Here is a 144,179-nt window from a genome sequence, read left to right on the forward strand (position 1 = left end):
GTAGGAACACACATTACAGCTGAGAGGGAGGAGTGAGCTCCCAGATTTACACAGGTGATGGCTGTTAAATTTTCTTTGAACCAGAGCAAGTAGGAAATAGCTGGTGGGAGGGGTAGGGGTTTAGAACATCAGGCAGGCATTGGAGGTGGCTGATATGAATCTTCAAATCATGGATAATTCACCTGCAGTCCTGATGAAGAGTCTTGATCTGAAACTTCAACTGTTTATTCCCTTCCTGGGAGGCTGCCTAAAGTGCAGAGTTCCTCCAGCATTTTGTGTGTTCCTCATTTGTGCAATCTCTTGTTATTATGGATAACTCACCCAACTGTTGACTTTCTAAACTTTTAGCAAACACTTCTCAATTCTAAAGTAATAAAAATTGAATATTTACGTGCCTTCCTTTATCTGTTTCTCTTTGGGTAGCAGACAGGAGGAAAAGTGGAAAAGCTACTATTTCAGGAGAGGGTTCTCATGAGTACAGCACCATTCTCCAGTGGAGACCATCATGAGACTGATGGGCTAGGGGCCACCAGCTTCAAACCAATGTTCAACCACAAACATTTGGAGAACTACAGTTCCCGATGAGATGTTGCGTTGTGCATTATTAAGCATTTGGCAACGGTCAATAAGAAGAAGTTAGGTTTAAGGAGATTGGTCATTGTGTGAGTGGACTAATGTTAGAGTGGGGAGTTTTGGCTTTGGTTCATAGATGCTTCAGTAAGGAGAGGCAAAGACTGTATGAATTTTTTCCACTTAATTTCTCTTTCTTCCTTATTGCAATTACAGCAGTGGGGATACTAGGCAGGAAGTTGGAATGCTCCTCATGCAGGATGTGGGAAGGCATCCATTGTCCCTGATGACTACACTGGTAAGAAGTGCATCCAGCTGCAGCTTCTGTCTGACCATGTTAAGGAATTGCAGCTGGAGCTGGATGAACTCCGGATCATTCAAGAGGTTCAGGCCAATATAACCATGGATTGGTTGGTCCCCAAAAGTGCTCCAAGAGTGGGGATAGACATGTGTATTTCTCAAACCCTGTCAGCATTCTCCTCTGCCAGCTGCTGGTGTGGAGCTGTCTGGTGTTACAGCTCAATATGCTGACCTCCTTGAAGTCTTCAGTAAGAAGAAGGCTATCTCCATGCCTCCCCACTAGCCATACAACTAATATTGACTTATTACCCAGTACTAGTCTTCCCCAGGGCCAGCTCTTTTCCCTCACTCATCCTGAAATGATGGTCATGGCGGAAAGCAACAAGTGGGCAATGGCCTTAGGATTTATACATCTCTCAATCTAACCAGCAGAGGCACATTTCTTTCTTGTGAAAAGGCTGGCAAGCTTCATCCTTGCATTGACTATTGGTCCCTCAATAACATCATGGTGAAGAACTGCTACCCTCTTCCGACGCTTGCTTCTGCACTTGAACATTTCTAGGGAGCAACCATATTCTCCAAGATAGATCTGCACAGTGTTTACAAACTGGTTCACATCTGAGATGGGGAGGAGTGGAAGACAGCATTCAGCACTTCCACTGGCCACTGTGAGTACCTTGTGATGACATTTGGTCAAGCCAATGCTCCTGCTGTTTTACGGACCCTGGTCCGGGACATGTTGAATCAGTTTCTTTTTGTATATTTGGACAACAGTCTTATCTATTGACATCCAGCATGTCCAGAGTGTCTACGACAGCTCCTTGAGAACAACCTTTATGCCAAACAAAAGAAGTTGTAGAAAGTTGTAAACTCAGTCATCTCCATCATGGGCACTAGAGCTCTCCAGCATTAAGGAGACTTTCAAAATGCAATGCATCAAAACGGCATCGTTCAGGACCCCCACAACCCAGGACATGCCCTCTTTTCATTGCTACATCAGGAGGAGTTATAACAGACTGAAGACACACACTCAGTGTTTCAGAAACAGTTTCTTCCTTTACTTCATCAGATTTCTGAATGGACAATGAACCCATGTACACTACCTCACTATTTTTGGCTCTCTTTTTCCACTGCTTATTTAAGTAGAAACATAGAAAACCTACAGCACAATACAGGCCCTTTGGCCCACATGCTGAACATGTCCTTACCTTAGAAATTACCAAGGGAGCAACCATATTCTCCAAGACAGATCTGCGCAGTTTTCACAATCTGGTTCACATCCGAGATGGGGATGAGTGGAAGACAGCATTCAGCAGTTCCACTGGCCAGTGTGAGTACCTTGTGATGCCATTTGGTCAGGTCAATGCCCCTGCTGTTTTTCAGACCCTGTTCAACGATGTCTCAGAGACATGTTGAATCGGTTTCTTTTTATGCATTTGGACAACAGTCTTATCTATTCCTGTCCACAGAGTCTCGGACGGTTCCTTGAGAACAACCTTTATGCCAAACACGAGAAGTTGTAGAAAGTTGTAAACTCAGCCGCCTCTGTCATGGGCACTAGACCTCTGCAGCATCAAGGACTCCTTCCAAATGTGATGCCTCAGAAAGGCATCATTCAGGACTCGCAACACCCAAGACATGCCCTCTATTTATTTCTGTATCAAGAGGAGGTTTTGTAGACTGAAGACACACACTCAACGTTTCAAATAGCTTCTTCTCTTCCACTATCAGATTTCTGAATGGGCAATGAACCCACGTACATGACCTCAATATTTTTGGCTCCCTCTTTCTATTACCTATATAATATATATATATATATATATATATATATATAATTGCAATTTATAGTTTATTTATTATTATGTATTGCAATGTACTGTATCAATTTCATGACACAGTATGCCAGTGGTATTAAACCTGTCTGTCTCTGTCCCTTCTTAGTGAGAGAGAGAGTGAGCCTGTGTCAGGTCACACTGTTGGATTAAGAATAGTTTTTGCTGACTGCAGATTGTGGTCTCTCTTTGGGTGCTTTGCTGTTGTTTGGTGGGTGATGGGCACTGACACATTTTGCTGAAATGGGTGGGGGAGGGGGTGGTTGATGCTTTACTGCTGTTTGTGTGGGGGAGGGAGGAGAGGGGGCTTGAGGTTCCAATGATTTTCTGTCCTTCATTCTTTTGGGGTTCTTCTGTTTCTCATGGATGTCTGTGAAGACAAGTACTTCCGCTTGTATACCGTATATATTCTCTGATAATAAACAGAACCATTTGATATTAAACCTGATACCGATTCTAATTAGTTAAAGATCTGATCTATGAAGTAAAAGTGGTAATATACAAATATGGGTTTGATTGGACTGTGATGCCTGATGATTTTCCCTCAGTGTAACTTATTAATTTTGAGTCATTTCATACAGAAATGGACACCCCACCATGCCGTGCACAATTGGGCTTCATCATTTGCACCTTCGTGGTTGTCTCCATCTTCTTCAACCTCCTCCTACTTCCTTTGGAGCTATGTCTTCAGGTTAGGGCTTTGCTGTTACAATGGATCAACATATTGATGGAGCTGCTGGAGTCACAGACCACAATGTCAACAGTCTTGAAGAAAATACACGTCAAAGTCAAGAGGTGAGAATGGGCTACCGCCACATTTGGTGGGTGAGATCTTCCATGTTGAGCCCTTCATTGCCTTTACTTGCATGTCTGTGAGCCATTTACAAGTCTTCCAGCAAAAGAATGCTAGCACAGGTTGAAAGACTCAATAATAGTAACAAATCCATTTTTGACCAACTCAACACTTCAGTCCCACAGTACTGAAAACAATGCCAGAATATGACTGAATGTTTGCATATTAGTTTTAAATATGCATCTTTTAAATTTCATTTTTGGGTCTGGTCACTGATGGCAAGGCTAGCATTTCCTGCTCATCCCTAACTTCCCATGTGAAGGTGGGGTGAGCTGCCTTCTTGAAACACTATGGTCCTTCTGGTGAAGGAGATCCCACAGTGCTGCTGGGGAGGAGTTCCTAGATTTAGTCCCACCAACATTGAGTATGGGGATGGGGTTGGGGATGGGGAAGAGTCTCTTCTTCTCAGAATCAGTTTAATTTTCACCATTGTCCATTACTAGATCTGGAAGGACAGAAAAACATTAAGCAGATTAATTATGGGTATTATTAACTCTGACAGTTGAATATTGTTTCAGTCCAGCAGGCCCGTTGCCCTCTATTGCTGTTGATTCATTCAGCTGTTGATTCTCCATCTATGGGTGTGACAATTGTTACTCTTGACAGACACTCTGAACTCCTTATTGAATCAGCATTGATCCCTGGCTTGACAGCAATGGTAAGGGTATACCGGGTCATTTGGTTATACATTGTGGTGTGTACAGCGGCTGCTGAGGGTCAAGGCCCTTCATGTATGGTGACACTCATCGTGTCTGTCGGGAATATGGGATATTCCCCCCATAGGATCTCCGTCATGGTCACTTTTACCAATGAGGTTGAGAACAGATGCTTCTGCTGCAGGTAATTTGGAGAGGACAAGGTCAAGGAGATTTACCTCTTGTATCAGTTTGGATGCTGTACCGACCACAGACCCAGTCTGCCAGCTCTGTTCTTCAGCGCTCAAATAGTCTGGTCAGTGCTGGGCTACTAATCTGGTCTTAGTGACAGACATTGAAATCACCTAAACAAGTATAGGGCCTGTGTCCTTGCTTTATTGAGTGCTGTTTCTAGTGTTTTTCACTGAAATGTCAGCTGAGGAAGTATGGTGGGTGTTAATCAGGAGGAGGTATCCTGCTGCCTGACCTGTTGAGTCCCTCTGAAGGTTTAAGTTTTGCAGGGGTTTTCTTTCTCCACCCTTCACCCTGGAGCATTGAAAACACCAGGGACTAAATTTGAATTTTAGGACTCCAAATGCTACTCTATTGCCTGTACTGCCATCTTCTGGTGGGTTACCATGTCTGCACCTAGTCTGCGAGACACGATTCAGTCAGGCTGCTCCTTGACCAGTCTGTGGAACAGCTCTTCCAATTCAAATACCAATCCCCAGATGTTAGTGAGGAGGACCTTAAGGTTGATTAGACTGAGAGCTACTTTACCACATCTGAAATAATTACCTCTACCAATATAGAGTTTGCAGATCCATCAAAGCCCAGCTCTATAACTTTCTTCAGGCATGGACTTTCCACTTCTGGTCTCCTACAGAAACCACTCTTTCAATTCATCCAGCATCTGTAGCCATGACTTGTTCTGGCTAAGGCCAAAATTTTGAACTTCCTTCAAAACTTGTCAATTTCTTCCACAAGAAACTTTCTGAAGCCCATTTTAAGTAACTTTTCAGTGATCAGTCCTTATATCTCCTTATGTTACAAGGAGCTAGATTTTGTTTAATTACCTTCCTTTGAAATGCTTTGTGACATTCCACTATGTTGGAGGTTCTATATAAATACAGAAACTTGTAAGGAGTTCAATATTTCAGCAGAGTATTGCTCCAATTGATCTCAGAACTCATCAGCAGACTGCCCTGCTGTGTTGTATATGGAGGTAAAGTCATCATGCATCACAAGAAATTTGAGAAGTAAGATGTACATTCCTCAAGGGAGTTCAGAATATGCTGAGATCATGAAAAAATTAGAAATGATTATTAAATATTGATTACTAGATATTATGATTAGAGCTTAAATATGCAAGTCATTAGATTCAGAAATGCACAAGGTTGCATCAACATCTCTATCAAAATTGGTAATTTTGAGCTGAAACTTCAGAACAGTTTAATGACCCTGACTGAGCCCTTCTCCTTGTGCACAAGTAAATAAAGTGTGATTGACAAACGAGTGCAAGTTGTAGAATAACTGTCCAATAGCCCGTGAGCGGATATCTGAATGAATTTGACATGTGTAATCATACAATTGTTCATTATTGTCTACTCCTCACTGTGAATATTACATGCTATTTGTAAATCAATAAGATATTTCATCATTGTGTTTATTTCCTGTTGCACTGTTTATCTTTTTGCTAAAATAAATGCAATGTGTCATGCCGATTCAAACAAAGCATTGCACATTTGTTGCAAGATCACCCTAATTTTGTATTCCATCCTTCTTTATTATGAAAAAGTTAGCAATAGTTTTGCTTTTCTAATTTTTATACTTAAAAAATCACCTTGTGTTTTGTTTGAGTGTGCCTGGTCTCCCTAATTCTGAATATTCTTTAGCCTCACTCCATTTTTAATTCCACTCTAACTATTCAATGGTTGAAAGGTTCCATTTAAGACCAGAGACTGTAACAATATATGTACAACCTGAAATTCTTACTCTCCACAGACATCCTTGAAACAAAAGAAAAATCCCAAAGAATGAATGACAGAATAAACCCAAAGCCCCCACTCCCATGCACAAACAGCAGCTTCAGCCCTCCCCTGCCTCACTTATTCTAGAAAAGCATCAGCATCACCCATCATGCAAGCAACAGGAAAGCCCCAGGGAGAGACCATGGTCTGCAGTCCATCAAAAATTACTATTCATCCCAAAAGTCTGACATCCCTGAGGCTTGCTCTCTCTTTCGCTAACAAGTAGAGAGAGATATCACTCCTGCCACAGTGACATGGGAGACAAAGAATCACTATTTCGATGTTACACTCTGTCTGCAGTGCTCGTCTTATTTTGACTTGAGAATTGGCACCAAATTCTCACACACCATCAAGAGAGCATGATCACCTGAGTAAGGTGGTCTCCGACAGCTGTACTCGCTGCCTTGTTCGGGTTCCCTGCAACATTTCAGTTCGCAACACCAGCGAGAAAAAGTATCCACAGGGCCACGCTAGGCTGCACCCTGAACTCGCACATCTCCAAGCACATGGCAGGAACAAGGACGTTTGATCTGTCTGCTGCATCTGTCCTTGACACGTTTGAGTTTGATGTATTCTTCCATATTTCAAATCCACCATGGCCAACATCTCCCCTTTTTGTTTCACAGAAAACGCTGGCGATCACACTAGTGTTTATATGTCTGAGTGAATACAGGACAAAAGTAACACCAGCATTCATGACATCAAATAATACAGATAAAGATTTAAAAACCTGAAGTTTAAAAAAATGTTTAAAAACATGACATTAGTTCTGTTTCTGACAAGTGTAAAGTGGCGAGGCTTCTCTTATCCATATGTACTGGGCCTGTCCTAGTCCAGAGAAATTTTGCAGAGAAATTTTTTAACTTTATCCCATATTCTTAATTGCCATTTGGAACCTAATCCTCTGATTGCTCTTTTTGATACCTTAGGCGAGGCAGATATACATCTGAGTCTGACTAAACGTCAAACATTATCTTTTGCCTCCCTTTTGGCTGGATGTTTAATTCTTCTTAGGTGGAGAGATGTTGCCCCACCCACGCATGCTCAATGGCTTAAAGATATTATGTCCGGTTTAGACCTTGAAAAAATTCACCACTCACTTCTCAACTTGGTCATAAAGTTTCAAAAGGTGTGGGGACCTTTTCTTGAATATTTTCATAACTCCTCTTTAGATTAAATTTATTTTCTTTAATCCCTTACTTTCAGCTTTTTTTTCTTTCTGTAGGTTCTATGCTTTTCTTTTTGTTTGAAATTTCATTTTAGTTTTGGTACTAGGCATTATGATAGTTTTTATTTATATTTACAGTTTTGGGGGTTTGAATGCTCCAATTAATTTTGTTTCTACATCTTGTAATGGATGGCCTGGAGTTTTCTTTTCCCATGGGAGGGATGGGAGGATACTTACTTTATGATTTTATTCTGGGTGCTATTTCCTTACTGTTTTGAACTATATAATTGATATGTTTATTTTGCACAGCATTAATCTTCATTTTGCTGTTAGGATTTTTCCTTATAGTGGTTTGTAGAAATGCATAAAAAAATCAATAAAAACATGAGGAAACACGATAAAAATTTACCTATTTTTATACCATATATCAAGGTATTTAATGGCAATTGATGATAATTAAACACAGTATCATGGTATGAAGACAAACAAAATCACCAAAAAGAGATTAGATTGGCATGTGGCATGCAAGCACTTAGGTTATTAAATTTGCCATTAAAAAAACTCCGGGTAAAAATAAATTGGATAACCATTAGTACCCGAGCACAGCAATAACAACTTGTGAAGAAATACACATCCAAGCATGTACATTAACGTTTAAACTCCAGTTCCAAACCTCACTCACAAAAGGGATAGATTTTGCTGAATGTCATTAGCTAAACCCACATTATCTTTAATAGTCTTGGATAACTCATTGCATTGATTAATAATAGCCTCATTATGAGAAATGACTCAATCCCACTCTGCGGTGTAATGAAATATTTGGTTATTGACAGGTTAAATAGAGAATAATCTTAAGAAACTAACCCACAATCCCATATATTCTTTATTAAATCCTCCAAATAAACCCAATATTCTCCTTTTTGATAACAAGCACCATATTTATTCCCTTTATAGATCTTATCCTTATCATAGACAGCAACAGTTGGCATTGTGTTGTTGTGCTATCAGTTGTTGTCATTCACAGAATGAAGTGAGTTCTGTCTAACCCACTGACTCCCATAAATACCTTGATTATGCCTCTTTCCACCCTGTCAAATGCAAAAATTCTATTCCCTATTCCTAGATCCTCTGTCTCTGCCGCATCTGCTCCAAGGATGAGGCTTTCCGTTCCAGGACATCCCAAATGTCCTCTTTCTTTAAGAATCGTGGTTTTCCTTCTGCTGTCAACAATGATGCCCTCACACACATCTCCTCCATTTCCCGCACATCGGCCCTCACCCCATCCTCCTGTCACCACAACAGGGACCATGTTCCCCTTGTCCTCACCTATCACCCCAACAGCCTCCGGATCCAGCATATTATCCTCCACTACTTCCACCACCTTCAACAGGACTCCACCACTAAGGACTTCTTTCCCTCTCTATCCCTCTCTGCTTTTCGCGGGGATCATCCCCTCCGCGACTGCCTGGTCCGCACGTCCCTCCCCACAGATCTCCAACCTGGCACTTATCCCTGCAAGCATAAGTGCTATACCTGTCCCTCCACCTCCTCTCTTATCACCATTCAGGGCCCCAAACAGTCCTTCCAGGTGAGGCAACTCTTCACTTGAGTCTGTTGGGGTCATCTATTGCATCTGGTGCTCCCGGTGCGGCCTCCCCTACATCGGCGAGACCCAACTCAGATTGGGGGACCACTTCAATCCGCAACAAGACAGGATCTCCCGGTTGCCACTCACTTCCACTCTCCTTCACATTCCCATTTGGATATGTCCATACATGGCCTCCTCTACTGCCATGATGAGGCCAAACTCCGGTTGGAGGAGCAACACCTCATATACCGTCTGGGTAGTCTCCAGGCCGTTGGTATGAACATCGAATTCTCCAACTTCCAGTAATTCCTTCCCTCTCCCTTCCCCCATCCCACTTTCACTCTGTGTCCTCTTCTAGCTGCCTATCACCTCTCTCATGATTCTGCCTTCTTCTACTACCCATAGTGCTTTCTCCATAGATTCCTTCTTCACCTCTCCTCCCTATAACCCCATTGCTTCCCCTCCCCCACCCCTTGATCTTTCCTCTTTTTTCACCTGGCACATTCCACCCTCCCCCCACCTTCTTTATAGGGCCCCTGCCCCCTCCTTCTTTGGTCTTGATGAAGGGTCTCAGCCCGAAATGTTGTCTGCTCCTTTCAACGGATGCTGCGCAACCTGCTGAGTTCATCCAGCTTTTTTGTACGTCATGAAGTGATGTCTATTTGGAAAATCTCAGAGCTCCAGATCCACTGGGATTACCTGTGCACATGATAATCCATAATCTTATTGCAGATTTGTGTCCACATCAGCAATACCATTACATTCACAATAAAACATGGTGTCCCACTGTTATCCTCGTACTCTTGTCTTTTCCCCATATTACCATTATTCAACCACAAATATCAACAGTCAGTCTCATTTACTTCACAAAATCTCATCCCAGTCCTTCACAAATTTGTTCCTAGTACATGCAATCTTCAATACAGCCTTTGATCATTGAGGCCGCTCATTAGTAGTATTCCAACACCAGTCACTCCTCAACACTTGTAAATAAAAACACCAAGAGAGTTTCTGTAGTTATCTAATTATCAGATATCTCCTTTAAATTCAAGGTTTCTATCCCCGTTGTATTTCCAGTACATCTGAGGATGAACACAGTCCTCCATCTGCTTCTCTCCTCCATTGTCTTTGCTTTGGTTAAGGGGATTGTAAAGGTTTCTTTCTTCTCCCTCCCTTCTCGATATGAGTATGAAGTGGACTACCTTAACCTCCAGGTACAAACAGAAGTGGTTGCCAAACACACCGAGGCTGCAACTCCTCCATTCTCATCATCGTTGATTGCCTGAAAAATAAATCTAAGAGTATCATCATCTCTGCCCAGAGTATCCCATTGACAATGTGCCTTATGGCCTCAGTTACTCAAGAACATTGACCATCTTCAAGCAATTTACACTGGTTAATATGACACCAACCCAACTTATTTGGAGCAGTCTGGATTCAATAAACTGATGGACTGGCTCTGTCAATGACATTGTATGGTCCCATAAACCTCAAAGTTATAAAAGGGCCTGGTTGATGTACTGAGATCATAACCTTCTGTCCTAACTCCAACTCCCTCAGTTTAGTTCACACATCAAAATAAGCTTTAATGGGCTTCCTTTATAGTTTTGATGAATTGCTGCATCCATTTGTCCCTTACAATACTATTACACTCAGGCTCTGATAAATCTAGCCCAACCAGGAATTCTAACCCTCTCATTTCTCTCCCGGTCTTCAACTTCAAAGATGTAAAACCAGTAGAAGAAGCTTTGGGAGTACAGATTACCAAGGACTTAGGGTAGACAGTGACACATGTTGTCCTGTGTTGCTTTGCCATTTTAGCTAACATTATCTTTAAAGTTCTGTTCATCCGTTCAACAAAATTCAGGTCAATAAGGGATAAGAAACCTTTGCATTACCCCAAAGAGTCTCATCAGATTTTGCATCAGTTTTACAAGGAAGTGAGGCTGTTGATCTGATTCTAAACTCCTTGGCAATCCCCAATAAGTAAAGACTCTGTCGAACAAAATCCTAGCTGTAATCTTCATTGAGCAAACATGAGGAAATCTGCAGATGCTGGAAATTCAAACAAAACACACAAAATGCTGGTGGAACACAGCAGGCCAGGCAGCATCTATAGGGAGAAGCGCTGTCGACGTTTCGGGCCAAGACCCTTTGTCAGGACTAACTGAAAGGAAAGATAGTAAGAGATTTGAAAGAAGTGGGGGGAGGGGGAAATGCTAAATGATAGGAGAAGACCGGAGGGGGTGGGATGAAGCTAAGAGCTGGAAAGGCAAAAGTGATAAAGAGCTGGAGAAGGGAAAGGATCATGGGACGGGAGGCCTCAGGAGAAAGAAAGGAAGGGGGAGGGAAACACCTGAGGGAGATGGAGAACAGGCAAACAACTAAATATGTCAGGGATGAGGTAAGACGTGGAGGAGGGGCATTAACAGAAGTTAGAGAAGTCAGTGTTCATGCCATCAGGTTGGAGGCTACCCAGCCGGTATATAAGGTGTTGTTCCTCCAACCTGAGTTTGGATTCATTTTGACAATAGAGGAGGCCATGGATAGACATATCAGAATGGGAACGGGACGTGGAATTAAAATGTGTGACCACTGGGAGATCCTGCCTTCTCCCAGTCTGCGTCGGGTCTCACCAATATATAACAGGCCACACCGGGAGCACCAGACACAGTATACCACACCAGTCAACTCACAAGTGAAGTGTCGCCTCACCTGGATGGAGTGTCTGGGGCTCCGAATGGTGGTGAGGGAGGAAGTGTAAGGGCAGGTGTAGCATTTGTTCCATTTACAAGGATAAGTGCCAGGAGGGAGATCGGTGGGAAGACGACTGGACAAGGGAGTCGCGCAGGGAGTGATCCCTGCGAAAAGCAGAAAGAGGAGGGGGAGGGAAAAATGTGTTTGGTAGTGGGATCCCGTTGGAGGTGGCGGAAGTTACAGAGAATTATACATTGGACCTGAAGGCTGGTGGGGTGGTAGGTAAGGACAAGGGGAACCCTATCCCGAGTGGGGTGGCGGGTGGATGGGGTGAGGGCAGATGTGCAGGAAATGGGAAAGATGTGTTTGAGAGCAGAGTTGATGGTGGACGAAGGGAAGCCCCTTTGTTTAAAAAAGGAAGACATCTCCTTCGTCCTGGAATGAAAAGCCTCATCCTGAGAGCAGATGCAGTGGAGACAGAGGAATTGTGAGAAGGGGATAGCATTTTTGCAAGAGACAGGGTTGGAAGAGGAATAGTGCAGGTATCTGTGAGAGTCTGTAGGCTTATAGTAGATATCAGTAGATAGGCCGTCTCCAGAGATGGAGACAGAAAGATCAAGAAAGGGGAGGGAGGTGTCAGAAATAGACCAGGTAAATTTGAGGGCAAGGTGAAAGTTGGAGGCAAAGTTAATGAAGTCGTCGAGCTCAGCATGCGTGCAGGAGGCAGCGCCAATGCAGTCATCGATGTAGCGAAGGAAAAGAGGGGGATGGATACCTGTATAGACTTGGAACATGGACTGTTCCACAAAGCCAACAAAAAGGCAGGCATAACTGAACCCATATGGGTGCCCATGGCTACACCCTTGGTTTGGAGGAAGTGGGAGGAGCCAAAGAAGAAATTATTGAGAGTAAGAATTAATTCCACTAGACCAGGGGTCAGCAACCTTTACCACTGAAAGAGCCACTTGGACCCGTTTCCCACAGAAAAGAAAACACTGGGAGCCGCAAAACCCGTTTGACATTTTAAATGAAATAACACTGCATACAACGTTTTTTTTGCCTTTATGCTATGTATAAACAAACTATAATGTGTTGCATTTATGAAATTGATGAACTCCTGCAGAGAAAACGAAATTACATTTCTGCATGCAACAAAAACATTTTGAACTCCGAAAAAAAGACGTTGGGTTGAAGGTTACTTTTAAGTAAAATACTCAATGTCTATTTGAGTCCTTCTTGTATTTATGAAAAACGCTGAACTTAAATTTTCCGCCAGCAGCAAACCAAAAATAACGTCAGCCTGCTGTCAACCTGAAAAATAAAAGGACTATTTTAATGAACAATGAAAAAATATGAATATAAGTAAAACAATAGGCAATTAAAATATTTATCATACTTGGTTAATTGGATTTCTGCTCCTGGACCTCAGCGCACAGCGTCTACACATCAGGGCTGTATGACGTCACCTTCATCTTTACACAGGATCGCAAGCTGTCATCTGTGAGGCGTGCGCGATGTTTGTTTTTAATAAAGTTCATGTTGGAGAACACCTGCTCACATACATATGTGGATCCAAAGATCGACAGGACTCCAAGCGCATACTTTTTAATGTTTACATAAATGTCGGGGATAGCATTCCATGTTTCGAACACAAGTTTGTCTGGTTTTGGGAGGTCTTCAGTATCACTCCATTTGTGATTCTGAGCAAGAACGGCCTTCTGACGGGCAACATCTTCAAGGTCTGCTGTCAAGCATCTAAACTTGGACACCCATATGTCTTTGTCGGGTATGTCGGCCAGTTCCATCTCAAGATCAGGTTTACTCACACCTGCCAATGCAGTCGTATTCAGTAGAGATGAATTGATGCTTATGGGAGTGACCGGGAAGGATAATGTGTTTTTTTTCCTCTCTGAACTGACAGAAGCATTTCCCAAACGATGTTTGCATTGCGATGATTGCAGAATGTAAATACTCCGAATTTATCATGTCGTGACCTTGTTTGAACTCTCTCAAATTGGGGAAGTGAGACAAAGTGCCTTTCTGTCAATCTCTGGCAAGCACTGTCAACTTGCGCTCGAATGCCAAAACATCCTCCAACATGTGTAGGGCTGTACGTCCTTTCCCCTGAAGAGCTGTGTTCAGCGTGTTCAGGTGCGCTGTCTTGTCTACCATGAAGTGTAGCTTTTCCAGCCCTTTGCTGCCCAGGAAAGTTTTCACTTCTTCCAGACACGCGACAAAGCGTTTCAGCACCTCCCCTCTGGACAGCCACCGGACTTTGTTGTGCAGCAGGAGATCAGAATATGCGCTTTCCAGCTCGTCCAGTAACTAACGGAATTGACGGTGATTTAAACTTTTTGCCATTATTTTATTGACAATCTGAATGACAACATCCATTACTTCTGTGCATTCCGGAGGAAATGTTTGAGCGCACAGTGCCTCTTGGTGCAAGATGCAGTGAAAAATCAGCAGCTTTCTGTCCAGCGACTTCTGCAGTAAAACCACAATTCCCTTGTGCGTTCCCATCATATTCGGTGCCCCATCAGTAGCTACTGACACCAGGTGGGTAGTCTTTATTCCTTTGGCTCTTAAACAATTCAAGACAGCCTCACAGATGTCCTCCCCCCGTGTTTGGTCTTTTAGAGGTATCAACTCAATCAGTTCTTCCTGTGGCCCGGCAGAGTTTACATACCGGCAGAACAACGCTATTTGTTCAATATCACCTTTGTCTTTAGACTCGTCACAGGCAATCGAGTAGGCCACAGCTGAATTGATGTCTTTAATTTGCTGTCTTGTGATGTCTTCTGCCATTTTTATGGTTCTGTCTTTGACAGTCTTTGCAGAGAGGGGCATATCCCTGATTTTCTGCACAATTTCACTCTTGTTTTTAAAGTCCGTGAATAGATGTTCTGAAATCTTAATGAAAGATTCTTTTATATATTCACCATCTGTAAACTGCGTCCCGTGCCTGACTATTTCCTGAGCGGCAATATAACTAGCGTATGTCGTTGGTTTTCCGGACTTCGTCCATTGCTTGAAATAAAATGATTTTTGCTCAGATCAACCTTCCGCATCAGTTCCGAAACGGCTTTTTTTCTCTCATCTCCATCCGGATATTTTTGAGCAAAGGCTGCGTGTTTATTCTGGAAATGCCTTGCAACATTTGACTTTTTGTTGTTTGCTAGTTTCTCATTGCATATTAAGCATACTGGTAAACCAGTCTCGTCAACAGTGAAAGCAAATGAATCTGTCCACGTATCATTAAACGTTCTGTTTTCTTCAGTCACTTTTCTTTTTTTAGAATTCTCCATAGTTGGCCTACCTTGGATCGAAAAATTAAAGAAATCGCGCACTGGCGGGTGTCAGGTATTGGCAGTGGTGACGTATATTAATAGCGATAAAAACACGTTGTAGCGGTGTGCTCACGCAGTCAGTAAACTGCAGTCGAATAACTTTGTTCGAACTAAACAACCTTGCTTTTAAGCCTCCCTCAACCTGGCCCCCATGAACGCGGATGCTGCAAAAGACACGTACTCACAAACCCCCGTAGGCTATCTCCCTTAGCCTGAACGCTGGCTAATTGTGAGCCGGTTCCAATGTGCCAGGAAATGGGTCGCCACAACGTCTTATTTAGATTGTACAAGATCACCATAATCTTCAAATTTAGAATTACATTTCAAAAACTAACAAACTAACATAAAATACATTTTAATTAAATACTGACCAATTATTTCCCAAAGCAACAGGGAGCCGCAGCACTGAGGTAAAAGAGCCACATGTGTCTCCGGAGCCGCGGGTTGCCGACTCCCGCACTAGACGGAGGTGAGTGGTGGTAGAGGGGAATTGGTTAGGTCTGGAATCCAAAGAAAAACAAAGGGGCTTCCTTTCGTCCACCATCAACTCTGCTCTCAAACTCATCTCTCCCATTTCCCGCACATCTGCCCTCACCCCATTCACAGAGAATGCCATTCGGTCATGCCATTCCCTGACCCTCTTCCTATCCACGTCTCGCAGTCGAGCAATAATCTTGATAAACATATGAGAAAATTACCTCTCCAATCATCCGAACCCCCTGAGTTTTTCTTGTTCTCCCCTTTTCCCGTTTTAATATCCTAACATCGTGGGTGTTTCAGGTCGGAACTAGGGTGCCAGACCTCTATTATTTTCCGAGCTCATCCCGAGATGCCAAAATATGTTTACCGTTCGTCAAAGGAACTAGGTGAGGAAACTCAGATCACGACTCGTCAGTGATGGGAGCTCGCAGTTTATTGTCTTTGTACAAACAACGTAATTATGTTGACCCCAGGCCAACAGCTTAGAACGCGAATTCTACTGATCCCTCTGTACCCAAGCGCACTGAGAACACTTTTCCAATTTATAGCCCCGAAAACAGGGCATCACCGTTGGCCAGATGATTGCACCTTTCTTCTCCCTGCCATTGGCGTTCGCCGGAGCTACTGCTGACAGTGCAATCGAAAGTCCGCTTTTATACTGATTCCTTATCAATCCAAATGCCACATTCTCTTCCAACGTGCTGGTCCTCTTCTGCCACGATGAAGCCACTTCAGACCGGAGGAGCAACACCGCATATCCTCTCGGGTAGCCTCCCACCTGATGGCATGAATATCAATTTCTCTTTCCGGTAAAGCAAATTCTATCTCACTCCCCTCTTCTTTTATTCCCCAATCTGGCGTTTTACCTCTTATCTCTGCGCTCTTGGCCGAGCGCTGAGAGAGAACAGCTCCTATGACAATGTCAGACGCATCCACCTCCACAATGAATTGCCGGTCGGTGTTGGGTTGCGTCAGGATGGGGGCAGAGGTGAAACTTTCCTTCAGTTCAGAGAATGCTTTTTCAGCAGCAAGGAACCAGGAGAATCTGACAGCAGATGAGGTGAGGGCAGCAAGTGGTGCAGCCAGTGTACTGTGATTTCTGATGAAGCAGCGACAGAAGTTACCAGAGCCCAAGAAGCGTTGCCAGAATGTTCGGGCGATTCGACCACTGCCTTGACCTTCTGTTGGACGTGCCCAGTGCGTTCAGCAAGGGTTAAAAAAACAAGATACATCATCAAGATACATAAAAACAAATAGGTTCAGCATGTCCCTGAGAACATCATTTACCAGGGCTTGGAAGCCGGAAGGGGCATGGTCAGATACTCGCAATGGCCTGAGGTGGTGTTGAAGCCCGTCTTCCTCTCTTCCTCCGTGCGGATGCAGACAAGGTGGTTGGCGTTATGGAGACCAAGCTTGGTGAAAGCTGAGGCTACTTGTAGATCAAATGCCGAGGTCATGAGCGGAAGAGGGTAACGGTTCTTAACAGTGACGTCATTCAGTCTCCGATAATCAATGCATGGCCATAAGGAGCCGTCCTCTTCAACAGAGAAAAAACCGGCCCCAGCAGGGAAGGAAGACGGCAGGATGATGATGCCTGCAGCCAGAGACTCTTGAATGTACTTATTCATGGCTTCTGTTTCAGGTACAGACTGGGAATACAGTCGGCCCTTCAGGGGAGATGTGTTATTTCACGGGCAGCCTCTCTCACATGTTTGGAGCGATCAAATGCTTTTCTCATCTCCTCAGAAAGTAACTGAGAACTATTGCTAAAGGGGAGCCTGCCTCCCAGATGGCTGCTTCCCATTCTCTCGCCCGACCGGACTGCTGGGTGATGACGTAGGCTACCTTGGCTGAATCAGATGGAAATGTTGTTGGTTGCAATTCAAAAATAAAGGTGCACTGGGAAAGAAAGATGCGGCAGTTACCTGGCTCACCCGAGTACTTTTCTGGAGGAGGCAGACGGAGCTCTTGGACAGGAGGAGCTTACGAGGACGTGGATGGTGGGGTGGAAGATGCAGTCGCAGAATGCTGATGGGCACTCTGGGACAGCTGAAGTGACCGAGTCTGGGCCACAAGATCGGTTACATCGGCAGAAAGCGATCTGCTGACCTGAACGAAGACTCCAGCTGGTTCTGGAATCTCACCAGCATCACTCCCTGTTGTTCCAGGACAGCTCTCAGACGACCAGGGTCTGCTGGATCTATTCTGGCCAGATTGTACTGTCAGGGCACTGGAGGAGGGATCCAATCTCAGACCCAGTACTGTGCACACAGTGATATTAATTGAGTAACAAATCCCGAGGAGCAAACAAAGTCGGCGCCAAAGTTCAGGTAGAGATCAAAACATGCAGAGAAATCCAAAATGCAGAATCGGGAAACAGGCAGAGTTGATATTCAGACAGACAGCCAGAGTACAGATACAAATGCTGGAAATACTGGTAGCAAATGCTGATAGCAAACAAGTGAAAACACAGGACTGAAATACACTGAGCAATAAACAGAGAGGCAGATGATAGGTGGAGCACGATGACACACAGTTGGCAGCAACACAGGTAATAATGAGAAGCAGATGAGAGACGGAGTACTCAGTGAGACGGGGGCCAGGTTTGAGCAGGAGCGAGGACAGGAGCAAATGGCAATACAAAACCACAGACTGGCAGCTAGGGGGAAACACACAAAAAGACAAGGTTCAACTGGATGTAATGACACATGTAAAAATTGCCATCTACTTCTCTCAATTCTTCCATCTCCACAGCATCTGCTCTCAAGATGAGGCTTTTCATTTCAGAACAAATGAGCTGTCCTTCTTGTTATTAACAAAAGGGGGCTTTTCTTCCTCCACCATCAATGTTGCCTTCACCCACATGACTTTCATTTTGTGCATGTCTGCCCTCACCCCATCCTCTCACTGCAATACCAGGGATAGGGCCTGTTATCCTCACCTATTCCCCATTAGCCTCTGCATCCAGCACATAATTGTCCATAACTTCCACCATCTCCAATGGGATCCCACCACCAAGCACATCTTCTTTTCCCCCCTTCCCCACTTTCCACTTTCTGCAAGGATTGCACCCTGCGTGACTTCCTTGTCCACACGTTCCTACCCACCAATCTCCCTCCTGGTGATAATCCTTGCAAGCAGAACAAGTGCTGCACCTGCCCCTACACCTCTTCCTTCCCTCTATTTAATGCTCTTCTGCCCTCTCCTACTAATTTACCCCTCTCCCAGCCCTTTATCTGGTTTTGTCAAGGGCAGGTCGTGCCTTACGAGCCCGAGTGAATTTTTTGAGGATGTGACTAAACACATTGATGAAGGTAGAGAAGTACATGTAGTGTATATGGATTGCAGCAAGGCATTTGATAAGGTACCTCATGCAAGGCTTATTGAGAAAGTAAGGAGGCATGGGATCCAAGGGGACATTGATTTGTGGATGCAGAACTGGCTTGCGCACAGAAGGCAAAGAGTGGTTGTAGACATGTTATATTCTGCATGGAGGTTGATCACCAATGGAATGCCTCAGGGATCTGTTCTGGGACCCTTACTCTTCCTAATTTTTATAAATGTCCTGGATGAGGAGGTGGAGGGATGGGTTAGTAAGTTTGCTGATTACACAAAGGTTGGAGGTGTTGTGGATAGTGTGGAGGGCTTTCAGAGGTTACAGTGGGACATTGACAGGATAAAAAACTGGGCTGAGAAGTGGCAGATGGAGTTCAACCAGGAAAAGTGTGAAGTGGTTCATTTTGATAGGTCAGCTATGATGGCAGAATATAGTATTAATGGTAAGACTCTTGGCAGTGTGGAGGATCAGAGTGATCTTTGGGTCTGAGTCCACAGGATTCTCAAAGCAGCTGCACAGGTTGACTCCATGCTTAAGAAGGTGTATGGTGTGTTGGCCTTCATCTATCATGGAATTGAATTTAGGAGCCGAGAGGTAATGTTGCAGCTATATAGGACCCTGGTCAGACCCCACTTGGAGTACTGTGCTCAGTTCTGGTCACCTCAGTACAGCAAGGATGTGGAAGCAATAGAAAGGGTGCAGAGGAGGTTTACAAGGATTTTGCCTAGATTGGGGAGCATGCCTTATGAGAATAGGTTGAGTGAACTCGGCTTTTTCTCCTTGGAGCGAAGGAGGATGAGAGGTGACCTGACAGAGGTGTATAAGATGATGAGAGGCATTGACTGTGTGGATCGTCAGAGGCTTTTTCCTAGAGCTGAAATGCTTGCCACAAGAGGACACATGTTTAAAGTGCTGGGGAGTAGGTACAGAGGAGATGTCAGGGGTAAGTTTTTTACTCAGAGAGTGGTAAGTGCATGGAATGGGCTGCCGGCAACAGTGGTGGAGGCAGATACGGTAGGGTCTTTTAAGAAGGTTTTAGATAGGTACATGGAGCTTAGTAATTTCGAGGGCTATGTGTAAGCCTAATAATCTCTGAGGTAGGGGCATGTTAGGCACAACTTTGTGGGCCAAAGTGCTTGTATTGTGCCGTAGATTTTCTATGTTTCTATCTCTTTTACCAGTCAAAATCCCAGATCTTTACTTCCCCCTGTGCCCTTCTCACCTGGTCCTTCTTCCCCCCCCTCCCCCGTCCTCCCACCTCTTCCAATTGTATTGCCCTCTTTCACATCTTTACTTTTAATGCTGTACTTCATTTATGTGGGCATTTCATTTAGCAGCTCTGTAAGAGCAGCTGTTCTGCTTTCATCCTGTTTGGGTTTTTGTTGAAGATAAAGAATGATGTGGAATGTGTGCCATCCAATTAGCAGGAGGTTTTCTTGGTGATGGACAATAAGGTTGGAATTGGGGCTTTTTTTCTGTTCAAGAGCAGATGAAGAGAGAAGATGCTGGGGAGAACCAGTCATAGCATACGTTCCAGGGGAGAACCATTTATTCAAGATGAATTGGGAGCAACGTTCAAATGGTGGTGTGTGCTTTCCCGTTGACCGAGGGCCCAACGTGAGTAACAGAGAAGTTCAAGATGAGCTCCAACTTGTGCACATTTGACTGTGCACCCTTTTGTTTTTGTTAATCTTCGGTCAAGATTGATAAATATAATTCCTTAAATTGCATGCAGTGTACTGTCTGTTATTTTGTGGCATTAATTTATAACAGGGTAGCAACTGACACAGCCTCCACAAAAACCGAGGTTTGAGGTGGGATCAAGCGTGCCTCAATCTCACATGTTTGGTGGGGCAGAAGCTTGTCTTCACTTGCCTTATGCAACCAAGGAAACCAGGGTGTTTCACATTGTTTTCTCATCTCTTTTTCCAGTCTCAGCCAGAAATGTTAACTGTTTATTCCTTTCCTAGAGAGATGTCTCTTTGATCTGGTAGTGATTGATTTTTTGGATTTCGTTCACCAGTTACCAATGGACATCCTGTGAACCCTCTCTGTGTACTTTTAAATGCCAAACCATTTTAGCCTGCTCCTCGTATATATAAGTTTCACTTCGAATCACAAAGCTGGCTCATGCTGGTGAGCATCCCAATGTAGTGATATTCAGCTTCTGAATAGTATACACAGCCAAACAATGTAGTTTCACTCCCAAGGCCGGGATTGGTTTTTGTCAAGACAATAACAATTGATCATTGACAATGGGTTCTTACTTCATTTGCTGGATGTGCCCATGAAGAAACATCAGTGTAGTGGCATGCACATCAGACTGGACTGCAGATTGGGAAAACCCCAGGTTATCAAATGTTTCTGGAAGCAACAACAAGCTAGTTTTAGTCTCTCCCAGTGTCTCCATGCCTGCCTGTGTCATTGAGCTCTCCTTAGCTTCTTCATTCCTGCACTCTTACGTCTGACCCATTTGTGAGATGGTTGGGTTGCATCATATTGAGAAGGCTTGATACCAACCTGACCAAATCAGGTCCATTTCCATAACCTGCAACACTTTGTGTGTTAATTCTGTGTTGAATCATTTGTGTCGATCGTTATTTCAGTTTCCATACAGCTTTAATGTTGTTCATTTTCCCACATGGAATCTAGGAGACAAACGGTGGGGGTGGTGCCTGAATATCTGTAACATTGTGTCCCTTGTCTGCATTCTCATTACCTTCATTTGCTGGATTGTATTTAAAGGTACGTGCAAAGATATTATTTATTTACATGAAAATGCTAAACTTGGTATCTCAGTCAGTACATTGTAGGCTGTTTTTTTTTTCTGGGACAACTACGTGCTTTAGTCCAATATAATAGTTCATGAAAGATCAGATTGTGCATCTGGACTAATAGAAGGCATTTGATAAACCTCACAAAATGGAAGACATTGATAATTGAATTAATTAATGAATAAATACAAACGTTTGTAGGTCAACCATATTTTTGTAGACCCTTCCATCTCATTCGTTGATTATGACTTAATTTCAGATCCATATGGTAGATTTCTATTAATTACTGGTTTACTTTATAACCAAAAAGTAGTTTTGGCTAATGTTTATGCACCTAATACAGACTATCCTGAATTATTCAGGCATCTATTAACAAATGTATATCACTTCCCAATTTAAATGAATATAGGTTAGTAATGGACAGAGATTTTAATTGTTGTTTGAGTCCTATGTTGGATAGGTCTGTGCCCAATCAGGTACCTCCAAATAATTCTCCTGCTTTTATTAATTTCTTCTTGACATGGGAATTTTAGAAATTTGGACGTTTCTACATCCCAATGATAAAGAATTCTCTTTTTTTCCCTATGTTTATCACAATTACTCTAGAAACCATTACTTTTTTATTGTATGAACATTATATGTAACAAGTTCTTCACTTTATTTGTGACAATAATAAACTAATTTACCAGTTTCATGTGACAATGATCAGAACATCAGCTATGACCTTGTGGGCTGACACAGCAGATACAAATGGCATAACCTACCCTTGTTTCTCAATGCATTGTTCACTTCCATGATCAGACCGAGTCTCCTGTATATCGACGAGACCTGACATAGATTGGGAGATAGCTTCACCGAGCAGCTATGCTCCGTCTGCCAGCAGACGTGGGATCTTCCAGTGGCCACCCATTTTAATTCCCCATTCACATTCAGGTATGTCAATCCATGGCCTCCTCTACTGTCACAATGAGGCCACACTCAGGTTGGAGGAACAACTCCTTATGTTCTGTATGGATAGCCTGCAACTTCATGGCATGAACATCGACTTCTCAATCTTCTGATAATGGCCCTCCTTGCCCTTCACCATTCCCCATCCCCTTTTCCCTCTCTCACCTTATCTCCATGTCTGCCCATCGCCTCCCTCTGATGCCCCTCTCCCCTTTATTTCTTCCATGGTCTCCTGTACACTCCTATTAGATTTCCCCCTTCTCCAGCCCTCTATCTCTTTCACCAATCAACTTCCCAGCTCTTCACCCCTCCCACTTCTGGTTTCACCTATTATCTTGTGTTTCTCCCTCTCCTCCCCCCACCTTTTTAATCTACTCAGCTTTGTTTTTCCAGTCCTGGTGAAGGGTCTCAACCAGAAATCTTGTCTTTATTCTTTTCCATAGATGCTGCCAGCCCTGCTGAGTTCCCCCAGCATTTTGTGTCTTTGGTTTAAACTGCAAATTTTCTCTTGTTTGAGAGTCTACCTTCCTTCCATTTTCACAGGTAGCTGAACCACTCCCTGGTTCAATGTTCAAGGTTCATGGATGGTGACTGCTGTTAGTTTTACTCTCCACACATCCCTCAGTCTCAGTGCTCAGAGTCCAAAGTCAAGGAATGTGAGACTCTGGAAACTTCTCTGAATTGACTGGAAATTTGACTCCTGCTCGGTGCTCGGACATGTTGCTGCTCGCTCTTCTCTTCACTCTGGGAGTGTTTAACACGAAAGGTAAGGAGATATCTTACACAGATACTCAGTCAGGAAACAGGAATGGTTTACACAGACATCCAGGTGGGACATCCCTACTCCAGCACTTAAAACCACAGCCCCACCCTGGGACAAAATGGCACCCGCCCATCATCTCCTCAACAGACTATCCAGGCAGCCTCCTCCGGTACTGTCATGTGGAGGCTAGACACAGATCAGAGGTACAGCACCTCTTATTATTACAGCATTGGAAAGTTTTTCACAAGAACAGGCCATTCGGCCCACATGACAAATTCCTATTCACACTGTGTGCTTAACCATCAGGTTTAGGTTTGAAAGTCTCTAAGGCACTACTGTCAACTACACAACTCCATGTGTCTACAACTCGCTCTATAAAAAAATGCTTCCTGATGTTTGTCTGAAATCTTCCTGTAACCAGTCTCCACCTGGTCCTCACTGATGTATTAATTTTAAAGTAGCAGCTGGCATCCACCTTACTTACATCCTGAATGATTTTGAACACTTCTATGATGTCTTCTCTCATTCTATGTCATCTTGGGCTAAAATGATTTAGTTCCCTCAATCTTTCTTCATAGCTCATACCCTGCAGATCTGAAACGAGTCTTGTTGCCCATCTATAAACTCTCTCCTGTGTCTTCACATTCCTCACAGTATATGGAGACGAAAATTGTACACTGTTCCCAAGGCGTGGCCTCATAAGCACATTATACAGCTAAAGGAGAATGTCTGTAGACTTGAACTCCACTAAGCGCATTATATAGGCCAACGTTCTGTAAGCCTTCCTAATCACTTCTGTGTACTGTCTAGATGTGGATAGTGATGAGTCTACCAGGATGCCCAAATCCTCTCATACAGCGCACTTTCTAACTCAACACCCCCCATTGCATATTTATATCTAACGTTTCCCTTCCCCATGTGTAATATTTTACATCTATTTACACTAATTTTCATCTGCCATTTATCTGCCCACATCTGGATTTTGTTTAGATCCAACTGTATTGAATGTTATTATGACTTGGTAGTCTCCAGCCTGATTGCATGAACATTGATTTTTCTAGCATGTGGCAACTACTCACTGTCCCTCCACCTCACCCACCAGTCCCATCATACTCTCTCATTTTCCTTCCCACCCTCTCCATCTGTCTATCACCCACACATTCCTCCATCTCACTTCCCTCCTCACCTCCTTCCATTGATTCTGCCCTGTCCAATCAGATTCTTCATCCTTTGCTTGATTCGTCCTATCACCTCCCTGCCTCTTACTTCATTCCCACTTTTCATCCTCCTTCACCTGCTGATCACTCCCCCCATACCTGGATCTACTCTCACCTACCAGATTTTGTTCCACCCCTCCCATTCCACATTTTAAAGCTGCACTCTGCCCACTTTCGTTCCACTCCTAATGAAGGGTCTCAACCTGAAATGTCCACTGTCTATTTCCCTCCAGAGATGTAGCCTGACTCCAGGTTATGGGTACATCACATCAAACCATGGGGACTTATCAAACTTAATGTTCTTCAAGAGACCCAATACCACTTTTTACTTTATCTGAAAATGCACTGGCATATTAGCCCACTCCACACTGATCTTGCTGTCCTTCTCATCTTCTCCTTGGTACATGCTCCATCCTTTATCCTTATGGTGAAGTTTTGCTGGCAACTCACAAAACTATATTTCTACTTCTGAACTGCTATTGCTGAAATGTGCCGCCTATGATCTCTCTTTAAAAAAATGTACTTTTGAACCTTTTAAACATGCTAGCAATTTTGTTATCTCCTGAAAGAGTCTTAGCTGCTTGGCTTAAGCCCATCACCCCTACTGGGGGGTAGATCACCAACAGCAGCTTACCAAAGTCCTCCGTCCTAGGCCAGTCTTTCAAGCAATCCCCAGATGCAGCCTATCATTTGTCCTCATGGCAAAGATTTTTTCTCTCACAGGGGTGAGGTCTTTGAAGCTTTTGTTGCAGTTTCTATAGCTCTGAGTTTTTTTATGGGATGGGGCTGCTGGCCCCATGCCAAGTCCCTCCATTCCCAGGCCAAGCTTGGGACCATCCATAGCAGTTTCCTGAAGGATTCAGCTCAGATTAATTGATTACTTGAATCGTTTATTTATCTGTTGATCAATTCACCAATTAATTGATTGACTGAATTTGCACCACTTGTCTCCTTTTGCATGTTGGTTGCTTGCCAGTGTTGGTTTGTGTGTAGATTTTCATTAATTCTGTTGTATTTCTTTATTCTACTGTGAATGCCTGCATGGAAATGAACCGTAAGGCACAAATGTTTAAAATAATTTTACTTTGAAATTTAAACTTTAACCTGTAATTACCCTCCTTACTCTATCAGTTAATGAATGTACAGCATACTTTGTGACCTTGCAAACCCAACACCCCACCCCCCGAGCAAAACAACAAACCCTCAGTATTAATGAACAGGTTTTGGGGCTGACTTTAATTTTTTAAATAATTTTCATGTTTGTTTGTTCTAATTGTGTTCTTTCTTGTAAAAATGATGTATATGTTTAATATATTTTCTCCTTGTGAATACTGCTTATATTATGTACTTGTGGTGCTATTGCAAGTAAATTTTTTATTGCAGCCATGCACAGAGATACATGTACAGTCAACGATCGAGTGGGTGGGAGCTCAGAGTGTGGGTAAAGGTATGAAACAGCAAATGGCAGAAAGCATTGATAAGGACATGAGAAAACAGGAGCTGTCAAGGACAGGGAAAAAAAAACAGGAACTGTAGTTGGCCATCCAGCCCGTGAAACTTTCTGTCATTTACCTGACCATGGCTGATAGGCCTCTGGCTTGATCTGACATTTTCGTAGATTCTTCAATTCCCTGATCATTCAGAAAATGATCTGTTTCCTCTTTAAAAGGCAGAGTCTCCATTACCCTCTGGGGTCGAGTATTCCAGAGAGTGTCTACCTTCTCTGAGAAGAAATTTCTGTGTACCTCAGTTTTAAGTCAGTGTCACTCCATTTGATATTCTGTCACTAGAGGAAACATCTTAACATTTTTCTTGAAATGCCTAATTCTTCTACCTGCAAGGAATATATAAGTTCTGTCCACAACTTGTAGGAATTCTGGGTGGTCAAGCATTTAATTTCACTCGCCATTATCATTCTGAAATGTCAGTTCAAGGCCTCCTCTACTGCCATTATGAAGCCACTCTTAGGTCATCGTATTTCATCTAGGCAGCATCCAACATGGGGGCATAAGTATCGATTCCTATAATATCTGTTAATTTTTCCTCCTGCCACCTTCTTTCTCTTCCATTCATCATTCCGGCCCCTTCTCTTCACCAACAGCCTCCCTCTGGCACCCCTCCTCCTTCCCTTTCTCCCCTGATCCACTCTCCTCTCCTGTCAAATTCCTTCTTCTTCAGCCCTTTACCATTTCCACCTGTCACCTCCCATCTTCTCATTTCATCCTGCCTCCTCCACCCACCTCGCTTCCCCATCACTTGCCTTCACATATCACCTGTTAGCTTGTATGCTTTCCCTTCCCCCGTCTTCTTCTTCTGGATTTTTCCTCCTTCCTTTTCATCCCCGATTGGAGTTCTCAGCCTAAAATGTCGATAGTTCATTCCTCTCCAGAGATGCTGCCTGAATTGCTGAGTTCCTCTATCATTTTATGTGTATTGATCAGGACTTCCAGCATCTGCAGAATCTCACATGTTTAGAATCTCGATGCAATATACAGTATTTAGCCAACGGTGATAGGATAAGCACTTCCTATCAGGAGTTAACCTAATGCCTGTTATTCTGAAACTAGAGGCACAGTACCTGTTCAAGTGTTGTTACAGTGAAATTGAGTCTTTCGATATAGAATGGGAAAATAAAATTAGTGATAATAATATGCATCAATTCTACCAAAGGCTGAAGATGAAATGACATATAGCTTGGGGCGGCATGGTAGTGTAGTGGTTAGCACAACGTTTTACAGTACAGGCAACCCAGGTTCAATTCCTGCCACTGCCTGTAGGGAGTTTGTATGTTCTACCCATGACTGTGGGTTTCTTCTGGGGCCACCAGTTTCTTCCCACAGTCCAAAGATGTGCTGGTTGTTAGCTTAATTGGTCGTTGTAAATTGTTCCATGTTTAGACTAAGATTAAATTAGAGGATTGCTGGGTGGCGTGTCTCGAAGGGCCAATTCCACGCTGTATCTTAATAAATAAGTAAGTAAATAAACAAATAAACAAACCCTTTGGGTATTGGTAACATGTATCAATTATAAAGAATGCTGTAGGCCAGAAGCCTTGGGAGTTTTGTACTCCATCTGTGAGGAAGCCTGGATCAGCTTTTTGGTTCACAATGTTAGAAGTTTAAGGTTAATGGGCCAAACACAGGCAAATAGTATTAGCTTTAGATCGGCAAAGTCTGGAGATGGGCCAGTTTGGAGGATGAATTTTTGGAATATAAACAAGATTGCTTATGAGCTTAAAGCATTTCTGTCAAACCTCACAGAGATTACAAGAGCTAAGGGAGTGAATAACTGAATGGAATTTGTATTAATAAATAAAAACAGACTGGAAATGTAGAAATAGCAGTCACAGTAAAGAACTGGTACTTACAAAACTAATGGGATTGAAAGGTAATAAATCCTAAGACTTGATGACCTAAATTCAATAGTTTGAAAAAGGTAACTATAAAAAAGGTGGATTGTGTTTCTGGTTTTCCAGACTTCCATGAATTCTGGATGGCTCCTGTGGATTGGAGGGTGGCAAATGTGAACACACTAAGAAAGGAGGGAGATAGAAAGCAGGAAATGATAGAGGTGTTGACAACAGTAGAATGAAAATGTTGGAATTTGTGACAAAGGATGTGAACCACTTGGAAAAGTATAAAAACAGAGAACGTTGGTAATATATGAGACCAAGTAGGGTAATGTGACAGTTAAGGCAGATTATGCCTCTCTGTCTGTATCATGTGTCACTAATCACAGGTCTAAGGCATATCATGACCACCCAACCAGGCTGTTCCAATGGAGAGAAAAACAGAGCCAAATCATAGATGGATGACTGGTAGAAGTGGCCAGTTCTGATACAGCCAGGAACAAGTTACCAAAAGTTGGGGAATTCAATATTGAATCTGGAAGGTTGCACTGTGTAACACTGCACTCATTGTAACAGGGCAGAGGCTATAAACATTGAGGTCAAAGTGGATGAAGTACTGAAGTGGCAGGCAATGGAGAATGGCTGCTCTCTGTGGATTCAACACTGGGGATCCTAAAGGGATCACACAATGTGCTTTTGATTTGCCCAGTGTCGAGCACTGAATGCAGTAACTCGACTGGGGGAGGTGCAAGTGAATCACTGATCACCTGAAAGACTGCTTGTGCCTCTGAATGATGGGGATGGAAGTGGAGAAAATATACCCTGAGGGTGCAGAAGAAAATGCCACAAGATGGCAAGTGGTTGGTGAGATAAAAAAGCAGAAAATGCTTGAAATATTCAGCAAGTCAGGCAACATCCCCAAGATGAGAAAGTTTCAGTTTGAAGATTGACTATTTCAAGCAATTTTTAAAGATTTCCAGACTCTGCAGTATTTTATTCTTGAAATGGTTAGTGTGGACAGAGATAAACCAAGGAGTCAGAAAGGGACTGATATTTCTGAACTGCTGAAAGGAGGAAAGGAGGATGTGCCTGATGGGATTTTGCTGGAGCTTGTGGGAATTGTGAAGGATGTGGAGACCAGTGGGGCGGAAGAAGAGGAGCAGAATAGTTTCAGTAGCTGCTGTCTTCATGGGTCGAGCAATATTACATGAAGACCCAATTGTTTTCAGGCCAGAGGTGATTATAGGCAGTTAGTTACTCCATTAGTTAATTGCTGGCGGAGGCACTGTGAATAGGGAAATGCTTGCAGAATTTTCAGCGTAGTGTGAAGTCATCCTTTATTGCTGCCAATCCTGATAAAGGGTAGTAGTAGTGCTCCTATAACCAAGCAAGGAAGAAAGTGATTATTAGGGATTGAAAACAAAAGCCAATTCTCAGTCCTTCAAGTGTTTATCACTCTTTTTGCCTGTACAATATATGATGCTGGCTGTTAAAATTGCCAATGCAAGTGGGTTGGTGGTTCCTATTTGTTTGAACAAATGGTAGAATATGTGAGATTTGGGAGGAAAAAGTTGATTAACAAACTGAGAGAATAGAGAATGGAGATACATAAATATTTGAAAGTGTGAGGAATTGAGGGGAATAAGGGCCAGCATAGACCAGCTATGACAATATTGAATATTGTTGCAGGCTTGTGTGGCCTGGTGCTTGAATCTTACTCCTATCTTCTTGTCTCAGTACTTCATCAGCAGGGTTTGTGAATGTTCACGATGATGAAATTTCCCACTGTGATTAATAAAGAGATGAGTGGGGACTGGATCACTGGGGCATTCAAAAATGCAGTAAATAATTTTTGAAAAATGAGAGAATTTAGCACTCTGCAAAACTGTCAAAGAAGAGATCCGAGACACATCATCTGTAATCATATTTGACACCAGGGTCAGGTTTCAGGGCCGAGTGGCCTACTCCTCCCATTTTCTTGTTAATCAGCCACTTGAAAGGTTGGACAGAGCCACTCACACTGGGCTTCCTGCTCAAATATCTGGAGTGGGACTCGAACCCCCAACACTCTGACCAAGAGCTGAATGTGTTGCCTACTTAGCCACAGGTTCCAGAATCCCAACTGGTCTGGATCTTTGGTATAAAACTGGTGCCTGTGAGGGGGTTGCAGATTGTGAGTGAGTGAACACCAACCCCGTCACCCAGGAATCCTATAAAGGTTTAAGCTCCCTCTTCTGCCGAACATTTCAACTATGAAGGGGGCCATTTAGTCCATCAGGTTCATGATAAAGCAATTCCATCATTTCCATACTATGACACATTTTCCCCATAACTTAAATCCTCTCACATACTCCATCAACTCCCATTTGAACCTGTTGCTAATTACCTGCACTAGGGTCTATTTACAGAGTCAATTATCTACAATATGGGAGGAAATCAAAACACCCAGGGAAACCTACACGATCACAGAAAGAATGTACAGACTCCACATGGACAGCATCAATGATTCGTATCAATCTCAGGTCCCTCAAATGAGGTACAGCGCTAACTGCTGCCCCACTGTCTTCATTATCCTTTGTTTAAACTCATGGATCATTGGCTGATTCATAGGACTTTATCAGTTTAATTGGGTGATAGTTCAGAGTGATAGAGTACTATAGCACAGAAACAGGTCCTTCAACCCATCTAGTCTGTGCTGTATTGTTATTCTGCCTAGTTTTACTCACTCTTGCATGAACCTTAGCCTTTCATACTCCATTGACCATGTGCTTATCCAAACTTCCAGTAAATATTGCATCAAACCCACATCTACCACTTCCACTGACAGTTCATTCACTCACCCTAACCTCTCAGTAGAAAAGCTCCCCTTAAATAGTTCACCTTTCAGTCTTAACATATCAACCCGATAAGACAAAAAGACCATAAGATATAGGAGCAGAATTAGACCATTCAGCCCATCAATTTTCATCTGCTATTCATCATGGCTGATCCCAGATCCCACTCAACTCCATACACCTGCCTTCTCGCCATATCCTTTGATGCCCTGACCAATCAGGAAACTATCAACTGCCACCTTAAATATACCCATGGACAGCCTGCATTGCAGACTGTGGCAGAGTATCCACAGATTTACTACTCGTGGCTAAAAAAATTCCTCCTTACCTCTGTTCTAAAAGGTTGCACCTCAATTTTGAGGCTGTGGGCTCTAATTCTAGATACCCCCACCATAGGAAACATCCTCTCCACGTCCACCCTATCTAGTCCTTTCAACATTTGATAGGTTTCAATGAGATCCCATCATTCTTCTAAATTCCAGTGAGTTCAGGCCCAAAGCTGCCAAATGCTCTTCACTTGTTAACACCTTCATTCCCAGAGTTATCTTTGTGTACTTTCTCTGGACTATCTCCAATGACAACACATCCTTTTTTGAGACGTGTGGCCCAAAACTGATGAGAATACTCCAATTTTGGCCAGACTAGTGTTTTATCTCCTTGCTTTCTTTTCTATTCCCCTTAAAATAAATGCAAACATTGCATTTGCCTTCTTTACCACAGTCTTAACCTGTAATTTAACCTTCTAGGAGACTTGCACAAGGTCTCCCTCTGCACGTCTGATATTTGAACATTCTCCCCATTTAGATAATAGTCCACACAATTATTCCTTTTACCAAAATATATTATCATACATTTCCCAACACTATACTTCATCTGCCACTTTTCTTCCAGTTTGTCTAAGCCTGCTGCAATTGCATTGTTTCCTCAGCACTACCTACCCCTCCACCTATCTTTGTATCATCCGCAAGCTTTGCCACAAAGCCATCAATTTCATTATTTAAATCATTAACAATGTGAAACTTTATCCCTAATAACAACACTTTCCAAACCACTGAGGTTAGGCTAATGGACCTATAATATCCTTTCTTTTGCCTTCCTCCCTTGTAAAAGAGTGCAGCGACATTTGCAATCTCCTAGCCCTCCAGGACCATGTCAGATAATCGGATTCTTGAAAGATCATGACTGATGCATCTGTTATCTCTTCAGCAACCACTCTCAGGGCTCTGGGATGTAGTCCATCTGGTCAAGGTGACTTATCCATATTAAGTCCTCTTAGCACATCAGCTGTGTGGTGAAAATGGCGCCTTTTTCACCTCAGATGGTTGAGGAAGTTTGGTATGGCCCCCAAATACTAAAAACTTTCTATAGGGGCACAACTGAGAGCATCCTGACTGGCTGCATCACTGCCTGCTATGGGAACTGTATCTCCCTTAATCGTAGGACTCTGCAGAGAATAGTGCGGACAGCCCAGAGCATCTGTAGTTGTGAACTTCCCATGATTCAGGACATTTACAAGGACAAGTGTGTAAAATGGGCCTGTAGGATTACTGGGACCCAAGCCATCCCAACCACAATCCATTCCAGCTGCTACCATCTGGGAAGCAGCACAACAACATATAAACTAGGATCAACAGGATCCAGGACAACTTCTTCCACCAGGCATCAGACTGATGAACTCACACTGATCTGAGTGTATTCTATGTTACACTGACTGTTCTATTTATTATAAATTACTATGATTGCACATTGCACATTTAGATGAAGACGTAACGTAAACATTTTTACTCCTCATGTATGTGAAGGATGTAAGAAATAAAGTAAATTCAATTCAATTATTTTTTTCCTTTGTAATAGCAGTGACACTCACGGACCTCTAGGACACTGCTAGTGTCTTTCACAGTGAAGTCAGATGCAAATTATGCATTAAGTTCATCTGCCATTTCTTTGTCAACCATACTACCTCTCCAGCATGATTTTCCAGTGGTCCAATATAAACTCTCATCTCCTTTTTATTCTTTATATAACCGAAAAAAAATTGGTATCCTGCTTTATATTATTGGCTAGTCTGCCTTTGTATTCCATCTTTTCCCTTATAGCTTTTTAGTTGCCTCATTGGATTTTCAAAGTTTCCCAATCATCCAACTTTTTGCTTATTTTTGCTACCTTATATGCCCTTTATTTGGTTCTTATGCAGTCCTGAACGTCCCTTGTCAGCCATGGTTGCTCTACCACTGCTATTTGAGAAATCTTCCCTCTGTGGGATATTCCCAGAGACTTAAGCCATCTCTGCTCTGCCATCATCCCCGCCTGTATCGTCGCCCAATCAAACTGGGCAAGCTCCTCTCTCATGTCTCTGTAATTCCTTTTATTCCATTGCAATACTGATACATGTGAGCTATTGCTGTCTCCTAAGGTTCTATTACATTAAGCTCCCTAATAAAACCTGGGTAATTACACAACACCCAATCTAAGATCTCGTCTCACCCAAACTTTCTGGAAAAAGCTAGCTTACATTAACCTCATCTATACCTGTCATAATTTTGGATTATCATCATCATTATGTTGTGTGAAGTTGTAAATCATAATCTACCTGACCATGATGATTACACTTGGCAAATTCTTCTACAGAATGCTGGGCAGTGTCTTTACAAGATGGGTGACCCCAGCCATTATCAATACACTTCAGAGTTGATCTGTCTGGTGTTTGTGGTCGCATAAGCAGGACCTGTGATATGTACCATCTGCTCACAGGACCATCCGCCACCTGCTACCGTGAGCAGTGAGCCTGGTTGGGTTGGGGGGTGGGGGACGCTAAGTACGTGCTACTCCTTGCCCAAGGGGTGACCTGCGTCCTGCAGGATAGTGGAGGTAAGTAACACATTACACCTCCTTTGGAAGAGAGGTACCTCCACCACGCCAGGACACCTCAGACTCTGGAGGGATCCCTCAATAGACTGGGATTTTCGGCTCCCACTCGGTCATATTGTCACTCCTTCTCCGTTTTGCACTTGTTGTGTTTAACATGAAAGGCGAGGGTCTGGGGTGTGGGTATGATTCACGCGGATACGGTTCAGGGTACACACGGACTTGGGAACAGAGACGCGGACACGGTTCATACAGACTCGGGAAAGGAGACGCGGACACGGTTCACACGGACTCGGGAAAGGAGACGCGGACACGGTTCACACGGACTCGGGAACGGAGACGCGGACACGGTTCACACGGACTCGGGAACAGAGACGCGGACACGGTTCACGGTTCACACGGACTCGGGAACGGAGACGTGCACACAGTTCACACGGACTCTGGCAACGGAGACGTGGACACGGTTCACACGGACTCGGGAACGGAGATGTGGACACGGTTCACACCGACTCGGGAACGGAGACGCGGACACAGTTCACACGGACTCGGGAACGGAGACGTGGACACGGTTCACACGGACTCTGGGAACGGAGATGTGGACACGGTTCACACGGACTCGGGGAACGGAGACGCGGACACGGTTCACACGGACTTGGGAACGGAGACGCGGACACGGTTCACACGGACTTGGGAACGTTGACGCGGACACGGTTCACACGGACTCGGGGAACGGAGACATGGACACGGTTCACACGGACTCGGGAAAGGAGATGTGGACACGGTTCACACGGAATCGGGAGCAGAGTCGCAGACGCGGTTCACACGGACTCGGGAACGGAGACGAGGACACGGTTCACACGGACTCGGGAAAGGGGACGCGGTTCACACGGACTCGGGAAAGGGGACGCGGTTCACACGGACTCGGGAAAGGGGACGCGGTTCACACGGACTCAGGAACAGAGACGCGGACACGGTTCACACGGACTCGGGAGCAGAGACGTGGACACGGTTCACACGGACTCGGGAGCAGAGTCGCGGACGCGGTTCACACGGACTCGGGAACGGAGACACGGACAGGGTTCACACGCACTCGGGAACGGAGACGCGGACACGGTTCACAAGGACTCGGGAAAGGGGACACGTTCACACGGACTCGGGAACAGAGACGGGGACACGGTTCACACGGACTCGGGAACGGAGACGCGGACACGGTTCACACGGACTCGGGAACAGAGACGGGGACACGGTTCACACGGACTCGGGAACAGAGACGGGGACACGGTTCACACGGACTCGGGAACGGAGACGCGGACACGGTTCACACGGACTCGGGAACGGAGACGCGGACACGGTTCACACGGACTCTGGAACGGAGACGCGGACACGGTTCACACGGACTCGGGGAGCAGAGTCGCGGACGCGGTTCACGGACTCACAGCAGAGGCATTCCCGGCTCAACGCCACCTGGGGCCAAAATGGCTCCTGAACGAAAACCGGCCCCGCCGGGAAATTGCCAGTGCGCATGCTCCAGGGCGCTGTCGGTCAGTCGGCGCCTCGCGGCTGGTTTGGTGGGTCGGGGCGTGTTGCTGCAGGTCCGGGGCTTCATAGAAATTGCTGCTTTACAAATTGTGTGGCATGGCCTTAGTACGAGTCTGGAGTCCTGTCTGTGTTGTGTCACGTTCGGGCACCATCGGGACCTTTCGAGGTCGCTGACCGATGGTTTGACCAAGTCAATGTGGAACTGGTTGGTCCTCTCCCCACCTCCGCGGTTTCACACATCTCCTTACCATGGTGGACCGACCCACCAGGCGGCCAGAGGTTGTCCCTCCAGTGTCGACGACAGCCGCAGACATGGCTCTGGAGTTCATTAACACCTGGGTCGCTGGGTTCCTTCCAACCGCGGTCCCCAAATCATGTCAGAGCTGTGGGCCACAATGGGAATGTCCTCGACAGTCCGATGTCTCTGACGACGTGGGGAGGTGCAGAAACATCTGGTGGAGAACCTCGTCCTTCTGAAATCTGGGCTGTGTCAGAGTCAGAGGTTGGTGTCCCTGATACTGTCCCCAGTTGTCCGGGCTTAATGTCAGAGCCACGGGATTATGGAGCAGTGAAGTCTGCCTGTCTCTTGTGTTTTGGGGTTTGACGTCCCAGGGTATGCATCACTAGTAGAAGGACAGCTAGAGACAGGGAAGGACCACTCAATTATAATAATATAACTTTATAGATCACCTTTCAAAGTGATTATGTAGTACAAAATGCTTTACAGTGGGATAAAAGTACAAATAACCATATAACAACCATATAACAATCACAGCACGGAAACAGGCCATCTCGGCCCTCCTACTCCGTGCGGAACTCTTAATCTCACCTAGTTCCACCTACCCGCACTCAGCCCATAACCCTCCACTCCTTTCCTGTCCATATACCTATCCAATTTTACCTTAAATGACACAACTGAACTGGCCTCTACTACTTCTACAGGAAGCTCATTCCACACAGCTATCACTCTCTGAGTAAAGTTTCCCTTAAACTTCTGCCCCCTAACTCTCAAATCATGTCCTCTCATTTGAATCTCCCCTACTCTCAATGGAAACAGCCTATTCATGTCAACTCTATCTATCCCTCTCAAAATTTTAAATACCTCGATCAAATCCCCCCTCAACCCTCTATGCTCCAATGAATAGAGACCTAACTTGTTCAACCTTTCTCTGTAACTTAAGTGCTCAAACCCAGGTAACATCCTAGTAAATCGTCTCTGCACTCTCTCTAATTTATTGATATCTTTCCAATAATTCAGTGACCAGAACTGCACACAATATTCTAAATTTGGCCTTACCAATGCCTTGTACAATTTTAACATTACATTCCAACTTCTGTACTCAATGCTTTGATTTATAAAGGCCAGCGTTCCAAAAGCCTTCTTCACCACCCTATCTACATGAGACTCCACCTTCATGGAACTATGCACTGTTATTCCTAGATCTCTCTGTTCCTCTGCATTCCTCAATGCCCTACCATTTACCCTGTATGTTCTATTTGGATTATTCCTGCCAAAATGTAGAACCTCACACTTCTCAGCATTAAACTCCATCTGCCAACGTTCAGCCCATTCTTCTAACCAGCATAAATCTCCCTGCAAGCTTTGAAAACCCACCTCATTATCCACAACACCTCCTACCTTAGTATCATTGGCAATTTACTAATCCAATTTACCACCCCATCATCCAGATCATTTATGTATATTACAAACAACATTGGGCCCAAAACAGATCCCTGAGGCACCTCGCTAGTCACCGGCCTCCATCCCGATAAGCAATTATCCACCACTACTCTCTGACATCTCCCATCTAGCCACTGTTGAATCCATTTTATTACTCCAGCAATAATACCTAACGACTGAACCTTCTTAACTAACCTTCCATGTGGAACTTTGTCAAAGGCTTTGCTGAAGTCCATATAGACTACATCCACTGCCTTACCCTCATCAACATTCCTCGTAACTTCTTCAAAAAATTCAATAAGTTTTGTCAAACATGACCTTCCACGCACAAATCCATGCAGGCTACTCCTAATCAGATCCCATCTATCCAGATAATTATTAATACTATCTCTAAGAATACTTTCCATTAATTTACCCACCACTGATGTCAAACTGACAGGTTTATAATTGCTAGGCTTACTTCTAGAACCCTTTTTAAACAATGGAACCTCATGAGCAATACGTCAATCCTCCGGCACAATCCTCATTTCTAATGATGTCTTAAAGATCTCCGTCAGAGCTCCTGCTATTTCTACACAAACTTCCCTCAAGGTCCTGGGGAATATCCCGTCAGGACTCGGAGATTTATCCACTTTTAAATTTCTTAAAAGCGCCAGTACTTCCACCTATTTAATTGTCATAGGTTCCATAACTACCTTACTTGTTTCCCACACCTTACACAATTCAATATCCTTCTCCTTAGTGAATACCGAAGAGAAGAAATCGTTCAAAATCTCTCCCATCTCCCTCGGCTCCACACATAGCTGACCACTCTGATTCTCTAAGGGGCCAATTTTATCCCTCACTATCCTCTTGCTTTTAATATAACTGTAGAAACCTTTCGGATTTACTTTCACCTTATTTGCCAAACCAACCTCGAATCTTCTTTTAGCTTTTCTAATCTCTTTCTTAAGATTCCTTTTACATTCTTTATATTTCTCGAGCCATTCCTTTACTCCATGCTGCCTATATCTATTGCAGACATCCCTCTTTTTCCGAACCAAATTTCTAATATCCCTTGAAAACCATGGTGCTTTCAAACCTTTAACCTTTCCTTTCAACCTAACAGGAACATAAAGATTCTGTACCCTCATAATTTCACCCTTAAATGACCTCCATTTTTCTATTACATCCTTCCCATAAAACAACTTGACCCAATTCACTCTCTCTAAATCCCTTCGCATCTCCTCAAAGTTAGCCTTTCTCCAATCAAAAATCTCAACACTAGGTCCTGTCCTGTCCTTCACCATAATTATATTGAAGCTAATGCTATTGTGATCACTGGACCCGAAGTGCTCCCCAACACATACATCTGTCAGCTGACCTATCGCATTCCCTAACAGGAGATCCAACACTGCCCCATCTCTAGTCTGTACTTCTATGTATTGTTGCAATAAACTATCCTGCACACATTTCACAAACTCTAAACCATCCAGCCCTTTTACAGAATGAGCTTCCCAGTCTACGCGTGGAAAATTAAAATCTCCCGCAATCACCACCTTGTGTTTACTACAAATATCTGCTATCTCCTTACACATTTGCTCTTCCAACTCACGCTCCTCATTAGATGGCCTATGTTACACTCCTATCAGTGTTACTACACCCTTCCCATTCCTCAATTCCATCCAAATAGCCTCCCTAGAGGAGCTCTCTAATCTATCCTTCCAAAGCACTGCCATAAGATTTTCTCGGACAAGCAATGCAACACCTCCTCCTCCGGCCCCTCCTACTCTATCACACCTGAAGCAACTAAATCCAGGAATATTTAGTTGCCAATCACACCCTTCCTGCAACCATGTTTCACTAATAGCTACAACATCATAATTTATAAATATCATAAATATGAAAATAAAATTTTAGAAAAACATGAAAATGAAAGACATCAGTTAAAAAGAAGGTAAAATAAACAGGTTTTGAGTTAGTGTTTAAGAGTGTCAGCTAAGTCTGCATCCCTTTCAATTTTAGATATTGAATTTCACAGTTTAGGAGCATAGTTCAAAAAAGCTGATCTGCCTTCTATCTTTTAGAGAGATTATTATTTAAATCTAGGAGACTGGTGGAAGAACCCCTGAAAGTTTGAGCAGGTTTATAAAACAAAAACGATTCTGTGATGTACTCCAGTCACTGACCATTCTGTCTGTCTTTCTACCGTATCTGATGTGGACGTTGCTGACCAAGGTTTTCCATATAGATCTATCCTTCGTTCTTTGGATGACTTCCATTTCCTCAATGTGTAGCCACCTGGCTAGGCTTTTGATGTACATAAGCCAAGGTCTTCCTCTAGGTTTGTCTCCCTCGACCTTTCCAGAGAGTATGAGTTTTTCTAGTTCATCTTTTCACATGATTTGTCCTTGGAATCTGAGTTGTCTTTCTCTTGTTATTAGTACGAGTGATCTAACTGCTTGGGCTCTGCTTAGAACTTCATTTGATGTGTGTGTGATCCATGATATTTTTAACATTCTCCTGTAGATACATAATTCAGCTGCTTCTAGTCTCCTTTCCATTGCTGGGGAAATGGTCCAGCATTCACTTCCATAAGTCAGGATAGAATAAATAGCACTGCAGTATTCTATTTTTAGTGTACATGATTATCTTTCTGTCTGTTAATATGGTCTTCATCTTTTGGAAAGCTTATTTTGCCATTGCTGTTCTGTATTTGACATATGTTGCACCTGCCATCCCTTGTTATTTGGCTGCCAAGATATCTGAATTTGTTGATGCTTGTGTTTCTGATCTTGATCACACATTGTAGGATGTTTGCCTTTCTGGAGATGACAGTGATTTCTGTCTTCTTGGTGTTGGTTGAGAGGCCTCTACGATTACTTTCTGTTGCCACTATAGTGAGTAGTTCTTGAAGTTTTATTTCTGAGTCAGTTATTAGTACGATGTCATCAGCATATCTGATGTTATTTATATTATGGCCTCCAGTTATGAGTCCTTTGATGTCTTTGATACTTCTCAAGATATTTTCACTATTTAGGTTAAATAAGTCAGGTGAAAAGACACAACCTTGCCTGACTCCTCTCATGATATTCACATACTCACTCACTTCTCCTTCTATTCTGATGGATGCTGTCTGGTCCCAGTATAAGTTTCTTAAGAAACATATATCTTTCCCATCTGTGTCAAGATCTTGAAGCATTTCCAGTAGATCTTGGTTTCTGACAGTTTCAAAAGATTTTGTATAGTCGATGAAACATAGGTAGATGTCTTTTTGTACCTGGATGGCTCATTCACAGATCATTCATAGCATGAAAATTGCATTTCTGGTTCCAGTGTTTTCCACAAAGCCTCATTGTTCTTTACTGATTTCTGGTTTGTACAGCGTCTTGCTCTCATCATGATTACTCTGAGAATAATTTTTGCTACGTGGCTCATCAGGCTTATTGTACGATGTAACTCATATTCCGTTGCTCCCTCTTTCTTTGGAAATGTGATTAACACTGATTTACTTAAATCATCAGGTATCTCCCCATGACCATTTGCTATTTCTGTTATTTTCTCTATTCCAAAATATTCTAAGGCCAGTATCATTTCAACAGTGATGTTGTCTGGACCAGTTGTACTATTATGTTTTGATTTATGTATGGCTGCTCGAATTTCTGATTTTAGAATGCTAGGTCCTTCAAAATTCTTCTTTATGTTCAGTTTTTCTCCTCTTTGGTCAAAAAGTTCTTTTTTAATATTCTGTCCATCTGTTTGGGATTTCCTGTTTGCTCATAACTAGGTTGCTGTCTTTTGTCTTGATGCATCCACTTGCCGAGCAGGTTAATTTCCCCATTTGTTCTTTAATCTTACTGTGCATCAACTTTGTTCCAGCGTTATGGGTTTGTAGCATTTCTATCTCTGAGCATTTCTCATTTAGCCATCTGTCTTTAGCTTCTCTGCATTTTCTCTTTATTGTCTTAACAAGTTGTTTGTATTCTTTGCTGCATCTTGGTTTGATGGTTTTTTTTTCTTGCATCAATTGTATTATATATTCGATTATCCATTTCTTCTTACTTTTCCGTTCTTTTTGTGGGATTAGGAAGGAAAAGAGGAATCGTGAAAGGAAGCTGGCGACTAATATCAATGGAGATACTAAAAGCTTTTTTAAGTATATAAAGGGTAAGAAAACAAAGTTGAAGGTAGATATAGGACCAATAGAAAACAGCACTGGAGATATTGTAATGAGAGACGAAGAGATGGCAGAGGAACTGCATGCGTATTTTGCATCAATCTTCACAGTTGAAGACATCTGATCATTCAAGACTGTCGGGGAAGTGAAGGTAGTGCAGTGAAAATTACTGAAAAGGTGCTCAGGAAGGTTAATGGTCTGAGGGTGGATAAATCTCCTGGACCCGATGGAATGTACCTTGGGGTTCTGAAGGAAGTACCTGGAGAGATTATGGAGGCATTAACAATGATCTGTCAAGAATCAATAGATTCTGGCATTGTACCGGATGACTGGAAAATTGCAAATGTTACTCTGCTATTTAAGAAGGGTGGGAGGCAGCAGAAGGGAAACTGTAGACCTGTTAGCCTGATATCAGTGGTTGGGACGTTGTTGAAATCAATTGTTAGGAATGAGATTATGGAGGCACATGAAAAGATAGGCCAAAACCAGCATAGTTTCTTGAAAAAAAATCCTGCTTGACAAACCTCCTGCAATTCTTTGAGGAAATTACAAGCAGGGTAGCAAAGGAGATGCAGTAGATGTGGCGTACCTGGATTTTCAGAAGGCTTTTTTGATTAGGTGCCGCACCTGAGGCTGCTTAGCAAGATGAGAGCCCATTGAATTACAGGGAAGTTACTAGCATGGGTGGAACATTGGCTGATCAGCAGAAACAGAGAGAGGGGATACTATTCTGGCTGGCTGCCAGTTACCAGTGGAGTTCCACAGCAGTCAGTGTTAGGACCGTTGCTTTTTATGATGTACATCAATGATTTGGACAATGGGATAATGGATTTTTGGCTAATTTTGCCAGTGATACAAAGATAGGTAAAGGAGCGGGTAGGTTGAGGAAACAGAGAGCCTTCAGAGAGACTTAGATAGTTTATGGGAATGGGCAAAGAAGTGGTAAATGAAATACCATGTTAGAAAGTGTATGGTCATGCACTAAGGTGGAAGAAATAGAAGGGCAGACTATTATTTAGATGGGGAGAGAATTCAAACTGCAGAGATGCAAAGGGACTTGGGAGTTCTTGTGCAAGATATGCTAAAAGATAACCTCCAGGTTGAGCTGGTTGTGAAGGCGAATGAAATTTTGCCATTCATTTCTAGAGGTATAGAATATAAGAGCAGGGATGTGATGTTGAGGCTCTATAAGGCACTTGTGAGACCACATGGAGTATTGTGTGCAGTTTTGGACTCCTTATTTTTGAAAGGATATACTGACATTGGAGAGGGTTCAAAGAAGATTCACAAGCATGATTCCAGGAATGAGAGGGTTACATATGAGGAATGTCTGGCAGCTCTTGTGTGGTATTCCCTGGATTTCAGGAAAATGAGGGGGTATCTCATAGAAACATTCCAAATGTTAGAAGGTCTGAACAGATTAGATATGACGAAGTTATTTCCCATGGTAGGGGATTCCAGGACAGGAGGGCACAAACTCAGAATTGAAGGACGTCCTTTTAGAATTGAGATGCAGAGAAATTGCTTTAGTCAGAGGGTGGTAACCCTGTGGAATTTGTTGCCATGAGCGGCTGTGAAGGTAGTCATTGGGTGTATTTAAGTTAGAGATGGATAGGTTCTTGATTAGCCATGGGATCAAAGGGGATGGGGTGAAAACAGGGGAGTGGGGATGACTGGAAGAATTGGATCAGCCCATGATTGAATAGCGGAGCAGACTCGATGGGCTGAATGTTCCTCTATCTTATGGTCTTATGGTCTTAAAAGTTGATAGGATACAAACGAAGTGTAGAGGAACTCGGCAGGTCAGACCGCATCTCTACAGAGGAATAAATAGTCAATGTTTCAAGCTGAAATGCATCATCAGTAATAGAGAGGAAGGGGAAAGAAGCAAAAATAAGGAGGGGGGAAGGGAAGGAGTACAGGCTGGTAGGTGTTAGTAAAAACAAGTAAGGGGGATGGTAGGTTGCTGGGTGAGGTAGGAATTAGTGAGAACTGGGAGGTAGAAGAGGTAAAGGGCTGTAGAAGAAATAATCTGATTGGAGAGAATGGTGGCCGATGGGAGAAAGGGAAGGAGGAGGGAAGAGGAACCAGAATAGGGAATGGAAAAAGAGAGAAGAAGGTATGTGGCATGCTTGCCTTTCCTTGTTGAGGCATTGAGTTCAAAGTCAGGAAGTTATATTACAGCCTCAGGCTGCCCCTGGTATACTGCATTCAGTTCTGGTCACACTATTATAGGAAAGACATGGAAGCATTGGAGAGAATGCAGAAGTGGTTTACCAGGATGTTGCCTTTTAAGAGGGCTGATGCTGCAAGGAGACTTTGGACAAAGTGGAATTGTTTTCTTTGGAGTGGAGGAATCTGAGGGGAGACCTAACTGAAGTTTATAAAATTATAAGGCACAAAGAAAGAAAGGACAGCTGGTAACTTTTTAATCAGGTTTGAAATGTCTGTTATCACAAGAATTTGAGATCACATTTGATCACACTGATTTGAGATCAGTGTGTGTCTGGAGTTCTCTGTCAGGGTGGTAGTGAAGATGAGTAATGTTGAGGCATTTAAGATACTTTTATATGGGCATATGAATATGCAGAGAATGGAGTGATATGGACCATGTTGAGGTAGAAAGGATAAGTGTAATTAGACATCACAAACTTAAGGGCCTGTTCCAATGCAGTACTGTTCTAGAATCTAGGTTCTATGTCTAGATATCAACAACAGTGCCTGGATTTATTGGGAAGCTGTGGGACTGAAATCAGTAGCTGATTTTCAGAAGGCATTTGATAAGGTGCCACATAGGAGATTGCTGAGTAAAATCAGAGCTCATGGCATTGGGGGCAGGGTTTCAACATGGATAGAAAACTGGTTGGCAGATAGAAAGCAAAGGGTAGCAGTGAATGGGTGTTTCTTGGACTGGCTGGAGGTGACTAGTGGGGTACCACAGGGCTCTGTGTTGGGACCACAGCTCTTTACGATTTATGTCAAAAATTTAGATGAGGGCATTGAAAACTATATCAGCAAGTTTGCTGACGATACTAAACTGGGTGGCAGTCTGACATGCGAAGAGGACGTTAGAAGAATACAGGGAGACTTGGATAGGCTGGGTGAGTGGGCAGATACTTGGCAGATGTCACTCAATGTGAATAAATGTGAAATTATCCACTTTGGAAGCAGGAAAAAGAGGGCAGAGTATTGTCTGAATGGTGTAGAGTTAGGTAAGGGAGAAATGCAAAGAGACCTAGGAGTCCTAGTTCATCAGTCAATGAAGGTGAATGAGCAAGTGCAACAAGCAGTGAAGAGGGCAAATGGAAAGTTGGCCTTTATTACAAGGGGAATTGAGTACAAGAGCAAGGATGTTCTTTTGCATTTGTACAGGGCCCTGGTGAGACCACACCTGGAATATTGTGTACAGTTTTGGTCTCCAGGTTTAAGGAAGGACATTCTGGCAATTGAGGAAGTGCAGCGTAGATTCACTAGGTTGATTCCTGGGATGGCAGGGCTGTCTTACGCAGAGAGATTGGAGAGATTGGGCTTGTACACACTGGAATTGAGGAGATTGAGAGGGGATCTGATTGAAACGTTTAAGATAATTAAAGGATTTGATAGGATTGAGGCAGGAAATATGTTCCAGATGTTGGGAGAGTCCAGTACCAGAGGGCATGGTTTGAGAATAAGAGGTCAGTTATTTAAAACAGAGTTGAGGAAAAACTTCTTCTCCCGGAGAGTTGTGGAGGTGTGGAATGCACTGCCTCGGAAGATGGTGGAGGCCAATTCTCTGGATGCTTTCAAGAAGGAGCTAGATAATTTTCTGATGGATAGGGGAATCAAGGGATAACGGGACAAGGCAGGGACTGGGTATTGATAGTGAATGATCAGCCATGATCTCAGAATGGCGGTGCAGACTCGAGGGGCCGAATGGTCTACTTCTGCACCTATTGTCTATTGTCTATTGTCTACTGATGTCTGTTTTATAAATGATCATGTTTGAAGGGAAGGAATAACTGTGGGGTGTGTATCTTGTACCAGACTGAAGACTGTAGAGACTTCCAGACTCCAAGAGCAAATCTGTGGGACATATCTCCAGCTGAAGCAGCTCAAACTCTGGGTCCCAGAGGTGGAGCATAGCTATAATTACTAGCACATCAGTAGTATCTTTGTCAGGCCTGCATGGACAGGCAGCTCCCAGTCTCCACCCAGTAAACAGAAGTCACCTTCCACTCATTTCCAGCTCATCACCTGCAGCCTATTTAAACCCAGTCATCATCCACAATCCTTGTGCACTTATATGAACTGCTTGGCCTCAACCAGTTGCTCCTGGTATGAGTGATGAACAGACCTGATGGTCAATGGGGTGCAGAGTTAACCATTCCCAAACCCCCTCCTGAGAACTACAAACTGTTGCTGTTGCTATGCTGCTCATGAGAGAGAGAGATAAAGCCCAGGCAAGATCATTTGCTACAGATAAGAGGTGGAGAGAGGCTGTTGATTTACTGTATTATGACTCTTCCTGGATTATTTACCTTCCACTACAAGGACTTTACTTAGCTCGTTAACATTTCTCAGGAGACAGCAGGAGTGGCCTGATTTGATGGGCACGGTCATTCAGGATTGATGGATAGCTGAGACCCCATGAGTGAGGATAAAAAGGCAGGTCTGGAGAGACACCCTTCAGACACACCAGTGGATACTGACTGAGTGTTGGGAACCCACAGAAAGGTGGAGGCTTCAGAGACCAAACCAGTAGATCAGTCAGTAAAGCTCACAGTGTTACAGCAGGGCCAGTGGGGACTTGTGTGTGAGTCCACTCATGCCAGAGTGATGAATCCACCACAGAAGAACGGTCTAGCTGAAGACCAGAGGGGTCATAACTGAATGGCCACAACGACACGATGGATTAAGAAAGCCATTAAAGGTTTGCCTGCCGCAGCTGTTGCTGTTACATCTCGCTCGCTCTCTTTCTCTCTCTCTCCAACGATTTCAATACAACAACCATAACCACCTCAGCATTTATGAACTGAACTCCATACTTTCCTATGACAATTCATTTACCCCTAGACATCGATAGAGCTTGTTTATTATTGATTATTATTATTCCTACACTTTTAGGTTTATTACTGCTAACTGTTTTTATATGTATATTTGCATTTTTGATATTGTCTTGTGTAGTTTACTAATAAACACCTTTAGTTTGGTACCACCAGACTCCAATGGATTCTTCTTTCTCTGCTGGTCAGACACCCAGTTACGGGGTATGTAACACTCCTCACCTTCAGTTGGCTTGTTGTGTTGATTATTAGTTTTCTCTTCTCCTGTGGTCCTTTTTGTTTTGTTATTTTTCTGTTTACTATTAAGGTAATTGTTCCCCATTAAATGCTCTGTGTTTGGGTCAAGTCTCCTCAACAGTTCCTGACAGTCAGTGAAGAGAAGAAGTATTACCCCTGGAAAAGGAGCCTGTGCTGGCCAGGTGTTCCTTATGCTCCTGTTTTAATCTCCACATATTCATGGGGTACTGCAAAACTGAGATGGTTGGTCACTGGAGAGTTGCTGCTGCTTTGCAGTCGAAGGTCCTAACCTGACCCACCTGGGTCACCTTATTGCCTCTGGTCCAGAGCTACAACCAGCATTGTTCTGGGGCCTTTGCCCTCAGCCTCATGCCTTTTGCTCTTTCAACTCTGATTCAAACCAGTGAAAATAGGTGACCCAGACACCAAGCCTCCAACTGCTCTTTCTGCAACCTGGCCATTTTACTTAATAAATAGCTACTTGTCTGAGAATGGTATCATGTTTATCAGGTGATTAGCAGAAAGCTCCTCACATCCACATTGAATTGCTCTGGTTAAATTCACAAAATGGGAACTGCAAAGGCAGTCTCACAAAATGGCCGCCTCCATTCCTGTCCACTGAATGTCAACTTTTCTGACCAACATCTCCCTCTTCTTGATCCAAAGGTATTTTTCTTGGGATCATTATTATCCTCCTCTCCTTCCGTTGACTGCCCATAGGATTGCCATGGAACCCCAGTAGGTGTGCAATACTTACATGATATACATGTAAATATTTATGAAACACTCTGGTTCCGTTGGCTGCGTAAGTCTAGGGAAGACCATCTGTGGCCTCGCCAAACATGTAAGATTGAGGTGTGAGCCCACCCTGACACCCCTGTTTGTGTGGATGCTGTGTGATTTGTTACCCTGTTACAAACCAGTACCACAAAATGACAGACAGTACACCACATACAATTAAACGATTTAGCTTTATAATTCTTAATTTGACTAAAGGGTTAGTAAAGAAAAAAACAAAAAAAGAAAAGGGCACATTTTAATGAAACAGTCTAATGTGCACAAGTTAGAGCTTACAGTTATCCCCTTCACCAATCCTCCTTCGATTTCCCTGGCCTTCGCTGGATCATAGCCCCGCTCCCGGTCGAGTCCTATGATTTCTTCTCTCCGGCGTCTTCTCCCTTCATCTCCCGCCGAACAAAAGCCCAGCTCACCCTGGTGTCAGGCACACAACACGAAAACACACTCCCTTCAGTGGACAGCTCACATTCCAAAGTACCTGTTATCTCTAACCATAACTCAAACACTGCTTCTACCATTACGTTAGCAGTGAAAGTTTACCCAGTGTGTTACATTTACTTGCAGAATTCACTTACTTTATGCTGACAGTTGTCTCTGCTGTTTTATGAAAACATCATCCCCTAACTTTTTGCATTATTTAAACCTTCCATTGATATACTTTAAGCAATACAATTATCAGGGTACATAAAATGAGTATTACAGCAGCATGTGATACTATTATCACCCAATGGAAGTATTTGAATATTTGTTCCCTAATTCCAAAACTTACTCCAAAAGCCTGGGTCACTCAATATTTCAATTGCCTTATCAGAGCATGTTTTAATTATATTAGTCTGTATAGTAAAGTGATGGATTATCTCCCTTGCTTCCTCCACAACATGTGTCCTGCCTCCAGTCAAGTGAGGAATTGGTAACAACTCAGTAACAACATAGTCCCACAAATATTGATCCATGGCAGTGTGTTGCATCTTCAGGTTCTCCTCCATTACTGTGTCTCCTGCTCGTGGAGGCAAAGTTCATTCTCAAATGGCCAGTTCAAAATTCATGTTCCAATATTGACGATGTGACTTTCCAAACGGCATTGTTTCCATCCTTTGGTATAATCTGTGGTTGGTGTTGCTATATGTCTGTCCCACCGATGCATATTGTAGGAAGGACTGATTACTCATGGGCAAAATAGACAACAAGCAACTTTCATAGGTACTGAAACCACAATTTATCAGTTTCTGCTTTGTCATTTCTTCCGGGCAAGTCCAATGATCTCCCCTTGTTTACATCCTGAGAAATCTATCCTTTCCCAGTACCATTCATAAAAATATTATGTGTTGCTGGGTTACTTAAGGATATCCAAGTATTCTGATGATATTTGTCCATATTATGCACCCCTTTCAAAGAACAGCTTAATTTATTTCAATGCTTTTACCATCATTACAAAAACCCAATACTCTGTTGGTTATTATTAAGCTTCTGTTGTGGCAAAATGGCTCTCTTCCTTTCACCCATTCTGTTATCTGCTTGACTGGTACTTGATGTGCATTAAGTTGTTGTAAATTAGTACCAATCATGGCTAGTAACCAACTTGTACATCTGGCACAAATTTCAATTTTGTGCGTTTGCCTAGAAGTAAGGTCTGTGCAGTCAGTAATCAGGTTTGTTGTATCTTGAATGGGATTCATAAATCCAGTGTTATCTAGGATACATTTTGACACAATCTGATGAGCTTATATTTTGTCAATAATATCCTACATCTTCAGCTAAAGGGACCATATCTGAGTTTCTGATTCTGGAATACCTTGGGTGTTGACTGTCACTACCCCTGATGTATAACCTGCTCACAGTCCTCTTTTCCTTCTATTTTTGACTTGTTTAAACTTGCTTCTGCTTCATTGTCTCCCAAGAAGGGGAGTTTCATTGTAGTTTCTTTGTAGGTGTGCACCATTCAGGCACCACTATTTCAGTTAAATTTAAAAAAATACCTGCATGTGTTGGTCCCCTGGGAGTAAAGCAACAAGTTCTCCCGTATTCTGTGACACTGATCCTACCCCTTTGTGTTACACTGGGTCTCACTACTGTAGTTTCAAATATTTGTGGGTATGGGAGAGTGATTTTTCTAATAGTTTTGAAAACACAGAAAGGGCCAGGGCCCTGACAGAAACTCTTCTTGAGTACTATATCCTCCTGTGGGAAGTTTGTAATGATGGAAGCAACCTTCCAGAAATGATTGGTGTGGCCACCCAGATTGATATACCGCTTGTTCTGATCACTGCTACAATCAATATTCCCATGAGTGTAATCCCACAGAACTGCAATCTTACCATGGCAATTATTACCTGAAGGCTGCTCAATAATTGGACCGAAAGACTGACTTATGATTATTCCTGCTGGGTTACTGGATAATGCCACCTCTAGAATTTGATTGCATAGGAATGTACCTTTGTACCTTCCAGAATACCTTATCCATGCATGACAAGCCAGTTTAATACAAATTTGAGTCCCCTATTTCTCCTTTATTAGCCCTTATTGCCCATGTCTGTCGAGAAATAGTTTTTGATCACCAAGTGTTCTCCAAGCAATGGCATCACTGTTACCGTATTTGTCAATTGTAATGGCCCTGGAGCAAGACTGACCATGACCCCAGTCATGGTTAATTCCATTGCAACAAAATACATTACTCTCTGGATGTTGAATTAAACCTGTCACACACAAGGATAATTTCTGCTCTTTTTTCCAGTTTAAATCTGAAATGTTTTCAAGTCCATATTTTTGATTTGCTTTTGCAGACCATCCCATCTAATTGCCTTGGGACTCAAGGCTTCCATTTTTCTTCACCCAATTTTATTACAGCCAGGAGAGACAAGTACTGGCATATTGTTCTTTTCCTTTTTTTTTGAGAAAACTGCCCTGTTTCTCAGGGATGAGGAAACTAAACATCATCCCCTTGATCAGGCCTGTCCCCATCTTCTTGGAACAGTTGTTCCTTCCTCATCCCCCAAATCAGGGCCATCATGTACATCAATTGTTACATGACAATTTCAGCTGCTTGATAAGATACCATCCACTTTTATCTGGAGAAGCCAGTACTTTGTACACTGATAGACTTGCTTTGTCTATAATTTTGTAGGGCCCTTCCTGTAAATCTTAGACTGAAAATGAGGTGAGTTGGTGTATTCAAATCATCGCTCTTTGTCATGGACTTAAATCTGTGGGATGAATTTTCAGTCAAAGCTGCTTCTTTCCTATTTGTTGGGCGGCCATGTAATTGGCCTCTTTCTCTGTCTCCACCAACTGTTGTACACACTGTTCTGGCACAATCCTATCAATTTCACATTCTGACAAATCTAATCCTACCAACTCATCCATTCCACTCGTGTCCGTTCTGGTCATGACTGTGGCTTATCGAGTATAGGAAAGTTTTGCCTGATCCTTAAAAGTGCTATGACATCTTGAATTATCTAGGCTGTAAAATATGTCCCTTGATCAGTACACCCCAATGAGTGAACACTCTTTCCAATAAGATTTTTGAAGTGGCTTTTGCTGTGTTTGTCTTAGCTGAGGAAGACTCCACCCACTTGGTAAAGGTATCTATTACAACCAGAATATAGCTGTACCTTTTTGGGGTGGGTGGTAGGAGACCAACATAATCCAAAAGCAAATGAGACCATGGCCCTTCCACTGGTCTGGTGCATCAGGGGGCTCCTTTCTTTACATTTCTGTCAGGATTGTGTTCTGCACAGATCAAGCAATTCTTGACATAGTGCTCCACGTTGTCCTTCATCTTTGGCCATCAGCACACCTCCTTTATTTTTTCGAGGGTACTTTCAGCTCCTTTGTGTCCCCATAGATCATGGTAGCAGTGGGTCATCTACAAAGGTAGTTTCTTCCTCCCTCCAGAACCACAAACTTTTCTTCATATAGGACTACTCCATCTTTAACTCCCTTGTACTCCTTATATATTTTTGGTCCTGCCTCTTCTATTAATTTTAAAATTACTTTATCGTTTTTCTGATCTTCAGTTAAATCCATAAACTTAACCTGTTGTTCCTTCTGCTTTCTGATCTTCTCAATCTGTGACTTCCATTCCTGCCCAATTAAAGCAACTTGTTTTGCCAATTCATTAGCTTTCCTATTCCCCTCAGGGATAATTTAGAGTGGGCTTTCATCTTTGACTCCATATTCTTTTCCCTTTGCCTTTTCAAATATATTCCACAATAAATCAGCAGACAAGAGGGGCTTGTTCTGTAAGGCTATTAAAAGAGATCAGAGTGTGTTACTAACCTGAGTGAAAAACATTTCTGTCTGGCATACCACATCTGCTACAGCTGCCAATTTTGCAGCCCGTGCGCTCAAGTCGGGGAACTTTAAAGCAATTCTAAGGATTTCTGAGCCAAGTTCATCCTCTACTTATATTCCACACCCAGTTCTCCTCTCTCAATCCTATACTAATAAGGAGCCATCTACAATTTAAAGCAGGGTTTTTCTTTTGCATTTTTGTCTTTGTTCTCAGGCATTACTTTATCTGATCTGTTTCCACCCCTTCCCTTTTTTTGATACAAGTGCTATCATAATTTGACACTCATGTTCATTCCCTTGGTACAGAGGGTTGTTGGCTAACACAGAGGTGCTGTATACTTGCTTTACACTAATACTTCTTCCTTGCAACAGCAATGCCCATCCAGCAATTTGTTTTGGCTTACTAAACCATCTTGAATCCTTCCATTGAGCAGTAAGTATATGGGTGAGTGTATTGGCAGCATTGTAAATGGATTAAGTCCCACAATGTTGTACCTCCCAGAAAACCACTAACAAGTGTATTTTTCACATATGGTATACCCCTGTTCTACTGGTGAGAACATGTGTGATGCATACGCTACTGGTCTTAACTTCCTATCTGTCTCCTGTAATAACACTGCTGAGAGGGTTATCAGTTCTGGCCACCTCCAATGAGAACTCTATTCGGATTTGGGGTTTTTAGAGCAGGTGAAGTGGCAAATGCGTGCTTCAGGGCTGTAATGATCTGTGTGTGCTCTGATTTCATCCCCGCAGCATATTCTGTTTCAGTAGCTCCTATAAAAGAGTTTCCCTGGTGGAAAATCCTTCAGATAATACCTATTGTATCCTACCAATCCCACAAAGGACCTCAGCCCTTTGAGGTTTCATGGAACAGGCAGTTATTTAACCATTTATCTGCTTATCAATTTCTCTTTTTTTAGGTGTCAAGATATTCCCAAATAACTAACTTTACAGCTGTGCATTTTTAGGTTTTGTCTTTCATCACAGTGCATGTAATAATTGCAGTAGTTCTGTCAATAGCCAATAATGCTTCTGCTTGATTTCAGTCTGCAGAAGTGTATCACCTATGTATTGCACCAAGCGCTCATGGTTTGAGAACCATTTTAACCCATCCCCTTGGAACAGTTGATATATAGATGTGGATTTATGCAACCCCTGTGTTAGGGCAGACCATACATACTGCTGTCCCTGTATGGAAAATACTGACTTGTATTGACATTCTCATTCTTGTGGGATAGACCAACAACCATTATTTATGTCTAAAACTGAACCATTGTGCTCTTTCATTTTGTTTTACCACCGTTTCCTGATTAGTTGCTACATATGGGGCTGTTAATGGAGTTACTTTATTTACTTCTCAATAGTCTATTATCAATCTCCAACTACCATCTGGTTTTCTCACTAGCCATATGGATGAGCTATCAGTGCAGGCCACTGGCTTCATTTCGGTACCCCTTGCTTAACCAAATTTTGAATTACCTTCCTCTTCTTTTCTTGGTTAAACCATATTGCTTCTGTGGTTGGGGGTCTGGACCTTTTATACACACACCGCCAGCCATCTTTCTGCAGTGATGCTTGTGCCTTGCAAATGCCCCTGAGTTGAGTGCAGTGATTTGCTGTACTGTGTGTTCATGCTCATCTCCTCCAGTTTTATCCACATTTCACCCATTGTGCATATTCTATCCTGATATTGAGCTACCAGGATCTGCATGCAGTATTTGTTATCTGAAGGAACGAATGTTTGAGCCTCTGATATCGGAATTCTTCGGAATGGGTCTCAGACCATTCCTCCTGTACCCAGCTCGATTAAGAATTGTCCTCTCTGCTAATTCCTGTTGTATCTTTAAGTCATTAAATGAAGCTCAAAAATTTTTCAACCAACAAACTTCCTCTGCTATGGCCTAATTAAGGTACTGCTTTTTTTTTTGGCCTTTACTTAAATTTTTAAGCCATCTACAAGCTTATTGATCTGGTCAGTTAGAATGCGAGGATTCTCTTTTTTGGTTTGTACTGTGGGTATTTTTAGTATTTGTAGATTAACATTTCTGTTCCCTTTTGGGATTCTGCTTTTTTTATTTTTATGAAACTATTTAGTAGATGTTTTGGTGTTTGATTTCTTTTTTTTGAATGAAGTTGCACTCGCTCTCTCCTTTTTATACATTTTAATATGTCGTCCTGCTTTCTTCTTCCCATAAGACCTTATTTTCTTGCTGTGTCATTTTCAATTGTTTATGTGTGAAAATAACCAACAACATGAATTGGCATTTGTTTTCTGCTTTTTCTGAAATATTAGTATTTTAGTACTATGTTTTATGAATTCAACTTTTTCGCAGTAGTTTTTTTTTCTTGTTCTCTTTTTTGATAATTTTCTTCATATACTTTTTGGATTATGTGTGGCTTTTCTTTAAGAACTTTTATCTTTTGGGCTGCCATCAGGAGAGATGGGGGTAGATTTAGCTTTAGCTTATCTCTTGGCCAATCTCTGGCCTATTTCCAGGTCTTTGTGGGTGGGGGGAGGTGAGTATTTCTTTTTTTAGATTAGATATTTTCACCTGGGCTACCTATCCGATGTGTCGTAACTTACAGTTCCTCCTTGAACCTTTCTTCCTCTTCTAGGTTCATGAGTTTGTATTCTGGTTAACTCTTTACATACCATTTTACTGGTTTTACTATGATGATAATATTATTAACTTTTTTCGTGGAATACAAACGGTTTAAACCATCGGATTAAATGGAAATTTTTTTAATGTATTCCATAGGAAAAATGCTTATATTAGCTTTGCAGAAGAAACTCATGTGAGGAAAGAGGATAATTAGCATTCTTTTAGGTTTTTGAAAGACCAACAATACCATTCAAATTCTGAGGCTAAAGTGAAGGGATATAGATTCTTCAATTTCATTTGTTCACTATGAAACGATTTCTGTTCCAAATGGTAGATTTTTGTTAATTAATGGCCTTCTCTGTAACAAGAAACTGGTTATGCATAATGTTTATGCTCCAAGTGTTGACTACCCTGAATTTTTTAAACACTTATTCACATCCCTTCCCAATTTAAATTATTATATGTTGATAATGGGTGGAGACTTTAATAGCTATTTAAATCCTTCAATGGATAGACCTATGTCTATTCAGGCACTTCCGAATAAATCGGCTATCTTTATTAATTCCTTTATATTTGATTTTGTTATTTCAGAAATTTGGATGTTTTAACATCCAAAGGATAAAGAGTTTTTATTCTTTTCCCATGTATACCACAGTTATTCTAGAATTGTCTACTTTTTTTATTGACTCCCGTTTAATTCCCTCTGTCACTGACTGCAATTACAATTCCATTGCCATCTCTGACCATGCACCCCTGAAACTTTCTATTAAGTTACCCCTTCTAACTTTGGACAATGGCGATTCAATTCTGTAATACTACAGGACTCGGACTTTGGGAATTTCATTAAGGAACAGATTGATTTCTCTTCAACAAACTCTATGGAAGAAATTTCCAGTGGGGTTCTATGGGATACTTTTAAAGAATACATCCACTGGCAGATTATCTCATATTCTGCTGGACTGAATAAAATGAATTAATAAAGAGATTTGTATGTTGGTTGATAAGATTAAAACAATTGACAAGAAATATTCTATTGCTCCTAGTCAGGAGCTTTACAAAAAGAGGGTCGAACTTCAAATGGAGCATAGTTTATTTTTAACATCCTTGATTGAAAATCATTTATGCATGGTGATAAATCTGGTAAACTATAGGCTAGTCAATTGAAATCTGCTTCAGTTAAACATAAGATTATTACAATTCATAAACGAGATGGAACTATGACGGTTGAACATGATGAGATAAACAAATATTTTCAATAATTTTACACCATATATCAATCAGAATTTCCTGATGACCCCACTCTAATGCATGAATTCTTAAGGAAATTGAATGTTCCAAAATTGCCACCTAACGAACATTTAGTATCAGATGCTCCTATTATGGAACAAGAAATAAAAGATGCTATTTCTTCAGTGAATTTGGGTAAAGCACCTGGGCCAGATGGCTATACAGTAGAATTTTTCAAATCCTTCTCGGCTATACTTTCTCCCTGGTTATGTAGAAACTTTAAGGATACATTATCTATAGGTAAATTACCACAATCTTTTTATGGTGCCTCTATTTCCTTAATTCTTCAAAAAGATAAAGATCCCACTGAATGCTCATCATATAGGCCTATATCCTTTTTTGAATGTGGATTCTAAGATCTTTTCTAAAATATTGGCAACTAGATTGGAGAATTTGATGCCTCAAATTATTTTGGTTGATCAGACCAGATATATTAAAAACCGATATTCGTCCTTTAGTATTAGGAGGTTAATGAATATTGTTCATACTCCCTCATCTAGAACTCCAGAATGTGTCATCTCATTGGATGCCAAGAAAACATTCAATAGAGTTGAATGACCATACATATTTAGAATGCTTGAGAAATTTGATTTTAGCCTGCAATTTATATCTTGGATTAAATTGATTTATTATATCTCTATGGCTTCGGTACTTACCAATAATATAAGATTGTGACAACCCACTTCCCAGCGCACTCGAACCGGCTCACAAATCGGCGCGCACCGGCATTGCCAGTCCCAAAAAGGGCGCCAAGTCTGCTTCACTTGCAAGTGGAAAAACCTGTGCGCGGGACGGGACTGTGAATATGTGCCCCCTACAGCTTTCCCGCCCGGGGAGGGTGGGATCAGGAAGGCTTTAAAGCGAGGCCGCCAAGTTCGAATAAATCTCTTTTGCAACTGCAGCTCATCGACTGCGTGTCATTATTTCAGTGCTGCGTGTAGCACACCACTACAATTGGTGACCCCGACAGCCCAAACGATATTTGAGCCAAAGATGAATGACGCCGCATCTGTTCAAGCAGTTTCATTAAAACTGCCAAGCTTCTGGACGCTGCGACCTCACCTATGGTTCCAGCAAGCAGAAGCCCAATTCCACGTTCGGCAGATAACCTCGGAAGACATACATTACTACTATGTGGTGAGCTCCCTCAACCAGGAAACAGCGGCCCATGTTGAGGAGTTCATACAGTCTCACCCAGCGGACGGCAAATACATGGAATCCAAAGCCCTGCTCATAAGGATTTTTGGACTCTCACGGCACGAGCGAGTTGCCCGCTTACTGCACCTGGATGGTTTGGGAGACAGACCGCCATCGTCTTTGATGAACAAGATGCTGTCCCTGGCCGGAGAACACAAGCCCTGCCTCATGTTTGAGCAGGCATTCCTGGAGCAGCTGCCCGAGGACATACGCCTGCTGCTGTCCGACGCGGATTTCAGCGACCCCCGGAAGGTGACAGCCCGGGCTGACTTGCTGTGGAAAGCCAAGAAGGAGAGTGGGGCATCCGTTGCACAGATCACCAGGCCACGGTCCCAGCAGCAGACCAGACCAGGCCCAGCAGCAGAGCCCACTAACCCCAGAGGGAGGGGTGAGGAGTCCAACGAACAATGGTGCTTCTACCACCAGCGGTGGGGCACAGCAGCCCGCTGCTGTAGCCCGCCCTGCTGATGGCTACGGCGGCTGGCCATTGGGATAGCCTCCTGTATGTGTGGGACAAGAGGTCAGGACGCCACTTTATGGTCGACACCGGAGCCGAAATCAGCGTCTTACCTCCGACGAGTTATGACACCCGCAACAGGGCACCAGGTCCCACCCTGAGGGCCGCAAATGGCAGCACAGTAAGGACCTACGGCACCCGTATGGTGCGGCTACAGTTCGGATCCAGCCAGTTCACGTGGGACTTCACACTGGCCACCGTAGCCCAACCGCTCCTCATTCGGCAGATAACCTCGGAGGACACTCGTTACTACTACGTAGTGAGCTCCCTCGACCAGGAAACAGCGGCCCAGGTTAAGGAGTTCATACAGTCTCACCCAGCGGACAGCAAATACACGGAATTCAAAGCCCTGCTCATAAGGACTTTCGGACTCTCACGGTGCGAGCGAGCTACCCGCTTACTGCTCCTGGATGGTTTGAGAGAAAGACCGCCATCGGCTTTGATGAACGAGATGCTGTCCCTGGCCGGAGGACACAAGCCCTAACGTGTGTCCTCTGAGGTTATCTGCCGAATGTGGAATTGGGCTTCTGCTTGCTGGAACCATAGGTGAGGTCGCACCGTCCGGAAGCTTGGCAGTTTTAATGAAACTGCATGAACAGATGCGGCGTTGTTCATCTTTGGTCCAAATATCGTTTGGGCTGTCGGGGGTCACCAATTGTAGCAGTGTGCTACATGCTGCACTGAAATAATTACACGTAGTCAATGAGCTGCAGTTGCAAAAGAGATTTATTCTTCAAACTTCATGACCTCACTTTAAAGCCTTCCTGATCCCGCCCTCCCTGGGCGGGAATGCTGTAGGGAGTGCGTATCACAGTCCCGTCCCGCGCACGGGCTTTTCCCCTTGCTGGTGAAGCCGACTTGGCACCCTTTTTGGGACTGGCCTCAATGCCGGCGCGCGCCGATTTGTGAGCCGGTTCGAGTGCGCTGGAAAGTGGGTCGCCACACCGCCACAAGTTCTCCTTTTTTCCAGTTGTTTCGTGGCACTAGGCAAGGCCTTCCTCTAAGCCCATTGTTATTTGATATTGCCCTGGAACCTTTAGCTATCACTATTCTTGACTCAACTCCTATACTTGGCATTTCCCGTGGGAATGTGATACATAAGTTATCATTATATGCAAATAATTTGTTACTATATATTTCGAATCCTGAGAAATCTATTCCTGCTCTAATATCCCTGCTCGTTCAGTTTAGTAACTTTTCTGGTTACAAACTGAATCTTCATAAGAGAGAACCTTTCCCTTTAAATATGCAAGTTCCAATTTACAGACATTTACCATTTAGATTGGTAATGGATCACTTTACTTATCTAGGTGTTAACGTTACTAAAAAAAAATAAGAATTTATTTAACGACAATGTTTTACCTTTAATAAACCAGGTCAAACAATTGCTTATTAAATGGTCCTCACTGATTGGTCGAATTAATGCTTAGATGATTATTTTACCTAAATTTTTATATCTTTTCCAAGCAATACCAATCTTTATTCCCAAATCCTTTTTTGATACTATTGACTCTAAAATTTTGTCTTATATATGGCAGAACAAAAATCCTAGGTTAAGTTTAAAAAGTACTTTCAGAAACCCAAAAAGAACAGTGGCCTGGCACTGTCGAATATAAGATTTTATTATTGGGCAATTAATATTCGATATTTAATATTTTGGACACACGATGTTGATATTAATGTCAGTCCACAATAGGTTAACCTTGAATGTAATTCTGCACATGGATTTTCATTAGTTTCCATCGTAGGGACTTCGCTTCCCTTTGTTCTTTCTAAATTGAATAAACAAATGGTTAATCCAATAATTAAACATACATTATGAATATGGTTTCAGTTTCGTAAATTTTTTGGCTTGAATAAATTTATTTTATCAAGTCCTATTATATCTAATTTTTTCTTTCAACCCTCTTTAATGGATCAAGCCTTTTTGGTATGGAAAATGAAGGGTATAATATGTTTTCGTGATTTATTTTTGGATAACTGTTTCCTGTCTTTTGAACAGTTGTCTAACAAATATAATTTGCCCAGATCCCATTTTTTTTTAGGTATTTACAGATCAGATTTTTTGAATACGATGTCACCTACTTTTCTGATTTCATAACCAACCGATATCACAGAAAAAATTTTAGGCTTAAACCATTATCAAATGGGTTTAATAGCAATCATTTATGATATGATTATGAAAATATTGTCAGATATGTCCGATAAAATTAAAAATGAATGGGAGAAGGAATTTCAACTTCCTTTACCTATAGAGAAATGGGAGAAAATTTTTCAGTTAGTTAACTTTTCTTCTGTTTGTGCGAAACATATGTTGATTGAATTTAAAGTGGTGCACAGGGCTCAAATGTCTAAAGATAAATTAGCTTGTTTTGTTACGTACTCTTGACACATGACAGTGGTGCCCTTGTCACGTGACTGGGGTTGAAGCTGTACTGGACTTGAGGTAATGGTCTTGTGATGGTGGAATGACGTCATTTTCCGCCAGTAGAGATCATGTGACAGGTTTTTTTTTACAGGTTATAAAAGGTAGACCCCACCTTGTGAGGAGGGGCAGTTCGTGGCTGGATTTGCCAAGCTGACTTCATGCCACTGCGTGTTTTAAGTGATGACGCAGTTTAGTTGAAAGATGAAGTTTTATTTAATGCCTAAAGTTTAAAAGGTCATTGCCAGCAGGTTCTTTACAATTCTGCTAGTTCGAGAAATTAGTGGAGAGTGAAGATCGAAGTTCGGAAGTTAAAGATTGAGGAGAATCGCTTTCTACGGTGAAACAGGGACGACCTTTGTTTGATCCTTATTTGGAAGGATTTCGTTGACTATCTTCATGTTAATCCCTGGGTTTAACCAGAAAGGATTGAAGGTAGTGGAGGGAGAAAAGGTCAGTGCCTTTAAGCCGTTCTGTTTCGTAAATTCTTCATGGGAAGTTCGACGTCGGGGATCGAAGCAAAGCGACGTGAAAGAGAATTTGAATTGTCTTATAAAGTCTCTCCTTTTAAATGGACCGTGAGCATATCGAACTTTTGGCAATACCGTTTTAAAGAACTGTTTTTGCAATGTTACGTTAAAGAACTGTTTTTGCAATATCGCTTTAAGAACTATTTGGGCTGCCGCACCGCAGTTTGTTTCTGGTTACGTTAGTGTTTGTTTACTTTTGGGGGTTTGTTTTCTGTGTTTAATAAACATGTTGTTTGTTATAAAAAAACCCTTGCCGAACTCATATATTTATTGTTGCCTGAATACGTAACAGTTTTTACTCTCATGTAAATCCGATCTGCGATAGATGTCATTCTGAGGCAGCCTCATTGACTCATATGTTTTGGTCTTGCCCTTTTTTGGAAAAATATTGGAAAGAGATTTTTGATACATTCTCTACAGTTTTTCACATTGATTTGCAACCTCACCCTATCACTGCAGTTTTTGGTTTACCAATGATTGACCTGCCCTCTTCAGCTCGGCGGATGATTGCATTTGCTGCTTTCATGGTTAGAAGATCTATTTTATTGAATTGGAAAGAGGTGAATCCTCCAAATACTTCTCCATGGTTTTCCCAAATCATATCCTGTTTAAACTTAGAAAAAAATTAGAAGTGGTACTTTTGACCCCTCGGTAAATTTGAAGGAACTTGGAGGCCATTTATCCAATACTTTCATAGAATGTAATTTGACCTTTTCCAATTCCTTTATATTATTTATTAATTTGAGTAGAGGAGCAGAGTTGATGACATTAATGATTTTATCCGATATGACAGAATAGTCCAGCTTTGTTTAGTTTAGTTTTAGTTCTGTTTTGTTTAGTTTACTTTGTTTTTAATTTTTCAATTTGGATTATTTTTCCATCTTTTTATTTCGTTGTATCTTGTCTATATTAAGAGTTTGTGAAGTCAATTATATAGGTGTTACCTATAGTTTCTACTCAAAAGTATTAATTGTCAACAATGTAATCCCACTCCCTTTGTACTTTTATGACCACTATGTACTTGTCTAGAAAAATTCAATAAAAAGATTGAAAAAGAAAAGAAAGTAGAGCAGTGGGCTAAGGATATACCCCTGAGGTGCACCAGTATTGATTGTCAGCAAAGAAGATATGTTATCACCAATCAGCACAGATAGTGGTCTTCCGGTTAGGAAATTAAGGTTCCAATTGCAGAGGGATGTACAGAGGCCCAGGTTGTGCAACTCTTGCATCAGGATTGTGGGAATGATGGTATTAAATGCTGAACTACAGTTGATGAACAGCATCCTGACATTGGTGTTTGTGTTGTCTAGGTGGTCTAAAGCTGTGTGAAGAGCCATGGAGATTGTGCCTGCTGTTGACCTATTGTGATGATTGGCAAATTGCAGTGGGTCCAGGTCCGTGCTGCTGCAGGAGTTCAGTCTAGTCATAACCAACCTCTCAAAGCATTTCATCACTGTAGATGTGAGTGTTACCGGGTGATATTCATTAAGGCAGCCCACAATATTTATTTTGGCACTGGTATAATTGTCGGCCTTTTGAAGTAAGTGGGAACTTCTGCCCATAGCAGTGGGAGGTTGAAAATGTCCTTGATTAATACCACTAGTTGTTTGGCACAGGTTTTCAAAGCCTTACCAGGTACTCCATCGGGACCTACTGCCTTGCAAGGGTTCATTTTCTTTAAAGATAGTCTAATGTTGGCCTCTGAGACAGAGATCACAGGGAGATCAGGTGCAGCAGGGATCTTTACAGCTGTAGTTGTGTTCTCCCTTTCAAAGCGTGCATAGAAGGCAATGAGTTCATCTGGTAGTGAAACATCGCTGCCATTCATACTACTGGGTTTTTCTTAGTAAGAAGTAACATCTTGCAGTCTCTGCCAGAGTTGCCGTGCATCTGATATCGCCTCCAACCTCATTCAAAATTGTCCTTTTGCCATTGAAATAGCCCCCCACATATCATATCTAGTTTTGTGGTACAGGTCTAGATGGCCAGTCTGGAATGCCACAAATCTAGCCTTCCGCAGATGACGTACCTCCTGGTTCATCCTGGCTCTTGGTCTGAGAATGTGCAGTAAGTCTTTGTAGGCACACACTCATCCACACAGGTTTTAATGAAGCTGGTAACAACTGCAGCATACTCATCCAGGTTCAAAGATGAATCCCTGAACACAGCCCAGTCCACTGATTCAAAACAGTCCTGTAGGTGCTTCTGTGCTCCCTTGTCCAAACCTTCTAGGTCCTCACTACTGGTGCTGCCGTTTTCAGTCTCTGCCTATACTCAGGGAGTAGAAGTACTGCCAGGTGATCAGACTTCCTGAAGTGAGGGCATAGAATAGCATGGTAGGCATCCTTGAAGGTGGTGTAACAGTGGTCCAGTGTGTTGTTTCCTCTGGTATTGCAAGTGATCTGTTGATGGTAATTGCATAGTGATTTTTTCAGACTGCCATTGTTAAATTCTCCTAAAATGATGGTGAAGGCGTTAGGGTGTGCTGTTTCATGCATGTTGATCCCTTTGCTCAGATCATCTAAAGCCAGCTTGACATTGGCCTGAGGTGGAATGTAACCTGCTACCAGAATGACCCCAGAGAACTCCCGTGGTAGGTTAACAGAACGGCACTTTATTGCTAGATATTCCAGATCTGGTGATCAGAATTAGCACAGCTCTGATATATTTGTGCACCAAAAAGAGCTGATCATGAGGCATACTCCTCCACCTCTGCTTTTGAGAGACTCTATAGATCTATCCTGATGGTGTATAGTAAACCCGTCAATCTGAATTGCTGCATCCAATGCGGAAGGGTTAACCAGGATTCTGTGAAAGAAAGGACAGACACAGTCCTAATGTCCCTTTGATTCAGCACCCTGGCTCTGAGATCAATTTTATTCACCAGAGACTGCACGTTCGCCAGCAGGACCATTGGTATAGAGATTAAAAACCAGTTTCCTTAAACACACTTGTAATCCTGTTTTTCGACCATGCTTTCTCAAGGTTTTCTCCGTGGGCTGTTCCAGCCACAGACTGTGTTGTTTCCATCTGTTTTAAGCATTAGTATGTTCAAATGCATTAAGACATCTTTGTTGACTGTTCTGACTTTGGAAGCAGTTGTGGTTTTTTAGCTGCAACAGGCTGAAATGGGAATATTTATTTCATTGAGAGTACTGCTGCTATTCGAGTCACAGCTAGGTGCCCCAGAAGTACTCCATGTGCGTGGTGGTTTGTCTCTGGAGAATTGTTGCTGCTTTGCAGTCAAAGCTCCTTACTTTTAAACAATTCTTATCAGTTCAAATGTTATATTTCCATCTTGTTGGCTTGAGGTCATCTGACCCACCTGACTCACCTTCTTATTGCCTCCAATCCAGGGCTACAACAAGCATTGATCTGTGGCTATTGCTCTGAGCCTTGTGGCATTTCATCTATATAACTCTTGACTGGTTCAAACCAAGTGACCCAGGCACTGAGCCGCCTCCTGCTCCTTCTGCAAGCCACCACCTTACATGATAAATAGCTGCTTGTCTGTGAATGGCATCCGATTTAGCTGGTCATTAGCAGAAAGTGCCTCGCGTCCACATTTCATTGCTCTGATTAGATCATCCCAGAGCAAGAAATCAGTTCAAACAATTCCCAAAATGGAGGCTGCAAGGACAGCCTCTTAAAGTGGCTGCCTCCGTTCCTGATCACTGATTGTCACTCTTTCTGGCCAAAAACTCTCATAATCAACTCCTACAGAATCAGACAGTCAGAGAGAGCTCCTTTAGCAACTCAAGAGCATAACTGCAAGTGGAGAAACAACTTGTTCAAAGTTCAAAATAAAATTTATTTTCAGAGTACATACATGTCACCACATACAACCCTGAGATTCTTTTACTGTGAGCATACCTAACAAATCTATAAAACGGTAACTGTAAACAGGATCAATAAACAACAAACTGTGCAAATGATATAGATAACAAGAAATAATGAGCATGAAGTAACAAGATTAAGTCCTTAAATTGTGATGCTGGTTGAGGGAACACCAGAAGTAAAATGAGTGTAGTTAACACCTGTTCAAGAGTCTGATGCTTGGGGAGAAGTAACTGTTCTTGAACCAGGTGGTGTGAGTCCTGAGGCCCTTGTACCTTCATCCTGAGGGCAGTAGCAAGAAAAGAGCATGGCCTGAGAGATGAGAATCTTTGATTATGGATGCTGTTTTTCTGTGGCAATGTTTCATGTAGATGTGCTTAGTGGTTGAGAGGGTATTAGTCATGATGTCCTGGATTGAATCCACTACTTCTGTAGGATTTTCCAGTCAAAGGCATTGGTATTCCCATAACAGGCCAGTCAGCCAGTCAGCAACCCTTCTCATCACACATCTGGAGAAATTAGCTAAGGTTTTTGATGACATGCAAAATCTGCATAGACTCCTGAGAAAGTACAGGTGTTGTGCTTTCTTCCCAATCATGTTTATATCCAGGACAGGTCCTCTGAGATAGTGACACCAGGAATATAAAGTTACTGACCTTTTCCACCTCTGATCCTCCAATGATTACTGGCTCATGGACCTCTGGTTTCTCTCTCCTGAACTTACCAATCAGTTCCTTGGTCTTATTGACATTGAGTAAGAGGTTGTTGTTATTACACCACTCAGCCAAGTTTTCTATCTACCTCCTGTATGCGAATTCATCATCAGCAAACGTGGAGCTGTAATTAGCCACACAGTCATAGGTGTAAAGTGAGTAGAGCAGGGGGCTAAGCTCATATCCCTGCAGTGCTCTGTGCTGATAGAGATTGTGGAGGAGTTGTTTTTTTTTTCTAGTCTGAACTAACTGGGTTCTACAAGTGAGGAAATCCAGGATCCAACTACACAAGGGGGTATTGAGGCCCAGGTCTTGGAGTTTACTGATTAGTTTTGAGGGTTTGATGGTGTTAAATGCTGAACTGTAATTGATACAGAGCATCCTGATGTATGCACCTTTGCTGTCCAGATGTTCCAAGGTTGTTTGAAGAACCAATGAGATGCTGTAGATCTGTTGCATAGGTCAAAGAATTGGAGCGGATCTAAGTTGCCACTCAGATAGAAGCGTCTGAGTGACGACTTGGATGCTTCAATACCAGCCTCTCCAAACACTTCATCCCTGTCGATGTAAGTGCTACTGGACAATTGTCATTGAGACAGGTTACCATGCCCTTCTTTGGCACTGGTACAAATGAAGCCTGCTTGATGCACGTTGATACCACACACTGGCAGAGTGAGAGGTTAAAGATATCTATGAATACACCAGCCAGTTGATCAGCACAGGTCTTCTGTACTCAGCCAGCTACTCCTTCTGCAGTGGATGCTTTTCTTGGATTCACTCTCTTGAAGGGAGCCCACATGTTGTTTTCAGATACTGAGACCAAAGTGCACAGCTTGTGCGCTTACTGTGGAGCTGCTGAGCTCTGATGCATCAAGTGTCCACTGTGCTCAGAAAATGGCATCACCAGGTAGAGACAAGGGGCCTTCTATACGATGAGCTCTCTCCAGCCCCTCAATCCAGCACCATAGCCCAACTCTCTCTGTCCTTCTCTGCACTGTGATGGTTCTGCACACACAGGAGGCTCTGGTGCATTCTGTGCAGCAGGCAACTTTCTGGACTGGACTCTGTGTGTGCTGCTTGGACAGTTTACTGAACATTTGTCTCTCCCCTTTTGCATCACGGCCATTGACGAATATGCATCAGGATCTGAGATGGTCAAAGCGTCCACGTGGCCTGCACACAGGGGCTCTGGAAAATACCCAGAGTTCATCCAATTCCTCTTTGTTAATTAATCCACTCCTCTCATCTTAGGTTATCCCTGGCTCTCCACTCATGATACTCACTTTGCCTGGTCATCTGGTTCACTGGTGAATTTGGGACCCACCTGCCTGCAACCTCAAGTCCTTTTACCCTATAAACCTGTGGTGATGGAGAAATACTTTACTCTCACCAAACTCCCTCAGGAATTCCACGACTTAGCCAGTTTTTATAGTAAAAGGGAAGCCAGCACTCTGCCACATCATAGATCACATGACTGCATGATCTACCTCCTCACGAGCAGCACCTCCTTTCCGAGGTCATTTGTTCTCCATCTACCCTCTTGAGAACCAAGCCATGAATGATTACATCGCTGAAGTGCTATAGCAAGGTTTCATTCGACCATCCTAGACCTCAGCTGGAGCATGATTCTTCTTTGTCACCCTCTGATGGGTCACAGTGATAATGACAGGAATAAACTAGTTCTCTAAGGTGCCTCACATCATTACCATCCCCAAAATTCCATCAGACACTGAGACGGCAGACCCAGTTCCCCATATGTAGCACACCTCCACGTTTTCCTTCCGGACATTGCGTCAGACCAGAATCCACAATTTGTATCCCAATTCTGTTGAACCTTTTGCTCCCTCCTCCACACCTCAGTGAGTTTGTCTTCTGGCTATCATTCCCAGACCAACAGTCAGTCAGAAATAGCCAATCAGCAAACGAAGAAGTTTCTGTGATGCTTTGCCACATCGAACCCTTCCATAGAAGTATTATCTGCTCTGGGACAAATTGTCCCACAATCTGCACACCTCCACTGCCACAGGTAAGTCACCATTTGAAGTGCTCCCTGGCTACCAAACCTATTGTTTCCTGTGGAGGATCGAATGGTGGAGGTCCTAGTGCTAGTGCTATGGTTCACCAATGTTGGAAGGCGTAGAAGAGGACACAGAGCTAGCTGTCAATTGTGCATATTGCTACTATGCTACCATGCCATCAGTGCCCAGCCAGACTACTCTGGGTTGTGGACTGCTTCCAGCTATCCACTCGAGAACCAACCCTGTACACCATCTCCTGCAGCTCTCACCACAGTTCATTAGTCGCTTAAAGATAGTCCATCACATCTAGCCAGTCACTTACTATCTCCAGCTGCTACAGCCCCACAGATCACACCTACCTTCTGCAAGTCCTGCCTCAAGCCCATTGACCATGGACTACTTCATGTATCTGAGTCTGCACTTCCAGATCGAAGGATGGTGGATGATGGTCCACTGTACAGGGTTTGCCACTTGATAGATGAATGACAGGGTATGCAGAACCTGGTCAAATAGGAAGAGTGCAGCCCAGAGGAAAGGTCTTGTGTTCTGTCCAGTTTCATCCTGGTTTCAATGCACACGGAGGAGTTCCACTGGATCCATCTGGATCGTCCTGTGCTTTTGGGTATCAGCTGGAGGAGGGTATCCTGTCAGGGCTGCACAGACATGCATCTTCCTGTTTTAATCCAGTCAACAGGAGTCACCTGCCACTTATTTCCAACTCATCACCTGCAGCCTATTTAAACCCAGCTCTTATTCACAATCCTTGTTCGCTCATACAAACCAGATGCTCCTAGCCTTCTGTGGCTTTGTCATGTTGAGTTCTAGTGGTTTCTTGTTATTTTGCAGTTTATTATTAAAGTGATCACAATCCGCTAAATTGTCTCAGCTGCTCTGCATTTGGGTCAAGTTCCCGACAGTCTCAGGGCTTGGTGGTAACTTTCTTGGGAAGTTGCATGATACATCTTGAGGTGTCTCTGCAGAGAGGGAAAGTGAAGGTCAAGTTTATTGTCATATGTACAAAAATAGATTAGCACAGGGGCAATGAAAAACTTGCAGTAAGAGCATAAGAAATAGGAGCAGGAGTAGGCCATCTGGCCTGTCGAGCCTGCTCCGCCATTCAATAAGATCATGACTGATCTAGCCATGGACATCCCAGGCAAGTGACATAAGCATCATTCACAAGTAATGTGTAAAATAAACATGCTTTTTAACAGGGAGAACATAATTAGAATAGAAGAAAAGAACATTACAAGAGAAAGTCCATTTAGTGGTAGTTATAAAGTGGCATTATTCCAAGATTAGAGGTCACTCATGAAAACTGGTGCACAGGAATTTCTTCTCACAGAAGGTAGTGATTCTCTGGAATGCACTATCCCACAGAGTGCTAGAGACTGTATCATTTATGGTACTTAGAAAAGGAAGTAGATAATTTTCTGAATGATCAGAGAAATTGAAGAATATAAGAAAATGGCAGATGAGTCCTGGGGCATATCAGCTCTGGTTTAATTGAATGACAGGACTTGTTTGAAGAGCTGACTATACTTTTTTGTTTTGTAATTTTTTTTGTTTTAATGGTTGTTTTTTTTTCCAGTAAAAGTAGTTCAGTTTAATTGATGTTTATGTTGTGAATGCTTCTGAGATGATCTGTGATGCTTCTGTTCATAATTCTGTTTCTCATTGCACATGTCCGTACATTCACTTGTGTGCATGACAATAGAATGGATGGGAATAAAGAGTGTGGATAAAGGTCAGTGAAATCAAAGGGCAGAGAACACCCCCAGTAAACATGATGGAATGGTGGAGCAGACTTGATGGGATGAATGGCCTCATTCTGCTCCTCTGTGTTATTCCAGGAATTTCTCAGGGAACCAGCACATGCATGAAAACCACTTGTGTCTGTTGCCAGTTGCCACAGAGAACTTTCAAACAGAATCTCTGCCTTGTAGTGTGGTCACTTTTTCAGTGTTTGAAAGGAGTCTGAGGTGACTTGGCTGAAATGAGGAGGAGTTTTGTGAAGTATTTAGCCTAGATAAGTTGGATAAATACAGGTGAAGAAGAGATGCTGGGAAATTAAGGTTGGTGATTTTAAGTGGGTTGGAAAGTCAGCTGAGCAAGTGAACAGTTGAGGAGCAGAGGGCCATTCTCCAAGATCTCAAACTTGGTGACTGTGAAATATCCTTCTTTCTTTTGCACCATTCATTACCCAAATCGATTGATTTCCTGTCAGATTTCTTTTTATTTGTAATTTATTTTTTCATTGAAGTTCATCATCAAACAAACATTTCCATAAGATGTATTTCAGACATTGTACATTTATGTCACATAATGATATATATCACAAATCTCCACAAAGTATTTATCTGGGGTATACACTTATAGAAAAGAGTGGAAAGAAAAAAAAAACAAGCAAAAGGAAAAAAACTATGTACAAGTAGGGAGTGATCTTTATTTTAACAACATATTCATTAATTTGTGAGAATAAAATCAGGCCTATGAGGCATTATGTAGTTAAACCATTTTTCCCAGTATGAATCAAATTGTTCCAGCTTATGATTAACAGTTGCTGTTATCTTCTCCATTTTGTAAATGTCCATTGTAATTTCCATCCATGCATTTAAAGTTGGGCTGTCCTGTGATAACCATTTCCTAGTAAGAGTCTTTTTACTAACCACCAACAGGATATTCATTAAATATTTATCTCTTTTCAACCATTCTTGAGGTCTATAGCCAAAATATATGGTCTTACTTTCCAAGGGTATTTCACATTTAAAGATGTCTTGTAGGGCATTGTGTATCCCCCTCCAATAGTTTTTGATAACAGGGCAGTCACAAAAAATATAATGATTTGCATTTTGATTTCTACAATTTCTCCAGCATACAGGGAGGTTACTATCATAATGGGATTTCTGAGAGGGTGGAATAAAATATTTTATCAAGTTTTTCCATCCAATCTCCCTCCATTTCTGTGAACTGGTACACTTCCATTGATATCTCTATATTGTTGTCCATTCTTCCTCATGTAATTATCCCTCCTTCCTTCTCCCATTTTGTTTTAATGCATGAAGTCAAATGTGTTTTAAGATTTGACAACCCCTTATATATGCTTGAAATGATTCTACTACCATTATCTGAATTATATGCTTTTCTTGAGAGCTCTATCAAACATGTATTTGCCTTGGTTACATTTTTATTAACATATTGTCGCATCTGTAAGTACCAATAAGACTACAGGGAATTAGGAAGGAAGTTGAAAAGCAGAACCTCAAAGGTAGTAATCTCAGGATTACTGCCTGTGCCATGCGACAGTGAGAATAGGAATAGAATGAGGTGGAGGATAAATGCGTGGCTGAGGGATTGGAGCAGGGGGCAGGGATTCAGATTTCTGGGTCATTGGTACCTCTTCTGGGTCATTGGGACCTCGTCCTGTACAAAAAGGACGGGTTGCACTTGAATCCCAGGGGAACAATATCCTGGCGGGCAGGTTTGATAGAGCTGTTGGGGAGGGTTTAAACTAGTTTGGCAGGGGGTTGGGAATCGAATTGTGAGTGCAGGGATGAAAGTAGAAGGACAAGGGCATGATGCTAAGAGTTCTGAGTTGATGAGGAAGGACAGGCGGGACAGAACATAATTGTAGCCAGTTAAAGGGGTTGAAAGTTGTTTATTTCAATGCTAGGAGTATTAGGAACAAGGAGGATGAACTTCGAGCATGGATTAGTACGTGGAACTACGATGTTGTGGCCATTACTGAAACTTGGTTGGAGTAAGGCTAGGATTGGATGATGCAGGTCCCAGGGTTCAGGTATTTTAAAAGGAATAGGATGGGAGGTAGAAAAGGCGAGGGAGTGTCATTGCTGGTCAGGGATAGTATCACGGCTATAGAAAGGGAGGACGCTGCAGAAGGAGGGTCCACGGAGTCAGTCTGGGTGGAAGTCTGAAATAGGAAGGGGTCAATCACTGTGCTGGGAGTAATCTATAGGCCCCTAAATAGCCCTCGAGAAACCGAGGAGCAGATAAGCAGGCAGATTGTAGAATGGTGCAGGAAATACAGGGTAGTAGTTATGGGTGATTTCAACTTACCTCATATTGACTGGCACCTCCTGAGTGCACAGGGGTTAGATGGGGCTGAATTTGTCAGGTGTGTTCAAGAAGGATTCCTGGCACAGTATGTGGACTGGCCGATGAGAGGAGAGGCTATACTGGATCTAGTTCTGGATAATGACCTGGTCAGGAGACATTTTGGTGAGGGTGACCACAACTCCCTTAGCTTCAGCATAGCTATGGAAAGAGATAAAATCAGACAAAATGATAAAGTGCTTAACTGGAGAAGGGCTAACTTTGAAGGGATGAGGCAGGAACTAGCGAGAGTAAATTGGAAACAGATGTTCAAAGGGGAAAGCACAGAAGTAATGTGGGAGAAGTTTAGGGACCACTTGAGCTGTGTTCAGGATAGGGTTGTCCCACTGAGGCAAGGAAAAAATGGTAGGGAAAGGGAACCATAGCTGACAAAACATGTGAGGCAACTTATCAAGAGGAAAAAGGAAGCATATGTTAGATATAAGAAGTAGGAAGGGCTTATGAAAAATATAAGTTAGCCAGGAAGGAGCTAAAGAAAGGACTTAGGAGAGCTCAAAGGGGGCATGAGAAGGCCTTGGCATGTAGGATTAAGGAGAACCCCAAGGCGTACTATGTGTATGTGAAGAATAGGAGGATGATGAGAACAAAGGTGGGACTGCTGAAGGATAAAGAGGGAAACATGTGCCTGGAAGCGGAGGAGGTTGGGGAGGTCCTAAATGAATACTTTGTTTCAGTATTCACAAGTGAAAAGGATTTTGATCAGGATGAGATCAAAGTAGGGCGGGCCTGTGTGCTGGACAATGTGGAGATTAAGGAAGAAGAAGTGCTGGATCTTCTTAAAAACATCAAGATTGATAAATCCCCAGGGCCAGATATGATACACCCCAGGTTGTTGTGGGAATTGAGAGAAGAGATCGCAGGAGCATTAGCTATGATCTTTGAATCCTCTTTGGCTGCAGGGGAAGTGCTAGAGGACTAGAGAATGGCAAATGTAGTTCCCTTGTTTAAAAAAGGTAATAGAGAGAAACCTGGGAACTATAGACCAGTGAGTCTTACATTGGTGGTATGCAAACTACTGGAAAGGATTCTTAAGGATAGGATCTATGAGCATTTGGAGAAGTGCAGTCTACTCATGGATAGTCAACATGACTTTGGGAAAGGAAGATCATGCCTCATGAGCCTGGTTGAGTTTTTTGAAGAGGTAACAAAAGAAATTGAGGGTAGGGCAATGGATGTGGTCTACATGGACCTTAGCAAAGCATTTGACAAGGTCCCCCATGAGATACTCATCCAGGAAGTCATGAGGCATGGGATAAGTGGAACCTTGGCTGTTTGGATAAAAAAATTGGCTTAAAGGAAGAAAGCAGAGGGTAGTTTTGGAAGTAAAGTATTCTGCCTGGTGGTCAGTGACTAGTGGAGTGCCTCAGGGATCTGTCCTGGGACCCCTGCTATTTGTAATTTTTGTAAATGACCTGGAGGTAGAGATGGAAGAATGGGTGAGTAAGTTTGAAGGTGACACGAAGATTGGAGGAGTTGTGGATGGAGCTATAGGTTGTCGAAGGTTACAAGAGGATATAGACAGGCTGCAGAGTTGGGCAGATAAATGGCTGATGGAATTCAATCCGGACAAGTATGCAGTAATGCATTTTGGAAGGACAAACCAGAAGACTGAATACAGGATTAATGGTCAGTTACTTAAGAGTGTGGATGAACAAAGGGAATTTGTCCCTCAATGTCGCTGCACAGTTTGATAGGGTAGATAAGAAGGCCTATGGGATGCTAAGCTTCATTAACAAGGAGATTGAGTTCAAGAGTAGAGAGGTCATGTTGCAACTCTACAAATCTCTGGTGAGAGTTTTGTGTTCACTTCTGGTCACCTCATTATAGGAAGGATGTGGAAGCTATGGAGAGGGTGCAGAGGAGATTTACCAGGATGTTGCCTGGATTGGAGAACAAGTCATATGAAGCAAGGTTAGCAGAGCTGGGACTTTTCTCTTTGGAGCATAGAAGAATGAGAGGGGACTTGATAGAGGTCTACAAGATTATGAGAAACATCGATATGGTGGATAGTCAGTACCTGTTTCCCAGGGCATCAATAGCAAACACCAGAGGGCATGTGTACAAAATTAAGGGAGGGAAGTTTAGAGGAGACATCAGTGGTAAGTTACATAGAGGGTTGTGAGTGCTTGGAATGTCTTGCCAGGGATGGTGGTGAAGACTGAAACATTAGGGGTATTTAAGAGCCTCTTGGACAGGCACATGGATGAAAGAAAAATGGAGGGTTATGGGGTAGTGTGGGTTTAGTAGATTTTTAAGGACTATATGGGTCAGCACAACATGGAGGGCTGAAGGGCCTGTACTGTGCTGTAGTGTTCTATGGTTCTATGGTCTCTGGACTGTGGGAGGAAATCAGAGGACCCGGAAGAATTCCACACAGTCACAGGAAGAATGTACAAACCCTCTGACAGACAGTGGCCAGAATTGAACCTGGGTCACTGGTACTGTAAAGGTTGTCTGAACCCCAGCACTAGCATGCTGCCCCTACATCAGTCAGGCAAAAAAATGAGTGAGGTTCAATGTCCATTCAAATATCTGATGGCAGAGGCGAAGAAACTGTTCCTGAATTGTTGAGTGTGTGCCTTCAAGCTCCTGTACCCCTTTCCTGATTGTATCAATAACAAGAAGGCATGTCCTGGATGATGGGGGTCCTTAATGACTGAGTTGAGCAGTGTGCTAAGCACTGTAGTCAAGGAACAACATCCTGACATAAGCATTAGTATTTTCCAGGTGATCAAGGCTGCAGATCAACTTGCCCTACACAGCTTGGTCTTGAAACTGAAGTAAATTGTCCAATAATATCTGTTCACGTAATATTTCTCCTGGGCTGTAGTTGTCTCACTTTAACCCACTCTACAGTTTAAATGATTATACTCTATTTATTTATTTCAGCTGAAAGGGAAGAAGTGGTTTGTGTCCTTGGTTCATCAGTTTTACTGGATCCTGAGATCACCATTGATTCCAGCAGTAATGAAATCCTTTGGACTTTCAAAACCAGCAACAAAAGCCATGATGTTATTTTGGATCACATCCCAGGTGTCGCCACATTGGAACCAAGTGAACAGTTCAAGGACCGTTTACAATTCAACGCTTTGACTGGGGCACTGACGATAAGCAGATTAAATGCCAGTGACCAAGGAGATTACACCTTCACTGTTGATGGGAAAGAGTTGAAAATAATGGAGTTGCTTGTCATTGGTAAGAAGTTTCAGATATTTGTGATGTACTGTGTGATTTATTAATGGCAGAATCTGCCAGAACTATGATCTGTGATTTTCATTTCCAACAAAGTCTAAGTAAGATAATCTCTGCTGTGACTCATCAAATGAGTCATCACACATAGTCTTACATTTTTTAAACAGAAATGCAACTACAGATGAATAACCACAATTTCAATTGCTATAATTACCTACTAACCTCTAACATTTTGAATATTTGAAGAATTTATAGAGTTACATATTTTCAATAGTAGTATATCCCAGTCAGTAGAATCCTTTTCAGACTCTGGTGCCTGGGCTGAAAGCTTCTGAGCACAAACTCCAGACACCCAAAATACATCTCTTTTGTGAAAGTGCTGAAGGATGGCTCTCTGAATACAGAACTGGTCAGAATATTAACTAACAAAACAGATCTGTCCTGAGAAACATAGAAACTAGGTGCAGGAGTAGACCATTCGGCCCTTCGAGCCTGCAACGCCATTCAGTATGATCATGGCTGATCATCCAACTCAGAACCCTGTACCTGCTTTCTCTCCATACCCCCTGATCCCTTTAGCCACAAGGGCCATATGTAACTTCCTCTTAAATATAGCCAATGAACCAGCCTCAACTGTTTCCTGTGGCAGAGAATTCCACAGATTCACCACTCTCTGTGTGAAGAAGTTTTTCCTCATCTCGGTCCTAAAGGGGCTTCCCCTTTATCCTTAAACTGTGACCCCTCGTTCTGGACTTCCCCAACATCGGAAACAATCTTCCTACATCTAGCCTATCCAATCCCTTTAGCATTTTACACGTTTCAATAAGATCCCCCCTCAATCTTCTAAATTCTAGTGAGTATAAGCCTAGTCAATCCAGTCTTTCTTCATATGAAGGTCCTGTCATCCCAGGAATCAATCTGGTGAACCTTCTTTGTACTCCCTCTATGGCAAGAATGTCTTTCCTCAGATTAGGGGACCAAAACTGCACACAATACTCTAGGTGCACCTTTTATAACTGCAGTAGAACCTCCCTGCTCCTCTCCTCAAATCCTTTATCTAGGAATGCCAACATACCATTTACCTTTTTCACTGCCTGCTGTACCTGCATGCCCGCCTTCAATGACTGGTGTACAATGACACCCAGGTCTCATTGCACCTCCACTTTTCCTAATCGGCCACCATTCAGATAATAATCTGTTTTCCTGTTCTTGCAACCAAAGTGGATAACCTCACATTTATCCACATTAAATTGCATCTGCCATGAATTTGCCCATTCACCTAACCTATCCAAGTCACCCTGCATCCTCTTAGCATCCTCCTCATAACTAACACCGCCGCCCAGCTTCGTGTCATCTGCAAACTTGGAGATGCTGCATTTAATTCCCTCGTCTAAATCATTAATATATATTGTAAACAACTGGGGTCCCAGCACTGAGCCTTGCGGTACCCCATTAGTCACTGCCTGCCATTCTGAGCTATGCGTCATGACAGGGATACACTTTAACATTGTGGTAATGCAGACAATGGTTTCTAAACTACTTAGCTGATCACATCTTGAGGTCTTAAATGGTGACCAATCAACATGAGCATTCATGTATTGTCTTCCCCTGCGCAGAAACAGAATGTCCCAAAAGCTCCAAAACCTGGGCCTCAGAATCTATCTCTGCAACTGGATTCATGACTTTCTCACTGGGAGACCAGTCACCGTGGATCAGATGTAACATCTCCCACCTGACTAACAATCAACACCGGCACCCTTCGAGGACTGCGTGCTTAGCCCACTGCTCTACTCTCTCGACACCACCTCTGTTTGGCTAGGCACAGCTCAAGCTCCATCTGTAAATTTGCAGGTGACACAACTAATGTTGGCAGAATTTAAGATGATGACTAGGCAGCGTACAAGATTGAGATAGGTCAACTGGTTGAATGGTGTGACAACAACAACCTTACACTCAACATAAGACAGACCAAGGAATTGATTGTGGACTTCAGGAAGGCAAAATCAAGGGAGATCAAGCCCAGTCCTCATCAAGGGATCAGCTGTGGAATGGGTAAGCAGTTTCAAGTTCCTGTGTGTCAACACCACTGAAGATCTGTCCTGGCCCTACATATTGATGCAATTACAAAGGGGCACAACAGCAGCTATCTTTCTTTACGAGTTTGTGGAGTATTGGTATGGCATCAAAGACTGACGCAAATTTCTACAAATGTATGTGGAGGGCATTTTAAATGGTTGCATCACCTTCTGGTATGGAGGGGCCCAGGATCAGAAAAAGCAGCAGAATGTTGGAAGCTCAGCCAGCTTCATCATGGGCACCAACCCAGTATCAAAGACACCTTCAAAAGGAGAAAGCTAAAGAAAAGTATAAGAATGGAGAGCCCCTGAAGCCCTCCCCACAGTTCATCAAATCATATTTTAATTTATTACTGATGATATCATTTCACAGCCTTAATAATGGTATCCATCATTAAGGAGTCCCATCATCCAAGTCATGCCCTCTTCTCATTGCTACCATCAAGGAGCAGGTACAGTAGTCTGAAGACACACATTCAGCATTTCAGGAACAGCTTCTTCCCCCTTGGCATTACATTTCTCAATGCACAATGAACCTATGAAATCTTCCTCACTTTATTTTGCTTTCTTTTTGCACTATTTATTTAATTTATTTTGGAGCCAATAAGAGTTTATCTTGCTGAGTAGAGGTGGATTGTCATCCTGATTGGAAAACCATCTTAACACCTCTTTCCAGCAATCAACGCCCAGTTAGAATGTCTGCACCTACCAGGGCCTTGAGGCAAAGGATATCTGTTGTGTCCAAGACTTCACTGGTAATGATTTTCTTGTCATCACATTCAAGTCCACAGTGGGATGGCAGAAGTTGCTGCGGGATTTCCGAGAGAAGGGGGATGAGGCACCGTTGTCACTGAATTTCAATTGTGAAAGTTTTCACCTTCCTTGCCCGTTCTGTCGAGGGCCAGGAAACTGTGTGGACATGAAAGATGTGTTCGGGATCTGGACAACCAACTGACAGGTGAAGGTCAAGATTAGGATGTGAATGGCTCCATCATCCACCCTCTCTCAGTCTTCACCATTGGAGGGAACCAGAGTTAAATAGTGATGCTGGTCAACCAAGGCTGTGTTGTAACAGTAGCAAGTCTGGTCATGTCACAGCCCAATGCAGTGCAGTGCTCTGGAAGGTCACCAGACAAGAAGGCCACCAGACTAAGGGCTGCCAGGAGGTAAAATGCTCTAATCTGTGTGCAGAGACAGGCCACCTCAATGAAGTCAGACCAAAACATGCTGGTACTGAGGCACAGGTAATAAAACTGGGAGCTGTCACTGCGAATGCCCAGACAAATTTCATTGTGCCCACCACCAGCACAGATGAATGAGGAGTCCATGGAGGAGAGGAGAGCAGAGGGACAAGAAGAAGAATAGCATATGTGATTAGAAAGAAATCTCAGAAGACATCATCCAAAAGGCAATGGGTTGCTGACAATAAAAAGAATGGGATGGAAAGGACAGGGAAGCAAACGGATACCAATGATCTCTCTGACGCAGGATGAAATAAGTGCAGGAAATCAGTGACTAGGCAGAGGAAGCACCAAACAGGAGAGGAAAAGCAGAAAGGGGAACCTTGAGGATGAGGAAGGAATTCTGCTGACCACTCCCCAGACCCGGGACACTGAGGGCAGCAGACAGACCATAAGCCCCCCGGCTCCAAGAGAGTGGGAGTAACACAGTGCCTTGGCAACACCAGCTCTGGGAGTTGTACATCAACCTCCGACTCCCAGGCTCGGCAGATTTGGAGCCATCACCCCTCCCCTCCAGCTCCAGGAGTCCAGGAGCAGACCAATGTCCAGCACACCACAGCTCAGAGAGGTAGAGGGTGTGGGTTGACCGGTGTAGGATGGTGAAAGGTGAGCAGTGACCGACTTACCCACAGGCACAGCACCAGCATTGTCACACTAGTAGGAGGATCATCCTCAGTTCCTGAGCCCACAGTGTGGCAACTCACCAAGTCCATGGGCATGACAGCTCAGGCTGAGTGACCTGGACATGAAATGTGATTCAAGAACTAATCATAGATGTAAAATTGGCATCATTGAATGAGATCAATGTAAAGAGAATCATGTGATGCGTCAACACCTTACAATAACTGGTTAAATTCAAGGCCGATATGACTTTTTTTACAAGAGTGTGGGCTAACACATTCTGCAACTACCAGAGTTGGTTGTGATGGTGGCCCCATGGTCTGTCTGTGTGTTTGGGGGCAATGATTGTCATCCTTCTGGCCTGGAATTCAGTTACAGGGTGACAACTTCTCAATCACCCAAGTCAGAGAGGTGGTTGGGGGGTGGCTCCTTGTGGCATACATAATGTACTGAAACACTCTGCTCTGGGTAATGAACACGTACACCTCACCCGTGCGGAGCGAGCGGCTGGCCATCCTCGAGCCGCTCCCACCACTGCCGGTGACGTCACAGCTGGTCATTCTGGTTGGTGACATCATCGATGCAGCCGGTAGTGCCGACAACAGGCTGGACAGCACCTCCAGATTCCTGATGGAAACAGTTAAAACAGACAAGCTGCACAATGTCTTCAGCACCCCTTCAGAAGGATGGTGATGGGTCACTGACTGAGTTGTACTCGGCTACGTGGGACTGATGGGCCCGAACCTGCTGGGAGTGTACAATGCAACACTTCCAGCCGGCAGCATGTCAGACTCCATGAGGAAGGGCATCATTCCCCTCATACAAGCAAAAGGGGCAAAGGGATGACATCAGAAACTTCCTCAGGAGTTGGCAAAGATTCGGCATCACATCTAAAACTCTGACAATCCTCTATAGATGTGTGGTGGAGGGTGTATTGACTGATTGCGTCACAGTCTGGTATGGAAACACCAAAGGCTTTGAATGGAAAACCCTCCAAAAAGTATCGGACATGGTCCAGTCCATCGTCACTGATAAAGCCCTCCCAGCCATTGAGCATATTTACACTGAGTGCTGTACAGGAAAGCAGCATTCATCATCAGGGACTCCCACCACCCAGGTTGTGCCCTCTTCTCACTGCTGTCATCAGGAAAAATTACAGGAGCCTCAGGACTCCCACCACCAGGTTCAGGAACAGTTATTACCCCTCAACCATCATCAGGCTCTTGAACCAAAGAGGATGATGTCACCCACCTTCACTTGCCCCATCATGGTAATGTTCCCACAACCAATGGACTCGCTTTCATGTTCTTGATATTTATTGCTTATTTATTACTATTATTATTTTTGTAATTGCACAGTTTGTTGTCTTTTGCACATTGGATGGGGGTAGTCATTCTTTGATTCATTTGTGTTTCTTGTAGTTACTGTGAATGCCCACAAGAAAATAGTTCTTATTGTTGTATATGGTTCCATATGTGTACTTTGATAATAAATTTACATTGCATTTTGAACTTTGAATAATTGTTTGGAATGGACTGGCATGGTAAAAAATAAAAATTGAGGCTTGGGGACGACACTCCCTTTCAATATCTCGGAAGAACCTGTTCATAAAGTGTGCGGTTCTCTCAGGCTGCCGTACTTGGTGCAAGTGTTGCCCGTGCCCCGCTCCTCCAGCTTGAGAATCACCCCAGCTGTTTTCAGGTTCATCTGGGGGTCTGAGATGGGGTGGGTGAGGTGCAGATCACAATACACAAACCCCTGTACAACGGGAGCAAAAGTGTACCCAATGTGTCCCTCACCCTGATGACCAACTTCATGTGTGGCTGCATCAGACTGTGTGTGGAACCTAAATACGGGGGCACCAGGTACCACTTCGTGCTGAGGTTCTGCCTGTCCCCTGTGTTGCCAAGGTATTGAAACTGAGAGATGTTCCTGAAAAGGGGATGAATGAACCCCAGAGGAATCTGAAGGTGAGGCAATTCACCTTTCTGAGAGATGGAGAATAGATGGAGATGGAGAATTTGAAGCCAGTGAATTGCCAGTTTGGGAGCCAGTGTAGATCAGAAGCACTGGGGTCTGGCTTGTTTGGGTACAGTGTGAGAGTGTTGGATCAGTCAAAGTTGATGAGGGGTTTGAGGTGGGAGGCTGGACCAGAAAGAATTTTCACAGAGTGGCACAAGAGTGTCACAATGTCTATTCAAGTAGTATTTGCTGTAGTTTCACAAAGTTCTCTGTTTAAGTGTATCACAGCCACCACATTTTAAATGAGTACAAATATTTTTATTAACAGATAAAGTTAAAGAAGAGTTTGGTCTCCTTGGCTCAGCGGTTTTACTCGATCCTGAACTCAAAGTTGATCCCAGCAAGAGCGAAATAATTTGGACCTTCATCAGCAGGAGCATTTTGCATCATATCCCAGGTCACAGCTTAGTGGAACTGAGTGACGAGTTCAAGTTTCGTCTGCACTTTAATACTTCTAATGGTGCTCTGACTGTGAATGGAGCAGAACATGGTGACCAAGGAGATTACACCTTCATTGTGGATGGACAGGAGCTGAGAATAATACAACTGCGCCTCCTCGGTAGGTAGCTTCATGTTTCATAGAATGTAGAGCAGTACAACACAGTTCAGCCCATTTGGCCCACAATGTTATGCTGACCTTTACAGCTATTCTAAGATAAATCTAACCCGTCTCTCCCATGTAAACATCTATTTTTCTTTCATCCATGTGTTTATTCAGGATGTGATTGGATAACAAATTCACCATAGTTTTTGCGGTTGTATTTTCCAGTCGAGGCTAAGTTGGGCACCTCACCCGATAGAATAAACACTGAAGTGTCAGATATCGAATGCAGCCCTCATTCAACCCCCATCACTGTGATGTACCTGTCATCCCAGGGAGGAGCCCATTCGGGATTTGATCCAACATTCATTGCTGCCCTGGTGGGGTGAGAGAAGAACTGTTTGCCAAACCTGAGGCTTGGGTTTTCTGTTGGAGAGAACAGAAGGAAATGGTTGTGAAGTGAAAGTGTGGATGGATGGAAAAGGTGGAGAAATGGAAAAAGTAGCAAGAGAAGGGATGGGAGGGGAGGGAGGTACAAAATGCATTAGATTAGAGTGGGAAATGGGGAAAGGGGCCTGGCATGTTGATGGCAGAAACTTCAATAACAATGTTAATAATTATGAGAACTTAATTTATCAAGCAGTTTTCACACAGATGATGCAGTTCAAAGTGCTTTGCAATGGGATAAAAGTATAAACATGAAAAAGAAACATACAAATAAAAGACAAAATGATGTTTGTTAAAAGCAAGGTTAAATAAATAGATTTTAAGGTATTCTTTTAAAACAACTGAGTCTGAATCCCTTACAGTTTTAGGTATTGAATTCCACTGTTTAGGAGCATAGTTCAAGAATGCTGACCTGCCTATTTTCTTCTGAGGGAGAGTTTTTTACACATTTTAAGAGACTGATGGAAGAAAACCTGAGAGCCTGAGCAGGATTATGAAAGGAATGTGATTCTGTGACGTACTCTGGTCACAAACCATTAAGAGTTTTAAAAACAGGGCAGACAACATTAATATTAATTTTAAAAGACACAGAAAGCTCCTGGACCTGCCAAATTCCACCCCACCAAATTTTTATTGGCATGCTTATGTGGGATAAAGCCATTCTCTGCACTATGAAGTCAGCAGTATTGAAATAAACTTTTCCATTCTGTTTGATAATTCCAGGTACTGAGACAAGGACTAGAATTTTGTGAAACTGACCAGGGAGGAAGATGGAGAATATAAAAAGAATTAAGATTGATGTCTCTGTTTATGTTTTTGAAATCCATACAATGCTCACAATGATCACATTAATCTTGTTGTTTAAACCCTGCTTCTGACATAATCATTCGGTCCCTGGAGAAGGTGATCAATGAGAAATATTTTGAGCCCAGATGATAAAAAGGCAACAAACCTGAGAATGTTTTTTGAAATAACAAGAGCAGAATCTTATTGAAAAGACTGAGATGTCAGGGTATCGATGTTCCCTGTGCAGATGGGTCACTGGTCAGTCAAAATGCACTAATGGAGTGTGAGGGAGGGGGTAATTCCACAGCTTATGACATGTCTTTTCCACTGATGAGTTTGATGTGGGTTGTTCCAAGAATACTCATCACACTATCAGGGTGACCGAGGACACCCCGTTCGGAGAGAGGTTGTGGCGACTGGCCCCTGCAGAGGTGGAGGAGGTTTGGCAGCATTTTCTGTAAGTTGAAGGAAGCTGGGATCATCACCGAGTCCTAAAGCCCCTCTGTGTCCCCAGTAGTAGTGGCCTGAAAGGAGAATAGGAAAGTACGGATGTGTGTCGACTGTAGGACTCTGAACAGGCCCACCGTCCCTGACCAGTATACAGTCCTGAGGATCAAAGACATGCTGGCCTGTCCGAGTGGTGCAAAATGGTTCTGTGTCCTGGACTTGAGGAGTGGAGCCACATGAGTGAGGCCGACAAAGAGAAGATGGCATTTATATGTCCCTGGGATTCTTCCAGCTTGAAAGGATACCCCAGGGCATATCGGGAGCCCCTGCAACCTTCTAGTGGGTCATGGAGAAGACAGTGGGGGATATGATCTTGCTTCAGGTATTAGTGAATCTGGATGACCTCATAGTGTTTGGGTCCACCTTGGAAGAACATGAAGCAAGGCAACTGAAAGTACTGGGCTGTCTGGAAGCTGAAGGGTTAAAGGGTTTTCCCTGGACAAGTGTCAGTTCTGCAAGATGCCTGTTAGCTCTCTGTTGGGCACATAGTCTCATGGGATGAAACAGCTACAAATCCGGCGAAGACAGAGGCGGTGGCCTCCTGGCAAAAGCCCCCAGATGTGCAACTGTGAGTGCTCTGCGCTTATTCTTTGGGATCTGTGGTAACTACCGGAGGTTAATGAAGGGCTACATGGAAGTGAGTCACCCTTTGATTCAGCTTCTGTGTGGTTACCCTGCCTTGGAGAAGAAAGGGAGAGGGAAAAAAGGACAGGAGGGTGGAGAGTATCTTAGCCCTTTGGACTGAGGTGAGATGCAAAATGTGACATGTCCTGAAGGAGGTGCTGACCCAAGTGCATCTGCTGGCTTTTGCGGACCCCTGATTGCCATGCGTACTGCATACAGATGCCAGCTGAGAGGGCTTGAGGGGCATCCTGTATCAGGATCAGTGCACGGGGTTGAGACCTGTTCGGCCGAAGTCTGTCACCCTCCAAGAAAATCTATCCATCCATAAGTTGGAGTTTCTGGCGTTGAAATGGGCTGTGATGGATAAGCTGAGTGACTACCTCTATGGTGCCAAGTTTGAGGTGAGGACGGACAATAATTCCCCAACATGTATCCTGACCTCAGCGAAATTGGGTGCCACAGGCCATCAGTGGTTAACAGCGTTGTCCGCCTATGATTTCAACCTGAAATACCAGCTGGGAGGCAGGAACATTAATGCTGATGCTTCGTCCCGATGTCTACATGAAGGGCTGGACAGGGATGAAGAGTGGGACAGCCATGTGTAAGTTTGCCATCACCGTGAAGGCAGAGGGAAAGAAGGGGCAGGATCAAGTGGTGGATCAATTGGGAGCATCTGATGATGCCATTCCACAAGTGTACTGTAACCTGACTGCTCTAAAGACAAATCAGTTGCCGGAATTGAGTTCTGGGGAAGTGGCAGCTGCTCAGTGAGATGACCCGGGCTTCGGTACCATTTGGTCAGCGGTCGAAAAGGGAGACGTGGCTCAGACGGAGAAGATGAAACATGCCGTGGTGCCTCCATTACTGAGAGAATGGCCCAGGTTAGAGTTGTGGAACTAGATCCTATACTGGATCATGTCACCTCCAGACCGACCTCCGCGTTCCCAGCTGGTTCTGCTGAAGCAGTATCAGAGGATTGTGTTGAAGACACTTCATGATGATTCTGGATATTTTGGGGTTGAAAAGACCTATGGATTGCTCAGAGACTGGTATTACTGGCCCCTCATGAAGCTGGAGGTCAAAAAATACTGCAAGTCGTGCGTTTGATGCATACGGCAGAAGACACTGTGTACGCGAGCAGCTCACTTGTCCCACTTGCAGAGTGCAGGGCCTCTGGACCTGGTGTGTATGGATTTCCTGTCCATAGAACCCAATGCCAGCAACACGGTGAATGTTTTAGTCATCACGGATCACTACACCAGATATGCACAGGCTTTCCCTACCAAGGGCCAGAGGGTGTCCGCAGTGGCCAAAGGGTTATGGGAGAAAAATTTCATTTATTTTGCCCTCCCTAGGTGGATCCATAGTGATCAGGGACAAGATTTTGAGAGCAGGCTCATCCACGAGTTACTGGACATTCCTGGAGTCGAGAAGTCGAGGGCCACTCCCTATTATCCGCAGGGTGATCCTCAGCCCAGAGGTTTAATCAGACCTTGCTAGACATGCTCTCAGATCAGCAGGAAGAGCAGGTAGAGTCAACATATTGGACATCTGGTCCACAGTTACAACTATACCTGAAATGAAGTTACCAGGTACTCGCCATACTATCTGGTGTTTGCGTGTGCCCATTGACCTTTGTTTTGGGAGTGACAAGGACAACTTACCACCAAAGACTTATCTGAAATATGTGTCTGATATGAGAAAGGAGCTGTAAAGGGCTTAAGGGTTGTGGCTGCCAAGCAGAATCAAGGAAATAAGAAGAGTTATGGTCAAAAGGTGAGGTTCTCCCAACTCCTGCCGAGAAACCGAGTCCTCATAAGGAATTTGGGGCTACTTGGGAAGCATCAGTTGGCTGACCGCTGGGTGGCTACGCCCTATGTGGTGGAGAGTCAGATGTGAAACCAGAGGATGGGAATGGGGCTGTTAAAATTCTCCATCGGAATCCACTTCGGCCTTTGTGACAAGAGGTGCAGGTTGACCCGGAGCCCAACCTGGAGCCTGCACCTAGTAAGAGGACTCTGCAGTGATGCGGGGCGACTGCAGGACCAACAGCAGGCAAGGTTAGCCTGAACCCCACCACTGAGAAAGATATTGATACAGAGGATGAGGATCTGGAGATGTGGTATTTGCTAACTCCCCACTGATTGAGGAAGAGACACCCAACCCTTCTCCTGCTGAGTCAGGTGCAATCGGGGGAGGTATCTCTGGACAGCATGGGTTGCAGCAGGACCCTGCGAGGGATGAAGTGGGGGTTAGCCCAGGGACAGAGGGGTCTGAGTTGCAGGTGGGCATGAAGGATAGACCGGGGAGGCCTTGACAGGTAGACCAGAAGTATCCCCAGTAGTGCCAGAACATGAAAAGGTAGATGGGGTCTCACAGAGTCAGGAGACAACTGGATAGGTTGGCCTACATAGCACTGGGGGAACAGAGTGTGGCCCCTACCGGTTTGCGGAGCTATGTCACTGCCTTTTACACCTGGGTTGGACTTTGTGTTTTGCAGGAAGGATTGGTGAATAATCTCAACATCATGAGGACATGACTAAATTTGATGGGGAAGTGTAACACCCTGGGGAAGGTTTCACTGCTAATGCAATGGTTTCTCTGTAGCAGCAGTATTTGAGTTATGACTAGAGATAACGGGGGCTTTGGAATGTGCAGCATCCAATGAGGGGAGTGGTTTTTGTTTCTTGTGTGTCCGAGAGTGAGGGATTCGTGGGTTTTTGTTCAGCAGTAGTTGGAGAGAGAAGATGCCAGGACAGGAAAGTCGTAGACTGCAGGACGGACTGGACTTGGAATGGTCGGGAGTCGCCGACACTCGGGGGAAATCAATGGAGAATGAATGGATGGGGAAAACAGTGAGCTCCAACATGTGCATTGATTCATTAAAATGGGCCCTTTTTCTTTCTGTTTTCTTTACTAAACCTATAGTCAAATTGAGAATTATATAGCTCAATCGTTTAATTGCACATGTGTACTGTTCATTATTTTGTGGTACTGATTTGTAATGGGAACACGTCACGCAACATCCACACAAACAAGATTTCTCAGGTTTGGAGACTGCCAGAGACTGCCAGAGACTGTCTTCCTCTAGACCAGCACCACTGGCCAAACCTGAGAGTTACAGGGAGAATGGGCAAAGATGTGGCAGGTGGAATACAGTGTTGTGAAATGCATGATGATGATGCATTTTGGCAAAAGGAACAATAGTCTGGACTATTATCTAAATAGGGAAAAGGTTCAAACATTAGAGGTGCAGAGTCCTTCTGCAAGACTCCCAGAAGATTAATTTACAGGTTGAGTCGGGTAAAGAAGGCAAATGCATTGTTGGCATCTGTTTCAAGAGGAATAGAATATAAAAGCAAGGAGTTAATGCCGAGGCTTTATAAGACACAAGTCAGGTTGCATTTGGAGTATTGTCAACAGTTTTGGGCTCCATATCTCAGAAAGGATGTGTTGTCCTTGGACAGAGTCCAAAGGAGGTTTACAAGGATGATTCTGAGAATGAAGGGGTTTACATATGAGAGTGTTTGGCAACTTTGGTCCTGTGCTCACTGGAATTTAGAAGAGTGTGGTGGGGAATCTCATTGAAATCTATTGAATGTTAAAAGGATTAGATAGGGTGGATGTAGAGAGGATGTTTCCTCTGGTGGGGGTATCCAGAACTAGAGGTCAAAACCTCAAAATTGAGGGGTGATCCTTTAGAACAGAGGTAAGGAGGAACTTTTTTTTTAGCCAGAGAATATTAAGACTGTGGAATGCCCTACCACAGACCGCAGTGAAGGCCAAGTCCATGGGTATATTTAAGGCGGAAGGTGATCGGTTCCTGATTGGTCAGAGTATCAAAGGATAGGGCGAGCCGGCAGGCTTATGGGGTTGAGTGGGATCTGGGATCAGCCAGATCTGGGATGGCAGAGCAGAGTGGATGGGCTGAATGGGTTAATTCTGCTCCTATGTCTTATGGATACGGTCTGGGGCACTCTAGTGAAGAATGCTTTGCGCTGCGGTCTGCAGTGGGCTAGTGGTCCAACACTGATCGGAATTCAACTGCAGACGACTGGACTCCTGGTCTGATGTTCAATATTGAGTGTGTTGTCTGCTTGTTTTTATCTGTTTGCACAATCTGTTCTTTTTCGCACGTTGGATGCTTGATGTTTTCTTGAACAGGCTCCATAGTGTTTCTTTGTTGTGTGATGGCCTGCAGAATGATGAATCTCAGAGTTGTACTTTGTATACACACATTGATCGTAAAGGTACTTTGAGTCTTTGAATCTTTGAACTTGGTGGTGTGGGTCCTGAGGCTCCTGTACCACCTTCCTGATGGCAACAGTGAGAAGAAATGGTGGGGACCTTGATAATGGACGCTACTTTCCTTCAATAGCACACATTGTAGATTTGCTCAGTAATCGGGAGAGCTTCACTCATGTTGGACTGGGTCATTTACATTGCTTTTTGTAGGATTTTCCACACAAGGGCATTGGTGTTTCCATTTGCTCTTGGCCAGTCAGTCAATATGCTCGCCAACACACATCTCTAGAAGTTTGTCAAAGTTTCAGATAACATGCTGAGTCTTCGCAAGCTTCTAAGAAATTAGAGGCACTGTTATGCTTTCTTTGTCTTTTACCCTGTCTTTAAATTCCCTTGTCACCCACGGAGGCCTCATCTCCTTTTAAGTGTACTTCTTCATCTACGGGATATACCTATCAGACATCTCCCGAATCGTGCCCAGAAGCTCTAGCATTTGCTGTTCTGTTGCTGTCCCAGATAGTGTCCTCTTCCAACCAACTTTGGCCTGTTTTTCTCTCAGGCCTCTGTAATTCCCTTTATTCCACTGCAATTGTGATACATTTTCGCCCTCTCAAACTGCAGGGTGAATTCTGTCATAGTATGATCACTGCCTCCCAAGAGTTCCTTTAACTTAAGCTCTCTAATCACATTTTCTTCATACACAACACCCATTCTAGAATTACCTTTCCCCTAGTGGGATCAGCCATAAGTTGTTCTAAAAAGATATATCATATGCATTCTACAGATTCCCTCTCTTGGGATCCAGCACAAACCCGATTTTCCTACTCTGCCTGCGTATTGCAATCCCCCATGACTATTGTAACATTGCCCTTATTACAGGATTTTTCTGTTTTCCCCTTGAAATTTAAATACTACATCTTGTCTATTGTTTGCAGTCCTGTATGTAACTTCAATCTGGGTCTTTTTACCCTTGTAGTCTTTTCACTCTACCCACAAGGATTCTACCTCTTTAAATCCTATGTCACCTTTTTCTGATGATTTGATTTCATTTTTTTATCAACTGAGCCACCCCTCTGCCTACCTGCCTGTCCCTTCGATGCAAGGGCTATCCTTGGAGGTTAAGCTCACAGCTATGATCTTCTTTCAGCCACCTCTCAGTGATGACCACAAACTTGTATCTGCCAGTCTCTAACTGCGTGACAGGATCATCTGCCTTATTCTGTATATTGTGTGTATTCAAATATATCATCAGCAGTCCTGTAATTCATCACTCTTTTTGATTTTCTCCCCCATGGTACACTTCACCTCATCCCACTGACTGGAATTTTGCCTGTCTTTCCTGCAGCTTGAGCAAACCTGACCACAGGGATATTGGTCCCCCTTGGTTTCAGGTGCAAACTGATATTTTTCTACAGGTCATACCTTCCCCAGAAGAGGTCCCAATGATCCAGAAATCTGAAACACTGACCACTGCACCACTTCCTGAGCCACTCATTCATCTGTACCATCATCCTATTCCTGTGTCTGACTGGCACGTCCATGAACTTGCAAATGAACATCCAAAGCAGAGATGAAACAGTTTTGAGTTTTTGCTTCCACAGCTCTGAAGAAGATGGTTTGGAATCTTTGAATATTTCTCAGTCAGAGATAGACCTGGATAAGCAACAAGGTGAAAGGTTAACGTGGGAGATGGGAATATCTTCCATCAGGTTAGCTGTGATCTTGTGCAATCGCAGAGCAGGGTTGAGGGGTGAAATGGCTTTTATTTCCATTGTTGTGTATGTATCTGCTGTGTAGAACCGACTGTGCTTTCGTTCCTTTGTACATATCTGGTGCAATGTCACATGGTAAGATTATGTTCTACATCAGGATAGGAATATCACGGTTTCATATTCTCTCCTTTAGATGAACTGTCAGAAGGGTCCATATTTACCAACATCGAATTACTGGGTTCCACGATCGAGCTCACCTGTGAAGTCTTTGGAGATTCGAATGTGTATCAGTGGCAGAAGAATGGAGGGGAAATCTCCCAGCATCAGCAACTAACAGATGAAAACAGAACACTTGTTATCCCAAGCGCTTCATTTGAAGACTGTGGAGTGTACACCTGCATCACAACCAATCCTGTCAGCTCCATCCAGGCAAACTACACCTTAATGTTGCGAGGTGAGCTTCATTTATGAATGACATTTTGCAGTTAGCATTTAGCCCATATTGGTGGGCTATTGAATGCAGCCGATGGAAATGAGTGCTGCAGCAGAGAGAGGAAAAAGCTGAATTAATTGGGTTCACAGACTCCCAGAATAGTTATTGTAGAGATGGAAGTCATTCAGCTTTTATAAATGGATTGGTTCTCTCAGAGAGCAATTATTGAGTCTTACTGTTCTGTTCAATTCGCACAGCTCTATCAATTTTCTCTTTCTGATAATTATTCAGCCCATGTAAGAAGTTACTGTTGAATATCCCTTCACAATTCCTGATAATGAATTCTAGGTCCTATCCAACTGCTGTGTATAAAAAAAGTCCCCAAGGTATTTTTTGTTCATCTCCCACTCTCGACTAGTTTTAGAAAGTTTCACAATGATTTTCTTCCTCGTTATATTTCTATCCATGAAGGCAAAGATCCTAACTTTGTTACTTCCTTAACCTTTTCTACAAATCTTTTGTTGGTGTAACCCTTTTGGAATTGATTCCTTGAGTTTGTATGCTCTTCTCGTTCTTCCGACTCTTGGGATGGATCAATCGGCAGATAATGCACTTCACCGATCAATTAGAACAAACTGCCCACATGCGCATTTGTGTAGCAGCCCCTAACATCAGGTGGAAAGTAGCACCAGAGTGTGTGGTGACTCTTGCAGGCTGCCCTGCCCTCAGCACATCCTCAGGTTGTCTTGGTTGTTAACGCAAACAATACATTTCATTGTATGTTGTGATGTACATCTGATAAATAAATGAATCTGAATAATCCATTCTTGACGGGTATAATGATGCATTGTGATTAATGATTCTCAGAGTAGAGTCAGTTGGTGTCAGCCTGGGTCACAGATTGGTGAGATTAGACGGGGGTTGGAACATTCCCTTCTCGGCAGGAAATTATAGAACATTATGCATCATTCATTATCTGCTGCCCGTTAGATGTTTAATGATTTGAATTTAATTTCAGGATTTTCCCTCAAGGACGTTGCAATGCTTGCTGCATTGACTGCAGGACAGGTGATTTCTGTACCAGCTCTTCATTCAGCCATGTTACCGGACCAGTGGAGGTGGAAAACCCTCGGAGGTATCTGTCATTGGTTAATTTGCTCTTGCATGAACCTTCCAGTAAACATGAATGAACTTTAACATAAACAAAGGAAAATGTGGATAATCAATTCACCATCAACAACTCCCCTCCCCCCACTTCCCCTCTGTCCCTGTGACCTGTGGGGTGAAATTGCCTATTCTTCCCAGTTTTGAGATGCTTTGCAGTGAAACAGTCCTGGAGTCACCTCTGACCAAACTGCAGAAGATATTTGGGAGAAGTGGCCATGAGAGGAGCTGTCTTCATTCACTCGTGTTTGCTGCATTGTGTTGTCTCATCTCACTGTGTCACCAAGTCTGTTTAGAGGTGGGACTGAGGGATCATCCTGATGGTGGCTGTGCCTTTGGAAACAGGGGCCTCATTCACACAGAGGGCAGAGTTGTGAAGGGAGTTCTACTCCCCATCTAGTGTCAGGGGGTTGAGCAGTTGTCTCTCAGACCTGCTGGTGAGCGTACAGTACATGTGGATCTTTCTTTCAGACTTGGTGGCAATTTCTCTTGGGTGTTTGCAAAAGTTTATTTGAAAGAACCTCTCTTTCCAATGCAGTTTTCCACATGGGACACCTCTGTCTCCCAGAACCAAAGAAGATGCAACACCTGCTTTATTACCTCTTCCCTTTCCCCATTCCTGGCAACACATCCCTCCAGGGAAAGCAGTGAGTGACTTGTACTTCCAATTCTGTGTCCTCACAGCAGTTTCCTGCACATTGGAGAAACCATTACAGGTTGAATGGCTGTGTTGCAGAACACCAAGGATAGCAGTGAGCTTCAAGTTGCCTATCACTTAAGTTTTTCTCTCTGATTTCCCCATAATTAGAAGATAGAACACACAAATCTACCGTACATAACAGGCCCTTCGGCCCACAATGTGGTGCCAACCATGTAACTTCCCCTAGAAACTGCCTAGAATTTCCCTAGTGCATAACCCTCTATTTTTCAAGCTCCGTGTGTCACCACAGTTCAGATATGGCCCAAGTGCAGAGTGAGAGACTCCGAAAAAATCAATAGTTCACAGAATTTAATACGAACAGTGTTAAAGGGAAAATAAAGCAATAAACGCTGGACCAAAGCAGGGCCATTAACTAAAACTCTCAAAGAAAAATGAAGCATACACTGTGGCTGAAAAGACCATATAAACATTAAGTGAATACCATTAGTCTTCAGAATCATTGAGTTGGAAGTCCAATATCTCAGGGAAGGCTGAATGCAAAACAGCAGCAAAGCGTTGTTATGCTCTGTCCAAGTCTCGACAGGCACTACAACAACAAGAATGGAGTTAAATACTAACATAATTAAATAATAATTATGTGACACATGCAAATTGACAAGCACAATTGTCGAATTCGTAGTTGTGACAGGGCCTCCCTCTCTAGGCGCAGCCCCTGAGGTGCCACAGACCTGTCTCTGCTGGAAGTCCCGGATCAGTGACTTGTCCAATATGTCCTTCACTGGGATCCAAGTCTGTTCTTCTGGGCTGTACCCTTCCCAGTCCACAAGGTACTGGACCTTACCACATACCCGGCGAGATTCCAGGAGACGCTGCACATTATAGATAAAGGAACCATCTACCAGGCAGGGAGGAGGGGGAAGTGGGGTGACTGGGGCCAGGGGAGAGGTAGTAACTGGCTTGAGCTGGGGAACATGCAATACCAGATGGATCTTCAGTGATGCTGACAGATGCAATATATAGGGCACCATTTTGACGGCCTTTTCCACTACAAATGGTCCCACATATTGCGGTGCCAATTTCCAGTTCTCAACTTTCAGGGGAAGATCCCTTGATGCCAACCAGACCGCCTCTCCTGGCTTGATTGGCCTTACCTGTCGACTGAGTCGATCAGCCTGCTGGGAAGTCACAGAGAAGCCCTGGCTCGTCTCCAGGTGCGCTTGTAGCCTGGATCAACTGTTCAGCAGCAGGAACTCCTTCGTCAATCTCCTGATCAGGGAAGAGTGGGGTCTGGAATACCTTCTGACATTCAAAGGGAGGATGACTGGAGGTTATTGTCAGCAATCTTTGCCCAAACCAATTGGGAGCTCCAGGACGTGGGGTTGGAAGAGGCGAGAGAGCGCAGGGTTGTCTCCAACTCCTGGTTCACTCTCTAAGTCTGGCCATTAGATTGGGGGCGGAAGCCAGACAAGAGGCTGGTGATGGCTCCTACTAGAGAGCAGAAAGCCTTCCAAAAGTGAGAAGTGAACTGTGGTCCATGATCAGACACGAGGTCTTGAGGAAAGCCATGGAGCCTGAACACATGTTGCACCATGAGTGTGGCAGTCTCATGAGCTGGTAGGAGCTTGGGGAGGGCAATGAAGTGGGCAGCCTTGGAAAATCGATCCACAACAACCAAAATGGTGCTGTTCCCATTAGACGGGCAGATCAGTGATGAAATCTACTGAGAGGTGGGACCAGGGGTGGTGGGGCACAGACAGTGGACATAACAGACCCGGAGGATGCTGGCATGATGTCTTGTTCTGATTGCTGGTGGGACAGGCATATACAAAGTCATCGACATCCTGGGACATAGATGGCCACCAAAATTGTCCCTTTATAAACTCCTGAGTCCGTTGTATTCCCGGATGTCCAGCCAGATCCCATTCCAACACTTTGGAATACCGCACAGCAGGGACAAACAGCTGGCTGGGAGGTCCCCCATCCAGGCTTGGATCTGATTGTTGGTTGGCCCTCACCCCTGCCTCCATTCACCAGTTCACCAGAGAAGCGATACACGAGCGAGGAAGAATGAGCTCTGAATCAGCGTTTTCCTCAGACTCTTCGAACTGCTGGAAGACAGCGTCGGCCTTTGTATTCTTGCAGCCGGGATGATAAGTGAGGACAAAATTGAAATGTGTGAAGAAGAGCCCAACAGGCTTGGCGAGAATTGAGTCTCTTATCATCCTGAATATAGGAAAGGTTCTTGTGATCTCTCCAGATCAAGTATGGATGCTCTGCCCCCTCCATCCAGCATCACCATCCCTCCAGGGCCTCCTTGACAGCCAGAAGCTTCCGGTTCCCAATGGCGTAATTGCTTTTGGACGGAGTCAAGTGACAGGAAGGAAAAGCACAAGGATGCAGCAGGCTATCCGCAGACGAGTGCTGACAGAGGACAGCTCCAGTGCCTACTCTGGATGCATCTACCTTGACAATGACTGGCTGTTGCAGCAGCGGGCAGTGGTGAAACATCGCGTTAGCTCAGAAAATGCTTGGTTAGCATCATCCATCCAATAGAATCCTGCCAAGGTCTTCTTGGTGAGTGCATTCATTGGAGCCACAATAGAGCCGAAATTCCAGATGAAGCGGCAATAAAAGTTTGCATGAAGCGCTGTACCTGTTTGACTGTAGACGGTTTGGGCCACCCTGCAACTGCCTGAACTTTACTAGGGTCCATTTGAACCTGGATGGGGCAAGTATATGGCCCAAGAAATGATAACTGGTTTTATAGAAATCACATTTTTCAGGCTTGGCATACAGGTTATTTTCAAGAAGGTGTCTGAGTGCTCTCTGGACATGCTGGATGTGCTCCTGATGAGAGCAGGAATAGACAAGGATGTCCTCTAAATACCCAAACATAAACTAGTCCAACATGTCCCTGAGCACATCGTTAACCAAGGCTTGGAATACAGTAGGAATGTTAGCAAGACCAAAAGGCATCACCGGGTATTCATAGTAGCTATTGGAAAGCCGCCTTCCACTCATCCCCTTCTCTTATATAAGTCAGATTGTAAGCATTGCGCAGATCAATTTTGGAAAAGATTGTTGCTCCCTGGAGATGTTCAAAAGCAGACACCAGCCAGGGAAGAGGTTTCACAGAGTTGTTGTACAGGGGCCAATAATCGATGCAGGGATGGAGCTTGCCATCTCTCTTGCTCATAAAAAAGAAGAGAGGGAAAAGAGTCAGTCTGGGGAGAACAAGTGCCAAGTAGGAGGTCCATGACACAGTCATATGCCCGGTGTGGGGGCAGGGTGGTGGCCTTTTTCTTTCATCAAGGAGACCTGCATATGTAGCCAGAATCCCAGACAGGTCCACAGCCTTAGCTGACACAGGAGGGGATTCATGGTGTAGTGTTCTTGTGCAGGTGTAGAAACTCTGAACTAAACACCAAATTAAACCGTAGTCAATGAAGCAGGATCGCAGAAACATTAACCGTTTACTGTTCACTCTTCCACATTAACATACGATGAAAACTTGATAAAACAATACAAAATATATACAGTATTTGTTTTCTTCTTGGCATCACATTTACATCATAAATATTTGTAAAAGTAAAACTACAACAAACTATATTACATTAAAGTACAACATACAGTCAGAATCTACCTATGCCATCAACTTTAAATACATTTCAACACAAACTATCCAGCTATGCTTTCAATAGCACAAGAAAATAAACTTTATCAACCGTCGTTCCTTTTAACAGAATCAGCATTAACATTTTTACTCCAACATATCGATTATCTTATGAACTTACGGCGTTGCTTCTATGACGTTTCTTAGTGCGTAGAATGTAACTTTTCTCGCGCTGATCCTGCACTCACAAGTCCCCCGCCTTCCCATCTCTCCAAACTGGTATTTACCCACAAGATGCAGCAAAACTGGGTGTGACATCATTGCATGCCGCGATACAATACAGATAATGAATTTACTTTCAACAATCTTAACTTTAACTAGAAAATAATTACAAACAAATTACTAAAGTGATAATGTTATAAAGCTGAACAAATGCCTTAAGGGCAACACACATGGGATGGAGCTTGAGCTGGACTCAGACAGGTAGAAAGGTATGCCGGTCCCCACTCTTACAGTGCCTTCAGAGATCAATCAATCCATGGGTTATGTCGGGATTACCAAGGAAGAGCAGTACCAGTGACAGTTCAGGTTAATTAACCAGATAGAAAGATATTTCATCATGATGGTTGCCTTCAAGCACCAGTTGGAGAGGTTGGATGGAAAGGTGGATCTGGCCGAGCCCCAAAGGTCAGCCATCCAGCACCTTGACGTTGATCTTTTCTCTTAATTCCTGAGTTGGAACTCCCCATCTTTGAGCAAGAGAGATGTCCATAAGATTCCCAGCTGCACTGGAGTCAGTAAGCGCTTTAAGTTCATGGGTCTGAGACCTCCATGACAAGGAAGCTGAGAGCATTACAGAATCAGGGGAAGCTGACTGAAGAGAGAACCGACTCGTCAGGATTACCCTCCCTGCTGACAGGTATTCTTTTTCACTGGATGCTTGGAACAAGCGGCCCGGAAGTGTTTCAGATCACCACAGTAAAGGCAGGAACCTGTCATCCAGCACTGCTCTCGTTCCTCCTGAGACAGGTGTATGCACCCCACTTGTATAGGCTCCTCTGTGGGCTGGGTGTTGAGGGAGGGGGACAGAGTGAGGAAAGATGGTGATCAGGTGAGGGACGGGGAGGGGGCAAGGAAAGACAGTAATCTGGCGGGGCGTAGGAAGTTTGAAACATTCTTTCCCTGCACAACTCAATTATCTGGTCGTCAACTCGAATAGCCAGATTAATGTGGTCATCCAGACTATCCTGCTCATCCTGGAGAGCGATCTCATGCCGGACCCCTGCATTCAGCCCACCTTGGAAGGCAGTGACGAGGGATCTTTTATTCCATCCCATCTCTAATGCAAGGGTACAGAATTTGACTACATAGACTCTCACAGTTCCTCTGCCTTGGTGCAGGTCCAAGAGTCAGTGAGCAGTCTCCTGACCCCGTACTGGAAGATCAAAAACCCTCCTTAACTCCGCCACGAAATGTCAGAATGACCGGGCCATGGAGTAGCTTTGCTCCCGTAAAGCATTGAATAGGCTGAGTGGAGGACCACCAGGAAGATTGACCATGTATGCCAATTTTCGTGCATCATCACCAAAACATCCAAGCTGAGCTTGGAATGCCAGCTCGCATTGAGAAATTAAATTCCTGCAACCATCGGAATCACCAGAATATCTGCCTGGTGGTAGAATACTCGGTTCTTGAATGATCATGTGAGTCGGCTCTGGTCTGGGCACAGGAGCGGGAGCATTAGTAGTAGAGATTGTTGGGGCAGCGGAAAAGGAGGACATGTGAGATTCTGGGAGCGGGACTGAAGTGGCCTGAAGCTGCTGAATTGAGCTGGCGAGAACGTTAGTGGCTGTCAGCTGACGCTGGCTGTTCACAGTAAGTTCGTGGATAATGTCTGTGAGTGCGGACCTGACTCCAATTGTCAGTGGTGAGCTGTTGTACAGCTGCAGCTAGGGACAACACCTGTTCCTCCAAGTGAGACTGGCTTGTTGGCATGAGGTTATCTGCCTCATTGTCTCCATAACTTCACTGAGAACAGATTCCATTGCCTGTAGCTGATCTCCTACCTGACCAGTGATTCTCACAGCCAAGTTCAACTGCTCTGTCTCTGCTGGGCCCATCTTTCTGGTCAAGACTTGCTGTCACCATGGTTCAGATATGGCCCAATTGCAGAGTGAGAGACACTGAAGCAAGTTGGTAGTCCACAGAATTTAATACAAACAATTTTAAAGGGAAAAGAAAACAATAAACGCTAAGCCAAAACAAGGCTGACAGCTAAAACTCTCAAAGGAAAAGTCCCTGCCTAATAGCTTCATATTTCCCCCTATTAAATGTTTTCCCAAATTGTCTGCTCCTATCCCTCTCCAGCACTATGATGAAAGAGATAGAATTGTGGTCACTACCTCCAAGATGCTCATCCCATCGAGAGATCTGACACCTGACCAGGTTTATTTTCCAAAACCAGATCAAGCACAGTCCCTCCTCGAGTTGGCATATCTATGTATTGTGTCAGGAAATGTTCCTGAACCCACCTAACAAACTCCACCCCATCTAAACCCTTGCACTAAGGAGATGCCAATCAATATTAGGAAAGTTAAAATCTCCCATCACAACAACCATATTATTATTTCACTGTTCCAGAATCCGCCTCCGTATCTGCTCCTTGATATCCCTGTTACTATTGGGGATCTATAAAAAAACACCCAGTAGAATTATTGCCCCTTTTCTCTTTCTGACTTCCACCCACACTGGCTCAGTAGACCATCCCTCCATGACTTCCTCCATTTCTGTAGTCGTGATACTATCTCTGATTAGCAATGACACACCCTCACTTTTTTTTTTGTCTCCTTCCCTGTTCTTTTTAAAACATCCAAAGCCTGGCACACTCAGAAGCCATTCCTGGTCCTGAGACATTCAAGTCTCTGTAAAGGCCACAACATCATAGTTCCACTTAATGATCCATGCTGTAGGTTCATCTGCCTTATTTATAAAACTCCTTGCAAAAAAAAGAGACGCATCTCAAACCACCAGGCTGAGTGCATCTTCGTTCTAACATCTGCCTGTGCTTCCTCACAACTTCCCTACAAGCTGTTTCTCCTTGTATTTCAACATCCCCATCCTCCTACGCCCCTGCAAATCTGGTTTAAACCCTCCCCAATGGCTTTAGCAAACATCGCTAACAGAATATTGGTCCCCCTTTGACTCAAGTGCAACACGTCCTTTTTGTCACACCTGCCCCAGGATAGGTGCCAATGATCGAAAAATCTGAATCCCTGCCCCCTGTTCTGATCTTTCAGCCATACATCTATCCTTCACCTCATTTTATTCCTATACTCAGTGTCGAGTAGCACAAGCAGCAATCCTGAGGTTACAGCATTTGAGGTCCTGCTTCTCAACTTCTTTTCTAACTCTCTGTATTCTGCTTTCAAGACCTCCACCCTTTTTCTACCCGATGTTGTTGGTACCAATATGTATCACGACATCTGGCTGCTCACCCTCCCTTAAGGATATTGTGGATGCATTCAGAAACGTTGTGAACCCTGGCACCTGTGAGGCAATCTACCATCCTTGTTTGTGCGCACAGAATCACCTTTCTGTCCCTTTAACTATGGAGTCCCCTATTACTGCTGTCATCCTCTTCCATTCCTACCCTTCTGAATCACAGAGCCAAACTCAGTGCCAGAGGCATGGCCACTATTGCTTACCACAAGTAGGTTGCCCCCCCCCCAACAGCACACAAAATGGAGTACTTATTGTTAAAGGGGACAGCCACAGGTGTGCTCTCCACTATCTGATACCCTCCCTTCCCTCTCCTGACGGTCACCCACTTATCTGTGTCCTGTGGCCCTGGGGTAAATACCTGCCTATAGCTCCTGTTTATTAACTCCTCACTCTCCTTAACAAACTGAAAGTCATCGAGCTCCAGCTCCAGTTCACATAACTTGGTCTTTAAGGAGCAGCAGCTCAATGTACCTCGCACAGATGTGGCCATCAGGGAGTCTGGAAGTCTCCCGGATAACCCACATTTGGTACCCAGAACAGAAAACTGGCCCCACAGTCATACCAACCATTCTTGTTAGAGGGAAAATAAAGAAACCTAACTCATCCAGGCCCATCCTCCCAGCAGCTCCAATGAGCCAAAGCCCTTCTACTCTGACTTGTACTACTCTGATGACCACACTTTCCATGACTGCTCCGCTAGACAGTGTCTCTCTTTCATTTCGGGGCTTTCTCAGCATCCTTGCGCATTGGTGAGCTACTGTGTCTGTGCACTTCTCCCCCGACCTGGGCAAAGCTCTCTCTCTCTTTGAATTGATTGGTCCACTACTAATACTTTCTGCAGTTCCACCAAAACCTATTGAGGAGCAGCATTTCTTATTCCGCATTGAGTCCCAAGAGCTGCAATAATGAATTCATCGATGTCAGATAACCAGCCATTGCAGTTTATGTTAGAACTGACCACTTCTGATACAAGATCAGAGTGTGTGACCAAAACTCTGTTTTACACTCTCCACAGATGCAGAAATGGAAATCTAGTATTCTTTTTTATACCAAATTTCCAGCAACTGCAGTGTATCGTACACCGTTGTTTTTTCTTTCTCTCTTGTATTTCTCAGGATTTCTCTCACTCTTCTCTGTGACTAGAAACATCAAATCTCTGCACAAATGCTGCTTCTGCTGCTGAGAACCTCCAGCATATTCTCTGATACACTCAGTGACCAGTTTATCAGCTCCCTCCTGTACCTAATAAAGTGGTCACTGAGTGTGTGTCCATTGTCCATCCACTTCAAGGTTCGATACGTTGTCTGTCAAAGGTGTTTTTCTGCACACCGCTGTTGTAACACGTGGTTATTTGAGTTATTCTCAGCTTCCTGTCAGCTTGATACAGTCTGGCCATCCACCTCCAACCTCTCTCATTAACAGAATGTTTTTGCCCACAGAACTGTCACTCTTTTTTATTTGGATTTTGTACCATCCTCTGTAAACTCTACAGACTGTTATGCATGAAAATCTCAGTAGATCAGCAGTTTCTGCAGGTTCAAACCACCACATCTGTCACCAACAATCATTCCACTGTCAAAGTCACTCACATCACATTTCTTCCCTACTCTAGTGTTTGGTCTGAACTACAATTGAACCCCATGACAATATTTGAATGCTATTCTGCATTGAGATGCTGCCACATGATTGGCTGATTAGATATTCACATTAACGAGCAGGTATACAGGTGGACCTTATAAAGTGGCCACTGAGTGTATTCCAGATTCTCAACACGTGGGGTTTTCCAGTCAGTATATTGTTTTGGACACATTGTGTTCAGCTCCAGTCACCAGGCAACTGGATGGATTTGAATGACAAGACAGTGATGTTGCCATGGCTGAGGGGCAGGATTTTGCTTTTATTTAAATGCAGAGAGGTGACGATGGGAGATTTCAAAGTAGGAGGATCAATATCTGAGGAGAAGGAACCATTAACAATGTCAGTTAACATTTGCCCTGGAAGAGGAGTTGGCAGTGAAGAGGATCAATTGAACAAGAAGGGTCAGGATTAGAACGGGGATGGTACATCAAAGTTCAAAGTACATTTATTATCAAAGTATGTGTACGATACACAACACTTAGCTCCATCTCCTTACAGGCAGCCACAAAACAAGGACACACAATAGAACCCATTAAAAAGAAGACTGTCAAACACCCGATGTGTAGAAAAAAATGCAAACAATAAAATTAAACAGATAACATTCAGAACTGAAGTTGATGAAAATGAGTCGACAGACATGAAGCCTGACACAGACACACGGTGGCTTTGTAGATAAACTGAAATTAGAACTGAGATGGGATAGAATCCAGTGAGAGAGAAATGCAATTTCAACACCAGGGCAACAGGAACATTTGGGAACATTGATCCAGGGGGTAAAGGGATGGGAGGAAACCACAGAGACAGGTGGACAGTATCAGTCACATCCATCGATGGGCATCAAACATGTTGGTGGAGCAAAATTGCAGAGACAAGAGCAAATCAGGGATTATTCTTGCACTTCAGGTTAATCTTTCAACAAATAATTTAGTGATGGGGAGGAAGACCGATGAAGCTGAATCAGGCGCAGCTGGATCTGATGGTTTAGAACAGTTCTCACCAAGGACATTTACTGTTATGTCTTTTACATTTGGGGAGATGAGATGGAGGGTTTGCCATTGGTAACAACTGGGGTGAGAGAGTAACCGTTAAAGTGGGGTCAACGGTGGGATTGTGATTGCTCCGGGGGAGATAGCATTGATTGATGTCCATAATGGCCTCCGACATCATAGTCAGTCTGCATTTATTGTTAACGGCTTTCATATGCTTTTTTAATTTCTCCACAGGACGTCTGGGAGACACAGTTTATTTTCTAATCCTGTGGATCTGTAATACTTTGTCACTTACCACCCTATATATTGCATTAATTTATTGGATTGTGGTTGAAGGTGCGTGACCAATACTCTTATCATTCACAATTGTTTAATGTAGTTTGCTTAAACACAAATGTTAAAGAGAACAAAATAAGTCTAGAATGATGCAGTTAAATAATACAATTTAAATAATAATAATATTCACATCAGAACCCATGGTATTGAGGTAGAAATAGGTCAACCCTAATCCTAAGGGGCTGCTGATGTGCCGGATTTGATTGAGGTTTAATTGTGTTCATACAATGATATCACAGTGTCAGCACACAGAGGCCAGTAGTTTATTGTCTCTGGGTTAGTTTCCTGGAGTCTCTACCCAGTTCCCATCATGAGAGATTCCAGTGGGATGCTCAATATCAGCCTCTCAGGACAAGCTGAGGGGAGTAACTACAGGACCCACATCCCCCAAACCAGTGCGAGGGAAGTGTTGCATTTTCAGAAGTCTGGTCTTGGCCATTTAAACACGTGATGGGGACTTCAGACGGTGTTACTGAGGCTACATTTACTCACTGAGAGGAGACCATGGCAGGTAGTCAGGAGCATCTCCAAGTTCCAGTCTAATGACACTGCAGTTTCCCGACAGGAGGATGTTGCACAGGAAATGACATCACCAGTGTTCCGGATGTGGAAAGCCCATTAGGGTGTGAGGATGACCACTATACACAACACACTATTGAATTTCTGTGGAGGGCACTTCCACTCTGGAAAAGTAAATCCCAACTGTAAAACACTGAATCAAAATGGTGCTTTGGAAGGGAATTTCTGTGGTAATGTTTCTCAGTCCCAACATGTGGAAATAGTTTCCATCTATCATTAATATCTTGAAAACTCCAATTACACCTGAGTAAACTGCAGGGAATACAGTCCTGGTCTGTGTAATCTCTGATAATTTAACACTCCAGTACACCTCTGCCTTTGGATGAGACATGAAACCAAGGAACCATTTATGTTCCCTGGGAGAATGTAACAGATCACCTGGTGCTATTTCCTAAAGAGAAACAAAGTTCTCACCAGTATCCAAGAAAATAATTCTCCCAACCAGCATCACTAAAGCAGATTTAGCTTGGCTGTCAGAGACAGAGGTGGCAATGAATGATAAATAGTGTACTGCAGTGATTGGTGCTCGGTCCCCTGTTGTTTGTCATTGACGTTAACGATTTGGACAAAAATGTAGGTAATATGATTAGTAAATCCATGGACAACAGCAAAATTGGTGTGATAGTGGACAGTGAAGAAAGTTGTCTAAGTATAGAACAAGACCAAGATCATCTGTGTAATTGGGCATAGGAATGGCAGATGGTCACTAACTTAGGACAAGTACATAGTTCCCTGGAAGTGGTGACACAGACAGACAGGATTGTAAAGAAGGTGCGTGGTGTGCTTGCCTTCATCGGTAGGGCATGCAGTACAAGGTTGGGATGTCACGTTACAACTGTACAATCTTTAGTCAGGCCACACCTAGAGTAGTCTGTTCTGATCTTGTTGAAGGGTGTGATTAGATTAGAAGAAGTGCAGAAAAGATTCACCAAGATGGTGGGCAGAGTTAAAGTACATTTTCACTGTGGCTCCCATTCACAGAATTTGTCTGAATTTTTCAATCTATGTACATCAGTCAATAGATATTTAGAGTCAAAGCAGCTGTCAGAAACACTCCTGTTTCCTTCCTCTCTTCGCAATCTGACATTCCAACCACAAACATCTGGAGTGATGGAGTTGGTGACAGTGACTGATATGTCTGAGGGTTTGTTGAGTGCCATGTTTAACTTTTTCTTCACTTATGGACAGTTGACCACATCATGAAATAAGGGTAATTAGGTTGCAATCATGTAGAATGCCACTGCTGAGGAATTTCCACCAGTGAAGAATTGGCATCGAGCTCCAGTTATGAGCAGTGGATGCTACGGAAACTGGTCAGAATTGGAATGGATATTTCAGCAACTTTCCATGAAATTTATGTGGATGTTGGGAGAAAGGAACTATGGAACTTAATGAACTCTTTAAGGTCTGACCATTGAAACCAGAGGAGCAGCCACTGCAGAAATTGGCAGCAGGTGACATGTAAAGACTGGGCCGGAAAACCACATGGAAAATAGAGTGGGCACAGTGAATTATTCATTCTTGCCTGACACTGCAGTTCAGTGTCTTGTTAATCTACTCCAGGGTCTGCTGGTGCAGGTCTGGGTCACAGGTTGGCACATTGGGTGGGAATTGGCATCTTCCCCTCACTGGGACATCAGTGTAAGAATTCGGTTGTTGCAACCACTGGAAGTTTTCATTGACATTTCTCTGGAGATTTGTTCTACATTTGTTTATTTGATTTATTTTTAATTGCAGGCCTTTCCCCAATGGACTTCGTAGTGATTGGTGTGATGATCATTGGACAGCAGCTTTCTTCACTTTATACCAGAGCACTTCTGTATGTGACTAAGATAAGGGAATTACTGAAAGGTAACTGTCATTGTTTAATACACATAGGTATAAATTTGCAAGCATGTGAAATGTGACATATTTTCAAAAAGAAAAATAAATCAAATTAAATCTTCTCTGAATTATCATCACCATGTGCCAACTCCTGTCCTGTCTAGTTTTCTACATTTGGGTGAAGTTGTCCTGTTCATTCCAGTTAGGAGCTGATGTTTAGCAGTGACATAGAATGTCTGGAAATATTTGGGAATTGTCTCTGAACTGACTCCAGAGAGTCTTTAATAGAAAGGACCCTGAGAGGAGCTGACTCAATTAATTTGTGTTTCACATTGTGTTGAACTTCAATGCAACACAAAATCAGTTTGGAGCTGAGGATCGAGGGAAAGGCTCCCCCCCCCAATGATCCAGACAGTGGCAATGTTGTGAATGGGTAGGACACTTGTGTCTCACTTGGATACTTACAAGAACATTTTCATTCAACAGCAGCTTTCAACTCTGTGGCTTTTACCCCCAAGTTCTTTTTCAGCTTATAAAACATCAAAATATTGTTATTCCTTGCTCATTTCCTCATTCAGGAACTTCCTGGACAAGCCCACTTCACAAATAAACTATCAACACAGGTTATAGTTCAAGATTTAGTAGCAAAATCTCCAGCTCCTGGCATTAATATAATGAAAAGTATTGTGACGCTTCAGAGCCAAATTGCAAAATAATATGTCGGCAAGTCAAAGGGAACAATAATGATACAGGTGACCCTGGACTGAACATGGAGTTCGGTTTGAAGGGAGGAGCACGAGTGCAGAGGTTCAGACAGGGAAACTCAGAGTATGGTCTTTGTGTAAATCAAAGCACACACACCGGGGGTGGAGTGGTGAAGATCAGGAGTTCACAGGAGGAGAGAGTTTGAGAAGTGCAGAAATTTCAAATGCATCTGGATTAAACCATTGCAGAACAGGGTCAGGGAAAATGAGGTATCAAGATTTAATGGGTTCTGAGAGCACAGATGAGATTTTAATCATTAGGCATGATAACAGGACACCTAAAACAAACATTCCTGAATCAGCAAAGATCAACATGGTTTAGTGAGAGGGATATCATGTTTGATCTATTTATTGGCCTCTTTTTCCAGTGATAATGTGCTCTGGGCGAAGGTGGATCAAATGTGTTTAGATTTCCAGTGAACATTTACTATGGTGTCATATCAAAGGTTATTGTAGAACATGTAAATTATGGTGCAGAATGTTGGCTGACAAACACAAAGAAGGCAGTCGGCATAAGTGGGTCATTTTTGGTTAGAAACATAGAAATATAGAAAACGCACAGCACGATAGAGGCCCTTCAGCCCACAAAGCTGTGCCGAACATGTCTTTCCCTTAGAAATTACCTAGGTTTACCCATAGCCCTCTATTTTTCTAAGCTCCATTTACCATTGGAAAGCTGAGCCTACTGGGCCTGAACACCTCCCTCTGCAACTGGATCCTAGACTTCCTGACTGTGAGACCTCAGTCAGTCCGGATCGGGAGCAGCATCTCCAACACCATCACACTGAGCACGGGGGCTCCCCAAGGCTGTGTGCTCAGTCCACTGCTGTTCACTCTGCTGACCCAGGACTGTGCTGCAACACACATCTCGAACCACATCATCAAGTTCACCGATGACACAACCGTGGTGGGTCTCATCAGCAAAAATGACGAGTCAGCTTACAGAGAGGAGGTGCAGCAGCTAATGGACTGGTGCAGAGCCAACAACCTGTTTCTTAATGTGAACAAAACAAAAGAGATGGTTGTTGACCTCAGGACGGCACGGAGCGACCACTCCGCGCTGAACATCGACGGCTCCTCGGTAGAGATATTAATCAGCACCAAATTTCTTGGTGTTCACCTGACAGAGAATCTCACCTGGTCCCTCAACACTAGCTCCATAGCAAAGAAAGCCCAGATGCATCTCTACTTTCTGCGAAGGCTGAGGAAAGTCCATCTCCCACCCCCATCCTCATCGCATTCTACAGGGGTTGTATTAAGAGCATCCTGAGCAGCTGCATCACTGTCTGGTTCAGAAATTGCACCATCACGGATCGCAAGACCCTGCAGTGTATAGTGAGGTCAGCTGAGAAGATCATCGGCGTCTCTCTTCCTGCCATCACAGACATTTACACTACACGCTGCAACTGAAAAGGAAACAGCATTATGGAGGACCCCATGCACCCCTCATACAAACTCTTCTCCCTCCTGCCATCTGGGAAAAGGCTCCGAAGGATTCGGGCTCTCACGACCAGACTATGTAACAGGTTCTTCCCCCAAGCTATCAGACTCCTCAGTACCCGAATACTGGACTGACACCTTACTGCCCTATTGTCCAGTTTATTATTTATTGTAATGCTTGCACTGTTTTTGTGCACTTTATGCAGTCCTGTGTCGGTCTGTACTCTAGTGTAGCTTTCTCTGTGTTTTTTTTTACGTAGTTCAGTCTAGTTTTTGTACTGTGTCGTGTAACACCATGGTCCTGAAAAACGTTGTCTCATTTTTACTATGTACTGTACCAGCAGTTATGGTCAAAATGACAATAAAAGTAACTTGATTTACTTGACTTGACCTGACCTATCCAGGAGTCTCTTAAAAGACCGTATCACTTCAGCCTCCACCACCACCACCGGCAGCCCATTCCATGCACTCATCACTCTCTGAGTAAAAAAAGCAAAAAAAGCAACTTAATCCTGACATCTCCTCTGTACTAACATCCTGTTGTCAGGATGGAAAAGTGGATGCCATTGTGTTTAGTTCTGGGTACATAGATTTTTATGATTTTCTGTAATGTTCTTGCTAAGGCAAATGAAGTTACCAATGATATGGTGGTTAAATTTGACACCAGCATGAAGAGGAAAGTAAATTGTGATATTCAGGTTTGCAGGTTCCAAAGGGATAGAGTCATGAGAATGGGCAAATCATCTGACAAATGGGGTGTAAGGTGGCAGTATGTGGAATTGTTCATTTTGTCAGGGAAAACAAAGGAGTGTATTATTGAAATGGGGAGAGGCTGCACATGCAGAGGGAGCTGGGTTCACTGGGTATTATTAGCAACTGTCTCAATTTCAGCTTCAGCAAGTAATCAGAGAAGGTATCAGAATGTCACATTTATTGTAGAGTGAACTGACTATGCAAGAGTTAAAATTATCTTTAGTTAAATAGGACACATTCAAGTTTATTGTCATCTGACTGTACATAATACAGATTTTTTATATAATAAAATTATTATTTTCAATTTTATGTTTAAATTTAATCTATATAGATGGGGGGGTAATTATATCTCATCTGTGATTTCAATATATTGTAGTCGATATATTATATATCTTATATATTATATGCCTTACTGTACCCTGTATTCCTTTATGTAAGAAATTAATAAAAGTATTGAAAAAGAAAGAAAAACATCAAGGTGATGACCCGGGGGATAACTTTGGATTCTAGTTCATCTTTAAACTGTCAGAGGGCAAGAGCTGAATGTTGTGGTGGTTGGTTAAACCAGTTTATACGACAATGTGTTTGGGGCTGTTAATATTGAGTTTATAGTGATGGAAGTTGTGCCAATGGGCAGAGTCTCAGGGGAATGAGTTATAGTTACAATGGTGAAAGGGGATTTGGTGACGTAAAGAGGGTTTGATTCAACACCTCAGTAACTCTTGAGGTGCGGACTATAAGGTTGAGAATTTGAAACTGCGTTTGTGACGAATTTGAGAAAAAATATCTTTTTCAGTAATGTGAGGTCTGAAGAGGGTGGGAACTTTGATGGCTGCAAATAAGAAACCAACTCCCCATCTCTATCTTGAGAGCAATTGGAAATGACCAAAAACCACTACAAGAGAGGTGTCCTTGGATCGTGTGCACTGCTCACCACTGGATGTCCTGGACAACCTCTCCCCTTATCCGTATTAAATATCCCAGCATTTGGACAGTTCAGCCTGTACCCTTGAGCTGTTTAGTTTCAATGTTGGAATAAGCCACTGCCTGATGCTGTGAGCAGCTGTTCCAGTCCTCGGCATCAGAACAGGATTCACAGTCAAACAGTGGAACCTCAGTGTTACAGCTGGGGTTGGTTTTTGTTAACACTGGCAACTTGATGTCAGTCTCAGCCCTTGAGATCATGAGGGAATACAGCAGAGAATGTCGACAGTGGCTGTTGCCTTATCTGCTGGACATGTCCAGAGGGAAGCTGCAGTCTATCTGTTTCCACATGCACAGTCACTGTCTGAGGGTTTATCTAAGTTATCAAATCTGAAACAAATCCTGGTAGCAGCCACAAACTGTGTTTTGTGTCTCTCTGAGCTCCCCATTTGCTGCAGTGGTGAGTGAACTCCTGAACCTCCTTCAATCCAAAGCTCTGACATCTGATCCATTTCAGAGTTGTTTGGGTTGCTTGATGTTTAGGACATGCAATATCATCACCAATCGAAACAACCTGAGTCAAGCTCTGTTTGTCCATTGATGCATGTGTTAAATCATTTATATTGTTTAGTTATCAAATGTTTTAAATTTCTTTTTATTTTTGAAAAGGTTCTCAGATGATCACAATTTGGTTGAAGTTCAAAGCTATCTGTGATATTGTCCTCTTCAATTGTTTCATCATTGCCTGGATTGTCAGCAGTTCAATTTTAGGTATGTGGTCAACTTGTATGCAAATTTTGAGCTCAGTTCTCTACAGTGTGGTTGGAATGCATTGAGTATCTCAGTCAGTACATTGTAAGATGCTTTATCAGGACCACCAGCATCTGCAGTCCTCAGCCCCACAACTGGGTGCAGGGAAACCTGCTGGAGGTTCAGACAGTGATGGCCAAACATCAACAGTTCAGAACCACCAGAAACACAGCACAGGTCAGCTGAACACAGACAGGTCAGATAAATCACTGGAGGGCACAAAGTAATACTGGACTGAGTGATGGAACTTCCAGAAAATATTTCATGAAATGCCTGATATTTCATATCATATCATATCATATCATATCAGCCCCTGACATCATAAAATCCCAAGGAAGGGAAGGTATGGCGATAATTTGTGGCTGCTGGAATTTGCAGGAGGTGACCAATTGCATCCACAAGATCTGTGTGGAGGCTGCAACTTCTACAGAAACTAGGGTTTGTTCCTTGGGGATTAGATAGCTAAGGAGAGATATGATTGGAGCTTTGAAGATATTAGTACTGAGTGATCTCCTGATCTCAAAATGTCCTTATACATTGCTCCATGTCCTTCTCCCTGATGAATAAGATGCAAAGTACTCGTTCTGTACCTCACCTCCATCCTTTGACTCCAGGTCACGCTTTTAATCTTGAGTGGTCTTACACACTCCCTCATTTTCCTCTTGCGTCTAAAGTATGTATTAAATGTGTTAGGTTTCTCTTTACTCCTACTTGCTAATGACATTTCATGGCCTCTTTTAGCTGACCTTATCCCCTCCTGCAGCTTCCATCCTCAGGGGTCCTGTTTGATCTTTCCTTCCTAACTTGGACCTTTCCAAACTGCAAATTTGTTGTTTATTCTGCATTTTTGGTGTTTGATGGTGTTTTGTTTTTAATAGGCTCCACTGGGTTTCTTTGTTTTGTGGCTGTCTGTTAGGAGATGATCTCAAAGTTCTATGTACTATACATACTTTGATAACAAATATACTTTGAACATTGATTTTTTTGAAATCTTAAATTAGCTTATTTTCTTTTTGCCTGAATTCAAAACCCTCTGTCATCCAAGGAGTTTAATGCTGAGAAGTGTGAGGTTCTACATTTTGGCAGGAATAATCCAAATAGAACATACAGGCTAAATGGTAGGGCATTGAGGAATGCAGTGGAACAGAGAGGTCTAGGAATAACAGTGCATAATTCCCTGAAGGTGGAGTCTCATGTAGATAGGGTGGTGAAGAAGGCTTTTGGAACGCTGGTCTTTATAAATCAGAGCATTGAGTACAGAAGTTGGGATGTAATGTTAAAATCGTACAAGGCATTGGTAAGGCCGAATGTGGAATATTGTGTACAGTTCTGGTCACCGAATTATAGGAAAGAAATCAATAAATTAGAGAGAGTGCAGAGACGATTTACTAGGATGTTACCTTGGTGTTAGCACTTTAGTTACAGAGAAAGGTTGAACAAGTTAGGTCTCTATTCATTGGAACGTAGAAGATTGAGGGGGGATTTGATTGAGGTATTTAAAATTTTGAGAGGGATAGAAAGAGTTGACGTGAATAGGCTGTTACCATTGAGAGTAGGGGAGATTCAAACAAGAGGACATGATTTGAGAGTTAGGGGCAGAAGTTTAAGGGAAACACAAGGGGGTATTTCTTTACTCAGAGAGTGATAGCTGTGTGGAATGAGCTTCCTGTAGAAGCAGTAGAGGCCAGTTTAAGGTAAAATTGGATAGGTATATGGACAGGAAAGGAGTGCAGGGTTATGGGCTGAGAGGGGGTAGGTGGGACTAGGTGAGATTAAGAGTTCGGCACGGACTAGGAGGGCCGAGATGCCCTGTTTCCGTTCTGTGATTGTTATATGGTTATATGTTATATATGGTTCCATTACCCTGCCATCCTTATCCTTTCTCCTGACTGGAACATGCCAGTCCTGAGCTCTTTAAACAACTGTCACATCATAGTGAACTTGTCCAATAACACTGCTCACAGCTAACTTCCCCTAGCTCCTCTTTGTTAATGTCATCATTTGCCTTCACCCAAGTTCATACTTACCCAGCAGATCCAGACTTATAAAGATTTATAACTTAAAATGTAAGTAGATGTGAACACGAATGCCAAAACGGCTTCCTATAAAAAACAGTCACCTTCCGGGCTCATTTCACATAACAAGGGTCAGTATGGTCCCTCCTCTGCTGGGTAAATCGTGTACTGTTTCAAGAAACATTCCTGAATGTACTGAAGAAACTCTGTTCCATTTAATCCTCCTGCATGAAGGAAATTTAGTCTATGATGGGGAAGTTAAAGTCACTCACTATAACAACCCTGTTGCTTTCATATCTTTTTATAATCTGTCTGAGTATCTGTTCTTCCGTCTCTTGGTGGCTATTGGGGACCCATTGTGTAAGTAAAGATGGTGCCAGTGAGGCACAGTGATGCAGCAAACAAAACTGCTAACTGTTCTATTAGACCAATCATTGTGGATGTCAGGAGAGTCAAACCATGGACCATGTGGGATGTCTGGCTGCAGTGTCGTGCACTCCTCAAGGTGTGGCCATTGGAACACCAGAAGGTGCAGCCAGTGAATTGAATTTAATTGACTTTATTATGTACATCCTTCATAGATATGAGGATTAAAAATATTTAAGTTACGTCTTTGTCTAAATGTGCAATGTATAATTATAGTAATTTATAATAAATATTATGTACAACAGGGTAGTCAATTTAACATTGAAATACAGTTGCGTCAGCATGAATTAATCAGTCTGATGGCCTGGTGGAAGAAGCTGTCCCAGAGTCTGTTGGTCCTGGCTTTTATACTGCAGTACTGTTTCCCGGATGGTAGCAGCTGGAACAGTTCATGGTTCCAGTTCAGCGTTCAACACAATCATTCCTCAGCACTTGATTGGAAAGCTGAAACTACTAGGCCTGAACACCACCCTCTGCAACTGGATGCTAGACTTCCTGACTGGGAGACCTCAGTTAAAGTCTGGATCGGGAGCAACATCTCCAACACCATCACACTGAGCACGGGGGCCCCCCAGGGCTGTGTGCTCAGTCCACTGTTGTTCACTATGCTGACCCACAACTGTGCAGCAATATGCAGCTCGAATCTCATCATCAAGTTGGCTGATAACACGACCGTGGTGGGTCTCATCAGCAAGAACGATGAATTAGCATACAGAGAGGAGGTGCAGCAGCTAACAGACTGGTGCAGAGCCAACAACCTGTCACTGAATGTGAAAAAAACAAAAGAGATCGTTGTTGACTTCAGGACAGCATGGAGCGACCACTCTCCGCTGAACATTGATGGCTCCTCTGTTGAGACCATTAAGAGCACCAAATTTCTTGGTGTTCACCTGGTGGAGAAACTCACCTGGTCCCTCAACACCAGTTCCATAGCCAAGAAAGCCCAGCAGCGTCTTTACTTTCTGCGAAGGCTGAGAAAAGTCCATCTCCCACTCCCCATCCTCACCACATTCTACAGTGGATGTATCGAGAGCATCCTAAACAGCTGCATCACTGCCTGGTTCGGGAATTGCACCCTCAGATCATAAGATACTGCAGCGGATAGTGAGGTCAGCTGAAAAGGTCATCGGGGTCTCTCTTCCCGCTATTACAGACATTTACACCACACGCTGCACCTGCAAAGCTAACAGTATTGTGAAGGACCCCACACACCCCTCAGACAAACTCTTCTCCCTCCTGCCATTTGGCAAAAGATGCCGAAGCATTCGGGCTCTCACGACCAGACTGTGCAACAGTTTCTTCCCCCAAGCTATCAGACTCCTCAATACTCAGAGTCTGAACTGACATCTTCATCATTTATTATTGTATTGTGATTTGTCCTCCACTGTGCCTATTGTCTTGTTTATTATTTATTGTACTGCCCTGCACTGTTTTGTGCACTTTATGTAGTCCTGTGCAGGTCTGTAGTCTAGTGCAGTTTTTATGTTGTTTTACATAGTCTAGTGTAGCCTTGTGCTGTCTCACAGAGTCTAGTGTAGTTTTTTGTTGTTTTATGTAGCACCAGGGTCCTCGAGGAATGTTGTTTCATTTTTACTGTGTACTGTACCAGCAGTTTACGGTCAAAATAACAATAAACTTGACTTGACTCGGTTGGGGTGACTCGTGTCCCCAATGATCCTTCGGGCCCTTTTTACGTGCCTGTCTTTGTAAATGTCCTGAATAGTGGGAAGTTCACATCTGCAGTTGTGCTGGGCTGTCCGCACCACTCTCTGCAGAGTCATGCGATTGAGGGAAGTGCAGTTCCCATAGCAGGCAGTGTTGCAGCCAGTCAACTTCTAACCCAATGATTCTGGGGTTGAGAGGATGAACAGCTTTAAGTTCGTTGGCATAAACATCACTGAGGATCTCACGGGGTCTGTACATACAGGCTGTGTGGTGAAAAATTCACAAATTTCACCTCAGATCATTGAAGAAGTTTGGTATGGGCCCCCAAGTCCTAAGATCTTTCTACAGGGGCACAATTGAGAGCATCTTGTACTTCCCTCAATCGCAGGACTCTTCAGAGAGCAGTGCTAACTGTCCAGTGCATCTGTAGATGTGAACTTTCTACTATTCAGGAAATTTACAAAGGCAGGTGTGCAAAAAGGGCCAAAGGATCATTGGGGACCTGAGTCACCCCTGTCACAAACTGTTCCAGCTGCTACCATCCGGGAAATGGTACCGCAGCATAAAAGCCAGAACTAACAGGCACTGGGACAGCTTCTTCAACCAGGCCATCTGACTCAACTGTATTTCTATGTTATATTGACTATCCTGTTGTACATAATATTTATTATAAACTGCACATTACACATTTCAATGGAGACGTGATGTAAAGATTTTTACTCCTCCTGTATATGAACAATATAAGTAATAAAGTCAACATTTCCTACCCCGTGGAGATAACTTTAGTGGTTTGTTTAAGAGCTGTTTCATTTATTTCTCTGGTGAATTATTACATGTTTACTTATTTGACTTTATTTTTTTAATTACAGGCCGTTCCACCACAGGAATAGTTACTATCATCTTGTCAATCATACTGCCAGTTGTGTTCATTTTAATTCTGGTGGGTCGGTCCATAAAAATGGATTTGCATAAAGGTATCAGCCATTGTATTTTTACAGTTATATATCAACTCATGTACAATTAATTTTAGGCTAATTTTTATCAAAACAATGGAAAAGAAAAAGCTGAATAACCCTCATCCCCGCTGACCCCTCTGGATTCCTGTGACCTGTGGGATGAAATTGTCTGACATTTTTCCCAGTTAGGAAATTCTGATTTACAGTGTCACCACACTGGAATGATTCTGGACTCGCCTCTGATCTGACTCCAGAGGGTCTTTAGAAGAAGTAGTCTGGAGAGGAACGTGTCTCAGCTCACTGGTGTTTGATCATGGTGTTGTCAAATTTCAGCATCATATCAGGTTGGTGTAAAGAATCCTGATGATGGGGAGGTGAGTGAGTGAGTGTTTGGGGCCTTTCTCATCCTCGATACAGTTGGGTGTGGGAAGGCCTCTCCCTCAGGCTGTCAGTAACCTTGCTTGGAAATTTGCATCAATTTTGTTTTCAACAGTATCTTCTAATGAATTAATGCAAGGGAACACCACCTTCTCCCTCTTCCTCCTCAAGTTATAAACCATTCAAAATATTGACATTTCTTCTTCCTGACCTAATTCTTGCCAGTCCTGAGGAAGTTCACTTTGAGAATAAATTAACCACGCAGATTATAGTTATCCAAGAATAGTACCAGTAGCTACTGGTGTTTGTAGTGTAAATGTTCTCTGCTGATTCACAGACTAATTACAAAATGAAGTCTGTCACTGAGAGGCAGGATTCCGGAAAAGGGCAAATGCACCCAGGTTTTGTCAGAGAGTTGTTCTTTAAAGGAGTGTTTAATGGATTAGGGAGGGATAGAGAGCACTAGTGGGGGTAAATTCAAGCTAAGGAACAAGACAGCTCAAAGCACAAAGTGATGACGATCAGGTTGTCTCAGGTGGACGGGAGGAAAGGGATGCAGAAATACAGAAACTTGTAGACTGAGAGAGGCGGGGAGTAAAATGTAAAGTCAGAGGTGTCTGAAAGAACAGATCAGCATTTTAATATTGAGCCATTGTCTGAGGGAGAACCATGTGGGACAGTAAACTGGATACATTACGATCACCAGGGAAGAGGTACTGAGCACATTGTCAAAGCTTCCATCTGCCGAGTGTTACAAATGCAGCAGCAATGAATATGAAACTGAGACAGGGTTTAAAACAAATTCCAAGATTTATTAACCTCTGCACAATACTTAGAAAAGTAAACAAACTAGCTAAACCGGAGGTTAAGCATTATGCAGCTATCTCGAACAAACAGGGAAACTTAGAAATAAACACAAGGAAATCTGCAGATGCTGGAAATTCACACAACACACACAAAATGCTGGTGGAAACTTAGAAATAGTTCTTAATGAGTTCTCATCCAAGCACAGACTTAACGTGATAAATTCAAAAGCCCATGACATTTTTACAGTCTTTGAGGAGAGACTTTACTGCAGCAACAATTCCTCCGAAGAAAATGATGAATCTATTGATTCCACAGCTGGGAGGCACCTTGTTTGCAGAAATCCCGAGGAAATAAAAGGAACTGACCTTTTGACTGGAGGGTGGTCACTGCACAAACCTTCCCGACCTTGCAGGGGCTTCACTCAAAATGTGCATGCCACAATTCTTGAACAGAGTCAAAAGGAAAAGGTCGATCATTCCAAAGATGCTAAAAACCATTAACTTTATCCAATCCTTTGAACTCAGATAACTCCGGTAATGCCTTCACTCTCTGATACTGGACTGTAAGGAAAAGATAAACGTGCAACAAATGAAAACTGGCAGCGATTGCCAAAACTGCCAGCAACAACGTTGCACAAAAATAAAAATGAGAACTGTGTCATAAACTGCGGCTTGGTTTAAATGTGGTTTGGAACATGCCATCACGTGACATAACACCACCCCACAGTCATAAGATAATTACATCATCCCACTCAGAAGACTATTAGCTCATCCCACTGTCACGTGTTCAAACTGTGGGTACGTAACATGAGTCCGAGGTCAAGATGGACTTCATCCTGGGGTGTAAGAGAACAAGCTGGAGATGCAGTTTATGAATCAGCATTAGGTTTCTCAAGTTCTCTTGATTGGCAGAATACAGATTTGAAATCCATTTGACACTCCTCAGCCCTCTTCCCTAATTGGTCGAAATCCACCTGCATCCCACGATAACCTACTTCACTACCAACAGCATCTAATTTTGTGTCATCCACAAACTTAATGATCAAGCCTTGTGCATTTGCATCCAAATCACTGATAAAAATACCAAATAACAAAAATCTGAACAGTGATATCTACATCATACCACTAATCACCAGCTTCTATAATGGAAAACAATTTTCAACCACTGCCCTCTGCTTTCTTCCTCTGAGCCATTTTTGAATCCCCCTGGAAGCCCCTGGATTCATGTCAGGAGCATGTCAAAATAGATAACATTCAAGTTCCTATCTACCCTCTTGCTTAGTTCTTCAAAAAAAAACTGAACAATTAATCAAACATGACTTCCTGTACATAAAGCTATGATGTCTCCTCCTAATCAGATTTTGTCTAATGAAATCCTGGTAGATCCTGTCCATCAGAATTCCCTCCATTAACTTCCCCACTGCTGATATCAGGCTGACCAGGCTGTAGTTCCATGGCTTGTCCTTGCTGCCCCTCTTAAACAATAGAGCAACACCTGGCATCACCATGAGAACAACAGAGGTTCCAGTGGGAGACAAACCATCTGCCTCTCAGGAAATATCAGTGGCTTTACCAGCATCACCAACATTCTCAGAACCAGTGCTGAGGAAGTTTTTCATGTTGAGAGATCTCTATTTTTGGATGACTCATTCAACCAGAGTCCTATTTGCTTTCATAATGAAGGTGTAAGTGATCCTTCAGTGTTATTTCCAACAGAGCAAAGGATTTCTCCCCAGTATTGGAAAGCAATAATTCTGTTAACCAACGTCACAAAGCCAGCTCTTACATGACTGTTTGTTCAGCCTTACTCAGTACAAACTGAGTCTCATTCCCTCCAGCAGTGACTGCACTTAAAGTACTTCACTGTCTGGACCAGAGACTGGTAAAAGATGCTGTGAGATTACAGGTTCTGTTTCTCACGTGGAGAAGTTCACTCTGCCCCCACTCACAGAAGTTGGCTGAATTTTTCAGTTCCTGTGTGATGTCATTGAAACGATATGAAGAATGTAAAGAGCTGTCAGACACACTCCTGTTCCTGGCACGATGCAACATCAGACCCTGACATCTGAAATAAAGTAGCTGGTGACAATAGTTCTGATGTGCAGGTGTCAGTCAGCTGTCTGGGCATCAACCTGCCCTTCACAAGGAGGCTTTCTCTCCTTGAATGTGCCCCTGACCAGATTGTGGATATCAGCCAGAGATCTTCTGGCTAAATGAATGGGAAGACTTTTGTGACAAAGTGTGGAAAAGAGCCAGAGTTGGAGTGGCTTTCCAATGTAATTGTGGGACATCTCCATAAGAGTTGTTGTGGACATTGGGAGAATCAAATACTGGATCATTGGGTGCTGGTCACAGTGTAGTGAACTCCTAAAGGACGGGCCATTGCAACACTAGGAACAGCTGGTGCAGAATGTTTGCAGGAGGTGCTCAGGAAAGTTTGGACAACTGATCAGGATTGTTAATTCCCTGTTCTAGGTTGGAACAATAGTTAAGCATCTTGTTTTCCACCTTCGAGGACATGCAGTCAATTGATTTAGAGTTTTGAATTTTTTTTCACTTGCAGGTGATTACATCAAGGACACATTAATTGATGCCTGGCAGTTTGTTGGCCTGATGTTACCATTGGTGAATTTTATGATAATGGTGTACTTGGTGCACAAGCAGAATATTGCTGAAGGTATGTGTCTTTGTGTAATTTGCCTTTGTGTATAAGCTCCGGTCATCTTTCCAAGTAATCTGTGATTAATTTTAACAAAGACATTAATGAAATGAAAAACTTGAAAAATCATCCCCACCCCATCACAGACACCACCCTTCTGACTCGCTGTGACCTGTGGAATGTAACTGCATCATTTTCCACACAGTTGTGAAGTGTTGCTTCACAGTGATACCATCTCTTACCTGACTCCAGAGGGATCTTTAGAAGATGTTGGGTTGAGAGGAAGCAATCTGAGCTGTCTGGTCTTTGACACATGGTGTTGTTCAACTTCAAAATGAAATCAGCTGAGGAATGAGGGACAGAATCCCCTTTATCCCAATGATGGTGAGGTGTTTGCATGATAGGTATCCCACTGATCTTTGATAGAATTCAGTGTTGGGAGGCCTCTCTCCGATCTTTCCTGGATATTTGCAATAGTTTTGTTTTCAACAGCACCTTGAAGTTAGTTGGCACAAGGGAACACATTCCCCCTCTTCCTCTTCAAGTTGTAAACGATCCAGTGTTCAAAATATTGACATTCCTTCCTCAATGCCGAATTCAAGCAAGTTCTGGCTAAGTTCACGTTGAGATCTACTTCACTATACAGACTAAAGTTGTCCAAGAATAGAATCAATGTTTGTACAGTAAACGCCCCCAGCTATTTCACAGGCAAATTACCAAATGAAGTCTATCACCAAGCCAAGTAAAGCAAGATGAGGGCAGATGACCCCAGGCTTGGTCAGACAGTGGGGTATCAGAGAAAATCTTGAAGGATTAAGGAAAGTTGGTGAGCTTTAGTGGAGTAAATTCAGAGATAAATAACAATTTGCTGAAAGCTCAAAGATCAAGCTTGCTGAGAAGGAGAGGATTAGAACAGAAATATAAAGGTTTATAAGACTGCAGAGAGGAAGAGAAGAAGTGAGTTATAACGTCAAAGAGGTTTCTGAAAGTATTGATGGGCACTGAGCTGTAATCTGAGTGAGAACCAGTGTAGGGCAACAAATCTGAGAAAATGATTATCACCAAGGAAGAAATTCTGAGTCAGTTGTTGGAGCTGCCATCTGACAAGTTGGATATCCAGATGGACTTCATCCTGGGGTCTGAAAGTGGCAGCTAATGACATACTTCCTGCAGCAATTTAAATGTTCTCCCTATTATGAAAAGCTTCCATTAAATTGGACAGTATCAATCATGAATGCTTTCTGCAAGTGTAACACCCTGGAAAAGGTTTCATTGCTAATGTAATAATCTTCCTGTAGAAGCCATGTTTGGGTTATGGTTTGAAATAATGGGTGATTTGGAATTTGAGCTTTCCAATGAGGGGAATTTGTTTTCATGCTGTGTGCCTGACACCGAGGTGGTCTGGATGTTTTGTTCGGCAGCAGATGGAGAGGGTAAAGACTCCAGAAAGGAGAGGACTTTGAGTGAGGCCGGGAATCGCCAAAGCCAGGAGAAATCGATGGAGAATGAGCGAAAGGAAAACCGTGAGCGAAAGAAAAACCGTGAGCTCCAACTTATGCATATTAGACTCTTTCATTAAAATGGGTCCTTTCCTTTTTGTTTTGCTTTACTAACCATTTAGTCAAATTAACAATTATTAAGTTAAATAGTTTAATTACATATGGTGTACTGTCTGTTAGTTTGTGGTACTGATTTGTAACAGGGTCACAAACAGGAGTTTACCCTCAATTTACCCTCAATTTCAAACACAAAGTATACTGCAGATGCTGTGGTCAAATCAAGTCAAAGCAGGTCAGGCTGAAGTCCTGATGAGGGGTCTTGGCCCAAAATATTGACTGCTCCTTTCAACAGATGCTGCCCAACCTGCTGAGTTCATCCAGCTTTTTTGTATGCCCTCAATTTCACATGTTTGGTGGGGGCAAAGTTTGTCTTCCCTAGACTTTCATTTTAAAATCTATTTTATTAATGTATTTTTGTTCATCTTCAATAACAATTAAGTCAATATGTCATATATACAATAAAGAATTAAATTAGCAAATAACTGATTAACAAAGCTAAGCAATATATCAATAATAATAAGAGAAAATAAAGTGTTAAGAATATTTTTTGTAAGATAAAGGAGAAAAAAATGAACCCCTACTAACTTTGAAAAAAACCCTAATAACTGAAAAAAAAAAATAAAAAAAGACATTGGGAGCACAACCCTGGAGCTATACATTGTACAAGCTTTGATAGAAAAAAAATATCAAACCGCCAACTCAAATCCACTTAAAAAAATTGGAAGGAAACCATATTAATTAACTCAAATCAAAAGATAGTAGTGCGCGAATGAACCCCACCTTTTCTCAAAATCAAATCGAGGATCGAAAGTTCAACTTCTGGTTTTCTCCAAACTAAAACTTAACAGCACCTGAGAGAATCATTGTATCAAAGTAGGAGCAGAAATTTATTTCCATTTCAACAAAATAGCCCTTCTGGCCAATGATGTAACAAATGCAATTGCATGTTGGTCTAATAGAGAAATACCATGAATATATTGAGGGACTATACCAAATAAAACTGTCAATTTATTAGGTTGTAAACTAATTTTTAAAACTTCAGAAATTGTAGAGAAAATAGACTTACAAAAATGTTTTATTACAGAACATGACCAAAACATATGTGTCAACGTATCTGTCTTGGTTTTACATTCATCACACTGACTATCAACATTAGAAAACATTTTAGACAGTCTCTCCTTTGTTAAATAGTAAATATGTACAATTTTAATTTGAATTAGAGAGTGACTGGCACAGATCGATAAAGGGTTAACCAAAATCCGCAACCAATCTTCTGTTATCAGGGTCATGTTGAGCTCTCTCTCCCAATCTTACTTAACCTTAAGTGAAGGGTAATTGTGCTATTGTAACAATAAATTATGATTTTTTCCAATAAAAACTTCATTAAAAGATTCATTTTTAAAATAGTACCTAATAGGTTAGAATCTTGTATATATGGACAATTACTTAAGTATTTTTGTAAGAAGTGTCTGACCTGAAGGTATTGCAGGAAATGTGAATATGAGAGAGAGTATTTAGTTACTAATTTCTCAAAAGACATCAATTGGCCATCCTGGAACAGATCCATGAAGGAATAAACCCCTTTGTTCCTCCACAAAAGAAAAGTAGGATCACTTAATAAAGGTTTAAGTAAATAATTTTGATAAATTAAACTGAAAAGTTTAAATATTTTAAGATTTAAAAAGTTATGAAACTGGAACCAAATTCATAATGACTGCTTAATCAAAGGATATGAATTTAAATTAGTAATTTTGGCCAGCTCTACAGGTAAAGAAGCTCCTGATAATGAGGTTAACTGAAACTGTTTCACAGCATTCAATTCCAAATCAGCCCAAGGCAGTCGTTCATCTCAATCAGCCCATTATAACGAAAAACACCTATAACGTATATTGGCAGCCCAATAATACATTCTTAAATTAGGCAAAGCAAGACCTCCATCTTTTCTTAAATTTTATAAGTGATATTTAACAATACTTGGTCTTTTATTATTCCAAACAAATGATGAAATAATAGAGACAACCTGATCGAGAAACTTAGTTTAAAAAAAGGGATATTTTGAAATACATATAAAAATTTTGGTAAAATCATCATTTTAACTGCATGAATTTGGCTGACTACCAACACTGTAAGTGGATTCCATCTACAAAATAATTGCATCATAAAATCCACTAAAGGAACCAAAATAGCTTCATAAAGGTCTTTATGATTGTTAGTAATAATAATACCTAAATATTTAAATGAGTCCGTAACTCTAAAAGGAATGTCATGATATATAGAAGCAAAATCATTTAGGAGAAATAATTTACTTTTATGAAGGTTTAGTTTATATCCTAAAAACTTTCCAAAGTTGTTTAATAGTTTCAATAAACTAGGAATGGATTCTTCGGGATTTGAAATATAAACTAAGAGATTGTCAGCATAAAGAGAGATCTTATGAACAGTCCCATTTATGAAAATGCCATGAATATAGTAATAGGGCTTTTATAGTTCATTCTAATCCACCTATTAAAATTAATACCAAAGCCAAATTTCTGTAAAACACTAAATAAGTATTTCCGTTCAACTCTGTCAAATGCCTTTTCAGCACCAAGAGAGACAACACATTGGGAAGTCTTAGAAAAGGATGAATATATAACATTTAACAGTCTCCAAACATTAGAGAAAGAATAACAGCCCTTTACAAAACCTGTTGGGTCTTGAGAGATAATTTTATCCAAGGAATTCTCCAGCCGATTAGCCATTATTTTTGAGAGAATTTTAGCATCTACATTTAATAATGAACTAAGTCTATATGAAGTACAGCCAGTAGAATCTTTATCTTTCTTCAGAATTAAAGATATAGAAGCTTCATAAAATGTGGGAGGTAACCCTCAAAAAAGAATCTTTAAGCATTTCCAACATATTTGGAGAGAGCAATTTTTCAAATTTTTTATAAAATCCTACAGAATAACCATCCAGTCCAGATTGCACTGAAAAAATACCTTCCTGAAATTTGCTTTCAATAATAGGAGCATCAAGAATTTGTTGATCTTCAATAGAAATTCCAGGAAAATCAATCTTTTGTAAAAAGGCATTCATTTTAGAGGAATCAACTGGAAACTGAGATTTATAAAGTTCAATATAAAATTTATGAAAAATTTTATTAATATCTTCATAATTACATGCTAACGTACCATCTTCCTTACGAATTTTTAAAATTTGTCTTTTAGCTCTAACAGATTTTAATTGAGATGCTAATAGCTTATTATTTTTATCTCCAAAGACATAAAATTGACTTTTCAATTTATGCAAATTTCTTTCAATAGGATAAGTTAATAATAAATCATATTGTGATTGGAGTTCAACTCTTTGTTTGAATAAAGCAATGTTAGGAGAGATTGCATAAATACTATCCAAGTCTTTAATTTGTTTGGAAATCTTACTAACTCTGTTTTTGTCTGTTTCTTAAGCTTAGCTGAATAGGAGATTATTTGACCGCACAAATATGGTCTTCCTTAGACTTACGCAGCCCACAGTACCTGAGGGTTACAATTGTGGGGATGTCATTCAGCATTGATTTCTTTGGCTGCTGTGTAATTGCCCTGAGCATTGAACCAGTGGGTTGTTTGTTTAAGTCTGTGCTAAACTATTGTCTGGTAAAGTGATTATGATACGTGGGTATGGATGCTGCCAAGTTTGAGCGGTAGAGTGCATTCACGGAGTTACTGGTAATGAATGCATGTGTGTTGAGTGCAGTAGATATTCCTACTCCTGATGACTTGTTATTTCAACTTTTAAGTACTTTTAATGCTGTAGGGAAAGTTACGATTGAGGAACAGAGATTTGATAGAATGGCAAGCACAGACACTGTTTTAGTTCAGACTAGCACTGACATAATGGCAGTGGGACTGCCTGGTACTATTGGGGCCCCAGGAGAGGGGAGCCGTAGAGTGTCCATACTTTCTGGGAGGAGAAGACTGCAGGGCAGCGGGCTGAATTCTAAGTTGAGTCTCCTGTAGCTGGGGGTGGAAGCTTTAAAGACAGTGTTCTCTCATTTCTGAGGTGTGAGGGGAAGAAGTGTTCAGATTTGGCATGTTTAATGACTCCCCAGTGAAGAGTATTGGCAAGGGTGAAGTGTGGGAGCATCGGTGGGTGTCAGACTTGGCCAAAAGGTGGGGTAGGATGCAGAGACAGGTGAATCGAGAGACAAATATAATTCTCGGTACTGGAATGATGGGTAACATTTCAAAGGATTGATCTGGTTGGCAGACTGAAGGAGGGCGGCTGCAGACACAGATGTATGATCTCAATCACAACCACTATGGCATCATGATAAGTTGCTGCAAAGTTAAAGGATGGAACTAAGACATTATTTTTATATTCAGGATGATCTTTCAATGGGCAATTTGCCCCAGATTAGAACCCGGGGTGATGTTCAATAGGAGTCAGCCGGATCTGCCATTGGTTCAGACAATTTTCAGGCATATTAGATCTCTCAAACTTGAGTGACTGGAGCTGGAAGATGTGTCAATGGGGAATGACTTGGGTGAGAGAGATTTGAACAGGGTGGGAATATGGGAAGGGTGCAAAACAAGAGGTCAACTCAGCACCACTTTCTCAAGAGCAACTGAACATGAACAATAAATACATGATCCAACAGCAACACCTGAATGAATCACAATTAGGATTATATAACCATATAACAATTACAGCAGGGAAACAAGCCATTTCAGCCCTTCTAGTCCATGCCAAACGCTTACACTCACATAGCCCCACCGACCTGCACTCAGCCCATTACCCTCCATTCCTTTCCTGTCTTTATACCTATCCAATTTTACTTTAAATGACAATATCGAACCTGTCTCTACTACTTCTACTAGAAGCTTGTTCCACACAGCTACCACTCTCTGAGTAAAGAAATCCCCCCTCGTGTTACCCCTAAACTTGTGCCCCTAACTCTCAACTCATGTCCTCTTGTTTGAATCTCCCCTACTCTCAATGGAAAAAGCCTATCCACGTCAACTCTATCTATCCCCCTCATAATTTTAAGTATCTCTATCAAGTCCTCCCTCAACCTTTTACGCTCCAAAGAATAAAGACCTAACTTGTTCAACCTTTCTCTGTAACTTAGGTGCTGAAACCCAGGTAACATTCTAGTAAATCTTCTCTGTACTCTCTCTATATTGTTGACATCTTTCCTATAACTCAGTGACCAGAACTGTGCACAATACTCCAAATTTGGCCTTACCAATGCCTTGTACAATTTTAACATTGCATCCCAACTCCTATACTCAATGCTCTGATTTATAAAGGCCAGCATACCAACAGCTTTCATCACCACCCTATCCACATGAGATTCCACATTCAGGGAACTATGCACCATTATTCCTAGACCATTCTGTTCTACTGCATTCTTCAATGCCCTACCATTTACTATGTATGTCCTACCAAAATGTAGCACCTCACACATTAAACTCCATCTGCCATCATTCAGCCCACTCTTCTAACTGGCCTAAATCTCTCTGCAAGCTTTGAAAACCTATTTCATTATCCACAACACCACCTACCTTAGTATCATCTGCATACTTACTAATCCAATTTACCACCCCATCATCCAGATCATTAATGTATATGACAAACAACATTATCACCTAATACAGATCCCTGAGGCATACCACTAGTCACCGTCCTCCAATCTGACAAACAGTTATCCACCACTACTCTGTGGCATCTCCCATCCAGCCACTGTTGAATCCATTTGACTACTTCCATATTAATACCTAAAGATTGACCCTTCCTAACTAAACTTCCATGCAGAAGCTTTTCAAAGGCCTTACTGAAATCCATATAGACAACATTCACTGCTTTACCCTCATCAAATTTCTTATTTACCTCTTCAAAAACTTCAATTAGATTTGTCAAACATGACCTTCCACGCACAAATCCATGTTGACTATTCCTAATCAGACCCTGTCTATCCAGATAATTATATATACCATCTCTAAGAATTAATTAATTAATATTAATTAACCCACCACTGATGTCAAACTTACAGGCCTATAATTGCTAGGTTTACTCTTAGCACCCTTTTTATACAATGGAACAAAATGAGTAATATGCCAATCCTCTGGCGCCATCCATGTTTCTAATGACATTTGAAATATTTCTGTCAGACCCCTTGCTATTTCTACACTAACTTCCCTCAAGTTCCTAGGGAATATCCTGTCAGGAGCTGGAGATTTATCCACTTTTATATTCCTTAAAAGCGCCAGTACTTCCTCCTCTTTAATCGTCGTAGTTTCCATAAATTCCCTTCTTGTTTCCCTTACGTTCTGCAATTCAAAATCCTTCTCCTTACTGAATACTGAAGAACTGAAATTGTTCAAAATCTCCCCCATCTCTATTGGCTCCACACATAGCTGTCCACTCTGATCCTCTAAGGGACCAATTTTATCCCTCACTATCCTTTTGCTATTAATATAACTGTAGAAATCTTTTGGATTTATTTTCACCTTACTTGCCAAAGCAACCTTGTATCTTCTTTTAGCTTTTCTAATTTATTTCTTAGGATTCTTTTTACATTCTTTGTATTCCTCAAGCACCTCACTTACTCCATGCTGCCTATATTTATTGTAGTTGCCTCTCTTTTTCTGAACCAAGATTCCAATATACCTTGAAAACAATGGCTCTCTCAAACTTTTAAACTTTCCGTTCAACATAACAGGAACATAAAGTTTCTGTACCCTCAAAATCTCAGCTTTAAATTACCTCCATTTCTCTATTACATCCTTACCATAAAACAAATTGTCCCAATCTGCTCCTTCTAAATCCTTTCACATCTCCTCAAAGTTAGCCTTTCTCCAATCAAAAATCTCAATCCTGGGTCCATTCCTATCCTTCTTCATAATTATATTGAAACTAATGGCATAGTGATCACTGGACACAAAGTGCTCCCCAACACATACCTCCCTCACCTGATCTATCTCATTCCCTAACAGGAGATCCAACACTGCCCCTTCTCTAGCTGGTACCTCTAAGTATTGCTGCAAAAAACTATCCTGCACACATTTTACAAACTCCAAGCCATCCATCCCTTTTACCGAATGGGCTTCCCAGTCTATGTGTGGAAAATTAAAATCTCCCACAATCACAACCCTGTGCTGACTACAAATATCTGCTATCTCCTTACAAATTTGCTCTTCCAATTCTCACTCCCCATTAGGTGGTCTATAATACACCCCTACAAGTGCTACTACACCTTTCCCATTCCTCAATTCCACCCAAATATCCTTCCTAGACGAGCCCTATAACCTATCCTGCCAGAGCACTGCTGTAATATTTTCTCTGACAAGCAATGCAACACCTCCCCCTCTTGTCCCTCCGATTCTATCACACTTGAAGCAATGAAATAAAGGAATATTTAGTTGCCAATTACACCCCTCCTGCAACCATGTTTCACTAATAGCCACAACATCATATTTCCAGGTATTAATCCATGCTCTAATCTCATCCACCCTTCTTATATTACTCTTAGCATTAAAATAAATCACTGACATATCGAGTGAAATTTGTCGATTTGTGGAAGCAGTACAGGACAAGACATAAAAATTGCTTTGAGTTATAAAAATAAATACAGACAGACAGGCAGACATACTTTATTGATCTCGAGGGAAACTGGGTTCTGTTACAGTTGCACCAACCAAGAATAGAGAATATAGCAAAATAAAACCCAAAATAATTAAATAAACAGCGGAAAATGAATTAAAGGAGACACTGGATGAAAGCGAGGAATCCCAAGGATCTAAATCACCAATTAACAGTGATTCTCCCCAGCATCATTTGCCCACATCCACATAAAATGTTCCAGCATGTGGACTGTTCAGCCTGCAACCTCATGGAGTTCAGTTTTCAATTTGAACCAGAACACTGTCCAATGCCATTGAACAGCTGGAAACAGTGATGTTGTGATTCTCTGCATCAGAACAGGCTGTACTGTCAGACATAGAACTCAGTCACTGGCAAAATGTTTAATTGCCGTCCTCCAGGTCACTGGGATAATTCAGCAGAACTGATTTACAGTGGCCTGATATCCCACCCACTGGATGTACACACGGACAAACTACAGAGTACCTGTCATTTCCACATGTGATGCCTGTGGGTCAGTAAGTTATCAAATGTAGTGTTTCCAGAGGGAACCAGAAGATGCTTTTGGTCCCTCCCTGGTCTCTCCACTTGTTGCCAGTGTGTGAGAGCTCTCTGAACCTCCTTCAGTCCAATGCTTGAATGTCTGGTCCAGTTCTGAGCTGGTTGATTGCCTCATGTTAGGACACTGAATATCACAATGAACCTGACCAAGCCGGGGTTCATCTCTGTTCACTGCAGCACTTCATTGATGCAAGTTTTGAATAAGTTGTGTAGATTGTAACTCAGGGAGATTACTACCATCAGGGAGGAGGCACAGGAGCCTGAAGACACACATTCAATGATTTAGGGACAGCTTCTTCCCCTTCTCAGCTTGCTCCTGCCCCACCAAACTCATTTCTGCATACCTTGACACTGTCTTATCACCCCTTGTTCAATCTCTCCCTACCTATGTTCGTGACACTTCTCACACTTTGAATTTTTTCATTGCTTTTAATACTTTTAAGGCCCCCATGGCCTTATTTTCACCTTGGACGTACAGTCCCTATATACCTCCATCCCCCACCTGGATGGTCTCAAAGCTCTTCGCTTATTTTTGGATTCCAGATGTACCCCCTGGGTTGCCTCAGGCTCACTCAGCACGTTCTCATCCAGGGGGAGCAGCCTTCAGCCCCGCCAGACTGGGTAATCAGCTGGTGTGGATGCTGGTGATGTCCCCGCCTCGCCAAAGAGCAAACAGGACATCATATGCGATTAAATGATTGCAGTTTATAAAGATTCCTATAACTGATTAATGATCATACAGTATATATGAAGGAAATAAAAATAAAGAAAAGGCACCAAACTTATCAAAGTCCAAACCACTTCATGCCCAACTGTTGGAGCTCAATTACTGAAGTCTTCTGGCTCCATTCGATCCCCTCCGAACTCCTCGACTCGCAGCTCAGGACCACCCGAAGTGGTCAACCAAACACATCCATCTTCGTCTCCTCTCTTCAGGGTACCTCCTGACCTTGGACCCCCGCTTGGGGTCCGTTCCTCGCCCGGTTTACAGCATCGCATCCTCTCTCTCTCAGCCCCTCGCGCCGATCTCCCCAAAAGCCCGCCAACAATAGCTTACAGACTCAGAAGAAAGAACAACAATAATCCCAATTGGTTTACAAAGGAATACAATTCTCGTTATCAGTAAATTTTAACACAAACAAGCTTCCAGCACTCTCTTGCAACAAAGAAGCATTCCTACTTTTAACAAAGCAAAGAAGCCATTTTGATTACATTCACAGTAACAATGAAAAAGAAGAAACCCCCTTTACACAGACCTAACCAAGTCTCCTCTACCACCACTCCCCTCCATCTAGAGGAATTAGTTCTTACTCTCAATAATTTCTCCTTCGGCTCCTCCCACTTCCTCCAAACCAAGGGTGTAGCCATGGGCCCCCGCATGGGTCCCAGTTATGCCTGCCTTTTTGTTGGCTTTGTAGAACAGTCTATGTTCAATCCCCTTCTTTTCCTTTGCTACATCGATGACTGCATTGGCGCTGCCTTCTGCATGCATGCTGAGCTTGTTGACTTCATTAACTTTGCCTCCAACTTTCACCCTGCCCTCAAATATACCTGGTCCATTTCTGACACCTCCCTCCCCTTTCTTGATCTTTCTGTCTCCATCTCTGGAGATGGCTTATCTGCTGATAACTACAATAAGCCTACGGACTCTCACAGCTACCTGGACAATTCCTCTACCCACCCTGTTTCTTGCAGAAATGCTATCCCATTCTCATAATTCCTCCGTCTCCACCACATCTGCTCTCAGGATGAGGCTTTTCATTCCAGGACGAAGGAGATGTCTTCCATTTTTAAACAAAGGGGCTTCCCTTCCACCACCATCAACTCTGCTCTCAAACGCATCTCTCCCATTTCACGCACATCTGCCCTCACCCCATCTGCACGCCACCCCACTCAGGATAGGGTTCCCCTTGTCCTCACCAACCACCCCACCAGCCTCCAGGTCCAACGTATAATTCTCCGTAACTTCCGCCACCCCCAACAGGATCCCACTACCAAACACATTTTTTCCCTCCCCCCCACTTTCTGCTTTCAGCGGGGATCACTCCCTACACGACTCGCTTGTCCACTCGTTCCCCCCCCCCATCCCTTCCCACCAATCTCCCTCCTGGCACTTACCCTTGTAAGCGAAACAAGTGCTACACCTGCCCTTACACTTCCTCCCTCACCACCATTCAGGGCCCCAGACAGTCCTTCCAGGTGAGGCGACACTTCACCTGTGAGTCGGCTGGTTCAATATACTACGTCCGGTGCTCCCAGTGTGGTCTTTTATATATTGGTGAGACCCGACGCAGACTGGGAGACCATTTCACTGAGCACCTACACTCTGTCTGCCAGAGAAAGCAGGACCTCCCAGTGGCCACACATTTTAATTCCACGTCCCATTCCCATTCTGATATGTCTGTCCATGGCCTCCTCTACTGTCAAGATGAATCCACACTCAGGTTGAAACAACACCTTATATACCGGCTGGGTAACCTCCAACCTGATGACATGAACATTGACTTCTCTAACTTCCGTTAATGCCCCTCCTACCCTTCTTACCCCATCCCTGACATATTTAGTTGTTTTTTTTCTCTTTCTCTCCGCCCAGCACCCTGCCTGTTCTCCATCTCCCTCTGGTACCCCCCCCCCTTTCTTTCTCCCGAGGCCTCCCGTCCCATGATCCTTTCCCTTCTCCAGCTCTGTGCTCTGTATCACTTTGGCCAATCACCTTTCCAGCTTTTGGCTTCATCCCACCCCTCCAGTCTTCTCCTATCATTTCACATTTCCACCTCCCCCCACTACTTTCAAATCTCTTAGTATCTCTCCTTTCAGTTAGTCCTGACGAAGTGCCTCGGCCCGAAACGTCGACAGTGCTTCTCCTATATGTGCTGCCTGGCCTGCTGTGTTCCACCAGCATTCTGTGTGTGTTGTTTGAATTTCCAGCATCCGTAGATTTCCTTCTGTTTGTTCTTACCCTCCGTCATCAGATTTCTGAGCAGTCCGTGAACCCATGAAGATGACCTCACTATTTTTGCTCTCTTTTTCACAACTACATATATCTCACAGTAATTTATAGTATATTCTATTTATTGCCCTGTACTGTTGGCACAAAACAACAAATTTCATGACATATGTCAGTGACAATAAATCTGATTCTGAATTCTAATTCTGAGGATTTCAAATGGTTTTAATTTCTTTTTTTTTAGAATTGGTGTTCTTCCAAACAGGTATCTTTAATCTGGTATTCTTACTTGGCATGTCTGTCACCACTTCAATTGAAGGTAAGTGCTTGAACCTTATTCTGTATTTACATGAAATGATGGACTTGTTACTGAGCAGACTGATAGAATTAAGTGTCTCTGTCAGAACATTGTGAGCTGCTTTATCTTGATCACAAACAGATACAGTTCTTGTCCCTACAGCTGAGGACTGGGAAACCGAGGTTTAAAATATCTGAATGTTCATTTTAGTTCAAATCTCTATTCAGAATAACTGGCCATACAAAATTTCAGACAATTACTCACAAGTCATGGAAAATGAGATTATATTTCTGAACATTAATCTCATTCCTGTCCACAGAACCTCCTTTCTGTTCCCTAACTAATGAATCGCCTATCCCTACAGTTCACCCCTTCTCTCTTCTTCGCTCCTGAGTTACAGAGCCAGGCTCAGTGCCAGCAACCTGACTGCTGTGACTTCCCTCTGCTAGGTCATCCCCCCCCCCCCAACAGTATCCAAGTGGTGTACAAGTCGTTGATGGGGATGGCCACAGTGGTACTCTGCACTGGCTCCTTAACCCCTTTCCCTGTCTTGACTGTCACCCAATTTTCTGTTGCCTGAACCTTAGGTGTAACTACTTCTCTCTTTGTCTAATCTGTCACCCCCTCAGCCTCCCGAATGATCCAAAGTTCTTCCAATTCCAGCATCAACTCCGTAACTCAGAGTGTTAGAAGCTGCAGCTGGAATCATTTCTCACAGTTATAATCATCAGGGACACTTGAGGTCTCCCTGCCTTCCATCATCCCACAAGAGGAGCATTCTACTATCCTGCCTAGCATCTCTACTGTTCCAAACTGAGCAATGATAAAGAACAAAATAAAATGTTGTGGGAGAAGAAAACTGTCTACAGCTATTTTTGCCCTCTTTCACTCTAGCCTCGAAGAGCTAAAGCCTCAAAATCTCCACTCTCTGACCACTCCAATGATGGTCTTTCCACTGGCCACTTACCTTACTCTAATTTGTTCTTGTCAATCAATCCTGAATGCTGATTGGGCGCTGCCCAAAGCACCGAACTACCACGAGACACTGCCCTCTCTGCACAATGGGCGAACGGGAGTGAACTATGTCTTCTCAGGCTTCCAATCTCTCCAATAAGGCACTGCGCAAACGATTATCAAAAATTCATTCTCCCTATTCTGAGAGTGTCTAGGACCTGCAATATTAACTCTGTTTCACCTTCCACAGATGCTACACAAACTGCTGAGTGCTTCCAACAATTTTATTTTTTATTAAATGCAGAGCTGATAGATTCTATGTACTTTGTAGTAAATATCTAAAAGCACCAGTGATCTAATACCCATGGGAGAGCAGAGTTTCTAATTATTGATTAATATAATGTAACAAACGGATACTGAAATTCTTCAAAACTGGAGAAAAAGCAAGTTCCAATGGGGAAATTTGGACTGTACAATAGGATATCGATAGATTCAATGAGTGGGTGACAACTCAGCACATGGAGTTTAATACAGGAATGTGTGAGGTGAGGCCCTTGAGTAAGAGGAATCAGACTGTAATGTCAATGGAGAGGAATTGTAAATCAGTGAATTGCAGAGAGATCACCTTGTAAAGGAATCACAAAAGATTCAGAGCATTAAATAATTAGGAATAGGAGTGTTATATTAGCCTTAGTTGCAATGGATTTGGAGTTTAGAAATGGGGAAGTATTTTTATCGTTGTGGAGACCATTGGAGAGTCCACTTGGTACTGTGCACAGTTCTGGTCCTCTTGTTTAAGAACAATTGCACTGACATTGCAGGCAGTCCAGGACTGGTCCATGAGGGTACTTCCTGGGATGAGTGGCTTTTCCCACCACAAGCAGTTGGGAGGTATTTAAAGAAGAGATGGATAAATATTTGAAAGATTGGGGAATTCGGGAATGTGTGGGACTGGGACAGAAGAGGAGATGGGCCTGGGGCAGATCAGCTCCAATTGTATTGAATGGTGGGGCAGGTTTAAGGAGCTGAGTGGCCGACTTCCCTCTTATTTTCTTGTGTTTATTATCTTCTTGTAAAAGAACAATGGATTGTGTCCTTAACACAAGAGATTCTGCAGATACTGGAAATCCAGAGAAACTCACACAAAATGCAGGAGGAACTCAGCAGGACTGGCAGCATCTATGCAAAGGAATTAAGAGTTGATGTTTCAGTTAACTCTTCATCAGGACGAGATAGAAATGGGAAAGAGCCAGAATAAGACGCGGGTGAGGGAAATGAGTACAAGTTAGACAGGGAGTATAAAGGAGTAAAAGTGATAGGTGAAGCCATGAGAGGAGGAAAGTAGATGAGTGGGGGAGGGGTAAAGTGAGAAGCTGGAAGGCGATAGATGGAAAAGGCAAATGGCTGAAGAAGGAATCCAATCGGAGGGGAAAGTAGTCCATGAGAGGAAGAGGAGGAGGGCACCAGAGGGAAGTGATAGGCTGCTAAGGAGAAGAAATAAGAGATGAGCCAGAATGCGGGGGGGGGGTGGGTGTTGGGATGGAAGAAGAGAAAAGGAGGAGGGGGAGAAATTGCCGGAAGCTAGAAAAATTGATGTTCATGCCATCAGGTTGGAGACAGTATGAACATCTGTTTCTCCAACTTCTGATCATGTACTCATCAAGATTTAGCCATGCAACACCAGAAGGAGCACACAGTGCAGCAGGTAACAGGGAAATACTGACTGGGAAGAGAGACTAAGTCAGTTTATTCACGTCCAGTGTAACAAATCAGTGGCTTGTTCACCCAGCACAGCAGATAGAGTCAGTTGGTGCAGACCAGAAGTCAAGGTTGACAAGACTGGGCAGTGATGAGCACATCTCTTCCCTGCAGGAGATAACGGTAACAAATTGGTTGTGGCAACAATTGGCAGCTCTCCTGCTCATTTTTCTGGTGTATTGTTGCATGTTTGCTGATTTGAATGTATTTGTAATTGCAGGTTTTTACAGCGAGGACAGAGTCACATTTGCTATGTCAATCACAATGGTGGTGTTGTTTCCAGTGGTTTTTATTGCATTTCTGATTCTCTGGTGGGAAGTATTTTGGTACAAAGGTAATTATTATTATTATTATTATTATTATTATTATTATTATTATTATTATCAATCATCATCATCATCATCTACACTTGTGTTTAAACTTCAGGAATTTCTCCAAAGAAATTGCAGTTAATTTTAAAAGAAAAATATCCCCCACCACTGGGTCCCTGAGACAGGAGGGATGAAATTCCCCTGTATTTTTGCCCAGTTACGGAGTAGTATTTCACAGTGACATCACTGTTGGAATGATTCCGGAGTCACCTCTGACCTTGTGTCAGAGATAGTACTTGAGCGTAAAATGTCTCAAATCAATTGTGGTACACACATTATGTTGTCAAAGGTGATGTGTCTTGTGATGTAGCGGTGAGTAGTGGACGCATTTGGCTCCTCCATGGAGAGAGTAAATAGCACCAAGTTTCTGAGAATGCACAAAATTGATGATCTTACCTGGTCTATTAACACTATTTCTTCAGTCAAGAAAGCACAGCAGCATCTCCATTCCTTGAGGAGATTGTGATCGATAACCAATTTTTACAGGACTACCACTGAGAGTGTCCTGACCAGCTGGATGACTGTCTGGTACAGGAACTGCAAGGCATCTGACCGCAAGTCCCTAGAAAGAATAGCGATGATTTATGAGAAGATCATTAGGGTCTCTCTTTCACCAATGAGAGGTATCTATCCGGAGTGTTACATACGCAGGGCACTTAGCATTCTCAGTGATCCCTCCCATCTATCCAACAATCTTTTTGATACCCTACCATCAGGAAAGAGGTACCATAGCATTAGGACCAGAACTGTTAGGATGAGAAACAGTTTCTTCGCCCAGTCCATAAGACTATTGAACTTCCTGACACCACCCAGGTCTAATCATGTATCGAGCACGAGTAGTGCTAACCTGTTTAATTTTTACTTGTCTCACATATGTACCTTGATATTTGTTAATTTATCTGTGGTAATATTGCCTTATGTGTTATGTGTGTGAGTTATATGTACTATGTTGTGCACCTTTGTCCGGTGGAAAGGTGTTTCATTTGGCAGTATACACGTATACAGTTGAAAGAAAATAAAGTCGATCTTGAACTTGAAAGTTGCCCCTTAATCCTGATGAAGGGGAGGTGAGACTCCTCATGAGACTCCTCCTCATGACAAGGATTTTAGCAAAGTTTTGTTAAAGTTCCTCATGGCATTCTCAAGAAACTAAATGTCCATGGGATCCAAGAAAAGATGGTGTTGGAATAAAAATTGGTTCAGAGGGAGGAGGCAAACAGTGAGGATCAATGGGAATTTCAGTGTCTGGAGGGTCATGTGTGGGGAGTTAAGCAGGGCTCAGTAACAGGTCCCTTGTTGTTTAAGGTTCATGTCAATGATTTGAACTTGAATTGAGGAACACGATCAGGAAGTTTCCTGTTGATCAGAATATCAGCAGTTTGGTTGACAGTGAAGAAGAAAGGTCTGGGTCACAGGAAGTTATCACTGGTCTCCATGGATACACAAAAGAGGAAATGGAATTCAGTCTGGAAATGTTTACAGCAGTGCTTTTGGAGAGGGCAAACTAGGCAAAGAAACAAACAGTAAACAGAAGACTAAGGCATGGAGAGGAACTGAGAACTCTCAATGATCATGGGCACAGATCCCAGAAGGGAGCAAGTTGGGTAGAAAAAGTAAAGAAGCCTCACTGTTTACTCTCGTTGGCCAGTGTAGAATACAAAATTACGTTCATGTAGCAGAACCATATGAAGCTTATTATTTCGGCCACATCTGGAGCAGTGCATGCAGTTCTGGTCACCACTCTGCAGAAAGGATCTGATTGTACTAAACAAGGTGCAGAGGAGAGTTATGACAATGTTACCAGGGCTGGAGAACTCTAGGTATGAGGAGAGGCAGTCCAGGCTGAGGTTAGCCATGAAGCAAATGAGACTGAAATGCACGAAAATGGATCATTCGATGTGGAGAGTCATGATTGCCTAAGTGTGTAATGTGCAAGGCACGTGAAGAAGAAGGAGCACTGTGTGTAATAATGTTCTCGCAGATATTGGAAGAATGTCATGAAACTAGAGAGGGTGCAATAAAGTTTCTGATGATATTATGAGGACTGGTGGGGTCGGGTTATAAGGAGAGGCTGGGTAGACTAGGATATTTATTCCTGTATTGTAGAGGCAAAGGGATGAGAGAGGTTCAAGAATAATAAATTCACGAGGAGCACAGATAAGTGAATTGCTAAAGTCTTTTCCTCAGGGTAAGGGAGTCCAGTACTAGAGAGCATAGGTTTAAAGTGAGAGGAGAAAGGTATAAAAATGACCTGAGGAACAACTTGTTTTACACAGACATGGCGACGAACTGCCAGAGATTGAGAGATGCAGAAGTTACAATATTTAGAAGGCTTTTGAACAATTACATACAGAGGCAAGGTTTAGAGAGATGTGGGCCAAACACAGGTGAGGTCACTTTGAGAACCCTTTGGGGTGAAGTGCTATTTTCCATAGCTGCGTAGCTCTGACTCTGTTTCAATTAGCAGAACGATTAAAGAAGAATTCCAATTTTTTGACCCATTGCTGTGAGACCTGGAGCTGGAAGCATAAACCACCAGGGAAGGACAGGAGCACAGTTAGTCAAGATGGTGTCTCACAACTCCAGTGACCTGGGTTCAATCCTGACCTCTCGTCCTGTCCACATGGAGATTATCCACTCTCCCCATGACTGCCTGGGTTTCCTCCCATATCCCAGAAAGGTGGGTTGCTGGGTTGCTAGGTTACCTGGTTTCTGTCAATTGCAGTAGCATATGTATGGTAGACTTGATGTGGAAAGAAATGGTTTAAAGGGGAAGTAATTGGGAATGGACAGCTGAGTGAACTGGAATAGATGGGCTGAATGGCCTCCTTCCATGTTGTAAGGAAAGTGGGGTCTTGCCTTTTGTTTTGTGCACAGAGCTGGTGATGGGAGATGTGAAAGGGTGAGGAACAATACCTGAGGAGAGGGAACTATTAGCAATGGCATTAACATTGGAACCAAGAGAGGAGGTTGGTGATGAACAGGATCTAACAGAAGGAGGCTTGAGCATGAAAAAGAAATGCATAGCATCCAGACTCAATGCAATTTCAACACCAGGGCATCGAGGGACATTTGGGAGAGTTGGTCCAGTGGGCAAATGGGAAGTAGGGAAACTACAGGGGCAGGTGCATAGTCTGAATCCCAGACATTCATGGGTTCAGTGCACATTGTTAGAATATTTCAGCATGGTGAATTGTGGAAACTGTGGTGAATTAGGGGTTCTCTTTGCATTTCTGCATAGTCTTTGAATAAACAATTGGTGAAGGAGAGCAGGTCCTGATGATGCTGAATAGGATGCAGCCAGATCTGACGATGGGCGTTTGAAGCCATTTTTCACTGAGGACACACCCACACTTGCATCTCTCATTTGAGGGAGAGCAGATGGAGGCTCCACCACAGCAGACACTCAGATGAGGGAGTAATGTAGGTTTTCACAAATAAAATGAAGTGAGGCATTTTATGTTTAATGAAACCCATAACACATTTTATTGAAATCCCAAAGCAACACACAAAAATGTACTAGAACTCCGTACATAATGATGTCATCTCATCAGACCAGCCTCTTAAGTGAAACAATGTCGAAGGCTCTAAATTATGTACATTTCTACCAACCACGTTACCCTACACAGGCCCCTCTGGGATTAACTAAAACCAGCATTGTGAGCCGATCTGAAGCTCGGATCAGCAGCCCGGCTCGGGTCCTGTGCTCGTCCAGAGGTGATGGCAGGGGCATAGCAGTGGAATACTCCAAATCTCGGTGGGCTGGTTTATGGCGAACTTCTGAAATATGTTCAGGTTTATCCCTCTTATCAATGATCAAAGTCTTTTCCCTCCATTCCAAAAAGCAGAATGGGCCATCGTAAGGGAGCCTAAGGGGATGTTGGTGTTCATCATGGCGGATGAAAACAAACGAGGTGGAATGTAGGTCAAGAGGAATCCAAGAGTGATTTATTTTGTAGCCTGGGAAAAATACTCACTCAGGACAACAAATACATTTTCAGGTCTTTCATTACTTTATTTGTTTCAGATATTTTAATGCAGAAAGAGGGTATCAAAATAAAAACAACAAAATTAATTTAAAGAAATGCACAGTTCCTGCTGTTACAATCTCAGCTTAACGTTGGTCCACACACTTGTGTGTCAACTAGTTACGAATGCAGTATGAAAATGCAGAACATAAATGCCATATCTACACAAGGTGTCTCGAGCTGTAGTTACTATGGGTCCGAGTTAGGTAACTGGAGATCCAGCTCGATGACCTTCGCCTGGTCAGGGAGAGCGAGGAGGTGATAGAGAGGAGTTATAGGCAGGTGGTCACACTGGGGCCACAGGAGACAGACAAGTGGGTCACAGTCAGGAGAGGGAAGGGGAAGAGACAGGTACTAGAGTACCCTTGTGGCTGTACCCCTTGACAATAAGTAGTCCTGTTTGAGTACCATTGAGTACCATTGGGGGAAGCAACAGCGGCCGTGCCTCTGGCACAGAGTCCAGCCCTGTGGCTCAGAAGGGTAGGGAAAGGAAGAGGATGGCAGTAGAGATAGGGGACTCGATAGTTAGGGGGTCAAACAGGTGATTCTGTGGACTCATGAAAGAAACTCGGATGGTAGTTTGCCTCCCAGGTGCCAGGGTCCAGGATGTTTCAGATCTTGTCCAAGATATCCTGCAGTGGGAGAGAGAACAGCCAAAGGTCGTGGTACATATTGGTACCAATGACATAGGTAGGAAAAGGGAAGATGTCCTGAAAAAAGAGTACAGGGATTTAGGAAGGAAGTTTAGCAGGACAGCAAAGGTAGTAATCTCAGGATTACTGCCTGTACCACACGACAGTGAGAATAGGATTAGAATGAGGTGGAGGATAAATGCATGGCTGAGGATTTGGAGCAGGGGGCAAGGATTCAGATTTCTGGATCATTGGGACCTCTTTTGGGGCAGGTGTGACCTGTACAAAAATGATGGGTTGCACTTGAATCCCAGGGGTACCAATACCCTGGCGGGAGGTTTGCTAAGGCTACTGGGGAAATTTAAGCTAGAATTGTTGCGGGGTGGGAACCAAACTGAAGAGACTGGGGAAGAGGAGGTTGGCTCACAAATAAAGGAAGCTTGTGGACAGTGTGAGAGGGAGGATAGGCAGGTGATAGAGAAGGGGCACGCTCAGACAGAAGGTTTGAGATGTGTCTATTTTAATGCAAGGAGTGTTGTGAACAAAGCGGATGAGCTTAGAGCATGGATCAGTACTTGGAGATATGATATGGTGGCCATTACAGAGACTTGGATGGCTCAGGGACAGGAATGGTTATTTCAAGTGCCAGGCTTTAGATGTTTCAGAAAGGACAGGGAGGGAGGCAAAAGAGGTGGGAGTGAGGCACTATTGATCAGAGATAGTGTCACAGCTGCAGAAAAGGTAGACACCATTGAGGGATTGTCTACGGAGTCTCCGTGGGTGGAGGTTAGGAACAAGAAGGGGTCAATAAATTTACTGGGTGTTTTTTATAGGCCGCCTAATAGTTACAGTGATAACAAGGAACAGTGAGGGAAACAGATGCTGGATAGGTGTAATAATAATAGAGTTGTTGTAATGGAAGATTTTAATTTCCCAAATATCGATTCACATCTCCCTACGGCAAGGGGTTTAGATGAGGTGGAGTTTGTTAGGTGTGTTCAGGAAGGTATCTTGACACAATATCTAGATAGAGAGGCTGTACTTGATTTGGAATTGGGAAATGAACCTGGTCAGGTGTCAGATCTCTCAGTGCGAGTGCATTTTGGAGATAGTGATCATAATTCTATCTCCTTTACAATAGCATTGGAGAGAGACAGGAACAGACAAGTTAAAAAAAAGTGTTTAATTAGATTAAGGGGAATTGGATTAATTAGATTAAGGGCCATTGCTTTGTGGATCCAGAACTGGCTTGCCCACAGAAGACAAGTGGTTGTAGACAGGTCATATTCTGCAGTGGAGTGCCTCAGGGATCTGTTCTGGGACCCCTGCTCTTCGTGATTTTTATAAATGACCTGGATGAGGAAGTGGAGGGATAGGTTAGTAAGCTTCCTGATGACACTCAGGTTGAAGGTGTTGTGGATAGTGTGGAGGGCTGTCAGAGGTCACTGCGGGGCATTGATACGATGCAAAACTGGACTGAGAAGTGGCAGATGGAGTTCAACCCAGGTAAGTGTGAAGTTGTTCATTTTGGTTGGTTAAATATGATAGCAGAATTAATATTAAGAGTCTTGGCAGTGTGCAGGATCAGAGGGATATGGGGGACAAAGTCCAAAGAATGCTCACGGCAACTGCACAGGTTGACTGTGCTTAAGAAAGCATACGGTGTATTGGCCTTCATCGATCATGGAATTGAATTTAGAGAAGTAATGTTGTAGCTATATAGGACCCTGGTCAGACCCCACTTGGAGTACTGTGCTCACCTCTGGTCACCTCACTACAGCAAGGATGTGGTAGCCATAGAAAGTGTGCAGAGGAGATTTACAAGGATGTTGCCTGGATTGGGGAGCATGCCTTATGAGAATAGGTTGAGTGAACTCAGCCTTTTCTCCTTGGATCAATGGAGGATGAGAGGTGACCTGATAGAGGTGTATAAGATGATGAGAGGCATTGATCATGTGGATAGTCAGAGGCATTTTGCCAGGGCTGAAATGGTTGCTACAAGATGACACAGGTTTAAGGTGCTGGGGAGTAGGTACAGAGGAGATGTCAGGGGTAATTTTTTTACTCAGAGAGTGGTGACTGTGTGGAATGGGCTGCCATCGACGGTGGTGGAGGTGGATACGATAGGGTCCTTTAAGAGACTTTTAGATAGGTACATGGAGCTTAGAAAACTAGAGGGCTATAGGTAAGCCTAGTCATTTCTAAGGTAGGGGCATGTTTGGCACAACTTTGTGGGCCAAAGGGCCTGTATTGTGCTGTAGGTTTTCTATGTTTCTATGTTTCTAATATACAAAACCAATACAGTAGTGGCAATCCTGAAAAAACAATACAAACAACATTAGAATCCCACCAACCCAAAACCTTGTACATAAGATCAAAATGTGAATAAATACATCTCATCTTAATGAAGATCTATACTCACTTTGGCACACACGTGCTTAACTTCCAAACATGTATAGGCTGGACTCTAAAACAGGTAATAAGGAACTTCGCACAACCACAGCAGTCAAAGAGCATGGGAATAACTACAGGACCACGCTGTGGGGGGGGGGGGGGTTAATTGACTCAGGTAACATCTTTTGGTCACAACCAACATCTCCAGTGGCCTTCCTAGCCACAATGGTAACTACAGATTCAGCAGGTATGTGCTCAGTATCTTTTCCTGATACTTGGACAACGACTTTCTTTTCAGTAGTTTGCATCTGCACTTTCTGAAAATCATCTCTCCAGTCAGAATCCAACTTTCCTTCCAGTCGTGTCAAATCCTGCGTAGACAAGTTGTCTACATTGGCTTATAATGTTCATGCCTACAATGCATGGGATGTGTTGTTCAGTGTTAACAGGATCCCTGAATACTAGAAAGCCACAATTGGGTATTTTCACGCCGATCACTTGAACCTCCAGCTCTGGATGCCCAAGGTAAGGAATATCAAGACTGTCAGTGGCTGTTAACCTAAGCCAGCCAGCAGTGGACAACATATCCTCATCCTCTCCGTTCAAGTGTTCTCGAAAGAGCTGCTCAGTCACGGTGCTCACTTGACTACCTGTGTCCAACAGACAACGGACAGAGACACCTGATAACTTAAGCTCAACGACAGTACATGGTCCGATGGCAAATTGCAGCAACTGGTGACGGGATGGCTGTACATTATCTATGAGGTTCCCCGAATTGCCCGACTCACAACAACCTGAGGGTTGGAAGATGCCGGCTCTACATCCCTTGTACTTCACTTCTGTGGGCAATTCTTAACCAAATCCTCCCCCACCTGACACTTGAAACATACTGGTTGCCCATCCTCTGTGAATCTAGGCTGCAATTTGGGTCTACTGATAATAGGATATGCAACACCTCTCTGTACAGTGAGATCTTTCACTGCTTGAGTCAACTCACTAATGGCTTCGCCCTGCTCTGTGACTACTTTAAGGACATTGTCTAGAGTGACAGACTTGGATTCCTGAGCTTTCGGAGGTGAGCACTGTGCCTGGCTACTGACACACTTTGACTTTACAATCCTTGCATTTCCTGACGACTCTTAAAAACCACAGATGAGCCTCTTCTCACACTTCTAACTTCGAGGACCCAGGGTTATTCCGCACAAATCAGTGAAGCTCCCTTCCAGGGGAAGGATCTCTGATCCCGTCTATAAATTGATCTCCGAGCACCACCCTTTCACTGGCCGGAGCATCAGGGGAACAGTTCAGTTGAAAGTTAAGAGCTTAGGCTAGGGCATGTGAAAACTCTCTATGTCTTCACCCTCACACTGTTTGTGACTATAGAAGCTATGCAACAGCTGGGGTGCACTATGCTTGTCTCTGAAAGCCTCCCTGAGACAGGTGAACAAGTCATCAGCCTGGTCATCACTGCACATCAGTGCTTCTTCTAGAGCTGCACCCCTGAGCAGTGACATAACAAAATCATACTGATCCCGGTCAGTCTAATTTCCAGCATGAAGTACACGATCGACTTCTTCAATAAAGTCATCAACAGACCTCCCATCTTTCTCAGCATCCCCCGTAAATGGAGAAATGTGTCTTTCCTTTGGAATGTATACATAGGACCTCTTGCTTAATTTATCAACAGTTGCCATGGTTTCCTCACGCCAACCAGGTATCACTCTAATTTTTTCATTGAAATCAGGTTCAGTTTGCTCATCCTCTGAATGTAACATTATGAAAAGTCAAGTCATTAAAGGGTCTCTACAACGAGCCTGGAAAAGGGGTTGCTTACATCTCCTGCAGAAAACACGATGACTTCACGGCCGCAGTTGCTCTGGATCACCGTCACAGTTCTACATCCTGGCTTCAGTCCCTGATGTCCCAACCCGGCATCAAGACTCTACCATGGTCTCCACGTGACACCGTCTCACAGGAACGACTGTCCTGTCCTTCACCACTACCCTATTATGTATTGTACATTGTACTACACACAAAAAAGAAAAACCCTTAAACTGGCTTGGAATTTCCCCACTGCTGCTACCAAATTTTGTAGCCTGGGAAGAATACACACTCAGAACAACAAATACTTTTTCAAGTCTTTAATTCCTTTATCTATTTGAGATTTTTGAATGCAGAAAGAAACTATCAAAAGCTTAACTTTGGTCCACACACTTGTGTATCAATTAGTTTTGTATGCAGTGTGAAAATAAATAAAACAAAATATACAGAACCAATACAGTAGTTGCAAACACCAGAGGGTATATGTACAAAATTAAGGGAGGGAAGTTTAGGGGAGACATCGGGGTAAGTTTTTTACAGAGGGTTGTGAGTGCCTGGAATGACTTACCAGGGATGGTGGTGGAGGCTAAAAAAGTGGTGGTGGGGTATTGGGCAGGCACATGGATGAAAGAAAAATGGAGGGTTTTTGGGGTAGTGTGGGTTTAGTACTTTTTTTTAAGGACTATATGGGTCGGCACAACATGGAGGGCTGAAGGGCCTGAATTGTGCTGTAGTGTTCTATGGTTCTATGGTTAGTGGCAATTAGAAAAAACAACACAAACAACATTAGAATCGCACCAACCTGTACCTTGTACACAACATCAAGCATATGGATAAATACATGTCATTTTACCTAAGAGGTATACTTACTTTGGCGCACAAGTACTTAACATCCAAACACATACAGGCTAGACCAGCCTTTCTCAAAGTTTTTGCTCTGGAGGAACCCTTGAAATAATTTTCAGGTCTCAGTGATCTCCTGATAAAAAATATTATATCTAGAGCTCACGGTACATTAGTATGCTCAGTAAGTTGTAAATATAATAATCCAAAAATAATTGTCAATGCTCTTTTGAGTAGAGAATGAATTTTTTAGCCAATCTTTCTTGAAAAAACAGGCACTTAAGCTTAGCTTACCATTCTTGAAATTAAACTCTTTCATAAATTTTAAAAGTTCATAAGGCAAACAACAAATTTCTGCAGATGATAAAGATTGGTAAAGGGACTGGTTGTGTTGAGGAAAAAGGAAGGCTGCAGAAGGATTTAGACAGATGAGAATGGGCAAGAGAGTAGCAAATGAAATACAATGTTGGAAAATGCATGGTCATGCACTTTGGTAGTAGAAATAAATATGCTGGGACAAAGTCCAAAAATCTGAGATGCAAAGGCACTTGGGAATCCTTATGCAGAACACGCTAAAGTTTATCTTGCAGGTTGAGTCAGTGGTGAGGAAGAGAAATGCAATGTTAACATTCATTTCAAGAGGACTAGAATACAAGAGCAGGGATATGATGCTGAGGCTTTATAAGGAACTGGTGAGGCCTAACCTTGAGTATTGTGAACAGTTTTGGGCTCATCTGAGAAAAGATGTGCTGGAATTTGAGAGGATTCAAAGGAAGTTCACAAGGATGATTTCAGGAATGTCAGAGTTATCATACGAGGAATGTTTGATGGCTCTGGGCCTGTACTCGCTAGAATTTAGAAGGATTTCAAATTTTGAAAGGCCTAAACAGAGTAGATGTGGAAAGGATATTTCCCATGGTGGGGAATTCTAGATCAAGAGGGCACAACCCTAGGGTAGAGGGACATCCATTTGAAACAGAGATGCAGAGAAATTTCTTTGGCCAGAAAATGATAAATTCGTGGAATTTGTTAACACAGACAGCTGTGGAGGGCAGGTCATTGGTTGTATTAGAGGTAGAAATTGATAGGTTGTTGATTGGCATTAAAGTTTACAGGCATAAGGTCAGGGAGTGGGGCTGTGGAGGGGTAAAAAAGAATTAGCTGTGATCAAATGTCAGAGCAGACTCAAAGGGCCAAATAGCATAATTCTGCTCCTATCTTTTATGGTCTTGTAACCTTCTAAACAATAATTACTGAACCCATCAGTCTAAATGAATTAAAAACTCTGGGTGAAGGAAAAGTATCCCTTGGATCTTATGGCGGACAATCCCTCAGACATGTATCACTGGTTACCGATGGACTTCCTGGACAACCACTATCCTTATCCATGTTAAATGTCCCAGCATCTGGACAGTTTAGTCTGCACTCACATTGAGTTCAGTTTTTTCT

At 43.0% G+C, this 144,179-nt stretch overlaps 1 protein-coding gene across 1 annotated transcript; it reads left to right on the top strand.

The window, feature by feature from the left end:
* The first annotated feature begins 23,212 nt into the window (after window positions 1–23,212).
* On the top strand, window positions 23,213–95,821 carry LOC132394803 (contactin-6-like). Its single transcript, XM_059971210.1, has 6 exons — window positions 23,213–23,328; window positions 73,484–73,789; window positions 80,014–80,304; window positions 88,801–89,061; window positions 93,156–93,396; window positions 95,698–95,821. Exons 1-6 carry the CDS (start codon window positions 23,280–23,282, stop codon window positions 95,819–95,821), a joined length of 1,272 nt encoding a protein of 423 aa, XP_059827193.1. The 5' UTR covers window positions 23,213–23,279.
* Window positions 95,822–144,179: the final 48,358 nt, after the last annotated feature.

The sequence above is a fragment of the Hypanus sabinus genome, chromosome 5 (genome assembly GCF_030144855.1).
Source record: "Hypanus sabinus isolate sHypSab1 chromosome 5, sHypSab1.hap1, whole genome shotgun sequence".
Classification (NCBI taxonomy): Eukaryota; Metazoa; Chordata; class Chondrichthyes; order Myliobatiformes; family Dasyatidae; genus Hypanus; species Hypanus sabinus.

Coding starts and splice junctions, on each gene's coding strand:
- LOC132394803 (XM_059971210.1), top strand. CDS start 23,280: ATGTTGCTGCTCGCTCTTCTCTTCACTCTGGGAGTGTTTAACACGAAA. Junction 73,790..80,013: donor AATGGAGTTGCTTGTCATTG/GTAAGAAGTTTC, acceptor TTTTATTAACAG/ATAAAGTTAAAGAAGAGTTT. Junction 89,062..93,155: donor CTACACCTTAATGTTGCGAG/GTGAGCTTCATT, acceptor CCCTCCATCCAG/CATCACCATCCCTCCAGGGC.